Source organism: Gopherus evgoodei, chromosome 1 (genome assembly GCF_007399415.2).
Source record: "Gopherus evgoodei ecotype Sinaloan lineage chromosome 1, rGopEvg1_v1.p, whole genome shotgun sequence".
Classification (NCBI taxonomy): domain Eukaryota; kingdom Metazoa; phylum Chordata; order Testudines; family Testudinidae; genus Gopherus; species Gopherus evgoodei.
In genome coordinates, this window is record NC_044322.1 from 136,018,036 (window position 1) to 136,149,634 (window position 131,599).

Here is a 131,599-nt window from a genome sequence, read left to right on the forward strand (position 1 = left end):
CCTGTTTTAATGTTGTACTGTTAAAGGGACATGGCTCTGTAGTAACCTCCTACAATTTTTAATCATGTTGTAACCAGATTGGCAGTAGTGTTGTTGCTGGAAACACAGGAGAATGGAGTTTGCCCATTCGGGGAATATGAGGATTGGTTTAGGTTAGTTTACTCACTTTATTTTTTTAAACTACTGGCAATTAGGGGAGAAATATGTTGTAACCAAGTTCCCTGATTCCTTTATAGGTAATAACGTAGATAGGGCCTTGGTAGCTTCAGAAGAAGGTCATTGCACTCTGTTTTGTATAAGGAAGGCCTAGAGTAAAACCAAACTCAGATGCCAAGCATGAGTAAAGTCTATGTCCCATTTCACTGGGTTCTTTCACTGTTTAAAGCCTCTCATTTGAACCCTGCCTTTGGGATTAATCTGGCAAATGCTGAGTGGGAACACACATCTCACAGGATAGCTCACTATCTTCCAGGACTGAATCCTTAAAAGGAGACAGCATTGCAAATATTAATGTACTGGCAAAAGTTTAAACATCCTGTATGAAATCTAGTATTTCAATTTATCTTACTAAACATAAGGCAGCCCTTTGGAAAGTCTGGCTCTTACCTATCAACAGATTAGTATAATCTAAAATGATTTTGAAGGGAAGAATTACAGTGCACAACTATGCAATTTTGAAATTCAGAATCAAATTCACCTTCACTCAGTAAAACACTGATTATTATTTTAATGGCATGTCTTGCAAAGGCTGCATTAATTGAGTGTCTATAGAAGTGCACATGCATGATGAAATCTCCATGTTTTTATAATATACATTTTAAGGAAATGTAGTGCTCTTAAACATTACTGAACTATTGAATTCCTCTCTTTGTTGACCACACAGGCAGCCAAATTCAAGGACACTCATATTAGCAGTGCATATTTCCCCAATCTGTCTCACCAAAGTACCTTAAATTAAATTAAGATTAGTCTTTAATTAAAGATTGTCATGTGATGAAATCTCCAAGAATACCTCCAACTAAAATCGGCAATCTATGAGATAATATAGAGTCTGCACAAGGCCACTTTGGGAGGAAGTCTGCAGTCAAAGGAGACAAAGGAAAAATCAGCAGGGGAGCCCATCATGGGATATTTAACATCAAGACTGGATGAGAAATACAGAGAAATGTCAGACTGTTATATGGATTTTGGATAAAATATTATAATTTGGTAAGGGTTTTTTTGTGTGTGTGTGTGTGTGTGTGCGTGCGTGCATGATGGGGAGACTTAATGATCACTCTGGGTAGAGTTCAGATACAGTTGGACAGGCATTTCTGCTTAAAACACTTGTACTTACAAAGAGTAGAAAGGGTTGATCCTGTGGTTAAGGAACAGAAGTTGCTATCAAAGATCTGGCATCAATTCCTGTCCCTGCCACAGATGTCCTGTGGAATCGTGGGCATTTCATTTAACTTCTCTTAGCTGCTGCTTCTATCAAATGAGGATAGTGCTTCTTACCTAGCTCACAAGGGTGTTGCAAGACTTCTTTGTTTATAAAAAGCTAAGATATCATTGAATGGAAGTTGTTACACAAGTGCAAAGTATTTTTACTAGACAAGGTTCCTTAAGGCACAGCTTTGCCTGCTCTCTATTGAGTCAGATTCATTATTGTGATTAGAAATGGGTGAATAATCTGCAAAGAATAAATTACTCCACAAATTTATTGGAGGGTTTTTCAGCTCTGGAAATTTCATAGCAGATTTTGAATTTGTCATATGACTGTATTTCACACATTTTTTTTGAGAATACTTTACCTTTCTGAATTGTTTGTGAACAGCATTGCATATACTTGATATAGTATGGTAAAGTTTGATCTGTTGTGGTTACTCAGATAAGTTGCATTGCATCTAGTCAGATTCTGGCATCAGTTACTCAAGATACATACTGTTGTAACTCTGCATTTGCATAGCTATAAATAGACTGAAATTTTGCCCATTGTTTCTGTTCACTGACCAAACCCAGGCCCAGATATTGCTGGTGAGAAAACTGAATCTGAATCCTTCCCATGCTGCCAGAGCCAAATGCTACATTAGGGCACAAATAAGGCTCTGCCATCCCTGTCTATTCTGGACTGCTCTTTGCCTGTCCTCTGTGTTAAGTCCCTTTGAGATCCAGTGATTAGCCAATGTTTGGGGTCTTGTGTTTGTTTCTATAAGAAAGAGAAAATAGAAGATGGAATTGGATATTTATTTGATGCAAACCTTTTTATTTACAAAGAATGTTGATGGCTTAACACAGACACTGGTGTGAAACAAGGATGCATTCCTCTTCCAAACCTTTTACCATTGACCTCATTATGAGAGAAAGCCTATATCAATGCAAAACAGACATTGCATGGGTCAACAACAGGACACTAGAAGATTAAATTTTGCTGACAACACAGCTTTTCTGAGTGACTGTTCAGCCAACCTGCAAGTCAAGATTGAAAGTATCACAAAAGAAAGAGTTAATAGCTATGAAAAATAAATACATCTGAGAACCCCACCAGCTCTGAACTCAGGCATTGTTAGAAGGCAAAGGAATCCCGGGGTAGTCAATTCTCATATCTTGGCAGCAGCACTGAAGACTAGGGGGATGTCCAGAAGGAAATAATGTCCTGAATTGACAAGGTGGCAGTTGGTTTCATTAGCTTAAACAAGACTCAGTCACTGAAAATCTACAGTTTAAAGACCAAACTCTCACTCTTTAACTTAAATGTTATTTCCACCTTAATATAGGAATGTGAAAGCTGGAAATCTACCAAAGGTATAGACGCATGTCTAACTGTCTTTGGAAGAAAAAATGCCTCAGGAGAATACTAGATACATAACAAATGCCAAGATTCCCTAGAAAGTTCAACAGCTTATCTCCAAAGTTATCCAGAAAAGAGAATGGAAATATGTAGATGCATAGGTGCTAGAACTGGGGGTGCTGCTGTGCCCCCTGTCTGAAGTGGTTTCCATTATATACAGGGTTTACAGTCTCAGCACCCTATTATATAAATTGTCCCAGCACCCCTGGTGGGATGTGTTAAGAATGAACGCGCATGCCCTTCGGGCAGGGACCATCTCCCGCTTTGTCTGTACAGTGTCTAGCACAAGGGAGTCCCGTTCTTGGCTGCTCTTAGGCACTGCCATACTAAATATGTTCAATAACAATAAATGTTTGCCACGGCAGGGAGGTCGGGGGCAGCTGGAGGAGACAATACCCGTAAGTGCAAACATGAAACTCTTGGTTTGTAAATACACTTATGCCTGAAATTCACTTTCCTTCATGTTTGCACCACTAAAATCAATCCCTGTTTGCAGAAAGCCAGCACAAAAGGCCTGGGAATGTTTATGGGAATTTGTACTGGCCATCGCTAACAATCCATGATTAACCACTTCTGTAAGCGGGGGTTTGTCAGGACTTGTCATTGTCACCCTTGTTTTACCCTTGGATTAGGTGCCAGCAGCCTCTACTTCACAGGAGAAGCTGTGTTAAACAAGCCTGCCTTTCTCTTCCTTCCCCTCCTCTCGGGATCGTTATCTGCAAGCAAGATTCTGGGTAATGCTGAATTTCTTTTCTCTCTTTGCGGTGGGTTGGGGCTGGGAGCGTTAATTAATGGGTTGGCTGGGGCCAACCTGGGCCCATCTTTCCCCGCATCCCACGCTCAGCGGTCACTGTATGCCACTTGCTTTGAAGCGGCAGCAGCGTGCAAAGCCCAGCGTGTGTGTTGCTGTAGGCGGACTCCCCGTGGAAGCGAGTGACCCGCCCCCAGCCTACCCGTGTCTTATTTAACTAGATCCCCGACTAGCAGGGTTTGGGGAGGGGGGCGGTGTGGATGTCCCCTCTGGCGGAGCTCCCCGCAATCCTCCTCTGCTCACCCGCCCGCCGCCGGGGTTTGCTGTCCCTGCTTGCTGCTAAACCTCGCTCCGGAGCCCCGAGCCGGCACTGGAGGGGGAGGCAAATCACACCCACAAAGGCAGCAGCACAGAGCTCACTCTCTCTCCCCCCGCTTCTCTGTGCAGCTCAGACATGGGGCCGATCGCCTGCTGCAGCGCTTTGCTAGCCACCTTGCTGCCCTTTGTTACCCGCGGATTTGCTGACACCGCCAGGTTAGTAGAACAGGACCAGCCCAGTGCACTGCTCTCCTCTCCATTGCACGGGGGCCAGGCAGAGGAGGGTGAAATTAGGGGGTGGTCTGTCTGTCTGTCTCTCCCAGCGAAGGAGCGCTCAGACCCCAGGCGAGAGCTGGGCAAGCTCTCTGCTATGACTAGCGCAGAAGTTGTGCGAACCGTCCATGCGCCGAGTGTCCGTCCTTTGTTTCTGCTGGCCAGCGATCAGGGAACGGGCGCGGTACAGATGTGTTGGTTAGTCTCAGCGGGTTGCTGAACGCTTCCTGGGACATATTTCACCCTGTGGGTTGTCCCGTCCGACAGCTGTTTGCTTTGGTTGTCTCTTCGACGGTTCGCTGTCGAGGATGTGTGATTGGGCACCCCAGGATTTCTGCTCTGATGGGTGAGTGAATCTCTTAATTTTAGGAGGAGGGACATCGGAGATACCAAGGTGGCGATAGAAACACTTTCCCTATGAACATTTGCCCAGACACCTGTCCACTTCTCTTGGTGAGAGTTTTGCTTTCTGCAACCATTCATGAGAACAAGAAATGATCTTGTTCTAATGATCACAGAAAACCAATACAAAGGGCTGGTGATTTTTTTATTAAATGAATATTTGCAATTTTTTCTTCAGTATTTTCCCAGTTCTACTCAAATGTATGTTAATTTAAGTTTTCCCCCTGTTCCTCTACATGATGATGCAATTTAACATCATCTATGTTGGGGATGTATTATATAATGTGTGTATTGCTATGTATGTGTTAATGCATGTGCATACGTACATAAATTTGTAATGTACCACTCTCATGATACCTAGGTATAAGTGTAAAACATATATTATGTGAATTGCAGTTAGAGAGAGACCCAAGCTGAACATTTCAGAATCAGATTCCTAAAACTGCAAAGTTTTGGAGCATTTGGATCTAGAGGTTTAGGTTGATCCATTACAAAGTTGGGGGGGGGGGGCGAAATGTGGATTCTAGTTAGGAATTTGCAGCTTCATGGGTAGCCAGACCTGGAGTTTTGTTTCAAGCCTATCACTAACTTTAATGTGTATTATTCAATTCAGGTTTGAACACCTGCTTTTGCTTTTTCCTTCTTTAACTGGTTTCTTATCAGTGGCTGTTGCAGCAACTTATTCTGGAGGGCAATGATCCTCTTGAACTTTGATTGGGTGCAAGCAGCTGTTTGCGGTGTTCAGCTTTTCCTATTTATGCTGTTTCTGCCTGAGTGGAGAGGTTCTTGTATGGTACTTTGACTGACAAAGATTTAATAGACTTTCCATAGGCATCTATATCTTCATGTGTTTTCCCACAGAGCTTTGGATGAATCAAACCTTTTCCAGTAAGTAGGTGCAGATAGATGTGCAGTATGTTAAATTAAGAACTGTTTGTTGGTACAGCTCTGATTTTATAAAGCTGAGTATAACTAGGTTCACCAGATAGCAAGTGTGAAAAATCGGGATGGGGGTAAGGGGGAATAGGCACCTATATAAGAAAAAGCCCCAAATATCAGGACTGTCCCTATAAAATCAGGACATCTGGTCACCCTAAGTATAATACTACTGAAGAGACAAATTGTTAAGACTTTCCCCCCCTATTTTACAGACTATAGACTAAACTTTCCCTGGAGCAACTCCACTGAAGTCAATGGGGTTACAGTGGGGATGGCTCTGGCTCTAACTTAAAAAACTCGAGGAGCTATAGATGAATACAAAGAAGGTAAGCAAAATACAGAAGGCTATAAATTGCCCTTCTCTTAAAATTGCTTGTAGAAATAGACACTCTTAATAACCATATGTTAAAGTTTTTAAACATTTGTATCCCACAAGGAGAACATCGAGGTAAGATCCAACATATAATTTTAAGAGGGAATTAAAGTTATTCAGTATCAGACAAACTTCTCCAGGGCTTCACATTCAGAGTTAAGCAAGAAGCCATAAAGACCACAATAAAATAGTAATTATTAAAAAGGAGCATTCATAGGAATTAGATGACGTTTTCAAGATGTTTAGCCTTAGGGTCATGAACTGGTATGTTTCTTCTCAGCAAGGTGAAGTGTGCTGTTCCAGCATGTTCAGAACTGTCAAGTGCTCAGTTTTTCAGGAACCGCTCAGGGACTCAAGTTTATGAACTCCAGAGCTGCTCATATAGAAAAAACACATTTTGCAGTTCAAGCAGGGCATCCGTAACAAGCATTATGTTCGTGTTAGTTATTTCTTGAGGTTTTATGCATTTGTGTTTCGAGCTTTTTCACAGGCCTGAAATTGCAGAATGAAGGCATTTCAACAGAAAATGTGTCTTTGATTTTTAGTTGAACCAGTGATGTGTTGTATTAAAACCTCAATTATATAACATTAAACCGGGAAATTTGAAGGCTGATGCTTGCTCAATGTCCATGCATAGGTATGACAAGACAGATTGGTGGTGGTTCCCAGTGGGTTTTGGCCAAGATCAGAGTTGCATCTTGGTCTAATTAAAACAGACTTTAAACATCTGTATGGAAGGGTTAAACAGCATGTTAAATAGATTTTGTAGAGAATACTAAATTAAAGGGACTCAAATACCAAGTGTCCTATAGAGTTTTTAGAAATATGGACAGGAAATAGCAAAATTAGAATCAGCTTTGAAAAACTGAAGTTAATACTAATCAGTCACTGAAAAGGCAGTCCTGGAAAGAAGTGATAACAAAAGGAAACATACAGGTCGTAAACTGTTAAGAAACAAGCTTTCAGAAAGTTAAGAAAGACGAAAAGAAAAGATCGATAAGATTTTTGTGGTGTGGTCAGAGGCATCATATTGTGGAGCAGATGAAAATGGTTCTTTTCTTTAAAGTTCAGGTTATTCCACGTATTAGGGATGAAATACTGGTAAAACTTCCATTGATTTAATTGGGGCCAGGATTTCACCCTAGGCCCTAGTCCTGCAGTACTAACTCAGGAAAAAACTCCCATTGATTTAGACAGGAATGTTGTCAGCAAAAGAACAGTAGGATCAATCCATTCGAATACTGTGTTCAGTTCTAGGTCTTTCATTACCAGAAATATATATTTGAATTGGAAACAATTCAGAGAATAGTGACAAAATGGCAACATGCTGAAAAGAATGGCTAGACATTAGGGAGAGACTTAAAAGAACTAGATTTGTATAAAGTGATTAGAGGGAGATGGGCATGAAAACAGTCTACAGTTATTTAAAGGGTAAACAAAACAGGGCTGCAGTTGTGCCTTTGAGGCAGAACCATGCTGTAAAGAGAGGTTTTTTGGAGGAGAGAGGGGCAAGGAGGAGGAGGAGGAAGGGCATGATGGAAACCTTAGGCAAATTCTTGCTGACTCAGCCAGAATTCTTTCTGGGGTTCTGAAGGAACTCTCGCTGAAGCTTCATCATGTTTCATAACCAGAGTTGGCTAGGGCAAAGTTGGGAATTTCATAGATTAGGGTTGAAAGAGACCTCAGGAGGTCATCCAGTTCAACCCCTTGCTCAAAGCAGGACCAACCCCAACTAAATCAAATGATAACAGAAGATAAATGTCAGGGATTTTTGCAGATTTGTTAGTTTTTCAAGAGAGGTCATAACTCAGTGTAAAACAAACACGCTTCAAATGACACAGTGCTTAAGTGTATGTATACAGCACATACCATAAAGCATACCTATTATTTATGGGTGTATCTATCACAAGTTAGCAACATAGTGTGGGGTAAGAAGAGAGAACTTTTTTTTACCCCCCCTCATATCTTTAACACTGATTGGGTCACTTCCTCAGTTACTCCTGGAGGAATTCCGCACCAAAAAATTAAATTTCTGCATACAATATTTTAAAATTGTGCACATTTTATTTGCCAAAATAACAATATAATCACACCAGGTTCAATTATTTTGGTAATTTATTTCAAAATACTTGTCAGCAATTATGTCTGTAACAATATAGACAACAAAAAAGATCCAGGAAATGTTTGGGTTTTTTTTTGTCAAATAGATTCCTTGCTAGTCATATTAATACAGAATTCTGAGTAATACATCTAAACTATAATACAGAAACATATTTCCCGCACCCCTCTGAAGCAGTGCAAAGGCTTGGCTGAGTCGAGGTAATGGAGGAGCTGAGGGAAAGAGAAGGAATTGCCTGGAAGGAGCCTTGGTGTGAACTTGGAGGGTTGTTGGATGTGGGCAGGAGAAGTATGGAACAGGGTTTTTGGTTTGGGGTTTGTTTTTATTTTTGGAAAGGGAGGGATTGTTAGGGATCCTCCACCATGCAGACCCTGGCTGTCCCTTAGCCTCTTTCATTCAGTCAGGCACATTTTCCCCTGTTCCCATGTGTCCCTGCACCCCCCCTTCCTATCCCAAAGTGGCCTACATCCGTACTCAGCCATCCCACCTCTCACCAACCTCATGTGACCCTGCACCCCCACTCCAATTCAGCTCCTGCCCCAGTCTGTGACATACAGCCCCAAGCAGCCCCATGTGTCCAATGCTGTCCACACACGCCCCAATATCTCATTCCTCCTGGGCAGGGCACTGTGAGGAAGGCAGCTTCTCTTCCCTGTGCACAGTTGAGGCTGGCCTGGGAGCAACTGCTCTGTTCTGGCAACGCAGTGGCCCTGATGAGCAAAAGGCATAACTGCAGCAACTTTCCTGCAGAATGTATTTTTTTTGCGGGCGGGGGGAATAATTCTGCCCCAGCACATGAATTCTACAGGTGTGCAGTGGTGCAGAACTCCCCCAGGACTACTCCGTGCACTGTGCTACCTATAGATTCAGTTTTTTTGTTAAAGAAAGGGAAAGGCAAAACTGTTTTGAATGAGAAAAATCAAACAGCCCCAAATTCAGAGGCTAGGAATAATGAACTGATTATTGGAATGACATTAGAAACTTTAACATGCATTTGTAAAGTTAATGGTGTCAGCCAGCCACCGGTGGCACTGTAACACTAACAGACCCCTGTCGTTAGTGGGCGGGATCAAACCTGGGATCTCTGAAGCTTAATGCATGAGCCTCTACGGCATGAGCTAAAAGCTACATGGCCCTTAGAAATTAATGAGTTTGCTTCAGCATTAGCTAAGTGGTCTCAGTGACACTCGAGAGGACAGAACACCACACGCAGGTGGTGTGTGGGTTACAATATCATCTACAGCCATTATGGTAGCAGGCTTCAATGAAACCTGACGTGACCTTCCAAGAACTAAGGATCAGCAAGACATTTCTTTGATCTTGCCTTTTCTAACAAACATATGGAAACAGGTATCTTTATATTTTAAGACACCCCTTGCCAGACAAAAACACTTCACTGCACATGCTTCTTCCTTTGGGGAGAGGAATGAGAGAATAAACACTATGTGAGAGATGAGTCACGTGCGTTAATGCAGGGCTGCCCGGGGGGGGAGGGGCAAGTGGGGCATTTGCCCCAGGCCTCGCAGGGGCCCCCCATGAGAGTTTTTCAGGGGCGCTGGAGCAGGGTCCTTCACTCGCTCTGGGTGCCCCAGAAAACTCTCATGGGGCCTGGGCCACCAGAGCTTCTTCCACTCCGGGTCTTCGGCAGTGGGAATGGAAGGACCCCCCGCCACCAAAGACCCCAGGCACCCTGAATCCTCTGGGCGTCCCTGCATTAATGCACTGCTGAAAGACGCTCAGATACTATAGTGCTGAGCATGTTATAAAAACCTCTATCAAATAGACGTTACAGAGCTCCATCAGACCCCTAAGTCTTTGCCGCAGGGCAAGATACAACACTTTGTTGAGGCTCGCCAATAACTATGAGTTCTTGGATTCCTTCTGATGACCTGTCTCCTGGCTGGCCTGCCTTTGGTGACAGTTCCATTTCAGAAGGCAGTTTTGCAGAGGGAAATATCATTCCCTATCTTTGGAAGTATTCTTTTCCTCTTAATTTATGTGAATGGTTCCTGTGAGGATGACTGCCTTAGAAATCTGTAATGAGTATTGTAACTCCATAGTTGCTCTAATAAAAGTTTTTTATATTACAACTCAATACAAAGTGACAGGCATTAATGACACTATCATCAGGAGATAAAGCTATGACTTTAATATGTATCAGAGGAAGTACAAAAATGCATGAGTCTTATTTTCAGTATAGGACTTGTATGTTCCCACAAATTGCCCTGTATATACCCACACCTTCACCTGGAAATTCCAGCTACTGAACTATCTCTAATGAGGCAACATTTTCTTTGAAGGAGGACAAATATTTGTAGACTTTGTCAAGGAAGTGTATTAAGGAGGGGCTTGGAGAAGGGGATGAATGCATGGGATTTCAGGTCAGGGACTGAGTTATGTGCATAGATGGCTGAATGGCAGAAGACTTTATGGACAAGAGTTGAAGGAGGAAAAACAGATGGGCTGGGGGGAGGTTAATGGGCAGGTGGGGGACCCCAAAAACCATCACTGCATAGTATCCACCTCAGGTTTTATGCAGCACTGATTTTCCATAGGTATTGTAATTTGGTCATTAGCATTGTAGAATTAGTCACCGTGGCCCACTTCTTCATGTGGTGCAAAATGGAATCACCCCATTGACTCCAGTGAAGCTACACTGACTTGTATGAGCTCAGGATCTGGCTCTATTTTCTACTTTGCAATTTTAATAGAAAAGCTGTAAGTTAGTTACAGTTTGAAAACTCCAAACCACCAACTTAGCATCCCTTCAATGAACCCTATTGACTACTTCAGTCACGCAAGTCAGCAACATTAAAAGGTGTGGCGGTGGATAAAATTTGATTGAAAAGTGCAAAGGAGGCAGTGTGATGGTAGATTAAAATGTGTTCCTCTGCTGCAGCTAATGTTATGCTTCGTGCACAGCTCAAGAGGTCACAGGCAGCTGCTGAGTGTGAACCAGCCTGGGGTTTGTCGCTACGGTTCTAAGCTCGAGTGCTGCTATGGCTGGAGAAAGAACAAAGGGCACTGCGAAGGTAACATTAGCAAATAACCATTGACATCTTCATGACTGTGCACTTAGCTTTTAATAATGTGGCTCCTTATGCGCCCACCAGAAGTTATAGGAAGCAGAACAAGTGAGGATTCAATATACTGTAGGAGCATGAAGAAAATAAGTTTTAGAGAGAATCTCTTTAAAAATGCAGAATTGGATAAACTTTTTAAGGCCATAAGGGACCATTAGGATTATCTAGCCTGACCTTCTGCATAACAAAACTGAAAGATAAGAACTGGATAATGCCTGTACCAAGATAGCCATCGAAAATTATAACAAGATCCAAAAAAATCATAAATGCAGACTGTTGTCACTAAAACTATATTTACAGACAGATGCTTTTCATTAAGTGGCAGCCTTTATCTTCAGATTCTCTGGGAAGCAATAGTTTTCACCATCTAAAAAGAGAATAAAATTCAAGCAACAAGTCCATCTGACTAGAACTTATGTTGCCAGCCAGTATTCTGGTCCCTGGGGAGCTGGTTTAATGAAGGATCAATGGCTTTTAAGAGGCTTCCAATCTCTTAAGGGCATACAAATGCAAGGCAGAGGGTAATATGAAATCTCTCCCCAGCTGTATTTAGGCAAAGCACAATGAACTCATAAAATGTTGGAGCAGCTGAGAAATTGACTCCTCCTAAAGTTCATCTGCTGTGCCGATAAACTTAGTGCTGACTATCTGTCGAAGTTTAATAAAGGTTCAGTGTATAATTGGTAAAAACCAGTAGAATGCTGTCTGAAAGGGAGTGATGCCCCAAAGCCTCTTCTCCTTATAACTGTATTAATATGCTTTCCAGATAGCAATGCTAGTGTGTGTGTTTTTTTGTTTTGTTTTTGTTCTGTTTAAGAAAACTTGAGCAAAGGGATTCCTTAATAATTTTGCATTGTTTGTATAACTCTAGTTCTGGTGCTAAAGAATACACAGAGGTAAATAAGGCATTATGCAAAAGTAATTTGGATGAGCAAATGCAGCTAGTCACTTTTTTCACCCAAAAGCATTCACATGACCTCCTATTGGTTCCAGTTTTCACAAGTTCTTGAAATTCTTCACCTGGCAGATTTCTGGTTTGAGTCAACCAGGATGTAAATCTAAACTGTAAATAAAGATGCAGTAGCTCCTCGAGGCAGATGAGGATCCTTTTTTTTAAAAAAAAAATACTGATTTCACAGCGTGCAACTTTTCATTCAGGGTTTGTCAGTTTAGGTACGGTGAAATTCTTCATTATTTGAGATACGAGGTGATTTAAACGCAAAGGATTAATCCATTTTAATAAATGTTTAACAAATTTTTAAAGACCTTAATAAAAGATACCTAAATTCCATTGTGCTAATTCTGGCAAATTCTAAATTGTGGCTTTCCTATGTGCTTTAACTGGTAATACAGGTATACAAGAGAATTGAGACAAGATCCTATAAGCTTTGTGCACTTCTCCAGGGCTCCTAGATGCTATGGTAATGAAAATAACCAACAACAACAACATCCCACTGACTTCAGCAGGAGTTACTTGCATCTATGCATTGCACGATTAGGACTTCAATTTAAAAAAGAAAATGTGTCATACTGGAGAATATCTGCTTTTGTAAAATATTTTAGGGTCTCATGTTCAAGATACAATGCTCTGATTCTCAATTACTAAATACCATTTTATAAGCTCCTCTGGAAAATAAAATAACAGCTCTGTAGCAGGGTAAAAGACTTGTGAAACACCTATTTCCCCAGTGCTTTACAACAGACTTGTGACAAATCAGTTAAGTCCTGAATTACCAAACAAAAAGCCACAACCCCCTGACTACTCATAACCACTGTCCTGAGCAACAGTGCTAATTTAGGCCAATTTTTTCAAACTTGGGTGTCCAAAGTTAGGCATCTAAATCTTATTTAGGCCCTTAAGTAGTCTGGTGCTCAAAACCTCTGGGGAGAAAAAACAAGGTATTTATTTAGGTGTCTAGACAAGAATTTAGGTGCCTAACCTTGAACACACATTTGAAATTCTTGCTCTTACTTTTTATTGCTTTAACAAAAAGGGAGACTGGAGAGATCTAGATCCTGAACAGCAAAAGCTGACATTCTTACAACCCACTTGCTCATGGATACCAAAAATATCAAGATGGCAGTTTTCCAGTTCTGCAATGTTTAGTAGTGCATTGAATGCACTGAAAATTAAGCCACAATGGTTCATGAAATATTAAAGAGTTAAAGTCTGGGTATATTTTAAAGTACTGGTTCAGTAAGTCTTTTGCATGCTGCATAGCACTTACTGATGTTCGTAATCACACTGAATTTCTTGCTCATGTGAGCAGGTTTTGTAAAGAAGTGCCAAGCCCTCAGAACAATTTGGAAGTAGTAGAAAGAAGGGCACCCACCTACTGGCTAATAACATAATGGGTTGTGAATTAAAAAGCTTAAACTCATAAATATGTTCAGGCTTACCAGGTGGAAGAGGTATTGTAATTTATAATCCGCTCTAGTGCGCTTCATGTTTCTTCCAAGCAAAAGATATAAAGCACAACTTAGTAACCACCATGTACAAGCCAGAGGCAAAGTTATAGATGAAGGTGAGGTTAGAATCCAGAGGTGAGCCTAGCAAGTAGGTTGGGGGCATTGAATTAGGTGGGCAATATTTCACCTTGAACAGGACAAAGCAAAGGTTTTTTGGTTTTATTTTTACACCTGCACCCCCACCCAGGGAGAGAGCACTTAGAGCAGGGGTAGGCAACCTCTGGCACATGTGCTGAAGGCGGCACGTGAGCTGATTTTCAGTGGCACTCATACTGCCCGGGTCCTGGCCACGGGTTCGGGGGGCTCGGCATTATAATTTAATTTTAAATGAAGCTTCTTAAACATTTTTAAAAACATTTACTTTACATACAACAATAGTTTAGTTATATATTATAGACTTCTAGAATGAGACCTTCTAAAAAGTTAACATGTATTACTGGCACACGAAACCTTAAATTAGAGTATATAAATGAAGACTCGGCACACCACTTCTGAAAGGTTGCCGACCCCTGACAGAGTATGGACTAGATATGTTCCTGAGTCTCTGATGCCCCCCCCCCACACACACACACACCTGGAAGCTTCTACAAAGTTCCTGGCAGGAGTTAGAGCTATTTGGCCTGACCTTCCTTAGAGTGAGTCAGCCTTGTGTGGAAGACCTTGCTGATGGAAGGAGTAATTATAAATTCCCCCCGCCAGTAAATCTAGCCAAATTGTATGGTATTCTTTTAAAAGAAAAATGTAACTCTCAGCTTGGGATGGAATATACATTACTAAATAGTAATTTAGAATCCAGGCCTAGATTTTTGCTCTTTACATACCAGGATGCACAAGTGTATTTGAAGCTGTCTTGACATCATTAGTTTCTCCAGTATGTTCATACTATATGGGAAGACTTTAAATACTGTGTGCGCTTTACCATTAGATGTTAAACATCTTACTACTATTTACAGAAATATTGTGCTACATGGGCATTGTGCCAGACAGTCACTGCAATTCTCGGGTGGCATGTCGGACCCTGTAATTAGAAAGTGTTCAGACACATCAGGAAAATTACGTAGAGATTGAACTGGCACATAATCTGATTTATTTCCAAGGGAACTGCATGGGGTCTCAATCAATTGGCAGAGAGTCTGACTCTGCTTATTTATAGTAACCTGAAGCTGCTCTAGAATGGCTTAGAAAAGAAGACAATTCAGCAGTATTCTAGAGAGAGAAAGCCTCTCTGGAGAGATTCATAAGCGGAACTTCAGAGTGGGTAGAAAAAGGAAGGAAGAGGCATGGACAAAGGACAATGAGGGGGAATTCAGAGGAAAAGGGAGAAAAGCTCAGACCTTACATTACAACTGAATCTTGGGTTTTAAAATGCTAAATATCTCTAATACAGCACTTATGAACACTAATGATAATGAACGAATATAGATGAGTTTGAGACTTTGAGAGATGCACATTTTAGTTCCAAATTTCTAAGCTTCTATCAGGCTTATATATTTCCATTCACCTGTTCCCCCACAGCAAGTAAACTCTATGACTGGATGAGCAGAAATATGTACTCAGGGGTGAAAGTAACTTAAAGGACTTGTCAGTAGTCCAGAGTCCTGCAGAGGGGGAGGGGCCTCAATTGGAAGAGGCATGGCCTCTATCAGAGAGGGTGGGGCCTTTAAATCCCAGGGATTTTAAATCAGGATTTAAAGGGCTCAGGGATTCATCTGAAGCTAGGGGCTGAGCCCTTTAAATCACCCCCAGAGCTACCAGCTGCAGAGGCAGCTGGGAGCTCTGGGGTTTGGGCAGGGGTGAAAGTAATTTACCTTTCTTACCCATATGGTCCAATCACAAGCAACCCACCTCTCCTACATACTTCATGGATCCTTCCCATTGCATGACATACAGAGAAAATAAAGCTACTATTACTACTACCAGTACTAGCTGTAATAAAACTTTACTATTGGAATTAGCCTGAAAAAGGGAAAACTCACTGTCACATTTTTCTCCATGTCTTCCCTCCTCCTCCAGCCAGGATGCTGACACTAGGCTCCGTGCTTTCTCCCTGCCTGGCACTGAACAGCAGCTGCAGGGGCTTCCCTCTAGCTTGCAGCAGGGAGCAGGGGACTGGCTGAGGGAGGGAGAAGCCTGCCTCCTGCATAAGAACAGTTTAAACTCAGCTGTTCCCTGTGCGGTTCAGTAACATTTCAAAGAGGATCTGCAAGCAGTTTGGACATCACAACCATGATCCTCTGCTGGGGAGGGAATGGGATAGATTTGAACTTGGAAATGGTTCCTGATTTTGATTGTGTTTTTTGTGTATAGGAGATCCCCTCATCCCGGGCAGAAAAGAACTGCTCCTGCCATGGTCACACCCACCTCCCCCTAAACAACAACTGTGAGTGAAATTAACAAGGATGCCAGAAACAGCTTCTGATTCTAGGGGCTGAACTGTGCAGGGAACAGCTGAGTTTAGACTGTTCTTATGCAGGCGGCAGCAGCAGGCATCTCAGCCAGTGTCCCTACTGCAAGTTAGAGCCTAGAGGAGAATCCCTGCTGTAGGGGAGAGTGGGGGAAGGAATGCAGAGTCTTGTCTGCAGCCTGGCTGGAGGAGGGGAAGGGAGGAGATGAGAAACCAATGTGACAGTGAGTTTTCCCCTTCCACCTGCTTTTATTAGCTCTGGATTTAAGCTGTGCAGCCAAATGCTTGTATTTGTTGTGTATATTAGTATTGGAGAGATCCCTTGATCCCCGGGGGCAGACAAGGACTGCCCCTGCCATGGTCAAACACATCCTCCCCACTCCCCCCAGCTACTGTAAGTGAAATTAATAAGGATGCCAGAATCCACTCCTAACCCCCAGGGCTGAACCATTCAGGGAACAGCTGAGTTTAAACTATTCTTATGCAGGGAGCAGGCTTCTCCCCCCCTCAACCAGTCTCCTTTTCTTACCAGTCCTCTGTACCGGCCCATACCAGGTTACTTTTCACCTCTGCATGTACTGTGATCTAGCAGAACCCTGGCAGCTGCCTTAGATTGCAGCTGTATTCTTCCAGTGGCTCCACGCTCTCCTACGGTCAAACTCCATTGTGCAGAGGGACAGGGAAGGTGCTAAAGAGGAAACTGATGCAGCCTCTTACTGATGCAGCCTCATTTTTGGCAGGGGGAAAGAAAGTGAGGGGATTGTTCTGGAGGGGATGAAGGAAGAAAGCTATGAAATTCCTTTCAGTGCATCCAGCACTTTGTAGGCCAATAGCAGCACCATCTCCCCTTCCTTTCCCTTCAGCCCCAAAACCCTGCCAGCACCAAACCTATTCTGTCCGCAGCGCTACTCTCTTCTGCTCTACATCAGTGCCAAGTTCCTTCTTTTCCCTCGCATACTCATGTTTAGCAAGCATCTTCCTCCTGCTCCCCACTCAACAAATATTTATTAGTGCAGACAGAGCAAGCTATCTGTGTTGCCTTCAGTTTTGTCCTGGTCAATTAAAATGTCCTCTGGTATTGTGGAGTGATTCAGATGAAATACTTTGACAATTTTAGTTCACACTATGTTCTCTTGTAATGCAGAAATGTCTCTACCTTCCAGCAACACCACCTTTAATTTCTCTCTGTTTTGCCCTCCAGCCACCTGTGAACATGGGTGCAAATATGGCGAGTGCATGGGGCCAAACAAATGCAAATGTTTCCCTGGATTTACAGGGAAAACCTGCAGTCAAGGTTTGTACACATTATAGTTCTTCTCCAAAAAAAAGAGACTTTGATCATTGACAGTCTGTCTCCTTGTCTTCATCTCCCTATGGAAAAGTTGGGGGGGGTGGGAATCTCAGTAATTTGTTTGCAGCTACAAATTTAACTGATTTTGGAATTCTGAATTGTCATGGGTGATTAAAGGATAAATATGGAAACTAAAACAAGTAGGTAGTCTTCAATGAAAACATTCCACTTACCTGTTCCCTCAACAAGTATCTTTCTTCTAGATACTGTACTTGTCTATCTATAGTACTTACATGGTCCTCATTGCTATAGTATGAGAGTCCAGCACAATCTTTCATGTATTTTTACTGACGGTACTCCTGTAAGACAGGCCAGTGCCATTAGCTCCATTGTACAGAGGGGGAACTGAGGCATAGAGCAGCTAAATGACTTACCCAAGGTATGTCAAGACAGCTGTGGCAGAGCAAGGAACTGAACCTAGGTGTTTCCCAGGTCCTAGGCTAGTGCCCAATCCATTGAATCATACTTCTTCAGTATCTTTACAGCATATAAAATCCACTTAAAGTGCAAGTGTTCAGTATTCTGACCCACTTCTGTACATTTCCTTTCTTCTGCTCAGGCAGCCAGGATTTGGGGTGTATGTTGTTGGCTGTCCTATATTTTTGCTCACTCAGAATACCCCACCCACACAGCCCAAACCCTTGCCCCAATCCCTGCCCCAGCCTGGCACCCTCTCTCGCACCCCAAACCCTCATCCCAAGCCCCACCCCAGAGTCTGCACCCCCAGCCGGAGACCGGTGAAAGTGAATGAGGGTGGGGGAGAGCGAGCGACAGAGGAAGGGGGGAATGGAATGAGCAGGGACAGGGTCTCGGAGAAGGGGCAGGGCAGAGGTGTTCAGTTTTGTGCCATTAAATAGGGTTACCAACTGTCTATAGTACAGCAGTGCCAAAAGGTCTTGATCCCATCGTGCTAGGCACAGTGCTTAAGCATAGTAAAAAAAATCTGAGTGCTTATAGCCAGAATAGACACGAAAGAAAGGAGGCATTATAAATTTGCATCCCTGCTAGTCCAAAAGAGCCCAGGCACACTTCAAAAGACATGTTTGAGAGGATTTGGGGACAGGGCTGAGAGCATGTTTCCCATTACAATTAAGAGGTGGAAATGAGTTCTCTAGATGGTAGGCTTGCTGAGTTCCTGTTCAGAATTATTTTCATGCTGTTGAAATTTTATTGTGGTATAGGTTAGGGCACCTAGCTTCTTGTATAGGCATCTTTCTATTTAAATAAATTATCTTCCCCATTTTATGGATGGAGAAATGAAATGCAGAGTGATTAGAGACTTCCCCAAAGACACGCAAGAACCTGTCATAAAAAAAAACCAGGAATTGAAGCCAGAAATCCCACTCCAGTTCCTTGACCACAAGTTTTTCTTCCAAACTGAATTGATGGACAGGTCACAATTTACATGGGCAAATACCCTTTGTTTGTACATGCTGATTTGAGAACTTTGAAATTAGGACATCCAAACTTGTACGTTCATAGTTTTGGCTTCATAAGTTTACAGGTAGCCTACTGTTACTTTTTCACAGTATTTTTAGGCTCTGCTTTAAAATGTTAAGCAAGCAGATTAAAGGACACCATCCACTATGAATATAAACCGTTTGCAAAATTTAAACAGTCCAATTTCTGAGATAACTTCAGAACATTATTTGAAGAGTGCTATTAGAAAAACCCTTCAGAAAAGCCCTTGAATTTTTCTTCTTCCATGTTGACATTATTTATAAGGAATTTTCAGCAAGGGAAAAATTAACTGACTGACTCTAGAGAAGAAATGGTGAAACTGACTATATGCAATAAGTAAAAATTTCAAAATCACCTAAGTCTCATTTTTCATAAGAGGCTAAGAATCATTGGAAGGCAATAGGACTTAGGCTTCTAAGTCACTTTAGTAACTTTGAAAAAAGTGTTTCCATAGTCTAGTTGAACAAACAAATTTCTGCTCATCTTTGTTACAGTAATCTTGGCTGTTACATGGATCTGTAGTAGCTACAAAACTTTCAGTTATAATTTCCAAATTGGTGTCTCTCTAAAATATATGAAAAACAATGTTTTGAGTAATATCATGTTTCCTCTTTTTGTTGGAATGGACTCTGACAAATACTTTTGTAGACATATCACTACCCAGACGGTTTGCTCTTTGTGGCCTGGAGATTTTCCTCTGGCCTGCAGGCCACACTAAGGGCTGGTCTACACTACGGGGGAAAAATCGATCTTAGATACGCAACTTCAGCTACGTGAATAACGTAGCTGAAGCCGAAGTATCTAAGATTGAATTACTCACCATCCTCAGGGCGCGGGATCAATGTCCGCGGCTCCCCCTGTCGATTCCGCAACTCCATTCGGGTTGGTGGAGTTACGGAATCGATATAAGCACGTTCATGGATCGATATCTCACGTCTAGATGAGACGCGATATATCGATCCCCGAGCAATCGATTGCTACCCGCCGATACGGTGGGTAGTGAAGACGTACCCTAACACATGAACAGATGCTGAGACAATTAGAACTGGAATTGAGTCCACTCAGCTCTGAGTTTTTTTTAAATTGAAATCACATTAGTGTATCATTAAACACGTAGTGCACGGACTATGTGCAGTGATGTATTTTGTTAATGAACTCTTCAGTATTTGATAAAAAGGTTTCAAAATAGTGAAAGGCAGCAGTTGCCAAACAGTTTATGAAAGTCACAAATGTTGATACTGTTCACATATAACAGGAGTATAAGCCTCCACTGTCAGCACTGTATTTCACTCCAGGCAAATTAAATTCAGCTGGGTGATTTCCTTCTCCACAAAAGCTGGTTCTTTGGCAAATTAAAAACTAATATTGTTTCTTGCCCTTTTCAGGAGTAGTTTAAAAAAGAAAGTGGGTAAACTAACCTAAACTCCACATTCCCCAAATGAGAAGTGGGTTTACGCTCAGCTACACTGATACTTTGATTTTATTGACAGGTTGGGTTTTGAGAATGGTTTTTAGAAGATTGGTAAAGAACTCAGCTGCATGAGTTTCCTTTAAAAAAAAAATAACAAAACAAAATACTTAACATATGATCACCTCTGTCTCCCTTAACGATTCACTCTTGCCATGACATCACAGCTGATGCTTGGCCCGTGAAATCTTTTAGTCATCTTTTCCCCATGCTGTGTGACTGACTTGTTTTCACTTTTTTTTGTATGAATGTCAGATGGTGGACTAAAGTCTCTAGCTAGAATAATAAAAACCCTGCTGTTAGCAAATATTGTAATTTCAGTTCTCTCCCCCCATGCAGTCTGCCAGAGGTTGCACTGCAGTCTGTCAGGTACAGCCAGCCCTCCTTGCTAGTTTTTATAGCACTCACTTAGGCAGATGGTCTGCTGAATTCCTTTCTTGCAAGGGGTTGGCTCATTTTCTATCCCAGGACTTTTACTTTGGGGAATTTTAGGCATAAAGCAACATTATAACCATATATTTAAAACAACAAAAATCCCTGCACTCATTTCATTCAAATTATTTCTGCAGATACAAATGAATGTGGATTGAAACCACGTCCTTGTGAGCATAGATGTATGAACACCCCTGGCAGCTACAAGTGCTATTGTCTCAATGGCTACATGCTCATGCCAGATGGCACGTGTGCAAGTAAGTAATGCATATCACAGGACAGGCAGTAATTTAGATACACAGATTATCCAATCAATATCTTATCACAAATGACCTCTGTGTAATGATGGCTGGCAGCTAGTTTATCTGTGACAAGGTATCTCTGTCAGGTTCCTAGTGCTGTCAACACTAAAGGATGTGCTCTCCTGTGGCAGTATTTTTAAAGAGAGAGATTAAACTATCTAGGGTACAGTTATGTTTTTAGGGGAATGTTAGTCCTTAAAAATAAAAGCATTAGACAGTTCTACAGGGTTAGTTCAAATGTAGGGTAGCTTGCATAGCTTCTGTCCACAACTCTGCTAGTGCACCATATTGGAAAGACAAAGTGGGTGAGGTAATATTTTTTATTGGACCAGCTTCTGTTGGCGAGACAGACAAGCTTTTGATTTTACACAGAGCTCTTCTTCAGACCTATGTAAATGCCAAAGCTTGTCTCTTTCACAAACAGAAGTTGGTCCAATAAAAGATATTACCTCACTCACCTTGTCTCTCTGATATCCTGGGACCAATATTGACTAGGGATGAATGAGCCCAGTACAATAAACTGTAGACACAAATCTTTGCCCAGAATTCAAACTTGAGTTTTTAGTGAGGTTCCCAGTGTTCAGTAAGCTTCTTAAAACATGAGGAAACAGTGTTCTTCCACTTTGGAATGGCCTTTTTCCACCCCAAAGTGAAAGTGCCAATTTAATATCCTAGAAATTACTTTCTAGTGCTCTCTCTAGTTCTGTCTGACACGACCCAAGCTCTGGTATTCACAATACTTCTTTGGAATATATCCCACCATTAAGAAACTTTTCCTAATATTTGGCCTCCATTTTCCCATGCATAATTTTATCCTATTACTCCTTGTTATAGTCCTTTGTAGCACCCTGCATCATCTCTCTTTTCCTGCTGTGTTGTCTGTCTGCCAGCCTGTGTCGACAGACATGCACTAACTCAGCTAGAGCTGGCACACTAAAAATAGCCATGTAGTCAGGAGTAGTGCAGGGGATGGCTTAGGCTAGCTGCCAGAGCACAAACCCAGCCAGAATTCCTGGCACGTTCCCTAGTGGCTCACCTGAGCCACTGCTGACCCCTGCTACACTGCTATTTTTCATGTGCTAGCTCTGCTTGACCTTGCACATGTCTGTCAATCCAAGATAGGAAACATGCTTCCAGCTGCATTGTCGACATACCATAATGCACTGGCCACCACCCAAGCACTCCCTTGTGGCCAGCAGCCCTCTGCAGTCCCCTGCCTGTTTTCCTCTTCTTCAGGGCTCCATGAACAAACCCCACATAGTCACAGCCCTTCTTGGTGTATGGTTTATTGACAACAATAAAAAAATCCCAAATCAATTTTCCACCCAGCTTTAAGCTAGGCACAGACTTCCTCCTCCCTGAAGCACTAAGCCATTAATAACTTAGTACCTAAACTTAGTGGTCAGAGTTCCATAGAAATTGTTATACTAGATTGGTCCATCTAATTCAACGTCCTGTCTGAAACAAATCAATACTAGCTGCTTCATAGAGAGGTAAAAGAAATTCCATAATGGACAATTAGGAAGTAATGGTCTCATTTGGGAAATTTCTTCCTAATCCTGTGTCATTTAGAAGTTAGTTTTATGTACTGAAGTAAAATGACTTGTGGCCTATCCAATTTTTTTTAATCATATCTATCTATCTACTGCACCTGTGAATATTCTCATCCACATAAACGTGGAATACTTCTAGGAATCCACCAAGCACTTGATGTCAATGATATGTATTGCTTATCTTCATGGACAAAATTCACTTTCCTGAGTGTGGTTCTTTAAACATGTACAAAGGCATCTAGAAGTAATATGTACAATACTGTAGGTACACATATACCCGTATACTGCACAGTTGGCTTGTTAAACAATGTTGTTGTTGTAAAGAGTTCTGAGAGTGACAGTAAGCATGCCTTTTTAATTCATACTCTTAACCCAAGCAGTTAGCCAACCTTCAGGGTCTTCCAGGTTGTTTAGATGTTTGATAGAATCAGATATTTCTTTGGTGCAATCCTATTTATTTATAAAGAACATACCTAAAGTCTTGTTTTACTGATCACAGTAGGAATCAACCAGGAAGAGGTGGTATCTTTACTCACAGTTGGAGGAGCTGTAACTTGATCAACTCCACAACCCTGGGGCTGGCACATTCCTCACCTCACTCAAGGGTGCAGACAGGCTAGACTCAGATCCCCTGTATCTAGTTAAGCTTCCAACCCGCCCCTTGAGTAGCCCATCTGTTCTTCTGTCCTTCTCAGCCTAGTTTCTAGGGAGAATGATGGGGCTTTCCCAACTCTTCTTGGGTGGGTAGGGGTGGAACTAAACCAGCTCTTACCCAGCTGGGCTTTGTTACTAATTAGGGCTGGCCCTCCCAAATAGCCAGGTGCAAGCAGGTGGGTTAATTGGTCTCAGGCCCACATGATTACCTTTGTCTGGGAGGAAGTTGATGTAGACTCCTGATTTTGCAGCTGTGTTCGTAGCTGCCTATGTGGCTTCTTCTACTCTGTAGGTGAGGGCTGTGCCTTAGGTGCTGTCCGGAAAGAGTTGGGTAAAGCTGAAGAGTTGGGTAAAGCTGCTGAGAGGCAGAGGAGGTGGAGAGAGCACTATGCTTCTCTGGGGGTCCCTGCCATAGTTTGGAGCCGGAAGGTGCAGTGGGGACCCTGGAGTGCTTGGTCGTTTAGAGGAGTCCTGTGGGCTCCCTCAAGGGATGCAGTTGTGAGCGAGGTATTTGGATAGCAGAGGACAGCAGGATACTAGCACAGTGGCTGCTGGAATTGGAGAATGGCAGGTAAAGCCTGTAGCCAGGGAGCATCAAGAGAGTGTCTCTAGGGCAGGACCAGTGAGGGAGGATGAGCAGCTGAAGAGAGCTCCAGTAATGGCTGTTAGGGGAGTAGAAGTGAGAGTAGCTCCTGCAGGAGTCCTGGTCCAGCCAAAGCTCTGTAGGCAACCATGGAGGACTATGCACTGGTGACTACAAGTATCCCAGACATTAGAGTGCCATGTGAGAATCCTGCTGGCAGAGTATGCACTGGTAGCTGTGGGGACTGCTGCCAGGGACGGAGCAGCAAGGAAGGTGAGTCACCTGTTGGTGGCTGATGCCTAGAGTGGGCAGCAACAGCTGCAAGTTGGACACACCCCAGAAAGAGGAGTGATGGTCCCATAATGGTGTGGCAGACACACTGGTGGCAGTGCCAGAGACTGCCAAACAGAGGGCAGTGATATCAAGTCAGGTGGTTGGGGTAACAGAGTCATTGTCCCAAGCACAAGGTGAGGAGGAGTTAGCAAGGGGGCAGAAGCCAGCTGTTCCCAATATGGGGCAGGCAGAACAAGCACTGTTAGAGGGAAATCGTAGCATAGTCTCCCTACTGGGTTTCCCAGTATGTGTTACTGAGGCTGGCATTAGGTGTGGAAATTTAGTAATGGGCAAAGGAGAAGATGGTGCAGTTTCACCCTGGAGCATTGGTGGATCTGAGGAGCAAGGGTGGGGCTCTAGTGGCATCTTCTTTGCATGGAGCTGGAGATACCAGCAGAGAGATGGGAGGAGGTGAGGGCGACCATAGGGGACTGGGGAGTGAGGGGAACTGCATCTCAAGACAGTGCTACTTTGTCTCTTCCCCTTTCTCCCTCAAGGGGAGAGAGATAAGGAGCTATGGTGGAGCATGTGGCAGTTACTTTGAGATGACCAAGAGGCAAATCGGATAAGTAAGGACAGGAAAGGGGACTTGGATGGACCAGTTGAACTCTGCTGTCTTGAACTGTAGATCAGGAATCATCGGAGAACTGGGCCAAAGAGCCGTGGCCATTGATGGGGAGTGTGGTGGGCCCAGTTTGCACAGCACAGTCAACGCCCAAATCAGAACCTTGGGAGCAGCAGGAAGAACAGACCCTGTCAGTCATGCAGCTGCCCAGGAAGAAAAAGTCAGTAGCTTCCAGCTTACAGACTGGACTAGTGGTGTTACCCACATACTTGAGGGCACCCACCTTTACCCTTCCTGGGCTAAAGGTGTAACCCTTAATTTAGGCACCAGACCCTTTCCCATCCTGGGCTTAGGGTATAAGGTATCCACCCTTACCCAGTTCCTAGGGCTCAGGGAATACTGTGGATTTGCAGTACCTTTTACCAGTGAAAGAGGCTTACACTATAATATCCTTAACCTCTATTTTTTAACAATCACCAAGACAGAATGCACACGCTAAGCATACAAATGGTCACCACTCCCAATAAGGCAGATGAACTTTTCCTGGTGGTCAGGATCAGGTCATCTGGGGACTCCAGCTTCTGCACAATATAGTTGGCAGGGTGTTGAGGTCTGACAGCTCTGACCTTAGGCCGTGTCCTGGAGTTAGTTCCAAAGAACTTCTTTCAGGACTCTAGTTTATATAGTGAAACTTGAGTCCTGCTTAGCTAGACCTTAACCAAGCATTTTAAACTAAAGTATTACGAACAGTATTACAATCCTAGCCCATTACATAGCAATTTTTTACCCCATCATATCCCATCACCTTAGTTGATTTAAATCTTGCAAAATTAGTTCTGCAAAGAACCAAACAGAAACCATATAGATAAACAATGGAAAAGTAGGGACCAAAAAGGCAAAACAATAAAGAAGTAGAGATTTCACAATCCCCCTCAAGGATAAGCGATTCCTTGCCTGAGCCAATGCTATCAAAGTTTTCTTTAAACATCTTAAGATCTGTTTCATTGTCTGGTGAGTGGGTGGGTGGTGTTAGGACAGGAGCACCTCCTGAACAGCCTGATATTACATTGTTTTAATGTAATTTAGGTGGAGCATGAGGATATGACTTTCTGCTTCTTGGTTCATGGCTGCTGCTCTCCTAATACGGCTGCAGAAAAAGGACTCAGATCTTACAGTAGTGGCTTGCAAACAGCCCTTTGAATCCTGTGCTGCTGCTGTGGGTGGCAATGTGAGGCAAGGATGTAGCCTAGAAAGTGTGGGGCTTGGGATTGATCTGGAGGGGGGAAGTCATGGTAAGCTGTTTGGAGTGAACAAGTGGGGGCTACAGGGTGGAGATAGCAGAGAAATACAGAGTGCAGTTATGGTTCACAGTGGTGGGTCTGGGTCACCCCATGCTGCAGAGGGATGTGTTGGTGAACACACTGATTTGAGGGGTATGCATTCTCTTCAGTGAATCTGGTAGCAGTGATCAATCTACCTGCATACAAGGAAATCTATTTGTGCTTATGGTCAAATGAGATAATGGAAAGGTTTTGGAGGATGTACACAAGGGTACAGGGTAAGAGGGTCTGGTAGCAGGTGGTGGTGGTTCCCTGATGAGACCAGGTATGAAGGTCACCATAATGTTCTGTAATCATCTAGTGCCTTATGAGTTGAACGTGGACTGGCTAAGTAGACAGATAACTCTTGGGCCCAGAAGAGAGAGTCCTGGGTTGACAAGGACTTTGGACAGAGGAATACAGATTCATGGTATGCTTGTCCAGGTCTTTTGTACAACCACTCACCCAGCTGTATCATAGAAGCAGACGAATGGGGGTACACTAGTTACATGGGCAGCCCTGAATCTGTCACAAGCTGGGCTACTTAGCAGTTTGTAGGTGTGAGGTAGGGGGAAACAGACAGAGAGCCATATTATGTTTAGGGATATTATCCCCCTACTGCAACACTATTGAAGTGATGACAGTTGGTTGGTTTATTTTGCTGTACTTGATATTTTGCATTTTGATCTTTGGAGTTGGTACTTATTTGTGTCTTTATAATTGGGTAAACTAGGGTGACCAGATGTCCCAATTTTATAGGGACAATCCTGATATTTGAAGCTTTGTCTTATATAGGCACCTATTACCCCTCCACCTCCATCTCAGTTTTTCACACTTGCTATCTGGTCACTCTAAGGTAAATCCATGGGCTGGGTTGGCCTGCTGTTAGTAAGTGCCTGCATGCAGGTGTGTGGCTCAGGTTTTCTTTTTGATGGAAAGTGTATGAAGAGTTTTAACAAAAGAAATAAGGCCTAACCCTTTCATGGTGTGTGTCATGGGCTGGGAGGGAGACACACGACAGCTTCTCTTGCTGTCTCTGGCATTTCCTTGTGTGCTTGTGTGATGTTTCTGCTACTTCTCTCTTACATACGCAGAGCTCCATCAAACAATACCCTGTCCCCATGTATTTATATTCTGCTCTTGTCAAACCTCTCTGCCCCTACTGTTCAGATTCCTGACCAGCCTTGCATGTGGCCTGTGTTTTAGGCAGTGACTCGTATTGTTCCAGCTATTGTATTCCACAAAGCAGTTCAATTGCTTCTTTTGTTATATCCTGAATGAAGAACAGCTGTTGCTTTAATGAGGTTTCACTCAACCCCTCATATAACAATACTTTTAAAGTATTTATAGTAGTGACTGTTAAAAATTAGACTTTTTTCCATTATTTTTGGGAGCTTTTTCTCCTCGGGGTAGAATTGTTGTTCATTTCTGTAGAGCATGACACTATGCAGACAATTTTCCTGCCCCAAGCAGCTTACAATTTAAAAGATAAGTGAGAAATTGCAGAATGTGGGGCTGGGGCAGGAAAGGAGGAATACAAGAAAACAAGAGGGAAGGAAAAACATGGTTATATTCTTATGGAAGACATCAAGGTAACTCTTTTACCTACTGGGTACATTTACAGAGGGGAAAAAAAGGCCTCAGAGCTCAGATCAAGTGACTTGGGCTTGTGGGGCTAAAATGAACAGTGTAGACATTTAGGGTTGGGCTTGAACCCAGGCTTTGAAACCTTTTGAGCTGGAACATCTACAGTGCAATTTTTAGCCCTGCAAACCTGAGTCACTTGACCCAGGCTTTGAGACTCGCCACAGTGGGTTTTTTTCCTGTGCAGACATACCCATTGAGTATTATTTTTTAGTGACTAAACAATGCGATTAGCAGATACTGAGAACAATGAATGAGATTATTCTGTTCAGCTGAATGCAGAGCTAGTTTAGGAAAAGGGCTGGTCTTGTTCCAGTCTAGATTCCAACAAGGGTGTGTTTTGTCTTCAGATTCCAGGACATGTGCTATGGTGAACTGCCAGTATGGATGTGAAGAAATCAAAGAGGAGGTACGGTGTTTGTGTCCATCAACTGGACTTCAGTTGGGACCAAATGGAAGGACATGTATAGGTATGTGTGGTATGATTTTTTTTTTCCCCTACTCCAATTTTTTCTGCATAACCCATTCAGAATGAAGTCCTGAATCTTAAAAAACTCTGTATGGCAGCTGGTATTGGACGACTGACCCCTCCCTGCAGGCTCAAGGTTAGGACCTCTTGTTTTCAGTGTGTGACTGTTGGGATTTGGTGGTTCCCAGTGAGTCTGATGCTGGGTAGAAATCATGAGACTTCGATCCAATGCGATTCAATTCAATAAAGCTTTATTCAACATGTGCACAAAGAGACTCCTGGTACAAAGAATCAGGCAGAGTCCCTCCAGCAAGGAGCCCCTCCCCTCGCTACTTTATAGCACATGGTGCTTATATAACAAGTTATATAACAACTTACATAACATGAACCTTAACCAATCAGAGTTAAACAAACCCATATATGGGTTTGTTTATCACATGCTCATAGTGCTCCAGTCCACATGCCAAGCTCACACCCCTCCCTGTGGCCTTCTCCAGAATGTTGCTAGGCTGGTGAGCCACAGCATGCTTCCCTATGCATAAGCACCCTGTAAACCACATTTTATTTAAAATAAACACAACCATACCCTTCAGTGACAAAGAAATTATCTCTCCTATTTTCAGAACATAGGAAAGAATAGTAGTGTGCTTAAGATCCAAAGGTCAGTCTCATCACTGACAAATGACCAACAGTGCAGAGGTAAAATAGGAATCTCCTTCCCAACAATCCACAGCCCCTTGCTTGGGGCTCATGGCAAAGCCACAATTGACCCCACAGTTGAGACCTGGTGGCCCACTGCTAGTTGTATAGCATATATAGAGCTGACTGCAAGGCTTCCACTTTGTTTCTATCTGAAGATCACCACTGGTTTCAGTTAGGTTATCTGTACATTCAAAGGTCATTTTATTTCATTTAAGGTAACCCCAAGGATACTTATTTCATTTTAAGAGGGAACATAGTCAACAGCATGCACTAGATACACAGCAGAAATCTTAAACTTCATACTTATGTCCTCTTAAAGAGAGGGCAAAAGAACTCCTCCTTCAGGTGTGTCTGTGCCACTGGCTTGAGACTATCAGATAGACTTATTTTCAGAACACTGTACGTATTCATTTCACACAACAAAAATCATTAGGCACACAAGTTCATTTGCAAACTTCCACAAAAGATTTCGGTGCACCAGGCATCTGCAAACTTTGCAATTTCGGCATTTCAGGACTAGTTCTGTATCTCTCAAAAATGCGCGGAGAGTTTATGTAATCTCCATTCCAGTCAGGCAACTTCAGACAATTGAAACTCATAACTAGAGCTGGGCAATAATTGATTTCCAACCCCCCCCCCCAGTTTGGTAGTAGTTCCAAAACACTGAAAAAAAATGTAATTCAGGTCAAACTGAATCTGAATTATTTTTGAATTTGAGGTGAATTGAACGAGTCTATCTTGGTTTTGTTGCAGGGCAGGGATTCAAACGTGGGGTCCCAACATCCCAGCTGAGTGCCCTAGCCACTGGGCTAAAGATTATGAAGGGTGGGGAAGAGACATGAGCAACAACACCATCTCCTCTTTCTTCTCCTTCTCTGGCCATTTTCTGAATGGCTGAAATTATTTGTGTGACATTTTCCATATAGTTTCAGGTTGACCACAACTGCACATTTTGTCGAATAAACTTTTCATTAAAAAAAAAAAACTTCACATAGCTCTACTCATAACTAAGAAAGCTGTATTTTCTGTGGTTCACCCAAAGGTACAGTAGAAATACCTCCTCTTGCACTTACAGTATTACTTGTGAAAATGTCTCTGACGTAGAGATGATGATGATGATTTCATGCACATACACAGTGCCTATCACAATGGTATCACACTACAAATGGTTTGGGTTGGGATTCACATAATAAAGAACAGCTGTACAGGCAACATCTGATAGGAGCAGAGGAATACAGTAGTTATTCAATTTCAGATGTTGCTGAGAAATGCATTTTATAGGAATGCACTCTACAGAATCTTGGAGAGGTTTGACATGTCAAACACACAGGAAATGAATTGTAACTATGCAAAAAAACATGCATAGTCTTTCAAGCAACAGATCAATTAAGCACATCAACCTAGACACGCTTTTTCTAAGGAGAGACAGTTACCATAGGAGTTGTCCTTTTGACATATAGCTGCAACAGCACGCCATACACAAATTTCATATGACCTGAGTGTTTTATCGCTCTATGAGCTATAGAGTGAACCCATATGGACATTTGGCTCAGCTTCCAAACCATAAACATGCCATAATGGGAACAGTGTTTCTTTCCTTGAAAATGAAATGAATGTGATTGGAAATCTCCTGTTTTGAGGTGAATCAGCAGGATTCCCTAACCAGCTTCCCATTGTAGTTTTATTATTAACATTTGTTTGAATTATTTAAGAGCTATTTGAAGGCAGACAGTCAGGAAGCATGTGTTTAAATACAACAGACAAGTCTAGAGCTTCTCCTAAATCTTTCTTTTAGCTATTCATACATCCATTATGATTGTTTCATGTTTGTTTAGCTTATGAAGTACCTCGGTACATTCAGCAGACACCTTAAAATGCTAAACAAGAGTTTAGATAAATGCTAATACTCCAATAGAAATGGCATAAACATGAGGAAAAGGAAGGATGGTCCAGTGGTTAGAGTATTAGCCTGGGACTTGAGAGATCTGTATTCAATTCCTTTCTCTGTCACAGACCTCCTGTGTGACCTTGGGCAAGTCGTTTGGTTGCTCTCTGACTCAGTTTCCCATCTGTGAAATGGGGATATAAGTACTTCCAACCTCACAGGAGTATTGTGAGGCTAAATACATTAAATATTGTATAGGACTCCAATATCAATGTAGTAGGGATCATGTAAGTACTTACAATAGACAAGCAGCCCAACAGGAAATGTTTAGTTTAATGTAAGGTTCGCCGTTCCAGGCCAATGGGGGCCATAGGAAGCGGCGCAGGCCAAGGGAACAGGAAACAGCGGTCAGTGGGAGCTGCAATCGGCTGAACCTGTGGATGCTGCAGGTAAACAAACCGTCCCGGCCCATCAGCGTATTTCCCTGATGGACACGTGCTAAAGGTTGACGATCCCTGGCCTACACCATCAGGTTTGGACATTGGACTGTGGTGTCAGATACATTAAATATACCACTTCATAATGCTCCATAAGTAATAATAATACAGTAATGCCTCACTTAACGTTGTCCTGACTAGCCTTGTTTCGTTGTTACATTGCTGATCACTTAGAGAACATGCTTGTTTAAAGTTGCACAATGCTCCCTGATAATGTTGTTTGGCAGCCTCCTGCTTTGTCCACTGCTTGCAGAAAGAGCAACCTGTTGGAGCTAGCTAGTGCGGGCTTGGAACCAGGGTGGGCTAGCAACCCCCCCCCCCACATCAGCTCCCTAAGTTCCCTGTGTGGCAGCCACCCAGCAGGCTATCAATTGCCGGCAGTTCAGGTGTCCCTCCCTCCACTGCCATGTGCTGCTCCTTCCCTCTGCCTTGGAGCTGCTCCCCAGAGCCTCTGCTTGCTGTGCGGGGGGAGGAGTGGGGGGGTAATGTCGGGGTGTCCCCCTCCCCCTGCTCCTGTATCCCATCTCCATAGAGCAGGGGAGGGGAAACAACAGAGTTCAGGATAGAGGGAGCTTGCTGGCAGAAGCTGCTATCTCAACTTGCTGACCTACTTTAAAAGGTAATGTACTTAGAGTGGGGTCAGCATACTTATAGGGGTAATGTGTCTCTCTGTGTCTCTCTCTTTACCGTGCTGTGTCTCCTCTCTCCATTCGTGCTGCTTTGTAGAGTGTGAGCCTACATTAACAATAATGTGTTAACACTTGAGGGATCGGCCAAGTGCTAGTTCAGCATTTAGCAGTAAGGCATTTCCTGGAAAATATCCCACCCTCTGACTCCACCACCTCAACCTAGCTTCACAATCATCATTGCTGTGTACAGTATTAAATTGTTTGTTTAAAACTTATAGTGTGCGTGTGTAAAAAATGTCTTTTGTCTGGTGAAAAATTTTTCCTGGAATCTAACCTCCCCATTTACATTAATTCTTATAGGGAAATTGGATTCACTTAATATTGTTTCACTTAAAGTTGCATTTTTCAGGAACATAACTACAATGTTAAGTGAGGAGTTACTGTAGCTAAAGATAGTGGTTTGTCATGGCAAATTCTATCTAATGTCACAGTTTGGTCATGTGGGGTTGCTGGAGGGGGAGAGAAGGCAAATACCATCAATTTTTAAATGCCATATGTCACCAGTTGCATTATTTTATTGAAAATGTTACTTCATTTTGCAATGAGAAAAATTAAAACCAATTTAATGTATAGCCACTCCAGATCATTGAAGAACCTTTCAAATAGTGGTTCTCAGGCATTTTCCATACCAGGACCCCTTTCCCATTTATTAGGAAGGGCAGGGTGGTCTCATGCCCCTGACAGCTGTCTGCTGCCCCCTGGGACTCACGACTTCCAGCCTGAGTTCTACCCATAATTTCATGCTTTTCTGCCAGAGCCAAAGGATTTACCCCTGCAAGCAGCAGTGCAGGAAATCAGGAAAGAAAACTGCTGTTTTTGTTTACTGATGCTTTCCCACCTCTGCAAAAAGCTTTATCTTAAGAGTCCTCTGCTGTTTCCTCCCAACTGCCCCCCGCAAGAGAAATCACAATCTGTGAAGTACTCCCCTCCCCCACGCATATTCCATGACCATATGACAAACCATTACTTTTAATGGTTCCTGCTTTCTCCCAGCCTTTCACACAACCTAATTTTTAAGTTGGCAGCACTCAAGGTTTTGAGTGAACTTGGCTTTACTGTTACCATCATATCACCAAATCATATGCAAAACAGTCCGCAAATATAAAAGTCACAGGACATGTTTTATAACATGGACATTTTGAAATGTGTGGTTCCAGTGACAGCCATGACCAAAGCACACCTTGCAAGTGACAACTAGCACTGCATTTGCTTCTGCTTAATCTTACCAATTTCCATTTTCCTTGCCCTAGATATTGACGAGTGCTCCACTGGCAAAGCTATTTGCTCTTATAACCGCAGATGTGTCAACACATTTGGAAGCTACTATTGCAAGTGTCAGAGTGGTTATGAACTGAAATATGTTAGAGGCCATTATGACTGTGTAGGTAAGATTTAGGCACTAAGTTGGTTTGTCTCTTCCCTTTCCTCAATGTATCTTTCATGTTATTGCATGGTGATCAGTGGATTTTGCTTTAAGCATGAATATTGGCTTCTGCTTGAGAGTGCAGCTCAGAACCAGATGTAAAATATCAGTTAGAACCCTCTTTGGGACACTGACTAATCTCTGCAGCCTGGTTACTGAAAAACTATATATAATGATATCAATGAAAATTTACAAAGGCAACTGCAATTTATATTGCCTTCTCTTGCCAAGACCACTCTAGGAAATTTCACACAAGATATACATTTATTTGTAATCAAGTCTGCAACAAGGGAACACTCAGTTTTGATTTAAGGGTGCTAATTGAAAGGTCACTTATTTGGATTAAAACCAAAAGGGGTAAATTAAGTGTTTTGGCCCTGATCAGCATAGTGAGGTGTTCCTATTCTTTCATTAAGTTGTAACACAATGGAAAGAGATGTTTGTTTGTCCCGCTCAAATAAGAAAAAATAACTGGCTGGAAAAAGCAGGTTTTAATTACTTTGAAGAACTGTGTTACATCTCTGATCTTTCAGATGCAGAGACAAATACAGATGAAAATACTCTTAAGTCGTCTTAACATACACAGATGCAAAAACAAATGTCAAACCTCCCTAGTCCCCTGTTGCAGTCCATTAACTAGAGGCCTCACATATTGCGTAAGAAGACCAATTTTGTAGTTGATGTGGCAGGCATTGAAAAATGTTGCTCTAATGATACAGTCGTAAGGGCCTGGGAGAATTGGAATTACACTGCACGCATACAAAAGAGAACTAATGTCCTCTTGTTTTTTTGAGAGTTTTCTTTAAGGCAGATTTTGGAGTGAAGTCTTGGTTTCTTGTTGTACTAAAATCCCAGAAGCCTTAAAACTGAAAATGATATCCTTCCCCCCATCTCCTTATGTATGTATGTATGTGCATAGACAAAATGGTGAGACTTGGCCTAAAGCTTGCAGGTCTGAATCTTATTGACAAATACATCAGCAGTTTGATGCAGAGTTCTCTGTTACATGTTTGTCCACGCTGAGCCATGCTTTGCATCTGTACCTTTGACCTGCCAGGTATGACTCATGGGTGGGTAACACATGAATGGGTGCAAAATTTTAACTTTGTAAGAACTTAGCTCCCTCATGTGGGAGAAACCAGAAAAGCTCTTGTGCCATTCAGTAGCAAAATCAAATGGAACAAAACAATTAGATCAGTTACTGCCACTGTTTAAAATGTTCTGATGTCAATTTAACATAATGGTTTATTGAATATATCAATTATTTTTCCAACAGCATCCTGTACGTGCCTGGCACTTCTCAGACAAATACAAGAACTCCCTGCCCTAGGGATCTTACAATCTACAGGCACAGTTCTGCCACCCTCACTTGCAATGGATTGTTCTTGGAGTGAGGTGCTATTCCATGCAAGGAGGGCAGAACTAGGGCCAAAATGATTGCATTTCATCACAGTCATGGTTATTTTCATGGGCCCTTTGTATTTTGTTAGGAGAGCAACATTTACAGTCTCAGGGCCCAATCCTGCTCTCATTGAAGTTATAAGCAAAACTTCCATTGACTTCACTAGGACCAAGGCTAGGCCCTAAAATTATTAAAATTCATGCTCAGAAATTGAGGCCAAAAGTTGTGGTCTTGAGAAAGAAGCAAGAGTCCCTACCCAGAGCAGATTCTTCTGTTAGTGGTGGGTTCAGGACATTCTTGTTCTGATGCTGGTGCTTAAATTGTCTGAAAACAGATGACTGAATGATATTTTCACTGAAGTATCCTTTTTCTAGATATAAATGAATGTGCTGCAAGTACACACAAGTGTAACATCCATGCAGGGTGCCTCAATACTCAGGGATCCTTCAAGTGCAAATGTAAACAGGGCTACAGAGGTAGTGGATTTGAATGTTCTGGTAAGTAACTGCTGATCCCTGGAGGTGCATTGCTTTTACTCTTCTCAGGTAACTACGGGATGATTATTAGAACCCAGTCCTTTATTCCTTAGCCAGACAAAATTTCCACTGAAGTCACACACCTATTATAAGAGTAATCTCTTATTGCATATATAATAGAAGTGTTCTTCTGACCAAATTATGTTCTGTTAAACCAGTGGAATCTCACTGGTGTAATAGTGAGCAGAATGTGGTCTTATCTATCTTCTCTCTCTAAAGAAATCTGCTTCAGTTTTTCCTTAAAGGCTTGGCCTCTTGAATTATTCAGACCTTTCTAGAAGAGTTGCAAATAAGCTCAGGTAAAATGGGTGTGGAGGGAACAGGGCTTGCTTTTCATGCTAAAATGTTTTTGTTTATAGTTTTGTCTTATGTCTTCTCTGTCCACAGAGATGTGTATGCCAACTCCTAAATGAAAATGACCCTCCAAAAAAGAAAAAATTAAACATAAAGACAAGAGCAACCTATTTAAGTGCACTATTTTATTTTCTGGGGAAGATTTCTCCTACAACTTAATTCAATAAATCTTCCTCAGGGGAAATCTGAAAATGTTGCCATTCATCAGAGGAAGAATATTGTGAAAATATTCTGATAATCTCTTATCTACTTTGTATGTCACAGTAGCCCTTTCCATGGGTCCTGCTCCATTAATCCTTTTAAACTTTAGGTAACTGGGTATGGGCCTCTCTCAGCTGGACCTCTCAAAGTCCCTTCTAGCCCTACATTTCCATGATTCTATGTAATTCTATTATTTATTTATATTACACGAGCACCGCCAAAATGTGCTGTGACGTTATATTCTATACAGGTTCTTATTCCGGTTACTGTGGTATCTCAAACCTTGCAATGATGCCTTAAAAGGCTGACTAGCACTCATCATGTTCTAGATGCTGTACAATTTATGCAGAATCATTTTTTTGCATCAATACTGAATCTGTAAGGCTCAATTCAGACCCAACATGACTGAAGTCAATCAGCACACTACTATTTCAGGGCTGAATTTGGCCCATTGTCTTTAATGCTGGTGCAAAGGTATATGGCCATGGAGAACAGTTTTCAAGTTCAGTGAACACTATATACTAACTACACCTTCAAAGTTGCCAATGACAAGAATGTAGTCAACACTGAAAGAGTGTTAAGATTACAGCGTTAATATTATCCCTGCTTTGTCACCACTGTTTGACATACCTTTCCATCAGGTAAATCTGACTTGCATGGCAGCTAAAGATTCAGAAATTTGGAGCACAACAAACTGATTTATCCAGGATCAAGCAAAAATATCTAATTTTGGTCAGATTTTGTACATCGTTCAGTTTAAGAGCATGACTCTGACATGCCAAAAGAGTGAGTGTGTGTGAGAGAGAAAAAAAGTATACTGCCAGAACTTGTAGCAAAATATACTGAATTCTACTTTGAGTTGACAGTTTTACAAGTTTGTCCTTTGGGATTATGATGATGCAACATCAAAATGCAGTGCAAATACATTGACAACCAGCTTGCTCAAAACTGGGACAATCCTGTGAAACGCAAGATGTGGCAACCCTAGAGGGGAGTTTTCCATACACTTTTAATGGTCCCTAGTACCCATCATGGTAGCACTGGGCACCTTTATAGTACTTTAAATACAAGACAAAAGTGAAATTGATACTTTAGCATAAATATGGCTAGTTGAAAATTTTCCATTGAAATTATATTTTCATGGAAAATTGGATTTTTGACTGAATTAAATTTTTCGTGAGAAGTATCTATGTTCTGTGGAAAATATTGACTTTTCATTTTTTTAAAAAAAAAAGCCCAAATATTCTTTGACCAAAATCTGAAAATTTAGATTTGGAAGTTCAGCCTCTCATGGGAGGAGTTGTTCAGGTGCCTCATGCCCATATTCTCCCCTACAGGCTGGGCTCCTCAGCCAGACTGCATCACTCTTGATGCACCCCAGTGGTTCAGCAAGAGGGGACATTGTGGAGCATCACGGGAGACTTAGTTGGTGTTACAATACAGTCTAATGTCAACCAAACTGAAACAAAATGTTTCTATTTGGGTCCACAAACAAAACAGAACAAAAATACATGCAGAAATGTCAAAATGTTTCATTTTGATTGATACAATAATTTTCAAAGGTTTTCAATTTTTCTAGGAAAAGCTTAAATCTTTCATCAGGGGAACCCTATTTTCTGACCAAATCTATGCATGCGTTATTTTTACTTACACAAAAATATTACAAAGATGAATATGCATCACCCTGTTACATTTTACAAGTTACTTGAATGAGAACAAAGGAAGAATTTTTGAGCATATACGGTGGTTATTGCACATTCTATAAGGGCTAGTCCTATAGAATCATCAGTGTTAGAGACTGAAAAATCCTGTTAGACCATCTACTCCGTCTCTCTGCTAATCTAGGACTGTTCACTACAACACCGTTTCTAGTATTCTGTCCTAACCTACTGAAGTTTAGTTATCCAGAAGAGGAAAAAAAGTAGCACATTATTAAAATTTGCAAATGATGGTGAATTAGGAGGTATGAACTCCAGAGAGAACAGAGAAATAATACAGATAAATAGAGAAATTAGAGATATGGACAGAAAGGAATAAAATGAGAGTTTAATTGGGAAAATGTAAGCAAGTCTAGGTAGAGAAAATAATCTAAAATGTACTCAGCGGGAGGGCAAACCTGGTCAGCACTGGTGCTAAAAGAGACGTGTGTAGCAGTTGACAGCAAAATAGACATACAGACTTATACTGAGCAGCTAAGTGCTCCCAATTCAGAAGGCAATGGGACTGAAATCTTGGACTTATTGAAGTCAATGGGAGTTTTGCCATTGGCTTCATCAGAGTCAGGATTTCACCCTGGTAGCTTAGGGAACTTGGTATCTTGCATTAGTCCTAAAACTATACCATATTTGGGAGAGTTATCACTAGGTCTGGATAAGTTTTCTACAGGATACTATGAATGATTTTCCATTGCAATGGCATTAGATTTTACTAATGCGTGATAAATCAAAGTGTTATGTGAGAGGTTAGCCAGGTAGCTCTCATTGCTTGTAATGAGAATCGTGTGGCTAAATCTCTTAACATCACTGAATAATTACAGAGGTTAATAAATGTAAAATCCAGATATGGGTTGGTGTTTTTAATCTATATAGAATGGAAAATGGCTGCTCCCAAGAACGTCATACAGAATACTGCATGTATACCTGACAAATACTGCATGACAAAGCCCTGATTGGGATAATTTAGATGGGGTTGGCCCTGCTTTGAGCTGGGGGTTGGACTAGATGACCTTATGAGGTCTCCTCCAACCCTGATAGTCTATGATTCCATGATACTATCTGTGGTATTTCAGGCTTACTTTTGCCTCTGTTTGTAGATTTGAATAGCATGTTGAAGTGAGTTTCTGAACTGCCTCTGAGAACCTACAAAAATTGTAACCCTTTTACCTTTACCTAAAGGGGTGTTAACCATTCTCACATCTGGCCTTCATCTATTCCTGTCCACAGCCTTTGTCGGGCCTCTGTTTCTCCTGACTTCTGATTGTGTATTGACTAAGTACATTTCTTCCATCACACACTTATGTGTGTGTTTCAGCCTTTTGTTTGATAATAGAATCCCAAAAATTTTTACATAGTCAATATGGATTCCTGGGAAAACAGGAACTGCTTCTTTTAATTCACTCTTTGTATGAAGTTATTAAAGAAGCAAGGAAAAGGCACTGCTAACTTTGAAACTAGAAGTTTCATCCAGCAGTCTGTCATGCAATGGTACTTTATTTATATTACCCAGCTGGAGACTTCTGCATTCTTGTCTTGTTGTTCTTTGTTAGGTTGCTAAATAGCAGAACGTGAACACAACTGTCCTTTTCTCCCCTCTGTCTAGCATATCACATTGTTCAAGGTGATTTTGTTCATCTCAAAACATGAAAAACCTAAGTCTGGCACGATTTTCCTACTAACCCACCAATCCTCAACAAAGCATAGGTTGACCTCACAGGATTTCCAGAAACTTAAAAAGCTGTTCTAACCCTGTCACTGTGAGACTCTTATAATTCTGTTTAAAATATAGCCCAGTACTGCTACCATCCTTTATTCTATAATTGTGATCCATTTGCTGTCTCAGGTATTGCCTGCTGAAAGTCTTGCTGCTTGCTTTAGGCAAACGTAATCTAGTATTGTGGATATTCCGCAGTTTCTCTAAGGATAGGTCTACACTACCCACTGGATCAGAGGGTAGCAATCGCTCTATCGGGGATCAATTTATTGTGCGTAGTGTAGACGCGATATATCGATCCCTGATCGCTCTCCTGTCGACTGCTGAACTCAAGCTTGGTGAGAGGCAGAAGCAAAATCAACGGGGGAGCGGCGGCCATCGATCCTGTGCCACAAGGACTCGAAGTAAGTGATTCTAAGTCGATCTAAGATACATTGACTTCAGCTACGCTATTCTCGTAGCTGAGGTTGGATATTTTAGATCGATTCTCCCCCCTGTCCCCCAGTGTAGACCAGGCCTAAGTCTCACTTTTTCCCTACCCAAGGGGGTGAGATTTTTAATGGGAATTTATTTATTTTGAAACTTTTTATTAAGGCAAAGTTACAATTAACATACTATATTATTTATTCAGGATCAGGTTAATATTCAAAGAACTTGGCTAAAGATTCCGACGTGCTGGCTGGGTGCCCTCTTCTGAATACACAAGAGAGGGTGACCAAATTCCTAAGTACCTATCTGCATTTTGGCACTTCTCTTGTGTGTGAAAGTTCTTCCATTACCAGGACAATCCATATTTTATTATATCACAATTCCATAGGAGGAAGGGTCACCTTTTTCCATTAATGTCCAAAACAGTCTAGCTGTTAACAATATAAAAAAATTAATTTGCAGTTCTGTTTAAAATGAAGGTTCTTTACTGGAGCATTAAGTAGGCAGGTAAAGGGATCTTTAGGATGCTGGCATTTTGTCATAAAATGAAACTCTCTAGCAACTTCTTTCCCAAACTGCCTAGTTCCTGGACACAACCACATATGCAATATGTACCCTTTACCTACAACCACCTTCTAGAAAGCACCTCCCTGGTAGCAAAAATATTGTGTATCTTCGCCTCTGACTCCAGTTATCAGTACAGTAATTTGTACATTTTTTTTCTGTGTGCTACTGTCATAACCTATTCTCAGATTTGGACCTTAGCGTCCAAAATATGGGGGTTAGCATGAAAACCTCCAAGCTTAGTTACCAGCTTGGACCTGGTAAAGCTGTCACCACCCAAAAAATTAGAGTGTTTTGGGGCACTCTGGTCCCCCCAAAAACCTTCCCTGGGGACCCCAAGACCTAAATCCCTTGAGTCTCACAGCGAAGGGAAATAAACCATTTCCCTTCCCCCCTCCAGGTGTTTCCTCCCTGGGTTCCTGGAGAGATACACAGAAGCAAGCTCCGTGAATCTAAACAGAGGGACTCCACCCTCTCCTATTTCCAGTCCTGGAAACACAAGCACTTACCTCTTCACCCAGAGGGTATGCAAAGTCAGGCTAGTAAATCTAACACACACAGATTTTCCCCTGACTTCTTCCTCCCACCAATTCCCTGGTGAGCACAGACTCAATTCCCTGGAGTTCCCCACTAAAGAAAAAACTCCAACAGGTCTTACAAGAAAGCTTTATGTAAAAAGAAAGAAAAATACATAAAAATGGTCTCTCTGTATTAAGGTGACAAATACAGGGTCAATTACTTAAAAGAAATATTGAATAAACAGCCTTATTCAAAAAGAATACAATTCAAAGCACCCCAGCAACTACACACATGTAAATACAAAAAAAAACATATAAATCACTATCTGATCTTTTGTACTTACAACTGGGAAACAGAAGATTAGAAAGCAATAGACAGAAATCCTCCCATAGCCAAGAGAGAGACAGGCAGAAGACCAAGAACAAAGGACTCACACACAAACTTCCCTCCACCCAGATTTGAAAAAGTCTTGTTTCCTGATTGGTCCTCTGGTCAGGTGTTTCAGGTTACTTCTTTCCAGGTGTAAGAGACATTAACCCTTAGCTATCTGTTTATGACAGCTACACACACACACTGAAAAGACCCATTCATACAGATCAGTTTATTTGGCCAAATCCCTCTACTATCTTTTCATCAACGTTGTCAACATCTTTTTTTCACTTAAAATTGCATACATCTTAAAAATTAAATGAACTTGCTCCTGGATCAACTCTTGAAATGTCTTAATGAGAGTTTTGGAAATGATATCAAGTTTTTGTGCATTATCAGACTATTTTGCAGTAATTCCTAAAGAAGAGTGGTAGTCTTTCTGTAGGATTTGTAAACCAACCTATGTAATTTTTGAAATTTATAGGATAGTTTCAAAATTCTGTAGAAACAAAAGCATTTTCTACTACATGCAATAGATTTCCAGAGTTGTTGTTCTGGAATCCTACTGGTTGCCTCCCTACTAAGTTCTATAGAAATTTTCCATAAGGTTAGAAAATTGATATATAGGTATATACACACACGTGCACACTCTTTCACTTTTATATACAGAAGTTGTAAACTTTTTTTATAAACTAACCTCTTAGAAAACCTGGCAAGTGATCATCCTAATGTGAGGCTAGGTGTCAAAGAGGAAGCAATGTACAGCATATAGGAGTTGATAGCACTCACTCTTCTCTGTTGGGAACAGTTGGTTCTTATGTACCAATTCCCAGCCATGGTTACAGAGGCATGTGTGAGAGAAAGGAACGTACAGATCCATCTTTTTGTTTTTGCTCTTAGGAACAATATCACTCTTTTTATAGCACAGCACACAAAAAGCTGGAGTCTAGCAATTGTTCTGTGTTCTTTCCAACTCCACCTGCTTAACTTGGGCATTAGTCACCAATTCCTTGGTTTCCTAATCTTGCACAGAATGTGTTTACAGAAAAAACTCACTTTTAGCCCTTAACCTCCACTGGCATTGTTGCTTGCACAGCTCTTTTGTTTTAATTCTCTGTGAATTAAAGTACCTTTGAAAGCTGATGCATTTTCATATGAGCATTTATAAACAAAATGTAAAAGAATGACTGACAGGTACTAATCTACATACTGCCAGATATGAGGTTTATAAAGAATGGCACAGGAGAAATGGATCAAAGTTGTTGATAAATGCATGAAAGTTTGTGTTCAATAAATATAGGATTATATATTGAGGGTTTTTCTCAAAAATTCCAGCCTCTCAGTCTTAGTCTTAAGCAGTTTGGCCTTTGGCTTTCTCCACTGCATTCCATGTTCTCAGAGACTCAGGCTGTTCCTTCCTGTGATGTGCATATGTGGAAGTTAGCAAACTCTGATGACAGTAGATTCTACAGAACATGTTGTGGGACTATAGGATTTTCCAGATGAATATGGGTTAGGACCCCTCCAGCTGTTGCTGACATCCAGACTTCAGAAGACTTAAATTTAACACCTTAGGTTACTTTACGACAGGAATCAGATTGGAAAAAGAATTAGTGATATCTCCAAAAAGCTGCCCCCAGCCCAATCTCCATTCACCTGTGATTCAAAAATGAGAATATGCAGCTTTTCATAATATTATTACAAACCAAAAAGGTGTGTGGACCATGCACCTTTGTCCTCATATTTTTATCACATCTGTAGGTTGGTTTCCTTGCCCTTATTTTCTTCTGTAAATAGGAGAGTTGGTTTTCTGGTACCATAAAGGTTATTAGGTTGAGCTATAAGAATTTTTCATTTCAACAGGAAGACTTCAAAGCAGAAACTGAAAGCAGATGTTCAGGTTTGCCGGGCAGTCAGACTTGACTTGAAAACCTCCATAGGCTCTTTATTAAAAGGCTGGAGTTTTGTGTTACTGATTGTTGAGAGGAAATTTGTTGGGAATGGGGTTTTCCTGTTAATTTTTCTTGCTGCGTTCTGAGTAAAGACTCAGCGAACCATATCAGCTAAATTATACAGTACGTTCTTTATAGCACCATCCTCCAGGGGGAAGGCTTGCTAAGCAGCACATTAAGAAAGTCATGACATGCAGATGTATGGGAAATGAGCTTGGAACTATTATCCAAAGGAAAGAAAAATAACATCTGAGATTTTGATTTATTTATACTGGCACTGGTTTGCTTTATATCTGCAGCTGCAGCCTCATAAAACCTGAATACATCACTAAGTACCTCCCAGAGAAACTGCTTTTGTCTATGTGGGACAGTTCATTGAAAAAGAAATGGAGCCACTTTTGGGCTTTTGAAAAAGGGACAAATTCAGACTAATAGCAATGTGTTAAAGGGGAGCTGATGTGATCTCTCTACCTTTTCCTCTACTCTCCATGTTACACATTTAATTATTTTATGTGTAATTGCTGATTTTTTTTCTGTCGCTACTATTTAAAGAAACACACAGAAAAGAGAACCTGTCCCAGATTCTAGATATCCTTGCCATCAATTAAAAATGCAATTCAAAAATCATAAATTCAAAACAGCATACCCCTCCCCAGATATACAACCACTAGGCAGCAGACACAAAGGGGAATATATCCACTTCTTCCTACTCCTCAAATTCCTAAAAGAAACTTCACCCTTCATCCCCCATGACCCGCAATGTCTTCAAAGACTATAATACAGTTCTTCTAAGCTACTGAGAGTGTTCTCTGAGCAAGAAAGTCTTCTCCTCTAGAACGCTCAGGTCTCATTAACCTCTAGGGGCAGACCATGAAAGCAGATCCCTCACCCCAACAGGAGAGAGGGGCTCTGAACTCAAACCAGAAGAAGCATGTCAATGTATGTTCCTAACTCAAACAGATTCAGAGTGTGGTCAGCAGTGTGGGTGGAGCATACAATGACATGGGATAATCCTAGGATTGTCATGGCAGCCATGAAGTCCTGAGCTGATTTGGAAGACTTGTTATCTGTGTGGATTTGAAAACTCTTTAGGCACTGTCTCCCTCAGTGCTTCTGATGCCATAAATAGGAACTTCCTCAGCTTGTACAGGAACTTCTGCTGTATCAGTGAGTGATCTATATCACCAGATTTGTTCCCATGTCTTTCTTGGGACTTGCAGATCACATGGAGAAGCACTATCGGGTGTAATTTTGGGGCAGTGGCTTTCCTGCGCTTTTGGTCAGATATAAACAGTTGAGCCATGGCATCCTCCCTAATTATTCCCTTGAGTTCATGCTCTACCACATATCCATCTGGTATCAGTTAGCCAAAGTTGGTCCTGTGTTGTCAGCCCACCACATCTCTGCCATATGTGTGAAGTCAGGATTTCATCCTTTGTCACATCATGGAGGGCCAGTGTTTTATTATCAACTAGGAAGGGTGGCCTGGTGGTTAGAGCTCTAGCCTAAGATTTAGCAGTCCTCAGTTCAATTCCATGTCCCACTAGCCTTCCTCTGTAATGTTAGAAAAGACATTGTCTTTCTGTGACTCAGTTCCCCAGCTGTAAAATGGGGATAATACCACTGCCTCACCTCACAGAGGTGTTGTGAGGTTAAATACATTAAAGCTTGCAAGACTTTCAGATGCTACAGTAATAGGGGGCATATAAGTATTTTAGGTAGAACTAATCTTTCATTTAACAATAACAGAGGATGAGGCCCACCCGCTAGATGTTATATCTCAGAATAGGTATAAAAGTTTTCCTTAGTAAGGAGAGAGGTGAAAGCTCCTCTGCCCAGTGAACACCTACATCGAAGGGATGTCAGCTAATCCAGGGCCGGCTTTAGCAAGTGCGGGGCCCGATTTGTGGGGGTTGTACTCAGCAGGCGGTGCTCAGAGTCTTCAGTGGCACTTCAGATTGCCGCACTCTGGCTGGAGGAGCGGGGCCGCGTGCTTAGAGCTGTTTGCCCGCTCTCCAGCCGGGGGAAGGGGGTGGTGAGGCTTGCCGTGCTCCAGACGGGGGAGCGGAGCTGTGGGACTTGCAGCACTCAGGCCAGCGCTCTGGCCGGGGGAGTGGGGCCACGGGGCTTGCCGCACTCTGCTGGGGAAGCGGGTAGCAGGGTTGCTGGGCTCTGGCTGGGGTAGCAGGGCCACGGGATTGCTGGGGTCTGGCTGGGGTAGCAGGGCCATGGGGCTTGCCGCACTTCACCCAGTGCTCTGGTCAGGATAGCGGGGCCCTCTTAGGTGCGGGGCCCAATTCGGGGGAATCGGCCTAAAGCCAGCCCTGAGCTAGTCCATCCAAGCCAGATCCCCCATCACCAAGGTTGGCATAAAGGGTATGAATTAGTATAAGGTGCAGAGAAAAGTAATCCCCAATATCTGCATAGGGGGAGAAAAGCAGCCAAACAAAAGCACTTGGAACAAAATCTGAGCTTTACATAATCAACCCACTCCCCACCCCGCCCCACCCCGGGCCCAAACACACAAAACTTGCCCCAATCTCCCCCTCTACCATAACCCTGCTCCTCACCTGTGTCATCACTCACAAAAGGATAATATTTGCTCTTCTCTTCCAACCCACCATTGATGTGATAGCAATCCTGGCTGCTCTTTCCCCTGGAAATGCAGCAGAGGGCTTTTGAGGACGCTCCCCTCCCCGCCCCCCCACTTGTGCAATTCCAACATAGTTTGCAGTTCATGGAGACAGGAGAGAGGAATGTAAAAACAAAAATTAAGAAATAAATGTAAGTTAGGAGGTCAAAACATTGCCAAGGAAAACGTTGCATGAAAAATGGGGCTGCTGCTTAAATTTTAAAGCATCCCTTAGGAATTTTACCAGTGATGTTCTTTGTACTTTTCTGTCTAGGTATAAATGATATTTGGCTTAATTATACTCTACTATGTAGCAGGGATGGGCAAAACCACCCCGAATTCAATCCCATTCCCTCTTTGTTTGGTTTGAAAAAGCTTGGTTAATATTTTCTCTTTCTCTCTCTCTCATGGTTTTTCATTTCCAGCAGCTTCTGTAGTTTTTGGATTCTGGACAATGGCAGAAGTTTCAAAATACCACAAAACTGGATGTTCTTATGGTATTGTGTGGCCAGCTGGCAGCAGAAATACTGGAAATCTCTGGAGACAGAATATTTGTGTAAAACTTCTAGGTGACTCCTGCAAAAGCAGGAAGTTATGATAATCTAGATAAATAAGCTCCTTGAACGTCTGGGTGTCCATTTGAATTGAACTTTTTGACATTCACCCATCACTACTGAGTATTGCTTTTTAAATTGCAGCAGATAAGACTGGAACATTTTCACTAAAATGTAATCAAACAGTGGGGAAAGGTTGTATGTACTATGGGCCAAGTTCACTGTTTAGCATACACAGGTTCAGCTCTATGTACCACCTGCATATAACAACAGTGAATGTGGCCATATAGTTTCTTTGAAAATTGCAGTGGATCATATATTATCGGTTCAAAAGCACTAAGGTTCTGGGGTGGTCCAGTTACTTCAAGTGTATATTTGACATTTCATTATTGGTTCTAGTTATCCCTGAAAATTTGGTGAAGGAAGTCACAAGAATCTCTGGAGCCATCAAGGACACAATCAAGAAACTTCTTGCACACAAGAGCAGTGTGAAAAAACATGAAGAGATCAAGAATGTGATCCCAGAACCAGCCATGACACCAGCTTCTAAAGTTCACTTGCCACCCTTCGACTATGAAGTTGGTGTTTACATTGGAGGGACCTATGATGAAGAGGAGAAAGATCCTGAAGATGCTGTAGAGGAGGAAGAGGAGGAAGAACAAGAGGATCTTGAGAACCAGATTGGCCATGAACAAAGCCTTAGAGGAGATGTCTTTAGTAAGTATTACCATCATTTCTTATTTACGTGACTGAATCTGCACTGATTTTTATGTAAAAGTACATATAAGTATTAACAAGATTACAGTCAAATATTATATATCATACACTTTTACATGTGTTTACTGGCAAAGGAGGAAAAGTAAACAGGTACATAATCTAAAGATTAAAAATTTTGAATCTCCTTTATAGGGTATCAGACAATTAGGTGTTTAAAAACAGATCCATTAGTGGAGACATAAACAAGTGGCATTAATAATATGCTTTAGTGACACCAGTTGTACATTGGCATCTACTTTCTTCAGTGATGGGTGTTCTGAAAATGCCTAAGGGAAATAGATAAACTTAAATACAGGGTGACTGTACAGTGAGAGAGACAAAAGCTAGGAGCGGTGGAGAGAGAGAAAATGAGAGAGTGAGTTGGAGAAATGTTGTTTTCTTGATACATTTCTTGAGGAGGGCTGTTTCACAAAGCTATCTAGTGGAATTCCTTTTTGAGATAACTAATAAGTCCAGAACCTCCAGCTGTAACAGAAGACCTAGCCCAGCCAAAGCAGAGTAATAAGGAATGCAGCTTAATAGCTTTTTCCCATCCTCTCTATAAAAGCCCCGGCAAATTGTGCTGCTTTTTCAGAATAAACTCTAAATTAAGTTAGTTTTCTGATTCCATGTTTGTCATCCTAGATGGTGAGTAGGCATCACACAGAAAAGAAAAACAGAGTTTTATGTCTTTGTGTTTCATACAGCAAGGCTTACTCAACATGAATCATTGTTATTCATGTCATATAAAAGTCACTAGCTATACATCACAAAGTTTCTCAGGTGAAATTTATCAGAAGGATACAGCTGAAAACATTGGTCGAGCTTGGATGGGAACGTCTAACGCTAGTCTGACATCAGGAAGATGTACATATATTTCCTCAGCAAGCCCTCAAAGCATTTCAGTTCAGTTATTTCAGTTCATGGTATTATTTATGAAGACATATTCAGTTTAGTCAGCACTGGAATTGTTGATACAAAGAATCAAAGAAACCCTTTTTGTGTCAAAGAAACCCTTTTTGTGTCAAAGAAACCCTTTCAAATAATATCAGTGCTTTTTTTTTTTTTAAGGAAAAGGTTATGTTTGCTGCTGTCAGAACAAAAAGTCTTCTATTGCAGTAGCAATAAACCCAAGTACAAATACATTTATTAACATGGAATACATTTGAGAATACTATTTTGCTTGCCAAAGGCACTACTCTCCTAAAATTACCCTTTCAAGATTCAGTGATAATTGGAGGATATTTCAGCTCAGTCAGAGGATAAAATCCAAATATTACACAAGATTGTGCAGCAGAGCCAACAGGAAGTCTGAAATCTGGCCTTTGTTCAATGCCCTTCTATTCCACCACATATTAATAATACTGAGCTCTTACAGCATATGTTAATTTAGGATCTAGGGCCAGCTCCAGGGGTTTTGCCACCCTAAGCAGCCCCCCTCCCCCCAAAAAAAAGCCATGATCACAATCTGTGGCAATTCAGTGGGAGGTCCCTCACTCCAAGCGGGAGCGAGGGACCCTCCGCTGAATTGCCGCCGAATACCTAGACGTGCCTCCCCTCTCTGGAGTGGCCGCCCCAAGCACCTGCTTCCTAAGCTGGTGCCTGGAGTCAGCCCTGTTAGGATCTCAAAATACTTTACAAAGGTGAAGAAACTGAGGCACATAGTGATTTGTCCCTACTCACTCTGGATAAGCAATAGAACCCAGGTCTCCTGAGTGGTAGTCTCATGCTCTAATCACTTGAATAGGCTACCTTATGCATGCTTCCACTAGAAAATTACACCATCAGAACATGACTTTCAGGAGTTGTGTTGACTGTAACTTTGCAGTCAGTGTAGAGGGGATGAGTTGTATTCAACATCCTGTCATAGGGTTCTAGGGAACCCCCGATAGACTCTGACTTTTCTTAAGATTGTGTTCTAATTCGATGCAGCTTTCTAATGAACACAGTCCCTGGGTGGGACTAGCATAGTCTCACATTACATGCTCCCTTTGCACCTATGAGGAAGTTGACCCACATTCATGGACCTATTCAATTGAGCAGGGATAGATTGGGAAGGATTTTGGAAGGCTGATCGACCATAATATGCCAGTGGGGTCTTTTATCACAAAGGAGTGATTTGCCGAGGATCTGCTTTCTGCAGGAGCAAGACCCATTCCTTTCAGTCACACATGAATGAAGAAGAAATATGAGTATTCAAGTATTTTTGGGAGGGCAGTAATTGCTGGGTGATATCACTGGTTGTCACTGTAGAGCTGAATAGATTTTATATATATATATATACATTTTAGGCTATGGTGATCTGGGGTTTTTTGACTCACAAAGCCCTGGGGAAAGGTGCAGTGGAGTAGAAGAAACTCATTCAGATCAAATCTCCAAGCCCTTTTGACTCTGAAGTGCACTTCTTGAATGAATGAATGAAAAACTGTTCCAAGATTTGGACAAGCTTCAGAAATACCTCAACCACATATGCAGGCCTGTTCCAGGGCCTACATGGAAGGCCATGGAAGAGCTAGGGGGAGAATATAGCTCCAACTAGTGTGGTTGAAATTAGGGCAACATAGTAATTCAATTTTATCAAGATATCACAAATTAGGAATGCTTGTCAGCAAAGCTGTTTAGGAAACAGAATGATGGATCAGAACGAAATTCAGTCCCTGAATAGATAGAGCTAACATTTAGTACTGTGAGACATACAGTACATACATAAACACATCCAGATGCTTGGCTTTGAAGTTCAAATAACAGGTTGTTAAATAAGATAATATAGTATACATTCCAGCTGAGGGGCAATATCCCTTAGTAATTTTTGGCCTTTTCCTACCAGCTACATATTTTTAGAAAGAAGTTTATTGAGTATGAATTTCTTCAGGAAAAATATCTGCGTAAGATGCTGTTGAGAACAGGCTAACTACAGTAATAATCATGGGTGTCTAAAATAAGATCTCTTTCAGAGAAGGTAAGAATAACATATTATTTCATCCACCTGATTAATTTAGGTATCTAATATAATTTCTTGAAGTATGTTATTCCTTCTGTTTTTAAAAAGTTGCTGAATTTTTATAACAAATGGTTGAATAATGAGTTATGCAATTATAACCGAATCCTAGAAATTAGTAATGGAAATGAACTATTAGGTCATCTTGTTTCCTAGTGAATAGAGCACTGAACTGGGGCTCAGCAGACCTGGGTTCTGTTCCAGACTATGCCACTTGGACCCCAGTTTTTTGAAGGTATTTAGGCATTGCTACACTCAGGGTTGCAATGCCTAAGATTTAGGAGCCTAAATATCATTTTCAAAAGGGATTTTGGCTCCTAAGTTCCATCATCTATTTGTGCCTCAGTTTCTTTATCTGCAAAATGAGGCTAATAATACCGACCTCATTTGTAAAGCTCTTTGTGACCTACTGATGAAAAGCACTATATAAGTGCTATATATAAATTAATTCTTTATTATTATTTGTTATCCTTCTCCCATCACTGCCAGACTTTTCATATCATGCCAGCAGATGAATATTTGGTACTTTTTTTTAAGTGCCAGTTAATTTTATTTTACACACCATGCTCAAGATTCAGAATAGTAACTGGATGAATTTGTTGTGCTCACTTTTCACATTTCTGTATTGCTTTTGAGTGCACAGCATTCACTTCATTGAACCTGGCAGGCGATGTGGCCAGGTGGATCCCAGCACAGAGTTCCATTTACTTTAATGCGCAGCTTCTTTAGACTCTGCACAGGTGCTGGGCTCTGTCCACATACACCTAACTGCACAATCAGAGCTTGTGTTTGTACTGTGTGCCATTCCAGTTCTATCCTAATTGGCTGAACTTTCCATTAATAATTTAATGTATTTAAATACTGAATACTGCAGAGGAATTTTTGTTGTGCCGAAGGGTACTGGTAACCAAATTGGCATCTTGCTGTATATGGGAAGAGTACTATGCAATAAATCTCAGTCCAGAGCCTGACTGTGTGTGTGTGTGTGTGGTCTTTTTATGGCTTTCTGATTTGATCCCTACTATAAACAGGACTTCAGGGATTCTACCTTTTGTGGCATTCAAACAACCTTTCTTTCAGTTCAGGATATACATATTAATTGTATTTCCATTCCTGCATAATGTACAAATACTATATTTCACCTACTTTTTTATAATAAACTCCAGTCTTGATGTAGGGCCTTATTTGCTTGAACCTTGGACTACGAAATCACTTTAGTTTTTATGATATTGCTGGATGCTTAGGAGCACATAGCTCGCTTAGAGATGCATACTGTATAAATACATATTTTTATTTTTCTCATTATATGTGCTGTTGATAAGTCAACATAGGAAAAATTTTGGGAAAGGCATGATCCTATATTACCAAAACAAATTACTTTTTATAGGAGAGGGATTCAGTATAGTGACAATCTTTGAGAAGCTCCTAGTGGCTGTACTATATACTTCCGTACATACATACACTAGGTTTTTCTCCCCTGCCTTAATAGGGATCAAAATTTAGTTTTTGTATATTTCCACAAAAAAAAGGGAAAAGTCTTCTGTTGTATCAGAAATTTATTTCACAACCTTCCCTGTTTCTTAATGGCTCATCTTCTGACTGCTTGTCCTTCTGTTCCTCCTGCTCAGTTTTGTGACTAGCACCTAAATCCCCTTGTAAATCTAGCCTGAAAAATCGAAATGTTTCTTGTTTCAACATTTCCGATGTGTGTGTTTGGTGGGAAGGCTCATTTCAGCAAAAATAATTTGCTAATATCAACACAAATCTGCATTTTTTCAGAGGAAAAAAAAGTTTCAGCTGGAAATTTTCATCCAGCTCTACATGGGCATATGTAAGCACTGCTCTTCATTTGAGGTGGAGTTTAATTAGCTCCAGGACCTTGGCACTACAGAACATGTTCTTAACTTCCTCCTGTTTCTCTACATATATTTAAGGAGCAGGATACATTTCTGCTTTTAAAATATGGAATTTCCTTTCTTCTATTGTTTTCTCTGAAAGCCTTAATGTTCTTTTCAGGCAATATCATGATCTCTTGAAGTTGCATGTTACCTCATGGTTTGTATCAGATTATTATCTGCCTGGCTTTTTGGACCGACACGTCACCTAGTATCATTTAATTTGATAAAATGTGCTGCCAAGGACTAGTTCATAAGAAAAACATTTAATTGTCATGTGTTTTCTTAGCAAATTCTAATGCAAACACAAGGAAACATTTACTTTTTCTCATATGTCTGGTCATAATTTGCTCATATGTTTGTTCTTAGTTTAACTCCCAGTGTGTATTTAACGTGTTTCCTCTATCTACCGTACAAAATACACAGTCAAAGCCACAGTCTATTTGATCTCAGTGTGAAAATACTAACAGACTAGGCTGAAGTCAAAACTGAAAATGGTATTCTGCTTAAATAAAAGCTCAAATTGAAAAATTCTGCATATATATTTTTAAAATAATATATTATACATCAAATATAGGATTATTGAGCCTGATTCACTATTACATTACTCCAGCTTTTCACCAGTGTCATTCCACTGCCAAAGCCATTGTGATGGAATGTCATTTCCTGAGATTACTTGGTGTTCCTGTGCCATTAACTGGTACATAGATTATTCAGGTTTTTTTCTGCATCCCTTTAAGACAGAATTCCATTTAATTTGGGAACGCCAGTGAGTAATTTCCTCAAATAAACAATCAAAAATCTTACAGAATAAGGTTAAATTTTCAATAGGGCCTAAGAGACTTGGGAACATAAGTCTCAGTGAAAGTTAATGGGACTTAGGAGCCTACGGGTTAGATTCACACAAGAATTTAGGCACCTAACTGCCTCTTCAGGTGTCTAAAGCTCAGAATCAGAATTCACAAAAGTTCTACTCCACTGCCCCCAAACAATGTAGGCAGATCTGTCCCTTGTATATAGCGAATCAGGGCAGCCCATGCTTTGTGGGGAAGGGAGGTGAGGCGGGCAGGCAAGTAGAGTGAGGAGGTGAATGGGGAGGCAATCGGCAGGCAGATGGATGGCAATGAGGAGAGTGGCGGGCAGGGGGTGGTGAGGAGGCGAGCGACAGCCACCAGAAGCACCTCTACCAGAACCTCCCCCCAGTGCCTTCTGCCCACCGGCGGGCCCCACCGATCAGTGCCTCCCCCTTCCTCTCAGCACTTACCGCCTGCCGCAAATCAGATGTTTCGTGGGGTCAGGAGGCACTCGGGAGAAAGGGGAGAGGAGTGCTCTTATCACAATGGATCATTGGCCCTGTTTGAATCAATGCCTTACTGTTTTTAGTATTTAGTGAGAGTTGCATGTTGATTTTTTTTAAAATCGGTATGTGTACTTGGGTGGTGAAGGGGAGGGGCATAAACTACTACAGGCACAAAGAAGGGGGTGCATCAAATAAGTTTGAGAATTACTGGTTTACATGAAGGTACAGTAGATCACTTATGCATAATGGATCAGTTGTGTAAGGAGTAGCAGAGAAATAAAACAGAAATACCATATGGAGATTGAAATGATTAAGAATGGCCCAGGCCAGTTACAACAAACATAGGGCCTATCAACCTTGATAGCCACCCTTTAAAATGGTCTTTTAATATTGTTGTAGGTGTATAATTTAAAATTTGCAATGTCAAGCACACAAAAGTGAAATGCCACAATATGCACAAAATAGACCTGCTCTGGGGATGAATCCATAGAGAGACTGTTGTCTGAAGGGTCCCTGCTTCATTTGTTGAAGATGTTGGAAGGTATGTAGCAGCTGAGGCAGGGGACTGCAGGAAAAGAAAGGATGGACTGATAGATAAGGGGGCTGAATGCTGCCCAGGAGAATTGAGTTCTATCCCTGCCTCTGCTTCAGAGTTCCTATGTGATGCTAGGCAAATCACTTAAGATAAACTTGTCACTGATGGATTGTCCCTCATTTTCTGAGACCTGAAATCCTTCAGAGCAGGATTTGGATACTGTGCTGTAGATATAGCTTGGGCCATGCAATAAGGGGAAAACAGAATTTTGAACAGCAGTCCATTAAAGGAGCACTGTCCATCTTCTATGCTGAATAAGGTATAGAGAGCGGTGCCATTAATGTGTGCTGAATCTCATGATCTACATTAACTGCATCAGTTTATGGAAATATAGTGTTTAAAACACAACCACAAAATGGCCTAGCATACTGTGAAAATGACAGGACCTCTTGACTCACTTGCACCAAAAGTTAAGAAGGTTTTGGTTTCCTTTTTCTTTTTTCACAATATTGAAAACAATAGTTTTCTCTCACAGATTCTACATTATTATGTTCTGAATCACAATTGAAGCATCTCAGCTAAGCAGGTTGTTTTTCACTAGTTTTATTCTTCTTTGATTGTTGACCCACTACAAGTGCACTCCACAACTAGATAAATGCAATAATGTCAGCCATCTGGCAAATGAAGCCATCTGGGAGATGGACAGTGATGGTGCCAACAGACATGGAAGTAGGGTTGCCAACCATCCTGGATTGGCTGGAAGTCTCCCAGAATCGGAATCAATCTCCCAGTGGTTACTGAAACGAATCCGGGAGATTTTAATAGGCCGCTAAAAGTCCGGTTGGCGCAGCAGGGCTAAGGCAGGCTCCCTACCTGCCCTGGCTCCATGCAGCTCCCATAGCGACGGGCACATCCCTCTGACTCCTAGGCACAGGGGCGGCCAGTTGATCTCTACACGCTGCCTCTGCCCCAAGTGCTGGTGTCGCAGCTCCCATTGGCCAGAAACCTCAGTCAATTGGAGCTGCGGGGACAGTGCGTGTGGGCAGGGGCAATGCGCTGAGCTGCCTGGCTCCTCCACTTAGGAGCTGGACATGCTGGTCAGTTCCAGGAGCTGCCCAAGGTAAGCACCACCTGGATGGAGCCTGTATCGCAACCCCCTGCTCCAGCCCTGAGCCCCCTCCTGCATCCAAACTCCCTCCCAGAGCCTACACCCCTCACCCCCTCTTGTACCCTAACCCCCTGCCCCAGGCTCAGCCCAGAGCCCCCTCCCACACTTCAAACCCCTTGGTCCCAGCCCAGAGCCCCCGACCCCTCCTGCACCCTGCCCCAGTCTGGTGAAAGTGAGTGAGGTCAGGGGGAGGGATGGAGTGAGTGGAGGCAGGGCCTCGGAGAAGGGGCCTGGGCAGGGGCATGGCCTTGAAGAGGCAGGGAAGGGGGTGGGCAAGGGGTGTTTGGGTTTGTGTGCGATTAGACAGTTGGTAACTCTAGATGGAGTATATTTCTTTTACATAGTGATACAATATGTATGTAATTCTTCAAGGTTTTCTAGAGTTTCTAAAACATTTTCTGGCAACTTTGTAGATTTAGGCAGCGGAACTTAATTTTATTATTTTATTTTTGCAAGGCTTTTTACTGTTTAAAATGCTTCATGGAGAAAATTGCAAGAAAAATAGTGCCAATGACTGTGTTTTCTAAGGCTGTTATATGACCCAAACATAAGAGAGTAGGTGAAGGTACTATTTTGTAAGAGGTCCCTGTATTATAGTGTCAGACTATTTAGAAATGTGTGTAATTACAACTAATATACATATTTATTTGCTTCACAAGATGAAAGTTTTGTATGCTCATTTTATAATTACATTAACTCCAACACTGAGACATGATCAACTACTGATTTGCTTACCTGTTCAGAATGCATTCACCATTCCCTAAAAAGGCACAAACAGCTGTAACACCAAGGAAAAACCCTTGAGGCAGAGACCATCTTTTTGTTCTGTGTTTGTACAGAGCCTTATACAATGGGGTCCTGGTCCATTACTGGGGCTCCTATGTTTTATGATATTACTATTAATAATAATAAAATAAACTACAGTTCCCTTAAATAAATGGCAATGCTTCTGTTCTGCTGTGCAGTTGTTCTTCCAGGCTGGCTGCCTCATTAAGAGGTCATTGTGATACCATAGATGAGATATAAGAAATATAATCATATTTAAGTGTGTGTGCAGAGGTGGGTAGAGACTAAAACTTTAAGGATAACATATGCATTACTGGAGGAAAAATAGAGAAATCCCGTCACATTATAAACCAAACCCTATTTTTAAAACAAAATGACACTTCTGTCAGTACAAAATGTACTACAAATAAGTATATGTACAGTAGTTGCTTATGAAAAGAAGTGAAACCAAGTGCAGGTAAAGGAAAACTTATCTTTGTTTTGGATGAGTGCCTTTTGCTCTGTAATGACTCGCTTGTCTGTACTGTTGTACTGTTTCTGTACAGCATTCTATAAAATACTGTTCCACCGATTCCATATCACATTCTAGTGAACTCTCTCATTTTACTATGTATTTTTTTATTTTTACTTCTGGCTTTTTCATGCTGTAGTTTGGTCCAACCTATGCTTTTCCACATAGAGTCCTGAAAATTCCCCACTGCTTTTGTCATCTTTAGATCATTGACCCTTCAGTGTCTAGCTAAGCTCCTCTAAGGTTCGTGCCAAGGCCCTGCTGGAATAGGAATGAAGGATGTGCTCAAAGTGAGCTAGCGTGATCACCATCTCTCTAGAGGGCCACCCTGTCACCTCCACTGACACAGCTACTCAGAAATCCACTGCCTCAAGCAATGGCTTACGAGATGGCTCTCAAACCTACATCTTTTGCACTATAATATGCAACACTGCCACTAAGCACTGAACCCCGGCATTTTCTTCAGATGGACTTTTGATATTTGCTTGACCACATACAGTATTCCTAAATTCCCTTGGTGGCACTTTGTACAAGTCTTTTTATAATGGCAGAATGTTTGATCTCCCTTTTTTGGCTGCACTGTTTCCTCACTATCTGAAACAGTTGCTAAAAATGTGTTTCCGTGAATGCAGTTTTCAGGGTTGTTCCAGTGTTGCATTATGTCATTCCTACTATTTTTGATCAAATACAATTCTCTAGCTAGCCTAAGTCTTGGTGGTGCTGATTGATTGTTTCATTGTGCAGAAATCACAATTCTCCTTAACTCCGAGTTCTTCATGTACTAATACTGTCATCTGTGAAATGCCATGGTGCCCTGTTAGAACAGGGGCCTTACTCAAGATTGGTGCTGCATTTAAAAAAAATGTCATGGACGATAACAACATTGAACACCTAACCAGAGGTCTGCAAAGACTCTGAAAAGCAATGGCCATGCTGGGCACTTCAGAAAGAATGTGCCTTTATTTGGGCATATGAAGAACATGACAATTTCTCTTCTGGTTCCAGAGATAGCTACCTACCACGACAGGCTAGAGGATACATTCTCCTGACATAACCATAGCCGTATAAGTCAGCAGAACTTTTGTATTTGTATAAAAGTTTTGCAAGCAGCTTTTTGTCCTTCTCCTTTTCACATGCTCTACTATGTGTGAAGATCACAAACTTTTTTGTAATTCCCTGAAGGCACCTGATAGTTGCAGAATGAGAGCCTGAGTGTAACACTTGACATTGAAAACAAAAAATACTCAGAGACAAAGTTTGCCTTCTTGTTATCCTGTATTTACACACTTCTTCACTTGGAGCATTTGCCGCACACTTTGCATACACTTGCATGTATGTCTCCCAAGTGAAGGCGTATGATAATTCAATAAACAAATCATTCTGGTAGCTCCTGTCTTTAGTAAAATCATTTTGCTCTTCCAGACTGGTCATACTGAAGTTGCTTTTTCAGTTTGACAGCGTCATAGAGTCTCAGCTCCTTTTGTTAATGGTGGACCCAGATATGTGGAATGACAGTAAAATGTTTTTGCAGGCCTTAAACCCAGTCTCTATGTACTTGTTCCTAAGTAAAGAAACTTAAATAAATAAATAAATATATCAAATCAATCCATCAAAGTTCACATAGCATTTCAAACGTCTCTATTCTCTGCTCAGTTCGGCACCTCTATAACTGCCTTTAGGGCGTATTTGTATGTGTGTGTGTTTTCTGATGGGGGCACAGGATTGTGGGATTGGTTCTTTTAGTAACAGCTGTCACAAACCTCAAGCAGACTTAGGCTTTGGCTACACTTGAGAGTTACAGCACTGGTGGTGGCTTTACAGCGCTGTAACTTACTCCCCGTCCACACTGGCAAGGCACATACAGCGCTGTATCTCCCTGGCTACAGCACTGCATGTACTCCACCTCGACGAGAGGAATAAAGAGAACAGCGCTGGTGCTGCAGCGCTGGGGTGCCAGTGTAAACAGTGATTAATCTTACTACACTGTAACTGACCTCCGGAACCTTCCTACAATGCTTTTAAGGACTGATAACTCTTTGTTTTGTTGTGATGCCTCTGTTTGTTTTGTTGTGAACTCCTGGAGCTGCTTATCTAAAAAACAAACACAGCTACTGTTTGCTGTGAATGAGGCAGGCAGGGGGATCCCTTTGGAATGTCCACAGCTAGTGTTTGCTTGAGGAGAGAAGCAGCACGGCCGGCGAGAGGAGGGGAGGGTCCATTTCGGAGCAGCTGCTTATCTGGTCGGTGAGGAAAAAAACGAAGAAGGCTATTTGCATTTAGTGAATGAGAGATGGGTGGGGGAAGGGGTCGGAACTTGCAAGGCAGGGATCTGACACAGTGTCAGCTCCAAAAATCCACACTCTGTCTCCCCCATGCTCCCTGTCACACTCCACCCCACCCCCCTCTTTTGAAAAGCAAGTAACAGCCACTTGAACGCTGGGATAGCTGCCCATAATGCACCACTCCCAACACCGCTGCAAATGCTGCAAATGTGGCCACAACAGTGCGCTGGTAGCTGTCAGTGTGGCCACACTGCAGCGCTTTCCCTACACAGCTGTACGAAGACAGCTTTAACTCCCAGCGCTGCACAGCTGCAAGTGTAGCCATACCCTTAGGTACAGGAAAATCTTTTTGTCACTTTGGCAGTAAGAGAGAGATTCAGAAGATAGTTAAGGCATTAGGGGCTCCATTCATTTAAGCAGGTGGACTCAAGTACATGCTTAGTGTTTGGTGAAACAGGCTCTAGATTAGTGGTACATACTAGGATCAAACTTAGATCTAAACTATATGTCATGTTTATGCATGGGAAAGAAATAGTTTTTAAAACATTACAATGTAGGTGAACAATATAATCCTGCAAAAAGAACAGGAGTACTTGTGGCACCAGAGACTAACAGATTTATTTTAGCATAAGCTTTCGTGGGCTGAAATAAATGTGTTAGTCTCTAAGGTGCCACAAGTACTTCTGGTCTTTTTGCGGATACAGACTAACACGGCTGCTAGTTTGAAACCTGTCAATATAATCCTGAAGCATGGATAAGCGATTTTATAGTTTCTGTACCTCCTGTTATCTGGCAGCGTAAAGGAAACCTGAAATTCTCTTCACTACGTTGCATGTGTTCTGTGGATAACTAATGGACTCCTGCCTAGAGAACTGTCCAGCCAACACTGTTAAGAAGCAATAATTCAAGGTTTTTTCACCCTTAAAGTGGTACATTCAAGCTCTTAATATTATCATATATGCATTATTATATCCTCCATCACTGGAAGCTGAATTCTTTATCATGTCATTTGTGAGTAGTTGTACTGTTTCTATGTAGAGCCACCTGTCTTCTACAATAGCACTGCTCCTCTTCTCGTAATCACTTAAAATAGTGCAAAACAACTACAGACTGTATCCCAAATTGTCAAAAATACTTACGGTACATCAGGCTGACAATCAGTTGAAAACAATCTCAGTTTTCCAGTTCCTCAGAGAGGTGTAGATCATGCAAGTTGAAGGGAGTTTGGCTCCATCTCTTGGTCTGATGCTGAGGAAAGCACCGTGACTTGTCTGAGCACCCCATGTTGGACAGTGCATGGAACAACATTGATATGGATAACAGAGAACACATCGCCTATCTCCAATGCTGCAGTAAACGTGCTAATTGATTCCAGACATCACAAAGAAGGCAGGGCTATGGCCAGCAGAGCCGGTCAGACATGGAGGGGTGCAGGCACTGTACCTTCTAACAGGTGGTGCCTCTGTAGATACAATGCCTCCTAGAGCTCCTACGCTGGCAGGGCACTTGCCACTGACCTAACACAGGGCTGTACATTCAAAGCACAACTGAGCCTATAATGTTTTATGGCTTTGGTGAAATTTTTAACATCTTGAGTTTTCTATGGCTACTGTTTTTAATTTGCTGTCAAATCACGATGTCATTGACTTTGCTGTATTCCACAGCTTATGTGCTTTAATCACAGGGCTAAGCGTTGCAGCAAGAGGGGTTTGATCATGACGTCGAAAAAATAGCATGTTCATGGATACTTGACTCCGTTGCTCTTTCGGCTCCAGGGTAAAATATAAGGTGGTGGAAGTTAGCAGTTTAGGCACATTCTATTTGATAGCTTGGTCAATATTAAAAGCTTGTTGTTTTTTTAAAGTTGGTACCTAACTGGTGGCTAGGTGTCTGGGTTTGTACTGTTGCTGGTAAACATATTACATCATGAAACCTATATGATGGCAATTAATATGCTGAAACAGTTTAATTCTCTGCTCCCTGTAAATTATTTGGCACTGACAAGGTTTTTTTTGTTAATTAGTTCCTAAGGTTAAAGAGGCAGCTGCCTTTGGTCCTGTCCTGGCACAGAGAAAAGTTCCAGCATCAAAACCAGAGCAGGAAGGTAAATTATTATTATTTGCTACAGTATTGATTTTCTTCGCAGTGTTTGTTTTCTTGGCACCCTTTTCCCCCCTACCTCTCCTGTTTCAAACCAAGCTTGTGGCTGCAGAGAACACCAGTAGTGGCTGGGAATTATAACACATGGCACTGCAACTTTGCAGTAGGCAGAACATAAAAAAGGATGGGAGGGACCTAGGGTCAACAGGACCCACTCTGTATGTGTCATAAACTGATCATGGTTGATTTGACCACCTGATTTTCACCTGTTCAGCGCTCTTGAGGAAGGTGAAACCAACTATCCAGAGCTGGCTCCAGGCACCAGCACAGCAAGCAGGAGCTTGGGCTGGCCATGTACAGCTCTTTGGCAGCAGGGTCCCTCAGTCCCTCTTGGAGGGAAGGACCTGCAGCTGAATTGCTCGCGAAGAATGAAACGGCGGCAGTAGAGCTGCCGCCGGTTGCAGCTTTTTTTTCTTTTTTTTTTTTTGGCCGCTTGAGGAGGCAAAAACACTGGAGCCAACCCTGCAACTATCAGTTACAAACATGATGTGGGCATACTGGGGACACCAGGAAGTTGAAGATATTTAAGGGCCTGATGCTGAGAGGTGTGGAGAAAGCTCAAACCCATGTGGTGGGCTAGAGGGGTTGCAGGAAGGCAACTACATACTAAGTGCTGCACAGGTCTTGCTGCGTAGCTGGAGGAAAGGTCTCCTGTGGAGCTATTGAGCACTCAACGCAGTTACTTAGGCTGGGCAGCGGGATGAGAATTTGGGGCTAGCTGAAGTTTGAGTGTCTTTCAAGGGTAGGATTTGAGTAAAAAATAACCCAGTGACATTTTACCAAATCTTAAAAATGAACAAAAACCCACCATACTTTTTGTCTGAGAACAAGCATGAGACATTTCAGCCCAAATGATAATATTTTTTCCAGAAAGCTGTAATCATGTGAAAATGGGCATTTACAGTAATGATAAGCACCAGAGATAATGCCTTCTGAATCCTCTCTCTCAGCCCCATAATAAAGTACATTAAAAGAACTGGAATGGTTTAATTTAAAGCCACAAAAGTTAGGAAACTCAGAGGAATGGCTGATACACTATTCTGAATCTGGCCCACTGTGCTTGTATACTGCATTGTACAGTGCAGTAATTATTTCATTTCTTTTAAGTTGTACAAATTACAAATACAGAATTAGAAAGTCTATGTTGTGTGACAAACAATATGGTCTTTTTGGTATGCCCTAAAAGTCAATAGATTAATGCTATTTCAAACCAAGTGTTGCGTGGGGAGAGAGTTACAAACTCAAGGGCCCCTCACAGAGGATGTCATGGCTATCTTTTAAATGGAAAGAGCTGATCAAAACTGCAGCAGTATCCTATAACGAGAGAGGTAGTTTCTCAAAATGGCAGGTCCCAGGTCATGCAAGGCTTTTTAGCTCAAAACTAACACTTTAAACTGCACCAGGAAACCAGCAGTGAACAAAAAACAGAATGAAATCATGTGCAGGTGGGAGACTCTTTTAGTTACTAACCACTGCAGATAATATTAAGAGTTAAGGTACGAATTGCTACATTAATTCTAAATGTTATACCTTTATGGGGTTTAATCTAGGTCAATACTATTTGAATGCAGATATGGGATAATTTTATTACCTATTCAAACATAACTTCATAACAGAGTCACATCATAATAAAGGGTATTCCCTTTTTTCTCTTTTTCCTCAAATGATGTTTTTCAAATTTTTCAGTTGATTGCAGCTTCAGTGAAGGGATTTGTAACTGGAAACAGGATACTGACGATGACTTTGACTGGAATCCTGCTGATCGAGATAATGGTATTGAAAATACATACTGTTGCTAAGATTTAATTTTATAGTTTCTACATATGCACCAACTTTCACCTTTCCCCAGGTGTGCTCCATCCCTGCTTTGCCCCAAGTCCCTACCCCCATTCTGTCTTTTCCCACAAGGCCCCACCTTTGTTCTGCCTCTTCCTGCCCCCACTGCACCCCTCCCCGCTCCTTCCCCTCAGCACCCCCTGCTCCTGTGCCTCCCACCCACTGCCTAAGAGCTGACTGGCGGCAGACAGGAGGCATGGTGGGGGGAAAGGAGAGGAGCTGCTCAGTGAGGCCCACCAAACAGCTGTTCAGGAGGTAGCTGGTAGGTGCTGAGCACCCACTATTTTTTTCCCATTGGTGCTCCAGGCCCGGAGCACCCATGGAGTTGACGCCTATGAGTTTCTAGTCCAAAAATAAGAAACTGGATGTAATCAGGTGTTGGAATTCCAATCAGTGTTTTAGGTTTGGTGGGGAAAAATGCAAAACATTTTAAAAAAAAATAGAAAGAGGAGGGTTTTTTGGATGAGTGGGAAGTTGTTTTAATCTATTTTGGGGCAATGGATACTTCACAACCTATTTCAGCACAACTGAATTTAAAGAAAAGTAGTAAGAGAGACAAGGTCTAAAAGACAATCTGTACAGTATTGGAGATGTCAGTTGAGACTTTCCACAGACAGCTAGGGAATTTAACCACACATCTCCCCTTAATTTCAAGTTTATAGTCACGTTTATTGAAGACAAGTGACTGTGGTAACAGTTCAGAATTGCCAAACACTACAAGTTAAGATAGCAAAGAGTAAGAGTATTCCACTCCTGACAGAGAGATGATGGTAGGGTACTATTCAAAACCATATAGACATATAACGAATATTATTCCAGACCCTGGTAAAACATGACAAAACATTCTGTGAGTGCTACATGTGATTATTGTTCTTGTATTCAGATAACAAACAAGCATGGCTGAAAACGTTACCTAAAGTGATTAGATATATTCTTGTTGATACAAAAATATATTGCAGAAGGTATCGCAACAGGGACCAGCTCACACTGTTGATGTCCTATTGCTCCATGTTATAGGGTCCAGCCACAGAGCAAGGCCCACGTATACAGAAAGGTCGTGCTTGCCAGTGCATGTGGCTAGATTATGGTGCTGCTGGGCTTGGTGGAAGTTCTGGAAGAGCCTTCCAAGGGGAGCAGTGGGGGCAAAAGACATATCTGGCTTCAAGACTAAGCTTGATAAGTTTATGGGGGGATGGTATGATGGGAGAGCCTAATTTTGGCAATTAATTGATCTTTGACTATTAGTGATAAATATGCCCAGTTGCCTGTGATGGGATGTTGGATGGGATGGGATCTGAGTTACTACAGAGAATTCTTTCCTGGGTGTCTGGCTAGTGAGTCTTGCCCACATGCTCAGGGTTTAGCTGATTGCCATATTTGGGGTGGGAAGGAATTTTCCTCCAGGGCAGACTGGCAGAGGCCCTGGGGGGGGTTTACCTTCCTCTTCAGCATGGGGCACGGGTCATTTGCTGGAGGATTCTCTGCAACTTGAAGTCTTTAAACCACGATTTGAGGACTTCAATAGCTCAGACATAGGTTAGGGGTTTGAAAGAGGAGTGGGTGGGTGAGATTCTGGGTCTGCTATGCAGGAGTTCAGACTAGATTGTCATAATGGTCCCTTCTGACCTTAAAGTCTATGATTCTCTCTTGCAATGGCCTTTCTCTGTCTGGGGCTTCTGACCTCCGGCCAGGTCAGTCCCCTTCTAGGGTATCCAAGTTCAGCTGTAACTGGCTTCTCTCAGCTGGCTTCTTCAAAGTCCCTTTGCCTGGCTCCCCTGGTCTGGCAACAAAGTCCTTCCAAATCAAACAGAACTTCATTCTCCTTTTGCAGAGCAGTAGGTCCCAGAGCTTGTCCCACAGCCCCTCAGTAGAACTCCAAAACTACAAACAAGATTAAACATTACCCAACATCTTTCACTGCTCTCTAGGCTTGAGCCTCTCATCCCTTTTGGACTCTTCTTCAGCTCTCTGTTCCTTATGAACACTGGCCCCAGGACTGCCTCCCTGGATCCTGTCCCCTTGTTCTGGAGCCCACCACAGGAATTAGTTCTTGTCCTGTGGCTTAGCTCTTCAGCCACAACCAAGCTCAACTGTTCACTGCCACAGCCAGTCCCTGCCTGCTCAGCTTCCTCCCTTTTAAAGCCCTACACCCAGCTCAGGTGAGGCAGGATAAGGCTAATTATGCATGGCTGGCTAGCCCCAGGGCCTCTTGGCTCTTAAACGGGCAGGACAGGCCACTCCGTATGTTTACCCTGAAATAAAAGACCCATGCCACAGCCACAACTGACTTGGGTCAGATGATTTGGGCACTCAGGCTGGGGACTGTAAAACTGGTACGTAGCTGTTTGGGCTCAGGCTGGAACCCAGGCTCGACACTCTCCCTTCACAGGTCTCTGAGCTTGGGCCCCAAGCAGAGCCCAAATGTATACATGGCAGTTTTACAGCCTTTCAGCCCAAGCCTTGTGAGCCCGAGTCAGCTGACCCAAGCCATCTGTGGGGGGTTTAATTCCCTGTCACACACCACAGTTTTCACTCTGGACATTCTCTTCCTTGTATTGATTGGCCATTTGGTACAGCTATCTCCCATGCTCCCCCTCACAGTCTCCTTACCTCAGCCTTTCTCCACTTGGCCTTCATATCCTCGTCCTTCCTTCCCTTCCTCTTTCCCCCTCACCCTTTTCCCTTCCATGTCCCTTCTCCCTTCCTGTGCCTTTCCATCTAGCTAATTCCCTCCCAGGAATACCTCATCCCAAAACAATGGAACTAATATGATGTTTGCTCCCAATCAATCACTCTGTTTGCTTTGCTCTTGTGTTCAGTCCCTCTTCCCTATTTTTTGTCTGTCTCATCTATTTAGATTGTAAGCATTTTGGGACAGGGACTGTTAATTACTCTGTTTGTACAGTGACTAGCACAATCAAATTCCAATGTTGTTTGATCCTAGGTATTACCATAGTAAATATCATCAATAATGTTAAGAAGGAGAATATTCAGAGTCACTCAAAACAAATTTTGGATGTTTCAGACTGTTTACAATACAGAGAGCGATTAACTGCTGTGCTGAGTCTTTATTTCCCTTGAAACATATAAGAAAACAAAATGCAAGTTTGTTCAAAGAATTGGTGTAAGTATAGACAAAAGATTAGGCTATCTAATCCATCCTTCTAACAGTACAGGATTGTTCCCTACTTAGTATATTTGATGCTGTTTTTTGTAGGCTAGATTTTAGTTATTTAAGTGATGAAACTTGTATTTATTATTGTCTTGGCAAACTGTTATTCAATTTGCTAAGAAAAATATTTCACAAAACGCAACAAAACATATAAAGATGTCTGTTTCTTCCCCTCACAAGGTGACGGATATTATATGGCAGTTCCAGCCTTTGTGGGGCACAAAAATAATGTTGGCCGTTTGAAACTTCTTCTGACTGACCTCAAGCCGAAGAGGAACTACTGTTTGATTTTCAGTTATCGCCTTGCTGGAGACAGGGTGGGGAAACTCAGAGTATTCCTGGGCAGCCACAGAAGTGCTCCTGCCTGGGAGCAGAGCAGAGGAAAAGATGAAAGGTGGAAAACTGGAAAAATAGAAATGCTTCAGGGAGCAGAGACTACTAAGAATGTAAGTAAAGACAGAAACCAGTTACAATAACACAATAGCTTGCATTTCATCCTCACTGATTTTTAAGCATCCTATAGACTGTTTGGTAGGTATACCAATTACCAACTATAAAAGCCACCTCCAAGTTAGAAAATGGGAGGCATTCTATGCTAGCAACACAACCAAATAATTTCTAGGAGACAAAAGAAAGAATAATATTTTCTTGAAACTTCATCTTCATGGGCAATTTAACTAGAGAGAATTTAATTACCTGAGTTGCTCAGGATGTTAAGAATAAGAACTCTATCATTTTGTGAAAGTTCCATCAGATCTTTAATTATCACAACTAGTTGTGGCCTCTGATTTATGTCTCAGTGCAAAAAAAAAAAAAAAAAAAAAAAAAAAAGGTATAAATATGTGCACTGAGAGATTGATTTGTTACTTCCATCACAACTGCTTTTAAAGATTGAACTATGGCATAGGTGGCGAAGGATTAGAGTTTTCAGTCTGGCTTGTAACATTTCCTGATAATTTGATGGGGTGTGCAGAATGACCCTCATCATCAGATACCCTGGGTTTTGGATGTTTGCATGAATGCCCTTTAATCAGGGAGGGAGGGGGGGAAGCTATCTAATGCAGATGCAGTCCTCAGTGCTAGTCCAGAGCCTGTATCCAGTGTGTGTTGACATGCTTACTAGTTTTGTCTTCTTTAGTTAAGTTCACGATACATGTGGTGGTGCCTCCACTCCTGATATTGCATACACACAGACTTGCTTCCTCCATATGACACAAATACACTAGGGGCCAGATTCTCTGACCATATAAGCAGTGTTCTGTGCCAGACTGGAAGGGATGTGACTTTAAAGGTGAGTTTATCCCTCCTTTGCAGCTCCTAGTTCCTGCGGCTGGTGAGGAAATGGGATGGTCCTGGGAATTAGATAGATCAGCCCAAACCCCATATCTCCAAGGGGCTATTCTGGCAGCTGTGGATCATTGGAATACCCACCAGTCCCAATATGGACAGGAGATGGGTGGTGTAAAGTTATTTTCCCAGCTCTCACTACCTTGGGATTCTCTTATTTAAAAAAAAAAAAGAATCCGGAGGTAGCCAATTAAGCCAGCTTTCCAGCTGCTTTGCCAAGCACAGGCCAGAACCTACTCCAAGAATTGCAACAGGTATAATTGCGGTTTCCTCTTGACACTTTATGGTCAGAGTCTCATTTAGGTCAAGGTCCGTTTACACAGCTTTGGAAGTGTAAAGGGCTTTAATGAGGACATTTCATCCCTGGCCACTTTAAAGCCCTTTTGCACTATCAGGCCCTAAAATACTAAGACCCAGATCCTGAAAGGTATTTAGGCTTTTAATTTCAATTGATTTCAGTGGAACTATTTTAGTAGAAGTTAGGAGCCTAAATACCTTTGAGAATCTGGGCTTAAATACCCTGTAGATAAGCACAAAGAAATATCTAAAATAAATATTTCACTCAATAACCAAACTCACAATTGTAATGTCTGCAAAGAAAGGAATACACACAAACATCACATATCAGTAACTTATATATTTGTTACTTTATTATGATGTATTCTTAGTTTTTTGAGAGAGACAGCATTTTGTTTGTACTATGACAATAGTAAATTCCATTATGAGAATCAATTTGGGATTGTAGATTAACACAAAGGACAATCAATCTTGCTCTAGTTCAGATATTATCAGAGTTATAAAAAGATCAAAGATGTAAGTGGGTAAATCTTCCTAGATAGTGACAAGAATACAACTTTTAGTGGATACATCATCTCAAACTAGTTAAATAACTTTGTTTCCTCTTTAATAGTGGATAAATGTTCACATTTGCTACCTTCTCATAATTAATGCTTTTCCTTTCTTATATCAGATCATTTTTGAATCAGAACGTGGGAAGGGCAAAACTGGAGAAATTGGAGTGGATGCTGTAACTTTGGTTTCAGGCTTGTGCCCTAAGGATCTCTTGACAATGGATAATTGAGCTTGTTATTTCTATTCCTATTTTAATATTTGCCTTACTAGTACTGTATTTTGTTACATTGTGACAGGTGAAAATAAATCTGGAAAATATCTTGAACTTTAATGCAATAATGCAAACTGACATGCACGAAGTGTGCAAAATACTTTTAAGCACACATTTTTCTATCAGATATGCTAGTACTTGCTTTGAGCCTAGCACTACTGTATTCTATAATTCAAGGTAAGGGCTGATAACGTATGGAGCTATTTGTCTTGCTTTTCTACAGTATGTATGCTTTGTTTACATAAAATTCCTTTTTAATGATGTCTTTATGGCTTATATTCCACTTTGTCCACTTCAAAGGAGCACAAAGCAGTATTTAAGAGAACTTTATCATCGCTAATAATATTTACATGGCCCGAGAACAACTTTTTTCCCCTAAGTGCCTCAACTGTGATTATTAACAATATAACATTTTATCTCAAACTGTAATATTTATGTTTTTAAGTGTTTTTAGGAGATTCAATAGTCTTCACTGTGTTACCTCTTGTGTAGTCATTTATACCTCTGTAAAAAGGGTGTCAAACTCTATACAGTGGCATGGCACTCCTTCTGGTTGGGTGTGTCCACAGTTTGTTTTTTTTTAAATAGTCCCAGCCCTGGTATTGGGCCATACCCCCAGGACTTCCCCCTGCAGGCAATGGTTTCACCCTCTTGATCGACTCTGGCTCCAACTCTCCTGTTGGGCCTCTTAGCTTTTCAGATCTCCTTCTGGGGGTTTATCGCTGTCCAGTTGTAAGCCACTTCACCTAGTTGCCTAAGGGGGGGATCCAGGCTCACCCACTACTCTAGTTCCCAGCCACACACCGCCCTGTCCTTTTAACCGCTTTCAGTTCCCTGGGTCACTTCGTCACAGCCCCAGGCTTCACTGATGCCTCACCCTTAGCTCAGGGGTCTTCTAAGTTCAGGCCCAGCAGTCAGCCAGGAGTTTTTCCTTGCTCACCTGGTCCCTACCAGCAGTGAGCTGTCCATGATACTGCAGTTCCCTTTAGCCACCTGGGAGCACCATTTGAACTCCACTAGCTGCAGCAAGGAACTGCCTTTCTCTGGCACTGAAGCTCCTTTTTATATGGCCCTCCTGGGCCCTGACTAGCTGCTCCCTGTAGCCTCTCTGATTGGCTGCTTTCCCCTATAGCCTCTCTAGCCCACTTGGAGGACCCCTTCCACTGCTCCTTTCCTGGGAGGGGTGTGACAGGACCCTGAGGCCTCCAGCAGGGGGCCTCTGGGCCTCGTCCACCCAATCACAGCATACTATTCTGATTTTTACAACCACATTGTACTCACTTTGCACTGGTATGAGTGATTATACAAAGGTGCAAGGCAGTGAAGAAATCAGGCACAATGTATTTTTCAAGTGAAGTAATAGTTTTGGTGGCTTTCCAGCATAAAAATGTGAAGTCTGTAATTTACATATCTAGAATATATGAAATCCATTTTCATCTCCATTCGCATACTTATTTGCCACTAAATGGTTGGCAATTAACATGAGCATGGAGGAGAGAATATCTGATTTTGTTAGCCTGTACAGATTTCTTACATTTTAATATGTAGCTCTAAAATCTGCTCTATAGTAAGGATAGAGGGAAGCAGTGTTTTCCTTAAATGGATGGAAACAAGTTTCCAAGTGGAATCATGTATTTTATGTGTGTAGTCATTGCTAATAAAATATGTGAAAAGTACACTTGTGTTGAGTAAGGTTTCTGAGCCACAGATATTGCTGCTGGAAATAATCCTCATGTATTTCCTCTAATTTATAAATATCTATGTTCATCTTTAAAAGTTTATACTTACATGAAAAAAGGAATGTCAAATGTTACACACAAAACCCCCCCAAAAACCAAAATGACCAAAAGATGATCTGTCACTGATGTCTAATCTGACAGAACACTAGTATCTTATTATATATTGTCTCCAGGGTCCACAGGAAGACTAAACCCTTTCACAGTCCATTGTCTTTGCTAATGGGCCATTAGCCCTGTCTGGCTTTTCCACAGTTGTACCTGAAGGGCTGGTTGGAGTTGACACCCAAAGTAACATTTGTAATACAGATACACAGTTAATATTCTTAACTTCAGGTACAGAAATTATACAGGCATACAAATTGGATAATCACATTCAGTAAATCATAACCTTTTCAATGATATATTACATGGGCCATCTTGCATAAAGTTAGGTCATTTATATCATAAGGATATTTTCACAAAGAATATGGAGAGAAACGTTACAATGGTATTGCACTCTTACTTCTGCGCTGTTGCCTGCAGAGCTGGGGCCTCAGTCAGCAGCTACCACACTCTGGCCGCCCAGCTCTGAAGGTAGCAGAGCAGAAGTAAGGGTGGCATACTATGTTATTGCCACCCTTACTTCTGTACTGCTACTGACGGGACTCTGCCTTCAGACCTGGTGTCATAGTATAATTCCCAACTCTGGACCTTAGCGTCCAGGATATGGGTACTAGCCTAAAGTCCTCTAAGCTTAATTACCAGCTTAGATTCTGTAGCGCTGCCACCAATCAGGAATTCCAGGGCTTGACACCCTCTGGTCCCCCAAAACCCTTCCCTGGGGACCCCCAAGACCCAGATTTCTTGAGTCTCACAACAAGGGGAATAAACCATTTCCCTCCTCCCTCCTTTCTTCCTCCCAGCTCTTTCCCACCCTGGGTACACTAGGAGACCACCGTGATTCAACTCCTTGAACCACCACCCCGAGAGGAATGTTACCTTCCCCCTCCCTTCTTCCCTGGAGAGAGATACAGAGATAAACTCAGAGAGCAGGTTTTTCTTCCCTCCTCCCTTTCCTTTCTCCCACCAATTCCCTGGTGAGTGCGGACGCCCTTCCCTGGAGTCTTACAAAAGATAACCAAAAAAATCAATTAGATTAAAAAAAAAAAAAGGAAAACTTTAATAAAGAAGGAAAAACATAAAAATTGTCTCTAATCAAGATGGTAAATATACAGGGTTTTTATAGCTTATAGACAATAGAAAGAAGCTTTCTCCAGCAGAAACACAATTTAAGCTACTTCCAGCAAGTACACATCTGCAAATAAAGAAAAACAAGTTAGAAAACTATAACCGCCTTTTTACTTACTCACTATTCTGAATAGATAAGAGACTGTAGCAGGGAGATTGGCAGAAACCTGGTTGCACCTCTAGTCCCGTCCAGGACCCAGAGAGAACAACGCACAAACCCAAAACCCACAAACAAAGGCTTCCCTCCACCTACATTTGAAAGTATCTTGTTTTCTGATTGGTCCTCTGGTCAGGTGTTTGGGTCCCTGTTTGTTAACCCTTTACCGGTAAAAGAGACATTAACCCTTAACTATCTGTTTATGACACCTGGGCACCCAGCTAACAGTTGCCACTCTCTCTAGCTGCCCAGCTCTGAAGACAGCGCAGCAGTAAGGGGGGCAATACTGAAACCCCCCTAAAATAAACAGGCAGCCTCCCCTACAACTCCCTTTTGGGTCAGGACCCCCAGTTTGAGAAATGCTGGTCTCCTCCATGAAATCTGTATTGTACAGGGTAAAAGTACACAAAAGACTAGATTTTCATGGCCATGAATTTGGTAGGTCCCTACTTATAATCCTTAAAATTATATTCATTTTAATCCTATTCCAGGCCCTTGTTCAACCTTCTAGTAACTATAGACTGGAGATACTTCTCTCTCAAAGTATGCCAAATATGCCAATCAAGAAAACTATTTTTAAAAATAACCAGTCTGAACAAGACTAAAAGCGTAATTACTTTCATATGGAGAAACACATCAAATCTGAGCCTTACTCATATCTGCCACAGGGGAAAGTAGTAAATAAATTCACACCTGGGTCAGACAGTTTAGAAGAGGTTCCTTTGTTCTCCTACAGCAAGGGATAATTTGAACTGGATTTCTAAAGCTAAACTTGAGTCTGGCTACAGCACTACCTCAAGCAGATGATACATATGGCAGTAAATAGTCTAAAGGTGTAAGAATGTCATATTGCACATTAAATGTTTATTTGATTACACATCTAGCTGTAATTCACAGTAAGACTAGGGAAAGTTAGAGCTTTATCCAACTCCCAAAGTAGTTGTATCGAATTCAGTGAATGCTGGATCAGGACCTAAAGCATAAAACTTATTCTTGAAGGGAACGGCTGTTCAGTAACCATTTGTCTAAATTAACATGCCTTAAAGCTGCTGACATCAATGGAGGTGCTTTTGCCAGTCAAAATCCTTATGAGTATGAAGGGGTGGCCTAATCCTTGGATTTTCACAGTCTATGAAAATGAGATTTGTGTCTGATGCTGTTACACATATCATTAAGGGAGAATGATTGAGCAGAGAGAAGTCTCTGATACAATTTGGTCCTCATTTAATGTCATTATAAATCACTGGTGCTAGGAATATGTCACTTTCTCCTAACTTGCTAGCGGTAATGTAGTGAGTCTTCTAATGAACATCTGGATCATGGACAGATTTTGTTTCTGCAGGGAACCGTACAAGCAATATGAAATTAAAACCATTTTGACAGAACAGAAACCCCAGATTGTAAGTACAATACCAGACACCTCTTCAGAAAGAATTGAATAAGACATTGGGCTAAGAAGCAAATGTCACCATATGGATGCCTTTTCCTCTGGCCATTTTTCATTTCTTTTCATAGCTTGATAGTTCCTCTCTTAAGAGTCTTTAGTCATCTAGTTTAAAATAAATCTACTGCTCATTAATCTGACTTCTGCTGTGCAGTTAACAAACATGAAAAACAGGAGTAGCCCTTTGTACTGTTCTATTCCTTTGAAACCAAGGTTTGAGATCAACTAATTAGAAAAAACCCTGTGGGAAAATATATATGAAGTGGAGAGGCTGACAAGTAACAATACTAGCAAGCAGCACTGTGATAACGAGGAAGCTGTGAAACCTGTTCCGACTGCTCCTGCAGTATCACTCTTTACCTTGCAGGACTGAGCAATCTGTTAGAAATGAGGTTTCACAATGAAAAATGATAAACAAAACCTAATCTACCGGCAGGTGGAAAATGCTTTCTCAAACTGCATAAAGCATGCCATTAACAGTATAGGCAGAATAGTCTACAAATATTCTGTATTCCTGGACTATTTATATGGCTACACTGGCGCTTTACAGAGCTGCAACTTTCGCACTCGGGGGTGTGAAAAAACCACCCTCCTGAGCGCTGCAAGATACAGCACTGTAAAGCGTCAGTGTAATCAGTGCCGCAGCGCTGGGAGCGCGGCTCCCAGCGCTGCAAGCTACACCCATAAGGGATGTGGTTTACGTGCAGCGCTGGGAGAGCTCTCTCCCAGCGCTGGCGCTCCGACCACACTCACACTTCAAAGCGCTGCCGCGGCAGCGCTTTGAAATGTCAAGTGTAGCCATACCCTGAGAGGTAGTGTGGGATTTCATAAAGGGGGTTGATAGTTGCACAATGGAAGAAAGGGTGCTCAGAATGTTATGTTCCTGAGTTGATTCCGAGATGCACAATCCTAATCCCCGGGCCCTGATTTTTACACTTTCATTTTCTCTTATTGTGTCTTCCTCCCAGCTATGCAAAATATAAAAAACACAAAAACAACAACAACAAACTATGCTAGTAGATGTGATCCACTGAAAGCTTGTGTAAAAATTAATTACTTTAAATGCTAAGGGGTTCCTGGTCCCCTTTGTAGGCTAGGGGCCTCTGAAAGAAGCATGTGATCAAAGTAAATTTACAAGGAGGCATCTTAAACAAGCAAAGTGGGTTGTGTTATGCCTCCCTGCCTTAGGAAGCAGCCTTCTTTTTCTCTCTCTCGTTTTGTTTCATCTGTGTTAAGGCTCTGCATTTTATGTAATAAACTAGTGTTACATTGCAACCTTCCATAAAGAGTATTCCATATTTTTATCTAATTTCACTGTGTGCCATGACCATAACAGTAGATTTATAACAAAGACAAAATTGCATATCTGGAGTTCTACAGACCCAAATCATAATTTTAAAGATTCAGTATCATGAAACTTGCAGTTTATTGAAAACAAATAACTATCAGTAATACGAAATCAAACAGCATCATATCACACACACCATGACGCTCCTACTACTCCCCCACCTCAAAAAGCCTGCCTGAAAAGATGGGCCTTGCAGCATGTCCTGACGGTCAGCAAATCTGGGCTTTTTGGAATTAAGGTAAGAAATGAATGACAAAATTGAGGAAAGAATACTGAGGTAACTCCTGCTTGAGTATCTCCACAACTGAGAACAGAGGGAGTGGTGATCTCTCAGATAGACAGGTCCTAGGCCATTAAGGTCTCTATAGGTCAAAAACCCAACCTTTTAAACTCCACCCACTTATCAATAGCAGCCAATGCAAATCCTAGAACACTGGTGTTATGTATTCTCAGGGAGGTACACTGTTTACCAGACAAGCTGCAACCTGCTGCACAAAGTATCCCCTGGTTTTAGATGAGGCTCCAGGCAGAGTGCATTGCAATGGTCTAAACTGGAGGTGACAAAAACATGGATTTTGGTAGGGAAGAAAAAAGTATTCATAATGTCAGGGCAGATATAGATGGGGGGAAAAGCTTTCCTTGCCACTGACGCTATGTGCTCACTCAAAAGCAGCTGGGGATCCAGCGATACCCCTAGATTACAAATTTTAATTATAAATGGTGAACAAGCACCATCAACTAAAGGATTAGATAAAATGTAAATGCTGGCAGAGTCATCCTTCAGCCTGCAATGGTGGATTAATTGATTTCTGTGTTGAGGGTTATTTTAAACAAGACCTCTAAAACTTTGGCCTGTTCCCTGTACATGGACATTAAAACCCTCATGATATAGAATATTTTGTAAGAGTAGAAGGCCAAAATTCCTTTGTCTCTGTTGCAAAGAATCCTGTGGCACCTTACAGACTAACAGACGTTTTGGAGCATGAGCTTTCGTGGGTGAATACCCACTTCCTCAGATGCCTGTAATGGAAATATCCAGGGGCGGGTGTATATATGTGTGCTAGCAAGCAAGCTAGAGATAACGAGGTCAGTTCAATCAGGGAGGATGAGGCCCTGTTCTAGCAGTTGAGGTGTGAAAACCAAGAGAGGAGAAACTGGTTCTGTAATTGGCAAGCCATTCACAGTCTTTGTTCAATCCTGAGCTGATGGTGTCAAAATTGCAGATGAACTGAAGCTCAGCAGTTTCTCTTTGAAGTCTGGTCCTGAAGTTTTTTTGCTGCAGGATGGCCACCTTAAGGTCTGCTATAGTGTGGTCAGGGAGGTTGAAGTGCTCTCCTACAGGTTTTTGTATATTGCCATTCCTAATGTCTGATTTGTGTCCATTTATCCTTTTCCGTAGAGACTGTCCAGTTTGGCCGATGTACATAGCAGAGGGGCATTGCTGGCATATGATGGCGTATATTACATTGGTGGATGTGCAGGTGAACGAACCAGTGATGGTGTGGCTGATCTGGTTAGGTCCTGTGATGGTGTCGCTGGTGTAGATATGTGGGCAGAGTTGGCATCGAGGTTTGTTGCATGGATTGGTTCCTGAGTTAGAGTTATTATGGTGTGGTGTGCAGTTACTGGTGAGAATATGTTTCAGGTTGGCAGGTTGTCTGTGGGCAAGGATTGGCCTGCCACCCAAGGCCTGTGAAAGTGTGGGATCATTGTCCAGGATGGGTTGTAGATCCTTGATGATGCGTTGGAGGGGTTTTAGCTGGGGGCTGTATGTGATGGCCAGTGGAGTCCTGTTGGTTTCTCTCTTGGGTTTGTCTTGCAGTAGGAGGCTTCTGGGTACACGTCTGGCTCTGTTGATCTGTTTCCTTATTTCCTCATGCGGGTATTGTAGTTTTGAGAATGCTTGGTGGAGATTTTGTAGGTGTTGGTCTCTGTCTGAGGGGTTAGAGCAGATGCGGTTGTACCTCAGTGCTTGGCTGTAGACAATGGATCGTGTCATGTGCCCGGGATGGAAGCTGGAGGCATGAAGGTAGGCATAGCGGTCGGTGGTGTCAAGAAAGTGGACCTCCCGTGTAGGTGCAAATAAGTGATGGTCACATTAACACCACCCTATATCGAAAACCCACCGACCGCTATGCCTACCTTCATGCCTCCAGCTTCCATCCCGGACACATGACACGATCCATTGTCTACAGCCAAGCACTGAGGTACAACCGCATCTGCTCTAACCCCTCAGACAGAGACCAACACCTACAAAATCTCCACCAAGCATTCTCAAAACTACAATACCCGCATGAGGAAATAAGGAAACAGATCAACAGAGCCAGACGTGTACCCAGAAGCCTCCTACTGCAAGACAAACCCAAGAGAGAAACCAACAGGACTCCACTGGCCATCACATACAGCCCCCAGCTAAAACCCCTCCAACGCATCATCAAGGATCTACAACCCATCCTGGACAATGATCCCACACTTTCACAGGCCTTGGGTGGCAGGCCAATCCTTGCCCACAGACAACCTGCCAACCTGAAACATATTCTCACCAGTAACTGCACACCACACCATAATAACTCTAGCTCAGGAACCAATCCATGCAACAAACCTCGATGCCAGCTCTGCCCACATATCTACACCAGCGACACCATCACAGGACCTAACCAGATCAGCCACACCATCACTGGTTCGTTCACCTGCACATCCACCAATGTAATATACGCCATCATATGCCAGCAATGCCCCTCTGCTATGTACATCGGCCAAACTGGACAGTCTCTACGGAAAAGGATAAATGGACACAAATCAGACATTAGGAATGGCAATATACAAAAACCTGTAGGAGAGCACTTCAACCTCCCTGGCCACACTATAGCAGACCTTAAGGTGGCCATCCTGCAGCAAAAAAACTTCAGGACCAGACTTCAAAGAGAAACTGCTGAGCTTCAGTTCATCTGCAAATTTGACACCATCAGCTCAGGATTGAACAAAGACTGTGAATGGCTTGCCAATTACAGAACCAGTTTCTCCTCTCTTGGTTTTCACACCTCAACTGCTAGAACAGGGCCTCATCCTCCCTGATTGAACTGACCTCGTTATCTCTAGCTTGCTTGCTAGCACACATATATATACCCGCCCCTGGATATTTCCATTACATGCATCTGAGGAAGTGGGTATTCACCCACGAAAGCTCATGCTCCAAAACGTCTGTTAGTCTATAAGGTGCCACAGGATTCTTTGCTGCTTTTACAGATCCAGACTAACACAGCTACCCTCTGATATTTGTCTCTGTTGGGCACTACCTACTATTGTCCATCTCAGAGGTGGCTGTAGTTCAGTGCTGTGATCTCTGTATGTATATAGTTTAGAACAGAGGCACAATTTCAGCTCTGTGCAGATTGATTTAACTACTTCTGATTATATTGTCTATGCCTATGAAGTATTGAAGGGTTCTATCTTCATTGCAAACCTACTCTCAGTGTAAACAACTGAATTGTTGGCTGAGTGAGAAATACCCTGATGCCTTTCATGCCTGATTTTGCACCGCCTCTTTCAGTTTCTACCTATAATGGCCCCTCAACAAACAGACTTCCCTGCTAGGGAAAACATGAAAGCAACTTAAACAAATGTAGGAGGAAAATAAGTCAACTTCCCGAGGACTCGGCTAGTAAACAAACTGGCCCAGGCCGCTAGGGGGCTTAGCGACGGGCTTGTGTTACAGTCACTCTCGCCCCTGGCACAGACACGAGCCCCCGCGCCGACCCCGCCTCCCCTGGCGCTGCAGGCGGGGCCCGCCCCGCACGTCACCGGCAAGATGGCGGCGCCCGGCTGGCCTAGCCTGGCGGAGCCGGGGAGCCCCCTGCCCCAACTCGGAGGTAACGGTCGCTGCCCCGCCCCAGGGATACCGGGGAGAGGCCCCCTGCCCTTCCCCCAAAGCATAGTGGGGGTGGGGACTGGGAGTCAGATGTCCCGTCTTCCCCCCCGCCGCCCCCCAGTGATCACGGGAGCTACATTTAGGGTCACTGCAGCAACGGACGGGAGACACCGGCTGTGCTAACCCCGTGTCTACGCTCTAGATTTGGGGCTCCCCGCGCCGGGAGTTTCCTGTGGGAGGGGAGGGAAGAGCAAAATTTCAATTTATTTGGGTTTTACGCGGTTTGCTTTGTGTTAATCTGAACCGCGGAGGTGAAACTCAGCCAAACCTCTCCCCTTGTAACAAGGAGGGAGGGGTTACAGTGTCTCCCACCCCCAGAAGTGGGATAAGCCGTTTGGGCCCCACTTCATTCCAAAGTTTTGCAAACCTAGAGCCAGGCAGGTTTCACCTCCCTTTGGGTTTTGTTGCTAACGATCAACATACTTTAGTTTTCAGAGTGGTAGCTGTGTTTTTTTGTATCAGCAAAAACAGTGAGGAGTCCTTGTGGCACCTTAGAGACTAACAAATTTATTTGGGCATAAGCTTTTGTGGGCTAGAACCCACTTCATCAGATGTATGCATGGATATCTCCTACTGTGTTTTCCACTCCATGCATCTGATGAAGTGGGTTATAGCCCACAAAACCTTATTCCCAAATAAATTTATCTCTAAGATGCCACCAAGGACTTCTCATTGTTTTTACACTCTAGTCTTGGTGCTGTAATAAGCCACATGGGATGAAGTGTTGAGGATCTCTTGACTAATGTAGTCAGCTGTTTACCCTATTAATGCCTTCTCATTCTAAGGTAATAGCCACTGACATACATAGTACACATTTTTATTTATCATAGACCCAGTTCACAGATAATTTGCAGTCCTTTTGCACCAGCTATGCTTGAACAATGGCATGCAGATCATCATCATTTATATTATCATGTCACCTAGGCACCAGAGTCATGGAGAAGAACCCTGTTGTGCTTGTCTCTGGTACAAACACAGAACAGAAAGATAGTCCCTGCTCCAAAGAGCTTACAATCTAAGGGCACGTCTTCACTGGCAATGTTAAAGCGCTGCCATGGCAGCACCTGAATGTGTCTTGTGTAGTTGTGGCACAGTGCTGGGAGAGAACTCCAAAAAAACCCAACTCCACAAGGGGCACAACTCCCAGCACTAGTGCACTGTCTATACTGGCATGTTACAGTGCTGAAAGGTGCAGTGCTCAGAGTGTTTTTTTTCACGCCTGAGAGCGAGAAAGTTGCAACACTGTATGTCAGTGTGGACAAGCCCTAAGCAACAGTATGGTTCTACAAGCAAAAGGGGCCTTATAGGGTGCTCCTGCTTCGCATCTATTTCCTGGCATCTACAGGGGCCTGGGGAAACCATGTGCAAGCTAGTAGGCTGAGCAATCCTCCTTCCAAGAGCCCAAGAACTGAGAAAGCATAAGTTGCCCCAACCTTTCTCCCTGGGCCAGGTTGTGCAAGAGCACAGATTAATTTAGCTTATGGTGCCAATAAGAAGATAGGTGCTTTACAAGTCAAGGTCCCTGTTTCCAGGAGTTTAGAATATAAACATGAGTAGAAAAAAGATAAAAATGGCATTCAGCAAAAACAAGTGACTGAGCAAGTAACTATATTCAGCATTTGTCTTGTAGCACTATGTTAAACTTTGTCTTCTCTTTCCATCATGTTAAAGGGATGATGAGTTTGGGAAGAGGGAATAAGATATACTCAGATAATGCAGTGATGAGAAGCAGTATATAACCCTCAGAAAGAAGGATAAGAGTCTTGTGGGAGAAATGAGTTTTAAGGAAAGATTTGAAAGGCACATTTTGGACCATAGCGAAAACATGCCACTTTCTACAGTAACAATCTACTATGGGTTTGATTGCCTGAGTTATGTTCATGGTGAGTTTTCTATCAAGGTTCTTGTCTTGGTATCTGACACCTCATCTGCACTGGAGTTTGCCTTTGTTACAGCCATTGATGGCCAGTCATTAGTGTAGCTACACTAGTGCAAAAGTTATGTCTACACTACAGAAGACGTTTTGCTGCCAGAGTATGTCAGGGCCAGGGAATAGTTAGCCTGGCCTAGCATCAGGCACAGCCCAGGAGCCAGTTACCAGGAATTAGGTTGGGCTGGAAAAAAACAGAGATCAGAATCAAGAGAAACCAGAGGGCAGAAACCAGGAGATATTTACCAACAGTCAGGCCAAATCAGGATACCAGGTCAGGATCAGAAGGCTGGAACAGGTGAACACTAAACCAGCAGTCCTGGATAGGGTAAAGCTCATTTGGTCAAACAACTTCCTGTTTCCTCCTCTGACTTACATAAGGACTGTGGCCCAGTCAGGAGCTTTGAAGGTCTCCAAATCAGTGTAGGTGCAGGGCTTGTGCTCCACTTGGGCTTCATGGACCCTGGTCCCAGATGCTCTCTCTAAGCTGCTAGATGGAGGTTTGGAGTAGGATGAATCCCGAGATACTGAGAGACCCAGGTCTGAGATCCATGGGACCTGACATTGTAGGAACACCACGTCCCTGAACTACATTACCTGTGTTGACAGAAGCACCCTTCTGTTGACATAGCTCCATCTCCACTGGGGATTTTGTCAGCATAGCAATGTTGTTCAGGGGTGTTTTTTCATATCCCTGACCAGTGGAGCTAAGCCAATAGTACCTTTAAGTGTAGACGAAGCCCTGGTGTAGATAAACAAAGGTGGTATAAAACAACTGTTTACCCCAGCCTCAAGGAGAGGTAAGCTGCACTTGTACAAATAGGTATCAGTGCAGCTGGTAGTTTTGCTAGTCTACAGCAGCGTTTTTCAAATGCGGCCACTGTGGCCACATGCAACCTCCAACGGCTTTTTGTGCGGCCTCAGCTTCCTGGCGGGGAGGAGGAGGCAAAGCAGTGGCCCCTCCTCCAGGGCTGCCAGCAGGGGTTGGGCCCTATCTCTCTCTGGAACCAAAAGTGAAGGCACGTGGTGGGGCTTGGGCTTCAGACCTGGGGTGGCAGGAGGCAGACTCCAGCTGTGCAGCAGTGGGCTCCATCCCCCAGAGCTTTGAGCCCTGAACCCGTCCCTGGCCCCAGGGTAACCCCCCCCCGACCCCATCTGCTGCATCATCTGGCCCCAGGCTCTGGCAGTGCGGGAGTGGGCTCTGATTTCCAGCCGCAGGGTTTCAGACTCTAGCCATCATACCATGCGATCCAGCCCTGCCCCACAGCTGTGCAGCAGTGACTGCCAGCCCCAAGCTCACTTCCCCGCCCCATATCGCCCTGGCCCCCACTGCATCCTCCGGCCCCAGTCCCCGGCTGCACAGCTGCAGGGCTCCAGTCCCTGGACTCATCCCTCCCATCACCCCTGGCCCACAGCTGCCTCCTTACTCACCTCCCCATCCAAGACTTAATTTGTCCACCAGATTGACAGCACTGAGTAAGTCTGTTGTGAAAAGTGATATTCATAGGTTTGTTAGGTTTCACTGCCTCCCTGCTAGCTAGCAAGTCTGCTCCTCTGAAATGTGATAGTATCAAATACAAATGTTACTTTTCACAGAAACAGACTTACTAAGTAGCAAGTCTTAAAAAAATAAGCAACCAAAAAAGCAAAAGAAACAACAACAAAAAGGGACAAGAATATGCAGAACACTGTATTTGTTATATTGAACTTGCTTTCATCTGCTGGAGCGTGCACCCTCCCCCCCCCCCGGAGCATTGCTTTACTGCCTTATATCTGAATTCATGTTATATCGGGTCGCGTTATAATGGGGTAGAGGTGTAGGTATCTGATTAAATTTGAAGTACTATAGTCCCTCTATGTCTATTGGAAAGGTGGAACATTTTCTCTATCTGTCTCAGACTCTGGACTGCCTTGAGAATGTTTCTTTAGGTCCTCTTCCCTGAAGCTTCTGACTATTGCACACACATTCATCTGATCTCCACTACTCTCCTCCTCACTCATCTTTCTAGATATTGTGAAGGGTTAGTTTTGCTGTTCTTCCTCACACCCAGCCTCTGTTTTTATTGGTGGTCTTACCCAGTAAATAGTTTCAGTGCTTTCCCTGACAAAGTTCATAGTTTTCCCCAATAGTAGAGTGAAGGTGTCCTTATTTTTATCAGTTTTGTGCTTTCCAGAAAATTCTGAATAGTAACAGTGAAGACTGACATGACACTGACTACTGCACACATTGCTACAGCAGAGGCATTGGAGCTGTTTGCCTGCAGACCTAAGAAGGCATATCAGTTTACACTCTGTTTAGGATTGGAAGGTAACCTTCATAATCATAAATGCTAGAAGCTACCCTCTCACCACTTAAGGTGTGGCTCATTCAGATTAGAGTACTCCTCCAGGCCCAAATGTTCTCAGTCCATTAGATCATGCTGCCTCTTGTCTAACAAAAGTTGACATTAAAATGCTGTGCATACAGCCTGACTTTCTTTTCTCCAAATTTACTATTGTTTCCCCGACCTGAAAATAGAATTATAAATACTTGAAAAAATTGATTGAAATGTTGTCTAGTTTCACTGTAGCTTCTGTAATTATTACTACATTTTTTCCCTGAAAGACTGTTTGTTTGTTGGTGTTTTTAACTATACTTAACATTTCAAAACAGACAATCAACAGCAAACAGTGGATTCTGCTACTTTTCTTCTTTTATATACAGCAGAATAATTTCAGTATTACAAAATTATGCTGAATTAAGCCATGCATCCTCTGCACACTTTAGGGACTATGATTTTGCTTGACTCATCTGTTTCTTGGGCTTTTAAAAAACTGACCATTTAAGGTAGAGACCCACAAAAGAAAAAAACAACAGTAATCTTGTGTGCTGGTACAGTTATAATAATCCAGAGTGAGTTCACTCTATGTCATGGAATGCACCCATAGTAAATACAGTGTACACTTAAAGGGAAAAAAAAATAAAGATGTCTTGGGTTAGTTGTACTACAGCCCCCTCTGGTGGTAAAAAAATTAAATCCTGCATTTTAAAATTGCCGAGCACATTCTGTAAAGAAGTGGTTCTCAACCAGAGGTACACATACCACAGGGGACATGCCAAAGTCTTTCAGGAGGTACATCAACTCATCTAGATATTTGCTCAGTTCAGGGGTAGGCAACCTGTGGCACGCATGCCAAAGGCGGCATGCGAGCTGATTTTCAGTGGCACTCACGGTGCCCAGGTCCTGGCCATCTATCTGGGGGGCTGTGCATTTTAATATAATTTTAAAAGAAGCTTCTTAAACGTTTTAAAAGCCTTATTTACTTTACATACAACAATAGTTTAGTTATATATTATAGACTTATAGAAAGAGACTCTCTAAAAAACATTAAAATGTATTACTGGCACACGAAACCTTAAATTAGAGTGAATAAATGAAGACTCGGCACAGCACTTCTGAAAAGTTGCCAACTCCTGGCCTAGTTTTACAACAGGCTATGTAAAAAGCACTAGCAAAGTCAATACAAACTAAAATTTCATACAGACAATGACTTGTTTATATTGCTCTTTTATACTATACACTGAAATGTAAGTACAATATTTATATTCCAATTGATTTATTTTACAATTATATGGTAAAAATGAGAAAGTAAGCAGTTTTTTAGTAATAGTCTGCTGTGACACTTGTTTTTTTATGTCTGATTTTATAAGCAAGTAGTTTGTAAGTGAGGTGAAACGTGGGGTACTCAAGACAAATCAGACTCCCGGTTGACAGCGCAGCATGGCTGGATCCCTGCCTACCTTGGCCCCATCCCACTCCTGGAAAGCGCCAACGTGCCCCTGCAATCCCTGGGCAGGGAGTGGGCGATGTATGGCTCCACATGCTGCCCCTCTCTGCAAGCACCGCCCCCGCAGCTCCCATTGGCCACAGCTTCCCATTCCCGGTCAATGGGAGCTGTGGGGGTGGTGCTTACAGGCAGGAGCAGCGTGTGACGAAAGACCCTGCCAACAGGGCCGTGCTGGCTGCTTCTAGGAGTGGCGTAGGGCCAGGACAGGCAGGGAGCCTGTCTTAGCGTTAGCCCCACTGTGCAGCCAGAGATCGCAATTGATTGAGAGATCCTCCAGGATCGGCCAGTCGATCACGTTCGACTGGTTGGTGACCACTGCCTTAGACTCTGGGTATCCCAAGATTGGAAGGTTCAGGGGCAGAATCCACTGCCTGTTCTTTTGAAGAACAGCTCTACCTCCCACCCCTCCAAATACACAAAAATAACCTTTTTGGACAAAACCTCCAGTAGTAACTTATAGAGTTTTATAGCTACCATGAGTGTGGCTTACATTGGTTAGCACACAGCTCTGTTTGCTATTGTGTGAGCTGGAACAAAGGATTTGACATTATAACTCTCTTCTATCCACTCCAGAGTCCTGGCTTGGTTTATAGAGCAGTAATTGTGCTAATGTCACTCATATTGCCTTTTATTTTAATAAAACACTGACTCAAAAATTAGAGTAAGATTTTCGTATTTTATATGTGTATATTACTTTTAATCCTGAAGGATCTTAAATCCCTACACAAACTAAATACATACATACCGCACTGCTAAAATGCTTCCAACTCTGGGACAGAGAGCAGCAGACATGCACATCTCCACATGCTAATGGCTGGGTAGTGAATTTTGTCAAAATACTACAGTAAACCCCAACTGTTTAGCGCTATGGACCCCTAATGACTTTGAATGACAACAACCCATTTTTAAGTTTTTATATAAAAAAAATACACAAATCTTCTGGAACAGCTCAAGGTTTCATGGTCTCCATCACCCTTGATCTTTTGTTTGTGCTGGGATGGAAAATAGGGCATTTAGAAATGTACCTACATCATAGACTACTCATTACCACCTATGATCCAAGGTGGGGGTGCATTTCTTTTGAGTGGGGGATTGGTTTAGACATTCACTCCTGGAGGCCAGCATAATCACTGTTTCCAGAGGACTGTGAAGGAGTATATTGCTGCTTCATCAGCTAACTCTGTTGATGTGAGGATAGGACTTTATCCTGTCTTCTGTCCTCATTATTGATAAAATAGTCCCTAGGCTTTCTCTTCCCCATCTTGGTTCTCACAGGTCACTGTGGTTTACAGATGACCTGTATCAACCAAAGTGAAAGTGAACTTTGGAATTCATTCCACCTTTTTGGTCTGAAACACCCACTTTTGTTGACCTTCAGGATGTGCTGTAGGACCCCTCTCTTTTTTGAGCTGAAGGGACACAATAAGGCTGGTATTGTGCATGTTGGAGCATTTTGGGGTTATTGTTTTGATATCTCCCACTGATTTTCTGATTTTGGGGGAGCTTTTGTTCTTTTAAAAATATTTTGTCATAAATGCCTGTAGTGGTAGGATATTTCTGTTTACTTGCAGATGTAATTTAAAACGTTTAATTCTGAGTGATGAACGTTTTAAAATTTACCAAAATTCAGTGTACAGCATGTTAAACCAAAAACATTTGGCTTTTAAGAACATTAGTTAATTGGCAAACCCAACATATTGGTATAAGAAATTAACAATCAAAGTGACTAAAGGTGTCTTTCCTCTGTTTGTGTGTGTGAGAGAGTGTCCTTTGTCATTTACACAAAGTGGCTGTTTTCATTTTAGGGATTTTTTGCTTGAGTGTATCTAGGGCCCTGCCAAATTCACAGCCATGAAAAACGCATTGTGGACCATGAAATCTGGTCTTTTGTGTGCTTTTACCCTATACAATACAGATTTCATGGGGGAGGCCAGCATTTCTCAAGCTGGTGGTCCTGACCCAAAAGGGGGTTGCGGGTGGGGGTGGGTGGCAAGATTATTTTAGGAAGGTTACAGTATTGCCATCCTTACCTCTGCGCTGCCTTCAGAGTTGGGTGGCCAGAGAGTAGCGACTGTTGGCCAGATGCACAGCTCTGAAGATGGTGCCCTGCCAGCAGCAGGACAGAAGTAAGTGTGGCAATACCATACCATGCCAACCTTTCTTCTGTGCTGCTGTTGGTGGCAGCTCTACCTTTAGAGCTGGGCTCCTGGCCAGCAGCCATCGCTTTCTGGCTGCCCAGTTCTGAAGTCAGCACCAGCAGCAGAAATAAGGGTAGCGGTACCACAACCCCCCTACAATAACCTTGCGCCCACCTCTCCACACCTCCTCTTTGGTTTAGGAACCCTACAATTACAGCACCATGACATTTCAGATTTAAATAGCTGAAATCGTGAAATTAACAATTTTTTAATTTCTATGACCGTGAAATTGGCAAAAAAGGACCATGAATTTGGTAGGGCCCTAAATATATCTTAATTAGGGTGACCAGATATCCCAATTTTATAGGGACAGTCCTGATTTTGGAGTCTTTTTCTTATATAGGCTCCTATTTACCCCCACCCCTACCCCGTGTCCTGATTTTTCACATTTACTGTCTGGTCACCCTAATCTTAATAACTTGATTAAGAGCCCTGATAAATTGTTTGCTGATGATGACAGAGCAACTTTATACATTAATTCTTCTGGGGCCATGATAGGGTCTATTAACATCTTTGTGCACATATTTTGATAACTTTAACTGTTGTGGCTTTTCTTATCTAGCTTTGGTGCATTGATCCTCTGTGAACTGCTCAGTTTGGAGTCTTTGCTATTCATTGAATGCATACATCAACCTCTGAGGAAAGACTTCCTGTAAACACATCTATTTTGCTTTAAGTGTAAGTAGCCTATCTCTTGAGCTGTAAATTTTCTAAGATTATAATAAATGCTCATGTAGTTGTTCAATACACTTATTTTACTTGTAGTCCATATTATATTTAATCTTTTGCTATAGCATATTCATTCATACTTGGGTTGTATCTGTTGTTTAAATTGTGTGTGGTTTTAGTCATTTAGAGCCAAGTCCTGAAAAAGTTAATGCATGCCTGGGAGATTCAGAAAACTCATAAGTAACTTAACCACTGCATGTGTGCATGTGTGTGTAAAAGGTATGGATATAGAATTTATATGTGGCATGGAATAGTGCAAACACATTTGTAACCATTGTAAAAGGGCTGGAAAAGATCTAGTTTAGAGGTGAGGGTGTTAACCAAACCAATGCCTTATCCCAAAGTGCAGTATAACGCATACTGGATGAGCACATGACACTGTAGCTAATTTCACCCTGTGTCTCTTGATCAACCATAACAGCCAGCAGATTTTCTTCCTCTTTCAACACCAACTACTTGATCTTTGGAAGACAGGAAACTAATCAAGTGCAGTGCTGGGTTTATACATCTGCTCTCTCATTGTGTAACTTTTAGTTACATAATCCAGTACTTGGTGGACTGGATCTGTATTTGTCTTTATTAAGGATGCAGGATACTTTTGGAAATTAATACTGTTATTTTTTCCATCGCTTTAGTTTTTTAGAATTAAACAAACCTTCTCATTGTACTAGACCAGGAGTCTCAAACTCAGTTTACATTTGGGCCAGTGCCAGTCCTTAGATCCTCCCAATGGGCCAATAATGTCACTGAAGATGGTGTTCACACCACTTCCCAGCCCGTTTCCCACCCTTTTCCCTCGCTCTCTTGGCCTCATGCCACCCTGGCTGACTCTGCCCAGCGACTAGTTATGGCACCTCTGTCCCTCTCCCCCAGTGCCTGCAGCAGACAGATGGCTGCATGGGTCTCTCCTCTGTGGTTCCGCCGACAACAGCAGGGATAGGGAACCGCTTGCAGGGAGCTGAGCTGCCTGAGGTGAATGACGCATTGCCGAGTGCAACTCCTGGGAGGGTCCCAGGAGCAGCAGGATGGAGCAGCGTTGGGGGGAGAGGCACGTGAATCTCTCCTGCCCGCTCTCCTCCCCCTCCACCACTCCCTCAGCCGGAAGCCATGAGGGACGGATGAAAGAACTTTTTAACAAGTTTCCACGGGCTGCAGTGGGGAGGTTCTTGGGCCACAGATGGCCTGCCGGCCAGGGCTTTGAGACCCCTGTACTAGATTGTGTATATTTCTAAACTAAACAGTGAGAATGAGGATGTTTTTATGCATACAGTTCAACAGATGTAACTGAAAAATTTGTCCTGTCAATCTCTCTTCTTTCTTAATATACTTAAGTAGCATTTTTCATTTTTAATACCAATCCAAGATTCACAAAGCTCTTTAAACCCATTCATGCTTGACATTTTGGAGGCAGGTTAGGATGCCAGTAGAGACTGTAAATCAGCTTGGAAGAAGGTCAGGCTGGGTTGTGGTTCACACTTAGGGAAACATGGCAGACTCTGTAATAAATAATTGATATTTATTTCGCTGTAGGCATTGATGTTGTTTGCAAATTAAAAAAGATAACATTGCATTGCTTTCCATTCAGTTCACATTTGGAAGATTTATATTAAGGTTCACATGCTGAAAGTGTATCTTTGCATCCATAATGTATTGAAACATTTAGTTTAGTGAAATCTTAAATTCTGCAAAAATAGATAGCTTAGATAGCCCCCTTTCTGTCTTACATCAAGTTCCCTGTGGGATGATTGTCTGGACTTTTAAAACTGTTTATTCAAGACAGTAAACATCCCCCTTGTGCTGTATCCTCTCTGACTTCTGTCTGTAACCACTCTTTTGTGGATGTATATTCTGGATGTGTACCAACAGTTTTCCCAGACTTTGAAAATTTGTCACGAGTTAAGATCACAAGAGCCTTCAAAGTGGATTCAGCCTGTCATGCTGAGCAGATTTTCAAAGTGAAAACATGGGACTGGCAGTCTGGGAATGTTTATGGATTGTTTTTGGAGGCAGTCAGGGAGGTGTGAAGCAAAGGTTTTGGCAGCTGGGGGATAAAGGACAAAAAGGGCTGCCCATTCCACCTCTTCCTCATATTTTCTATGCTCTTGTTTTCTATTTTTCTCTTTCCTCATTTTTCCGGTGGTCATTTCGCTTCTCTTTCAGCATCCTTCAGTTTTCTCCTCTTTTGACCTTCCCCTCACTCTACCATAATTCTTCATTTTAGTATTATTATTTGAAACACTGTAGCACCTAGGAGCCTTAGTCATGGACTTGGACCACATTGTGTTAGGCGCTGTGCAAAGACACAACAAAAAATGGTACCTGCCCCAAAGAGCTTGCAGTCTAAGTGCAAGACAAGAGACAACAAATAGATACAAACAGGACAAGGAAGCAATGAGATAGTATTGGTCAGCATGTAGGCAGGTGTCTCAGCGCACCAGCAGCCCTATCTCCCTTTTATTCTTAGTCTTTTATTCTACCGCAGCTCCAGAGGCCCTACCTTAATCCTCTGCTCACCTTTGGTGCAAGGAAGCTGGTCAGATGCATGAATCATACTAGGCAAGCTTAGTAATTACCTGCATATGGCTGCGCAGATCATGTGATCGGCTTGTCAGCTCATCAGTCACTGCACTGCCCAGACTTCTGCTCGGAACCTTCATGACTAAGGAAAAGCAGGGTGACACATGTGACAGGCCTGGTGGTGATGTATTCCTTAATATGTGAGCACTTAGCCAAGCTGTCATCAGTCTCACCTTCTCAGCTGGCCGATGACTTCTTTAGCTGGTCAAAACACTGTTTCTGGTTTAAAAAAAAATTTGACTGGGACAAGCCCTGAAAACAGTGACACAATCACACTGGTTTACAAGGCCAAGTATTCACTTCAGTGAACACTTCATCCAGTCTTAATTTATGCTTATCAAAGTGGAATAATGGAGAAAAGTATTAGGACTGCTGGTCTTTTGTACAAATTTGTATATTGCTTCTGTCACGAGGGCTTTGATTTTTGTCATGGGCATAATGAGAAAGGCATAAGGAAAATCTAAAAACAGTCAAACCACAAGAATCTACATCCCAAATGCCCTTTACTTTTTCATTAGGCCATATAACTGTGCATATGCTGTGAAAACATAATTTGTATAGCACAGTCAGTGTGCCAGATACTTTATGAAAAATACACAAAAAGGACTTTACCCTGAAGAGCTTGCAAAAAGAACAAATAACAGTTTATAATATAAGAGTTGCTATTCTGAAACCTACTTTACCTTTGTAAAATAAATAAAATATTTACTTGCTGTGGGATGTAGAATGTTGGAACTAGTAGGGGAAAGGGCAGAGGAGGTAACCTCAGTGGGAGTTTACTGCTCTGGTCCCATTTCTCTTTATTAGCTTCACAGGATTTAACTTAGCAGCTCCCAATTAAATTTGTTCATCTGTTTACTATTAACAGCTACCCAAAAAACCTCAAATGTCAAAAATAATGGAGATATATATATTGTTTTTAAATGAAAATTGTTGGATCCACAACAGCTGCCTGAAAAATCCATTCTGAATCATATACTATATTAATTCATTTTCCCAGGGCAAATGTGATTTGGTCACACGGTGCACACGTTAGCTATGTGATTTTATCGTTCTGCATAGTCAAGGCCTAAGAGAAACTTAATATGAAGAAGCAATCAATGCATATTTCAGTTTTCTGCTGCAAAACACCTTTAATATAAGCACTGCAAGCTACTTTCATATGGGGAGAATGTGAATGCACAGGTTTCCTAAAGCCTTTTACATTTTATGGTTTCTCCTGGATGTGCATATGTAATCCCCATTTATGTCAATAACATTTAGACATCCCATGACAGAAAAATGGGCCCCTGGGGTTTTTGTTTTGTTCGGGGGTGGGAGTAGGGGAGAGTGAAATGCAGAACCTGATTTGTTATAATGTAATGGCAAACAGAAATGGGGAAATCATGGCTTTGTCATGGTAAACAAATGCAGTAAATAAAAAGGCAACATTCTGGCACTATTTAAGTGATTTGTTATGATAAATTATATGAAAGATGATTTATTTTACAATAAAAATTGTTAAAGCTAGTTAAAAGATTTTATATTAGATATTAAGACACTCAAACATTTGGGAATTTATTAAGCCAAATTTGTAAACATTCATGGAAGACTCATGTTAAGAAAAGGGCTGGCTGGGGTGATAAAGATTGATTTTAAAAAATAAAAATAATAAGCCACAAATCAAAATCTTCTAAGATGGTCATTGACTTTTGGGTGCCCACCTTCCACTTGTTTGTCTAGATACGCTGATGATCTTCAGCTTCCATTGAGTTCAGTTGGAACTGAGTGCTCAGTAGTTATGAAAAACAGGTCCAAGAGGTCTCAAGTGAGGAACCCAAAAGTTGAGACATACAAAATCAGTGACAAAATATATAAACTGGATAATAATACACTAATTCTCTGAAGACTGCATTGACTTCCTATTTGCTTCTTGATGAAATTCAAGTGGTTGACTTTGATATATAAAGCCCTAAACAGTTTGTGTCCTGGCTGCATGAGAAAAAAGAGTTTTCTCATTGTGTCATTGTAACAATTTGCTCAGCCTGAGCCCTCTTTCTAACAGTCTCTAGATTTTAAACACCAGAGGACTCATGGCTGGGCATTCTCAGTAGTGAACGCTGAGCTTTGGACCTTGTTTTTCCCAATTGACTAATAGAACCAGAGTCTATTAACATTTAGGACACAGTGCAAAGCCCCTCTGTTCTCTCAAAACTTTGATTGAGCATGTAACTGGCTATGTATGCAGCTTATTGTAGTGTCTACTTCTATAATGTATATGCAAATAAGTACATCTGTGGTACAAGTGAGGTTTTTTGCACATTTAAGAATAAATTTAATTGTACAAAAACAAAGCTCATGAAAGTTTGCAGAACATTAATAAAAATATATGATATAATCATTGTGACCATAGAGAAAGCTGCTATTATTACTTTTCTTTCAGGTTTAAAAATGTCTGATAAGAAAATAATTATGAACAGAGCCCATGATATTGAGAAGCTACTCTCTGAAAATAATTTTCAAGATATTGGAAATCACCTCACAGAATTTGAAGCTGTTGATATGACTATAGAATATCTTCAGGAGACTGATGTTGCCAAAGCTGTGTACAGAGTCCTCCAGAACTGTCCTGCAATAACATTGAAAAAGAAAGCAAAGCATTTATTATCAAAGTGGAAGACACTTTACAAGAATAACTATCTTTCATCGATACAAAGTAAAAAGTCAGTTTCTGAGACTGTGAAAGAGCACAATGAATATTTCAGTGTGGTTCCAAAAGAACAAACTGAGTTTTCTGAAGAATTGAATCAGCATGAAATGTTAGATGCTGCTGGTGCTAACAGTTTGCTAACATCACAAAATGTTCCAAAAGATGAAATGTATAATAAGCCAAAAAGCTGTGTGAATCAACTGGGTCTTTTAGAAGAACAGCGCACTGATAACGAAGACGCTAAACCTGCTGGCAGTGAAACAAGCCCACAGCAAGAACATCTGAAGGCCATGAGGTTGAAATGCACAAAACTTATTTATAAAGCCTTGACTGATTCTGCCACAAGCAAAGAGGAAGCCAATAAGTGGCAAGAATTATCCAGAGAAATTGAAGAGTGTATTTTTGCTCTTCATGCTAGAAATGACAAAAAGTACAAAAATTGTATCAGAAGCAAAGTCTCTAACTTGAAGAATCCTAAAAATTTCCACTTAAAACATAACCTATTTTCAGGGACTATGAGTCCAAAGACTTTTGCTGAGATGACAGTGATGGAAATGGCCAATGATGAACTGAAACAACTCAGGGCTTTGTACACAGAATCATCTGTTCAGGAACATCAGCTTCCCCAAGTTATTGATGGCACACAGACAGACAAAATAAAATGTAGGCGCTGTGAAAAATTTGATTGCACTGTCACTATGATTGCCAGGGGAACTCTCTTCCTTCCTAGTTGGGTGCGAAATGCAAATCCAGATGAACAAATGATGACTTATGTTATTTGTAACGAATGTGGAGCGCAGTGGTACCACAGCAGATGGGTTTGTCTGTGATTATTAATCCTTTAATGAATATCACTTAAAAGTGAAAAACGTAAAATAGATATCAGAAGAAAAGTGTGTTGGGATTATTTTTATACTTGTTTTAGATGTTTATAAATCAGTGCTATTGTGCAGACACTGCAAATAATAAGTTGTAGAATAATAGCTAAAAGATGATCATAAAATAATTTTGGAGGTTGTTTTGAAATCATTATTTGGCTTTTAAATTTTTAAATTTTATTTTCTGTAAGTATGTAAAATATGCATTGTGTGGTAACATAATTTAATGGGAAACATATTTGCATGCTTGTTACAAAGATTTCTTGGTATTTCAAAACAGTTAAGGACTTATTTTCAAAGGTATTGAACACTGTAGTTCTTAAAAACAACAACGAGGAATCCTTGTGGCATGTTAGAGACTAACAAATTTATTTGTGCGTAAGCTTTCATGGGCTAGAACCCACTTCATCAGATGCATGGAGTGGAAAATACAGGATAAATACATGAAAAGATGGGAGTTGCCTTACCAAGTGTGAGGTCAGTCTAATGAGACAATTCAATTAACAGTAGAATACCAAGGGAGGAAAAATAACTTTTGTAGTGGTAATGAGAGTGGCCCATTTCAAACAGTTGACTAGAAGGTGTGAGTAACAGTAGGGGGAAATTAGTATGGAAGAAATTAGGTTTAGGTTTTGTAATGACCCAACCACTCCCTGTCTTTATTCAGGCCTAATGTGATTGTCTTAGTGAGATTTGAGGATGCTAAACATTTATGAAAATCAGGCCATTAGTACAGTTTAAGCAAATTAATTGCAATACTTGTAACACATTTTTCCAGGATGATCACTGAAGAATATCCAACACAGACCTGCTCTATAATTAAATGAGAAATCACTTGCAAAAAGTGTTGGATTACTTCTCTAAGCAATTTAATCACATCTAAGTAGAATGTAAGCTGCCAAATATAAAAGATACAGGAGAGAATGGTAGCAAATTAAAGCAAAAATGGACTTGGATGTAAACTGTTTTATAGCTAAGCAAAAAAAGAGATCCCAGATCAGACATAAGTATGACATGGAGCAATGGTTCTCAAAGCTGGTCTGCCGCTTGTTCAGGCAAAGCCCCTGGTGGGCCGGGCCTTTTTGTTTACCTGCCGCGTCCACAGGTTCGGCTGATCGCAGCTCCCACTGGTCGTGGTTCACTGTTCCAGGCCAATGGCTGCAGGAAAGGCGGCCCACGCCGCTTCCCGCAGCCCCTATTGGCCTGGAGTGGCAAACTGCAGCCAGTGGGAGCCGTAATCGGCCGAACCTGAGGACACGGCAGGTAAACAAACCGGCCCGGCCCGCCAGGGGCTTTCCCTGAACAAGCGGCAGACTGGCTTTGAGAATCACTGCCATAGAGTGGTATGCACTATACCTGGTAGTAAGTGTTTGCAGAATTAGACCCCCGAGGGCCTGATTCAGGAAATCACTTATGCACATTATTAAATCATCCTTATTCAAGAAATTAAGGGATGAAGTTAATGATACAAGCATATGTTTACGTGCTTTCCTGAACAGGCATGTTTTCCTGAACTGGGGCCTTAGTTACTAATTACAATATGTTACATTTGTGAAGCAGCTGCCCTATTTCTAAGTTCATATTTCAGGTGTATATCCTGTGTGGTACTAGCACAAGCTAGGATTAATTCCCATATCCTGCTATCATCCATTTATTTTTCTTCTCTGTCTTCATTTACTTTTATTTATATTTTCTCTTTATGCATTTATATGACATCATATCAGTTCTCTTCCAATCACTATGGGCTATGGTTCAAAAAGCACCAATGTTCCCATTTTTGTTTAACATATAAAATGATTCCACTAGCCCTGGTTAGCTGTGTAGGTAGGTGTTATCTGGAAATGAAATTAGCTTGGGTTTACTATTCTTTGGTAGTCAACATTTCTAATAACTTGAATGATGCACATAGCAGATGAAGAAGGCATTCTTTTTCTGGATTATATGAGTGGGAGGAGCATCCAAATCAACATGGTAGGAACTTGCTCTCCAAATGAATAATTTCATGCCTTACATTCCTGTATACATTTTGTTATTTATAACTTCTTATCAGCACTTAAATCCTAGAGGAAATTGCCCTTTTATTCAGTCCCAGTTTTCTCAGCCTAGGATTCTTTCAACTCTGTGTGATGCAGAAAGAATACAGTGAAAAATAATGCTGTCTTGATTGAGCGATGTGGGGCTATGTAACATCAAAACTGGATTATTGCTGGAAAACATCAAATTCATAATGGTGCAGTTTTTGTTAATGCAATAGTTGTTTTTTCCAAGCATGCTTTACACACCAGGGGAATTGTTTGTTTCCTATTGTGTAAACACAGTAAAACACCTACACATTTGGCATAACTGCCAGGCTGTACTTGGGACTTATAACAAGTGTTTTACAGATCAAGGCAAAGAAACTTGCAGAGAACCTGCCTGTCTCAGGCCTTGTCTGCGCTACAGGGGAAATTCTATCTAAGCTACGCAATTAGAGTTATGTGAATAGCGTAACTCAAATTGAGATAGTTTATATCTACTCACCAGGGGCACCATGCTACGTGATGTTGATGGGAGACATCCCACCTCCCCCTACTCTTCTCGATCCAGTGGAGTACAGGAGTCAGGAAAGCGATCTGCAGTTGATTCAGTTTTAGCAGGTCTTCATTAGACCCGCTAAATCGACAGCCGATGCATCGATTGCCACTCGTGGATCCCCTGATAAGTATAGACAAGCCCTTAGCCAGCTCCAAAGGAGCTTAGAATGGTTGCTCCACTTACATGCCTGGCACAAATGAGGCATGGTGCCTTTCTCTGCTAATTCACTATCCTGAGACCACTCCAGACAAATAGAAGCTTTCACAGAGAGCCATTATGGAGATGAGACAAGGAACTGGTCAGTGGTGAATTACAAGCTATCTAAAGGGAAACTGTCCACTAAAAAAATCACATATCTGTCTGGAAATTGTGTATCTGCTGTTGTTACAAGTAATGTTTTATATTGTGGTAACTGAAAATAATGTGAAGAATTCTTTCTTTTTTCTGTTTACTTTTTGCAATTGATAGTACTTTGTATTCACTCAGTGTCCACTGCTGCTTCTGTATAATTAACCAGTTAATCTCTGATCCTGCAAACACTTAAACATATACCTAATTTTGTGTTTGAGTAATCCCTGAACTATTCATGGTAGGGGTGGAAGAGTTAGTAATCTTTTAGATTACAGGAAAAAAGTAAAAATATTTTAATGGTGCCCATTATACATAAAATTCTGCATGCCATAATTTTGGAAGTCATCCTGCTATTGAAGACAGCAGTACACAAATACAACATGTTAAAACATTGTGTGGCAGGCGGTGTTTATTTTGAGCTATGAACAATTTACACTTACAAATAATTTATTCTGCCTGCATAAAAATTTTGAAGCAGCTCCAGTGATGCCGTGCTCAGCCAAGTTCTAAGGGGAAAGGGAAACAAACAAACAAAAAAATTGAACACTTCAATAGTAGAATTTGTAGCCGTACGGCTGAGCAGGTTGTGAAATGTTATTGAGACAGAATAAGATGGCGTAATTTCCTAAGATTGTTACCAAATGCCTGCTTATTGACAACTATAGTGGTGGATTGTAATAACCACCATTAATTACATGGTAAAAAAAATAGATTAAGTGATTGCACATGTTCATTCCACTGACGGTGTGTGTGTGCATCTCATGCACAGTTGTTGGAGATTGTTCCCTCAGCAGTGCCCACTGGAGCACCAGGAGTGCCCTCTGCTGTCTCGTACCACTGTATGCAGGTATAAAGGGCAGAGCTGTCCCTGACTCCGCTTAGTTCCTTCCTACTGCCATTCACTGTTGAAGCTGCTATCCTTGCATTTACAAGTTCTGCCCTCTTTAGTGTAAATGGTACTTGGTCTGTTAGTTTTAAGCTAGTTTAGCCTTTTTTACATTGTTTTGGATATAAGATTATGTTTAGGTTAGTACTTAGTAGCTTGTATTTGCCAGTTCCTGTTTTGGTACCGGTACTGGACTTATGCCTTGTTCCCTAGGCTTCATGTCCTGTCACTCATATAACAAGTCCATGCCAGTGAGTGACCCAAACTCAGCAGCCTTAAATGTCTAGGGGAGGCACCATGTGAGTGACAAATGTCACACTTGTGGAGGGATCAAACTCCTGTCAAAGACAGAGAAGGCAGCCATACTAAAGTATTTACTGATGGAGTCTGCACTCCCCTCACCATCGGATGCTTCCTATATGGAGCAGATAACAAGAACATCCACATCTGTTAGGAGTGCTTCTCCTGATCTGAGTTGAGAGGCAGTTCTTAGAAGACTTATGTTGCTGGTACTGAAGAGACAACATAAGTCTTCTAAGAACTCAGTTGTGGAGTCTTCAAAATCTTCTGTGCAGGCACCAAGTGGAGGCAAGGACACAGAAGTGCACTCATAGAAACAGCATTCAGGGACAGTCCTCAAGCCAAGGGGGTTCGTTGACTGTGGAGCCTAGGATGGGCCTATTGTGACCAAATCCTGAAGTACCAAGTTAAACAATTCACAAGCTGCGTCATATGCGTCAGCTGTAGATTAAAGAAAAAAGAGCTCTTGGCTATGTGGTACTGAGAGCTGCACTAAGGGCAGCATGGCCGGTAGTTAGAATGGCAAAGCAGCAGGTCAGTATGATTTCAGTCTGTGGGATATCATCTTAAAATTTAATGACAGGCTTCCATACAAGGTAAAGCAGGAGTTCACAGCGGTGGTGCAGAAGGGCAAGTTAGTTGCCAGAACAACCTTGCAGACAAAAATAGATGCAAGGGACTCTTTGGCTCAAGCTATGGCTCCACCATCACTATGCTGTGCTTCTTCATGGCTGTGGTCATCAGGTCTTCCCCTGAAGGTTCAACAAACCATCCAGGACTTCCCATTCAAAGTCCCCTTGCTCTTTTCCAAAAAGACTGACGAGGCTACAGGTCTTAAGGATTCCCTTAAGTCTCTGGGAATTTATTCAGCAGCAACAAAAATAAAGCCGTTCCAGCTGCAGCAGTCTCAACAGTTTCCACCTGTCATGCCTCGTACTCAGGACCAGTCCAGAAAGAGGAGGAGAAGGAGTTACAAGAGGCGTACTCCGCCTCCCTTCTCTTCTGCAGCTGTTGGTTCATCTCGGCAAGCTGGCCCCTCTAAACAAACCATTTTGACCATGTAATCGTGGTAACAGTGATATAAATGGTCATCTTTCTTATACACACCATCACACCTGCTAGTTCCATTATAGTCCACCTAGTAACTATCTCAGTTTCCACCCTTCCATGAATAACTGCTTGCGTTTTTTTCAATTCTATGGCTATCAGGTTTCTGAAGGGTATGGGCAGGTTATATTTACAGGCACACAGCCCAGTCCCTGGTGGAACTTAAATTTAGTTCTAGCGAAGTTCCTGCTTTGAACTATTGGTGACCTGTTCTTTGTTGCACCTTTCTGTGAAGGTGGCTCTTTTGGTTGCTATTACCTCAACTAGGAGAGTGGGGGAATTGCAAGCCTCAGTATCAGAACCTCCCAATATAATTTTATTTAGAGGCAAGGTATACCTTTGACTTCACCTGAAGTTCCTGACTTAAGTGGCTTCCAATTTTCACATTAACCAAGCAATTTATTTACTGACTTTCTGTCCAAAGCCTCATTCGTATAAAAGAGCTTTGACTTTTTACCTGGATTGGATTAGGCCATTTAGGTCTTTGTCACAATTGTTCCTTGTGTTTACAGACAGAGAGAAGGGCCATCCAGTGTCATTCTGGAGGATTTCTGCTTGGATTTTCAGCTATATTCATTTATGCTACCAACTGGCTGATCTTGCACTCCAGAGTAGAGTGCTGGCCTATTCATCCAGGTCGCAGGCAGCTTCTGCAGCCTATGTGACTTGTGTGCCCATCTTGGACATTTGTAAGTTGGCAACCTGGTCATCAGTCCATCCGTTTGTGTCTCACTACACCAGCTCTCATCAATCCAGAGATGATGCCAGATTTGGATGGGCAGTCCTGCAATCCTTATTCAAGTAGATTCCAAACCCATTTCCACGTCACACTGCTTATTAGTCACTTATGGTGGAATGGACATGTGCCATCACTGGAAGAGGAAGAAACAGTTACTAACCTTTTTCTGTAACTCTTGTTCAACAGCCCTTCCTCCTTCCCCTCTCTGTTTGAGTCTATCCAGTAGGAAAGAGGGGTTGAATTTCATTTTGTCCTGCCCATATCATCTACAAATGTTTACTCTGCCTTTGAGATGACTAGTTAAATTGTTATTTAAAACTAGCAATTATTGCATTACCTATTGGCCACCTCCCTACAACTCTGTTCACAATCCTTCAGACATCTTCTGTTCCATATATTCATATCCAGTCCTGTTTGAATTAAGAAATAAGATTTTGTGAGAAACTAACAAACACTTTACTCACTTGTGAACATCGAGGTGCTGCTTCTTATGGTTCATTTAACTTTTTCTTTGGTTTTTAATTTGACGGGAGCTTTAGCAAAAAAAGGAAAGTGATACAGGTGTGTGCATATCCCAAATGTGTGTGGTACAGAAAAGGCGTGGTCTTAGTTTCGCTATGCGGTATTTTTCTCTGAGTGCAGTCTCAATAAGGGGCAAGGCCAGAGCACATGCTGTATTAGTCATGCATAAGTGATGTAACAGAGCCAGTTATAATCTTAGACTGGATAAGACTGTATGCTTTGTTCTAAAATGAGCACCTGGATGGTGTACCTGGATATGAGCAGCTGTCAATCTGCAGCTATGGGTTGGGTGCAGTTTTGTTCCTTTCACTAGCTTATGGTACAGAAAGCCTATGTACCTTTCACATGGTGAATAAAAATACAGGAGCAAATTTCTTAAGGTCCAGATTCTACTTTCAGTTGTATGTGCAGAACACGGAATGATTTCAGTGCATACATTTGAGGACACAAGCCATAAATCTTCATCTGCTCTAAGGTATGACCTAATTATATATCCTCTTGTTTATAACACCATAGTTCTACTGCAACTATCTGTGTTGTTATAAACATGAATAACTATGGGTGTGGAATTGCTGAGCAAATGAGCTCTATGGCCCTGATCCTTATTCATATGCTTTACTTTAAGTATATATGTGGTTCCAGTCACATAACTATTTGCAAGATTATGGCTATTAGAGGCCATGATCATGATTTATGTATTTGTTAGTTTGTTTGTTTATTGCCAATATCCTTTGCTATATAGGTCAAGAGAACAAATACAGAAGATATATACTATAAGACACAGTTTATATTAGGAATTTTATTTTTAAATAGAATGTTTAATATTTCCTAGCAGGTTTCAAAATCTCTTTCAGGCACAGTAATTATTATTTAAAGTAATGTCTCATAAAGAAAAAAGTGACAGTTTCCAAATATACAAATGTTGTTGTTATGTTATATAATTTACAATGTAAGTTTCATTTTGAAAGATCCTAAACAAATCACAGGAATCATTTCCTTCATCACTGAAATGCAGCCTTTGCAAACAGTGGTCAAGACCTAGGTCTTACATTTTATCCAATATGGCACTTCCGCAGCACAACACCTCTTCATATTGTGCTGTAATATTGGGTAAGCACTGACTCGAAGGGAAGAGTACCAATTCAAAATCATTAAGACCTTATTTTTCCACAAATTTTAAAATCCAGTTCAGTAAGTGGTTGTGAAAATCTTCGGGTTTTAAATGACAACTACAGTACTATTAAATTCCAAATTCAACGAATTATTACTGTTATTTATTACTGTAGGGCCTAGGAGCCCTGGTCATGGACCATGATCTCATTTGTGCTAATTTTTGTGATTATGTGCTTAAGTCCATCCTTGTTTAGCAAAGCACTTAAGCATGTGCTTAACTTTCAGTGAATTCAGTGGGGCTTATGTATCTGCTCAAAGTTAATCATGTGATAAATAGAGATGGGCCTAGTCCAGGGGTCTCAAACATGCTCTTGTGTGTGGCCCGCCAAGTTCCCCGTGCTCCCTACCCGCGGGATTGCCCCCTGTGGGTGCTGCGAGCCCTGCGCCACTCTCTGAAGCAGCTTGCAGAACATCCCTTTGAGGGGAGGGAGAAGGAGGCACAGGCACTCCTGCATTGCCTCTTTCGAGGCACCGCCCCCCGCGGCTCCCATTGGCTGGGAGTGGAACCAGGGCCAATGGGAGCTTTGTGGGAGGACCTGGAGGGGCGGCAAGAGCAGCAGATGCACAGAACCCTGAGCCCCTCCCCCTCGCGCTGCAGGGACATGGTTTCAGCTACTTCCTGGAGCGGAGCGGCTCGGGGCCAGAGGCCAGGACATGGCAGGCAGGCAGGCAGGGAGCCTGCCCTGGCCCCGGTGCACGCCGCTGCCACCCTGAAGCCACTCCAGATAAGTGGCGCCAGGCTGGAGCTTGCACCCTGAATCCCTCCTGCACCCAAACTCCCTGCCCTGAGGTCCCTGCTGCACCCTGCAAAGCTCCTGCACCTCAGCTCCCTGCCCTGAGCCCCCACTGCACCCTGCACCCTTTCTGCACCCCCTGGGGTAGCGTTGGCGTGAGGACTTCGGGGAAGGGGTTGGAATGGGGCTGGGCCTAATGGAAGGGGTGGAGTGGGGGCGGGGCCAGAGGCAGCAAGGGGGTGGTGTCAGTGATGCGGCCCTCAGCTCAATGCACTAGTCCTCATGTGACCCTCATGGTCATTTGAGTTTGTGTCCTGTGGCCTAGGCTCATCATATTCACCTGTACTTTCTATCTGGCCTATGTTAATGATCTTGCAGCATTTGCTTCTGCCACTAGCAGACGTCTATTCCTTTAGATAATGGAATGGTTCTTTTGTTAGGCCTTGACATTAATTGGATCCAAAATATTTTTGGAGATGGCTGTAAAAGTGGTAAATCCAATCACTAAAGTAAATGGAGTTTGTTTTATATAGCACGTGTTTCAAACACACTTTCTTTCAACCTATAATCATGGATGTCAGTTGATGACATTGGGGACCTCTGTAAATATGTTCAAAAATTTTCAGGTTTCTGTTCCTGATTTAATTATTCACGTTAGACCTGATTCTGTATTCCCATGAAAGGCCCACTGAGGCATTGCAGGAACAAGTCCATTATGAAAAGATTATTCTATAACTAATATGCTCAGATTTTTTTTCTGGCTATATAGTTTATTACTTAAAGAGACACTGTCAACTTTGTTTAAAATGACTACAATAAAAAAAATCCAGTTTATGAAAGAGCACTCTATAAATAGCATGTTTTGAAATTTGTTTTTGCCCTTCATTGGCATTTTCTGTAAATCCAAAATGCCCTGCAGCCATGCACCTGCTTATACAGGCCTAAGATGGAGAGAAAAGTACAACTAATAATTAAAAAAAAAAACAAAACCTCTAAAAGTGCCCCCAAATAGCTCTTCTGTATATTAAAATTTTATGATTTCAAAGTTTGATAGCTGAGGGCAATCCAGGGCTAGACGCAAACACTGTGTATCCTTTGGGAAAGGGGAGATTTTTGTCTTTCCAGTGCTATAAAACATCCCTTTACAGCTTGGAAAGGGTGACATAAATCAAGGATTCTTCCAACAAGTTGTCTGATGCATTGCCTGTTTGATAACCGTACCCCACTTCATTTTTCCCTAGCCCCTGGGGACACTCACTGTGATCTACTTATCCTAAAAGTGGGACTCCTATGCTGAATATGTTTCATGAAGAAGAGCCATCACCACTTGCTGCCTTTACAGGGACTGCTCTCAAGAAATGTCATAAAATATGTAGTTAATAAAATTAATCAAAAACCCTCACACTGTTTCTTCATCTCTTGAAATACTGTTTTGTTGTACTTGATGTATCTGTCCTATCCTGGCCTCCCACATTCCTAATCAATTCTTTCCTGAGTATGATTAGAGAGAATAGCATATATATACACCAATAATTCTGCCAGCACCTCCTGCCATCATCTTTGAGGTTCCTTATAGATGAATATTTAATTGTTTTAAAGTGAAAACAGACACACACACCCCTTCCCTGCTAAAGGCATTTCTATAAGTATTTCCCTGATAGTGTTAGCATTTTCAGCTCTCTAACACAGTGACGGCAAATGTTTTAAAATCCCATCTATAGCTGGGCAACCCAACAATAATTCCAGAGCGCTAGATAAGTTGTGATGATAGAGACACAGATGTCACTCAGTCATTCTACTCTTCCTGCCAATTCAGTTCTTATAAACATGCAAGGATACTAAAATTTACAAGATGCCTACTTTGTGAGCTCATATTCCTGTCTGTTTGAATATACTGCTTGCTTTCAGGACTGTTGCTGGCAGGAAGAGCAGAAAGAGAGATATGTGCACACAGATCTTTGATTACTACTACCTACTGAATCAAACAGCGTCCCTTTTTCTGCCTTCTGATGTGTTAGTTGAGATTCCCCCACTTCCTACACCTCCTTTGTAGTTCCCTCCACCATTCTGCCCAATTCCCAATGGTGTAGCCACCTCTTTCTGACCAAGAAGGGCGAATGTGTCTCCTTTTTGTGTCCACAATTGCAGCTCCAGCCAGTGGCCTCAGGATTTCTCAACATAGACAAAAGGTTCTCTCACCCACATAGGCTGAACAGATTGCCTCTGGATTGCTTTCTAATTCTGTCAACCTCACAAACTAGGGCCCAAGCTTTTGATCCAAACTGTGATGACTGCAGTAGTTCAGTGTACTACAACCGGATTAGTAAATGAGTTAGTCCATGATCTTTAGTTTTTATGCTCTGCAGGCGTTGATTGGTAACTTCTGGGCAGGTTTGTCAGAGTATCTTCTTTTGAAAAAGTTAGTAAGGAAATGTTAAGCAGGGATATGGTTTTTGAGATACAAGTGTTTAAAACAAGAATATGGTATTCAGCCATTGTGGCAACTAAGAATGTTTAGCAACCCGATTTATTGCAACCCAAACAAATTCTGAATTGCCTTTATAAAATTCCTGACCAGACCCCTAACAATGGCCCTGTTCACCTTTGAGTACAAAATCATGCTGGCTACAACTGTTTGCATGGGAGTTGTGCATGACAGCTATATTGCATGATAAACCCTGTTGTTATATCTTGCCTAAAATTAGACTAGAGGCTCTTTGGGACAGTGATTTCCCCCCTCCCCACCCCTTTTTTTAAAGCACAATGCAGCCCTAATTGTCTAATGTTTTTGAAGGTAGGGGTGTAACATATTCAAAGCCTGACTGATTTTCTCATTAGCATCACTGGGGGGTAATGCTATGGAGAGTGCTGCTGTTAGAGGCCAAACAGGTCAATGTCTTTTGTGTGATACAAATAACAGTCCCTGTCCTAAAGTGATTACAGTCTAAAACATAAGACGCTGAGTGGGAGACAAACAAGCAGAGCACAGTGGAGTGTGAGGAAGACCTGTGGCCTGAAACCCTGATGATACCACTCTGGCATGCCCACAGAGCCAGACTTCAAGACTAGAGTGAAGATGAGCCCATTTCATCCTGAATTACAATTGAGCACAAGAGAAATAAGAATTTTAATCTGAGTGCCAGGCTGCCACGTCTGGGTTGCTGATGACTCAATGTGTTTTTCCTCAACAAAGATAAAAGTCTGCAAACCTTTTTTATTTTAGAAAAAAACATTCATTGAAGTGATTCAAGTATAGGATATGGTCTGACAACAGAGACAGAGCAAAAGACATAGCATAAAAGTGCTGTGTCACCCTCACAAAAAGATCAGGGCAATTGGGAGAACAGGAGTCTGCACAAAGGCAGTTGTAAAAGTAAAGCAATCGGGACAGCATGACTGGGATGCCTCCCCGTTACTCGTGACTCGTGTGGTCTGGTAGTCAGGATAGGATCTTCCCCTCCTTCAGTGGCCTGCATGACTGCTTCTCATGGGCTGATCTGGAGGCTCCACGCAGCTGCTGTGCTCTGATATGGCCTTAGCCTTAGTGCTGCTGCAGCCTCCAAAAGCAGGGAGCAAGACCTTGGAAAATGGAGCAGTTCTGGCACCCTCCAATGACAGCCTGAATTGCAGTGCGAGGGCAGGGGCTGCTGTGTGAGTGGGGGGAGGGTAGAAGGAGCGTGTGCATGGGGTGAAGGGACACACAGGGGTGAAAGTAACTTACAGGACTTACTGGTACTGCCGGAGTCCTGAGGGGGGCGTGGCCTCTCAAGATTTAAAGGCCCTAGCACTGAGGGGAGCCCCGAGCCCTTTAAATCCTGGCCCCAGCCCTGCTGCCAGAGCCATGGCCGGGATTCAAAGGGGTCTGGGCTGCCCTGGGGAGCTCTGAGCCCTTTAAATCCCAGCCAGGGCTGGGATTCAAAGGACTCTGGGCTGCCCACAGCCCCGGGGAATTCTGAGCCCTTTAAATCCCGATCCCAGCCCGGCCGCTGGAGCTGCTGCGGGATTCAAAGGGCTCTGGGCTACCCGCAACAATGGGGAGCGCTGAGCTCTTTAAATCTCAGCCGCAGCTGGGATTCAAAGGGCTCTGGTCTGCCCGCAGTGGTGGGGAGCTCTGGGCCCTTTAAATCACAGCCGCCGCCGAGATTCAAAGGGCTCTGGGCTGCCCACAGTGGCGGGGAGCTCTGAGCCCTTTAAATCTCAGCCGCAGCCGGGATTCAAAGGGCTCTGCGCTGCCCGCAGCGGCAGGGAACTCTGAGCCCTTTAAATCTCATTCATGGCCGGGATTCAAAGGGCTCTGGGCTGCCTGCAGCCGTGGGGAGCTCTGAGCCCTTTAAATCCCCGCTGTGGAAGCCGGTGCGGTCCAGCACGGCATACTGGCTCTTGCTGGTATGCCGTACCGGACCAGCTTACTTTCACTTTGGGGACACAGTGCCCATTAGGGGAGGGCATGTGTATGTGGAGAGAGCTGGGGGGCAGCTTGAGCTGCTGTGGGGTGTGGGAGGGGAAGAGGATCTAGGGCCTATTTCCGTTCCTCCGTCTGCTCACGCAACCGGGCAGAGTTCCTCTGGGCAGCGTCCACTGGCTCCCTTGACGTCTTCGAGGAGCAGTGGGCGTTGTCCGGGGTTCTCTGCTCGGTGTCCCCATCGGGTTCCCTTCGTTTAGCCCTATGACCTCACTCCCAGTCCTGTTTTTTCATTAGTTGTCCCCCGTAATTATTTGGTGTCCCAGACCTGTGGGTCCTCCCCTTATGCTTCGCCCGCCCACCCCCGCTGGATGCCAATAGGACCCTGATATTCTATGAGTCCGGGAGCCAGTCCTGGATGTGGGGAGTGGGGCGGGGCACCGTCAGGAGGGCACCAATTATCGCCGTTTGGGGGCGGAGCCTCGTGCCAGAGTGGCGCGCGGGTCCCTCCCACAGCAGCGCCCCAGCCCCCGCGGGCGGGGAGTGAGCGAGGGGGCGGGGTTTGCGGCCGGCCCAGGTCACATGACCTAGAGGCACCCCCCCCCTCCCCGCCGCCATGTTGTTTCTATCTCCCCTACCAGCTGGTGGCTGTAGCGGCGGGACGAGAGCTGCGCAGCCCCGGCTCCGACGGCAGCGGCGCCTCCCCCGGCAGGTAACGGAGCCTCGTCTAGAGCCGGGGCGGGGGGTGACGGCGCGGGGCGGCCCGGCAGGTGCAGGCAGCCGCTCACCCCCCGCCCCCCCCGCGGGGTTTGCTCCTGGCCCCGGGCGCTGCGGGCCGGGGCTGCCTGCGCCAGCCGCTGCCTCCCTGCGCTGCGGGGCTGTGGGGCGGTGTCTGCGCTCGCGGCCTGCCGGGGCTGGGAGGGGAGGAGGGAGCCCCCCCACCCTTATCTCACTCGCTCTCCCTGGGTTTCCGGGTCTGGCCTGTGGTCGTGGCCCCGCGCGCGGTTTTGCCGAGCCCGGGGTGAAGGGCGCTGCGGGGGCCGGGGGGCGCTGGCTGAGCGCGCAGGCCCGAGAAACAAGATGGGGACCGAGAGTCAAGCTGCTGATCAAACTACTTGTGAGCTGTAATGAAATGTGGCGTGATTAGAGATCGCGTGACTGTGGGACCGGTTGAAATCATCAGCCTGTCACAGGCTCGCTCAGTTTCTGCGGGGTTTGTTCCCTGACTCTTAGCACCTCTCGAAGGGATATATTCCTGTCATCCCACTGAACAGGAAGACAGACTTTGGTCCCTGAACAGTGGTTTGAAAAGCCACTTTCCCCCACGTAAATGTAAGGGCAAGTCTAACAAGGCTGATCTTAAGTAGGTAATTACCGAGATGGGGAAATTCCAATAGCTTACATGCTATGGGCAAGCGTGACGCTCCCTAGCTAGACTGGGACATGCAGCTTCAATTTTTGGTGAATTGTAAGTTTTCATTTAAAAAATCCCTTTCCAAATGTAAGAATGTAGTGTCATCTTTCTGACTCTGCATACACTTAAAACCCCAGTAACAATTTCACTGCTGTTCAAAATCCAGTGTCAAGTACTGAATCTGCCAGCATACACTTTGGTTTCATATTTAAATGATGTCACTTTCATACTGGTGCTGCTTCAGAAACCTCTGAGCAGCTGTAGAGACAAGTACTGGAGAGGGAGTTGCTCACAAGATTCATATAACACCCATCGCTGTAGCATCTAACAGTATAATAGGTAAACTAGATTTACATTTAATTAACCATGTTGGCTTCACAGAAAATTTAGTCTTCACCCTTCCCAGTTCCTATGGAGTTCTGTTTGCTTTTGAAAATACACTGATTTTATAAAAGGAAAGCTTTAGCTAACAGGCAAGTCTTGCGATAAGTACTAAAAGTGGTTAGGATATGTGTATGGTTGAGCACATAACTTTCAGTTTGACCTGTGAGCCCTTGTCTTCACAATTGATGTGCACAATGTAGTCATGAGCAGTGCAAACTCTGCATTTATTCTAATTCAGATCCATTAGGTGATCCCATAAATGCTGCTTGTTGCCAATAGAGAGACAGGATGTTTAGTATCCCAAAAGTTGCTGTATGCATCAGTTTCTACAGAAGTTCAGTTTGCTGTAGAGTTTCATTAACTAAACACTGTAGTAAGCTACCATTGGCTTGTTATCGGGTAAACCATTCACTCAGCTATGATGAGGATTGGGCTACAGGTCATAGTGGGAGGAGCAAGGATGCAGAGCAGCTATCTAGTGCAGTGGTTCTCAAATTGTAGATCCGACTCCAAAGCGGGTCGTGAGTTCATCTTAATCGGGTTGCCAGGGCCAGTGTTCGATGCACTGTGACCCGGGGCTGAAGCAGAAGCCTGAGCAACTTAGCATCGTGAGGCCCTGGGCAACTGCCCTGCTTGCCACCTCCTAACACCAGCCCTGATTCTAGAGCAGGCCTGCACAACTCGTAAAGCAGCAAGGGCCATATTACTCCAAAGAAAACAGCTGAGGGAAGAACACCCCCTTTCTGCCTCCCCAAAACACAACACACACACACCCCAGTGCCGCCCGCCCCACAGAAACAAACCCTCCATCCCCAGCGCTGCCCCCCTTCCTTTACTAATTGTATTGTTCTCAGTGCTCACTTCCTTGAAAAATTGCTGTTTTCCCTAAGGTTTTCCATTAAATTGGCTGCTTTCATTATTTTTTCATTTGGGCTCAATTTGGGATGTTTAGTTTCAAAGTGCCACCAAAGGTTGTATTCCTTCAGAATGGCTAACGTTTCGCAACATACGAGGTACAGTATTTTGTCTTTGGAAACAGTACATAAGTATTTATTCATCCATTCAGTGTTGAAAACTCTGTGCTCTGATTCTATTTTTCTCTTTTTCTTTTCACTCATGGTATCCATTATGAAGCTCAAGATTTTGTTAAATAAATTCACACACAAAGAGAAGAGAGATCTCGCCATGTATGGCACGCTAGGAAGGCACTGACTTACTTTGGAAGCTTAGAGGGGGAAAGAAACGGCACGCATAGGGTGACCAGATCACAGCAATAAAAAAGGACCCACCCCCTCCCCCTTGGCCCCACCATCACACCCCTTTTCACCCCCTAATACCCCCGTTGGCTTGCTGTATCCTTCCTAGTCAGTTCCCCACCCATCACTCGCCTCCTTTCGCCTCCTCTCTCCCTGCCAGAAACCCCCATGCCTGCCCCTAGAACTCATGCTGGCTCACTGCTTGCCTCTTTGCCCACCTGCAGCTTGCCCACTCGCTCGCCTCCAACTTGTGACTTGCCCTGTCATTCTCCCCCCCCCCCATATAAAGCCTCATTCAAAGACCCAGGGGTCACTATATTACTGCACACAGCAGTCAATCAGTGCAATTGTAGATATACAAAAATGCATAATGCAGAGATCTAACTTTTATATGACTTTGAATTGAACCTCGCTAATATGTTATAGCGGACCCCTGAGGTAGTATAATTAAGATGAAAGAAAAATATCTTTTTACTAGAAGTAGAATAAGATCTTCCCCCCACTTTGTAATAGATTGCCCTGTTGAATGAATGAGGTGTGAATGGGGAAGGCAAGCACCTCCAGACAGCTGCAACCCTTGGAGAGGGGATGGGAGCCAGACCAGATCGGGCCCAATGCTGCTATAGAGATGCTCACCCGGATGTAATGGGCCAGTGGTAGCCACTCAATAGTTCAGACTGATCCTAACTTACGAGTAAGATCCATTTTTAACTTCTGTGTAACTTCTCCCAAAAAATTACCAGATCTCCTGAGCTCTGCTCAGCCAGGTAGGATTTGTCTCAGAGGTTTGGTATCCTTCAGAAAAGGGGTTTTGCAATTAAGGTATTTCACAAATATCCATCGTTCCCTTTCTGAACATTATCGTTGTTTCCTACCCCCAAAATGGCTTGGCCCCAAATACCAGGTGTCTGCTGAGTCAGACGGGGGCCTCTGGGTGTTAGTGGGGGAAAGCTGGGGGATCACAAAGACCTGTGTCATGTTTATAATGTTGACTCTGTAAATTATTTAAACTGCCCTTCTGCTGAGTCCTGGCTCTGTGGCAAGGGCTGCTCTGCAGAGGAAGAGGTGGGGGCCTGGATCCGGTGGGATGTGGCTAGGATTCTTGGGGGGCAGGGCAGGTGGGATGGTGAGGAACAGGTAAAATGATACGGCTGTGGGGTTGGATCCCTGAACTGTTCATTTCTAGACTGTCCTGTCTTTGGGTTTTTAGGGAAGCTGTCAAGTATTTGTAAGTGAGATTTGTTGATAGGCTTTTAACTGGGCTCCTGTAAAATTTACAGCTTAACTCTTCAGCTAACAAAGTGGTTCGTATTTATGTGCAGTATGTCGTAGTTCTCTCTTCTCTAACCCGGGTATGGACATTTGATTTGATCCTGTCCTCACTTTACCTTTGCACTGCTGGGGACAGACTTGACGACACAGGTTCCCAAAGTGCGGTGGGATTGAGTCCAGAGAGCTGGGTGTGTGCACATGGAGCCAGCTTCTTCTGACTGCAAGATAGAAAGAAGCTAAATATACGTTTAAACATCCTCCTAACGTGGCTTTTCCATAGAAGCAGTTGCTGCAGTGACGACAGGCACATGAATCCATGAGGCAGTCCTGCATTCACCAGTTTTCCACACTATGAAAAAGTTGAAGAACACCTGATCCAAACACAGCAGCCTGTCTGGTCCTGGGATTAGCAGTGATTCCCCGCAGAGGCTGTCAAGCCTTAATGACCCAGTTTTCTTTACCAACCTGGGGCAGTTACTTGAACATTTGGGACCATCTGGGGCATTCTGCCATTTCCCTCTCCCAATTGCCCCCCCCCACCACTGTCTGTCTGCTTGGCTTCTCGCCTCACCGCCCACCCCCGGCTCATCGACTCACCCTCTGCCTCTGCCCACCTGCTTGCCTTTCAGCCCCGCCTGCTCGCCTCCTCAGCTTCCCTGCTGGCTCATCTGCCCTCTCGCCACTGCCCGCCCGTTCGCCGCCTCAGCCCCCCACTCCTCCACCACTGGCTCATTTGCCCCTCTGGCTCGCCTCCTCAGCCCCATCTCCTGCCACCAGCTCACTTGCCTGGCCTCTTACCTTCTGCTGCTGCTCTTGTCTTCTGTCACTGGCTCATCCTCACTCTTCAGCCTGGCATTGGCCCCGTCACCACCCAGCCTGCCAGCCAGCAGTTGGCTTGCCTACTCCCCCTCCTCCCCCCCCGGGCCACACAGTGAGCCCACCTACTCACTCCCCCCCTCCCCCCACGGGCCGCACAGTGAGCCCATGTGGGCTACATGCGGCCCGCAGGCCATATGTTGTGCAGGCCTGTTCTAGAGCAACACAGTGCATGAGGGTGCGTAGTAATTTTGTTGTCAGAAGGGGGTCACAGTGCAATTAAATTTGAGAAACGCTGATCTAGCTGATGGAGAGCACTTTGTTAGAGCTACTAGGAAAAGGAAATGACATCCCAGGGCAATAAATTATTAGGCACAGAGAGAATCAGATGATGTGTGGATGACAGCAGCAGCAGGGTGGAGGCAGCTGCTGAGAAGTGGACTGCAAAGGGACTACCAGGTAGCAGGTCTCATTGATGGTTGTAGATAGAGCTTGGGAGATATGGGGTCAGGTGGAGCTGTCCTAGAAGAAACTGTTGTATGCTAGGGCTGAGGAAGGTAAAACATCCCAGTCGGGAGGTAGCTGTGCATCCACAGGAAATGGGAGATGGCCAGGTGAGCCCTGAAATGTAATTGTAACCAACAGAGCTAGTAGGAACGAGTGGGCTGGGTAGCTGGGTCATAATCAGCTGAGAGCAGGGAACAATACAGAGAAGAAACCACAATAGAGTTGCCATAGGAGAGGCTCAGGTAGCCTGTCACAAGTGATAAGCTGTCCAGCAGAGGATGTGAACTATCAGTACAGCAAAGTGACAGGGAAACAATGCAGAAGGGCAACCTGACCAGTGAATTTTACCCAGGGATGAAGCTAGATTAAATCTGAGACCAAGGGTCCATAGTTTGCAGACAATGCTATCTTGCACTGGTTTAATTAAATCAAGATAGTTAAAAATCTGTATGGATGCTGTTGTTTGTTACCTTAAACCTGTTCCTAACTGATATAAGAAACTGAAATAAGCTGGATTTAAACTGAAATAAGGGCTACACCTGGAGCTATTTGGGAATAGTTATTCCTGAACAATTCTGTGTGGATGCTCTTAATCTGGAATGTGTGCCCAAGCAAGGAGTCATTCTAGACTAGATAATTAAAATTGAAGTAGGGCATGGATTTAAATAGCTTTTAAGTGTAGACAAAGCCCTAAGTGTCCACAAAGTCTTCTGTACAAGTTTAACTAAATTGGTTTAAAGTAATACCTTTATTTAAACTTGTGCAACTTTGTAGACTAGCCCTAAAACTGTATCTTCTTTAAAGAGAGAAGTGGACATACAGGGGACTGGGAGCCCTGAAGGATAAGCTTTGTATCAACTTTTTGCTGTATTCATAAAGGCAGCATTTGGAAATGTTCTTTTGTAACTAACCTCTCAGGGTGTGTCTACACACTGGGGACTGTACAAGCATAACTACGGCACTGCAGCTATGCCGGCATAACCTCATAGCATAGATGCAGCTCACACCAAATGAAGGAATTTTGTGTAGGAACACCATCTCCCTGATTGACAGTAAACTAGACTGATGGAAGCATTCTTTTGTCAAATAGCTGCATCTACACTGAGGCCATGTCTACATCTAAAATTTTGCAGCGCTGGTTGTTACAGCTGTATTAGTACAGCTGTATAGGGCCAGCGCTGCAGAGTGGCCACACTTACAGCAACCAGCGCTGCAAGTGGTGTTAGATGTGGCCACACTGCAGCGCTGTTGGGCGGCTTCAAGGGGGGTTCCGGGAACGCGAGAGCAAACCGGGAAAGGAGACCCGCTTCGCCGCGGTTTGCTCTCGCGTTCCCGGAGCCACCCAGCAAACCGCAGGGAAGGAGACCTGCTTGCTCGGGGCTCCGGGAACTAGAGAGCAAACCGGGAAAGGAGACCCGCTTCGCCGCGGTTTGCTCTCGCGTTCCCGGAGCCACCCTGCAAACCGCAGGGAAGGAGACCTGCTTGCTCGGGGCTCCGGGAACTAGAGAGCAAACCGGGAAAGGAGACCCGCTTCGCCGCGGTTTGCTCTCGCGTTCCCGGAGCCACCCTGCAAACCGCAGGGAAGGAGACCTGCTTACTCGGGGCTCTGGGAACTAGAGAGCAAACCGGGAAAGGAGACCCGCTTCGCCGCGGTTTGCTCTCGCGTTCCCGGAGCCACCCTGCAAACCGCAGGGAAGGAGACCTGCTTGCTCGGGGCTCCGGGAACTAGAGAGCAAACCGGGAAAGGAGACCCGCTTCGCCGCGGTTTGCTCTCGCGTTCCCGGAGCCACCCTGCAAACCGCAGGGAAGGAGACCTGCTTGCTCGGGACTCCGGGAACTAGAGAGCAAACCGGGAAAGGAGACCCGCTTCGCCGCGGTTTGCTCTCGCGTTCCCGGAGCCACCCTGCAAACCGCAGGGAAGGAGACCTGCTTGCTCGGGGTTCCGCGAACGAGAGAGCAAACCGGGAAAGGAGACCCGCTTCGCCGCGGTTTGCTCTCGCGTTCCCGGAGCCACCCAGCAAACCGCAGGGAAGGAGACCTGCTTGCTCGGGGTTCTGGGAACGAGAGAGCAAATCGGGGAAGGAGACCCGCTTCGCCACGGTTTGCTCTCGCGTTCCCGGAGCCACCCAGCAAACCGCAGGGAAGGAGACCAGCTTGATTACCAGAGGCTTCCTCCTTCCACGGAGGTCAAGAAAAGCGCTGGTAAGTGTTTACATTGGATTACCAGCGCTGGATCACCAGCGCTGGATCCTCTACACCCGAGACAAAACGGGAGTACGGCCAGCGCTGCAAACAGGGAGTTGCAGCGCTGGTGATGCCCTGCAGATGTGTACACCTTGAAAGTTGCAGCGCTGTAACTCCCTCACCAGCGCTGCAACTTTCTGATGTAGACAAGCCCATCAGCTATGTTGGTCAGGGTTTTGATTTTCCACACTTCTGACCAACGTAGCTAGGTTGGCCTACATTTTAAGTGTAGACCAGCCTAAAGCTTGAGCCTAGTATATTTGCAGAACTTACTTGCTACCTGTCTGTCAGGACTCCTCCTTTAGTTACTGGAATTGTGTGTGTTTATTTGGAAGCTACCGGTATCTAGAGTCCATAGAACCTAGAGGTTGAAGAGCCTTCAGGCTTGTGGTATGCAGAGGACTGCTAAATTCCAAAGGGATTTGATGTACTACAACTTTCAGAGATAAAAGCAGAAGAATCTATTATATTATGCCATGCTACAGTTCTTCAGTGAGAATCATTTATTGAGGGAAAGGACACTGCACCAAGACTACTATAGACCTTACAGAGGCATGGGTGTGCTGCGGTAAGATCTCCCATGTAGCCGCTCTATGCCAGCGAGAGAGAGCTTTCCTGCCAGCGTAAATAAACCACCTCCAAGAAGTGGCAGTAGCTATGTCGGCAGGAGAGTCTCTCCTGCTGACATAATACTGTCCGCACCAGCACTTTTGTTGGTGAAACTTATGTCAGTTGTGGGAGGGAGGTTCACACCCCTGACCAACAAAAGTTTTATGAATAAAAGTGCTATTGTAGACATAGCCTAAGAGTGAAGATAGCTAGTTTCTATTAGCATTTGTGACGTGGACTTCCTATGGAACCTCAAAGAAGTTGCTGAACCTTTCTGTCCTTCAGTTTCCTTTAAACATACTTGAAAATTGTGAGGGGAAATGGCTCTTAGCTGAGCCACTTTAAATGCATGTAATGTGTTAACTATTTAACATTTCAACTTTCCCTTGCAGATTTTTCTTGGTATGCCTCTTTACCTCTGAGCTTCTTGCAATATTTGGCTTTGAAATGCAAACTGACTTTTAGAGCAGCCATTTAAACAATGCAGTACTTACTTTGCTTAAAATTATAAGCACGTAATTGCCTGAAGTGTAAAACAGTTACTTCTAAAAGCATAAAACTTGGATTGAGCTCAGTAAGGTAATGGGTTAAATCATTCCTTCTCCTCTCCTCCATCTGATGGGAACATATATGTCCTTAATGTGGCAGATCTGTAAGTGCAGTAATACTTCAAGAGCTATGCAAATAAACTAAATGCTAAGTGTTCAGTGCTAAAGGATCATTAATTTAATAGAGAAAAACATGGTGGGTAATGATATCTTTTGTTGGACCAACTTCTGTTAGTGAGAGAAACAAGCTTTTTAGCTTACTCAAAAACCTGAAAGGAGTTCCAGATACCTACTGATCCTGGGGAGTGGAGGGGTGTCTTAGGCAATTTTTGTGGTTTCAGAGTTACTTTTGTATTTTTTTTTAAGTGTCTTCTCTTGCTGTCTGAATGTAACCCTCTGTCCCAAACACAGGAAATATTCTTTGATTTAACATGGAATGGACTAGACAAAGTGTTGTCAAAGGCATTTCCCATCCTCATATTTTTTATGTGGTAAAACAATAATAGATAATTTTTATCAGACAAAATTATTTTAAGTTGTCAGTGTCTCTTTAAACTATTGATTATCCTACCATGTATGAAGCTTTACACAATAGATCATGAATAACATATTTCAAACTAATATTGTACGGATATATTAAAAATTTAATTAAGAATTCATGAATTCTGAAGTTCCATTTAAATGAGATTTGCAGAAAAACATGAACGCTTCAGGAAGAATGCTCTTTGAGTGTTGGCCATTTGAAAAGGTTTTATAATTTTGAAAATAAACTAAATTTTTTCTTAAATGTTTAATGGGGCTTGGTAAAGACAATTGTCTGATGCAGTTTTGAATATGATGGCTCTAAATAACTGTTTGACTCAACCTGGATACAAAACCGTTACCTGTAATTAGCACGTCTTTGCTGTCCAACTTCTTATAAATGAAAAGCAAAAACAAACACTTCTCTTAAAAGCTGTTTTAGCCACCCAAATCTTTTAACTCTTCAATGCCTGCATAACATCTTTATTTTTCCGTAGTATAACTTCTGTGCATATCTTAAGGGGAACTTGTGGCTTTAATTTTTCCTGTTCATGTTTTCATATAGCTGACTTGCTAAAAGAGGCAGACAAAGGCTTTATTTAATCAGAAATGTAAATACGTTCTAGTTCTGTATATAGATTCTTTTGAAAATACTGTTTTTCATTGCCTATTTCTACAGGAAGATCATAACAGCTTAAAAAAAATCTTACTGTAGTACAGCTTCATTTGTAAAGTCTTTTAAAAAGCATTCTAGTTTGTGCCATAATTGCTTGGGAAATATAGAGGGACTCATGGACTGAAAACATTTGAAATTGTATTGATGCTCTTCACTGACATTATTAAAACCTGTCTTACTGGGATTTTGAATTGCTTCAGGTCTACTATATTAGTTTTATGGAGTTACTCACAGACATTAAATCATTGTTTTTCTGTTCATTTGAAAATTCTATTCTTCATATATCATGATATGAAAGATGGAGTTTGGAGAAATTGTGTCTGTTTTCCAACTTCATTCATCACTAATATGCAGGAGGATATTTTAAAGTCTTGGTTGAGAGGCATGAAGCTGAAAGTACTCTTAGTGTACCAATAGCAAATAATCTGTTTCTGGGATAGCTTATTGCTGTTGGGCTGTGGCTATAAGCATCATGGCTTATGGTTATAAGTATCATTATTTAAAAAAAAAATCAAAATGAAGGGGGCTTGGGAGGCTATTAAAGTATTTCCAATTAGAAAAATAGTTCACAGTAGAAGGGTTAGAGAGCATAGTAGGGGAAAGGGTTATAATAATTAGAGCTGGCCAAAATTTGGAATTCCAGGTTCCTGGGAAATGTCAACATTTTGAAATTTCTTGTGATGTGGAGATTCTGAAAAAAATCATTTAGAAGATTAAAACTGTTGCCATGTGGGCTGCCCCAGGACCTAGGAGGCCTGAGATCCCAGAGCTTCTAAACTCCGGGGCTAGCTGGCTCCTAGTGCTGTCTGACTCCTGCAGCCTGGGGAGCCTGCTGGCATGGGAGTCCAGCTCAGTGGCAGGGAGCCTGGAAGCCCTGAGAGCTGCAGCATGGGTTGGGGCTCTTGGGGCTTCTGGATCCATGCTGCAGTGCTGGGAGCCTAGACCCTGAGAGCTTGATCCAGTCTTCCAGTTCTGGCAGGAGGGAGCCTAGAAGCCCCAGGAGCCACAGGTGAGCTGTTGCTTAGGAATTCCAGGCTCCCAGCTGCATGATGGGGAGTCTGGAAAGCCTGAAACACCTGCTCAAGTTGCCATTTTCAGGGCTTTCAGGCACCCTTGTGCAGAGCTGAGAGCCAAACTCCAGTTCAAGCCAGGGCTTCTAGGCTCTGCTGCAGGGACTCTAGAAGCCTCACCATGGAGCAGATTGCATTGTCGAGCTGCTCTGGATTGCAGACTCCTGATACCCACATGAGCCAGGTGGGAATCAGGTATGGTTCCATCAAAACCCTGCATGCAATTCAAAGAAAACTGACTGAACCTGAAATGTTTTTCCATGAAACATGTCAGTTTCCGTGAATCAGCATTTTGCAGTGAAACTTTCACCTGAAAATTTCAGACCTGCTCTAGTTATAGACACATTTTCTAGTTTATTATTGTATTTTGAATATGTTTAAAAACATAATTAAAGGGTCATACTTGGGGCCCCATCTCCCTCCTTTCAGTAATAGTGGGTTCCAATTATAACTCTCACCTTAGTTCAGGGCCTTGGACTAGTCTGTTGCAAATAAATACATAAATTGAGGGCCACAAGCTGCTACATTTTTTCCCTACAGCCTGACCTCCTGCTACCCCTTTTTCCCAGAAAGCCCAAGTTTAAATTGGTCCAGACATCTGTGAAGCTTGGTGGTTTCCTTGGCTCTACTCACATTATAACTTTTAACTGAAATTGTAATCAGTTAATGGCATTGTGGACTATAAACAAAGTTGCCTTTACATACCACATTATTGTTAGTATTATAGTTAGTGTTTTGCTCCAGACAAAGGCTCAGCAAGGCACACAGTTGTCTTCCTGCAGGATAAAAATTGATGATTTAAACAAATTATAAAATAAAAAAAGTATTTAAATACATTTTTAAAAATAAACCTATTTAAAATGATTAAAAAAGCTGTGTAAGGCCTAAATTTACAATAATCTATTAAAATACATATGAAGTCACGGATATGTACTGCTCAGTTTTAAAGATCTCAGACCGCTGAACTTGTGGAAGTCACTAAACCAGCTTTAGAAGTAGTATTCTCCTCTGTGGCTGCAGAGAGAATTTTTTTCTCCATTTCAGTTTATTCAACTAGTTCATTTAATTTGTTAATTCATTCAGAATTAAGAAATTGAGTGAGAATTGAATAAGCAGGGAAGTGTTTTTCTTTCAAAATCTATAAATAAAAACTAGATATGAGGATAAGAACTACTGATTTAATAGCTGAAGGACATGATGACCAGAAACAATCAGTTCAGTTCACTACCTACAGATAATGCTTCGTTTGTTTAATAAATCAATTAGTTTTAAAGGTAAAGAATGTTTGTTTGTTTTCATAAATTTTTCTTATGTATCCAGCACATTTAAGGTAGTTTAATACAAAAATAACATCTTTTTTTGCACACTTTTAATTGTATTCCAATTTCCATCCAAATAGACCTTGACACAAATCATTAGCAAAATATTAATCTAGTAAATAAGAAATGCATCATTCAGCATTTTCTGATATAAAAATGTAAACATTAAGAATCTAACTGTGCATTAAGACATATAATTACTTAAAAAAAAGAATGAGGAGTACTTGTGGCACGTTAGAGACTAACTAATTTATTTGGGCGTAAGCTTTTGTGAGCTAAAACCCAGTTCATCAGATATCTTCCTACTGTATTTTCCACTTCATGCATCTGATGAACTGGGTTTTAGCTCCCAGCAACTCACCAGCAACCATACAACAAAAACACTAACCCAGGAACCTGCAAATCAACATGTTTTAATGGTTACCAGCCAATGAGAATCAACCTTTCTTTAGGAAAGAAAACCCTAAAAAGTACAATTGGAAACAAGATTAAAATCTATTTAAATTGTTTTCTGCTTGCCTATTTAAATAATGATTAAAATTGGTGATTTAAATTGATCCACCCTGTCTTCCTGCTGCCTTATTTTCTGGCCATTTGATTAGAGGGCCTTTGTAATCAGCTGTGTGGTTGGACATCCCGCAGTGCATTGTTTCATGTGCTGATGGTGCTGTATACACACCCTCCCTGCATTCTGTTCTCTGCAGGGATGGTATGGGATAGCTGCTCTCTTTTCAGTTAGAATGCACTGATATGAACATGATTAGGCAGCATGGTAGATGTGGAAACAAATAATATTTATCTGTATTGTCATATCTGTAGTCCCCAAACAAAATTTGATGAGCTATTATGCTAGATGCTGTACAAAATGCATACTTGTCAGCCATAGTTTGATGAAAAGTGGGCACCAGCTCTCATTATTTGTACCAAGAGTAGAGAGAGGTCATAAACTGGTCACGCAGACACTTTTATTTGTAGTGTGGATTAGGCTTCATATATTCAACTACTAGAACAGGGGTGCCCAACCTATGGCTCCAGAGCCATATGCAGCTCTTTGTATAGGCACTAACTCCGGGGCTGGAGCTACAGATGCCAACTTTCAATGTGCCAGGGAGTGCTCACTGCTCAACCCCTGGCTCTGCCACAGGCCCGTACTCCACCCCGGAGCCTGCTGTGCCCTGTCCCCCAGAGCCTCCTTCATGCCTCAAAACAGCTGATCCGGAAGCACGGGGAGGGAGGGGGAGGTGCTGATTTAGGGTGACCAGACAGCAAGTGTGAAAAATCGGGACGGGGTGGGGGGTAATAGGAACCTATATAAGAAAAAGACCCAAAAAACAGGACTATCCCTATAAAATCGGGACATCTGGTCACCCTATACTGATTGGCGGGGCTGCTGGTGGGTGGGAGGCATTGGGGGCGGAGGTGAGCTGATGCGGGGCTGTTGACATATTACTGTGGCTCTTTGGCAATGTACATTGGTAAATTCTGACTCGTTCTCAGGCTCAGGTTGGCCACCCCTGTACGAGAATTTCTCAAGCAGTGAATTTTATTAGATATCTTTCATCCTGGCTTTAGTATCTATAAAGGAGATGGACTGCTTCTCAAGTTCATTTGCACTTAAAAGGGAAAGCTAATTGGTGGTTTTCCTGGCTCCTTATTTATGGGGTTTTTTTTCTTCTAATAAACATTAGAAAAGTCCAGCTACCTTCAGTGGTGCAATAGCCAGACTAGAGAAGGGCCTGGGAACTACAGGATTTGGCATATGCTGTGTGTTTTCTATAGTGCCTTTGCTATGATATTGCATTCTCCAGTTTGCCAGCAAATGAAAATGTTTGATTAATTTGTAAATAAATCAAACTAAATGTAAAACCCTTAATTCAGTATCAAGACTGAATTTAAATGTTCAAGCCAAGAAACTTTAAATGAAAAGCTCCTGATGTACTGTACATATTGTATATATTAAAGCATCCAGTTAACAGCAAATTTATCACAATCTAAAGATATGGTTGTTGCACAGGTTCCCCCCAAGATTTAAAGTATCAGAGGGGTAGCTGTGTTAGTCTGGATCTGTAAAAAGCAACAGAGTCCTTTGGCACCCTCTAGACTAACAGATGTATTGGAGCACAGGCTTTCTTGGGTAAATACCCACCTCGTCAGATGCATCACCCATGAAAGCTTATGCTCCAATATGTCTGTTGGTCTGTAAGGTGCCACAGGACTCTGTCGCTTTTCCCAAGATTTTACTGATGGTTGAGGACAAACCTAGAAAAACTGTTTCTGAAAATCACAAAACTGTGTGTTTGGAGTGCGGGACATTTTAAATTACTTGTTTTTGGTTTTGTAGCCAAAATTTAAATATGGTATAAGTTCAGTATTTGATATGATCTTTTTCTGGGGACTATTCTGTGGGGGTTTGGAATTCAGTGATCTAATCTTTTTCCACATCATTCCTGTTATTTACTTTAGATTAATTTTAAAGGTGGAGAGGAGGCTTGAGAGAAGAGTCTTGAGATAAAGCATAGTAGTGGGGTTGTTGTTTCTTGTGTGTATGGCTTTTCATGGTAGGTTTTCTTGTTTTGGGGCTGCCTTTTTGAGAGGGGAATGACAATGAATCTTGTATTACATATTTACAAAACTGTTACAGAAAAACTGATTTGTATATCTTTCTGTATCTATCCATCCTTAAACCAATTGGTATGCTGTGTGTTGGTGATGGTATATGAACTATCAGAGTAAATGTGCACTTTTACTTACAGTATATCTCTTGATATATTACGAGTTACTATTATATGCTTAGCTAATCTTAAAGTGAAATTGGATAAAACAAATTGGTTACACGTTGCAAATTAATGTCTCCTCATTTGCAGATGCTGAATGATGATTTAAACTGAACAATCAAGGTAAATACTTTTTGAGGTAATATTGCAGTGGTGTTATTGCTGTATTGGTCCCGGGGTATTAGAAACACAAGATGGGTTAAAGAGACAAGCTTTCAAGCTACACAGACCTGAAGAGCTACACCACCTCACTCGCTAGTCTCTCTTGACATAATATGTTGTTTAACTGCAAACGCAAAGAAAACATACATAGATGTTAACTGTGTTTGAAAACAAAATATAAATTCTGTAGAGTTCAAAACAGGTAAAGAGAATACCAGTTGGCGAATCTAATATTAAAACATTAAACAGAGTGGGAGTAATTTAGACCCATTATTTTAATCACTTGGGTTTTTAAAATTGAAATTAGAAAACTTGTGCAATTGTGACTTTAGATGCTTGGTTTTTAAAAATGCCTCTACTTAGAAGGATCTTATTTGAATTTTATTAAACTTGTGTTGAAAAACAAAACACAATATTGAAAATTATAATCCTGATTCTGCAAAACCACTTAAGTAACTATGTAACTTTAATCACATAATAATCAATGGGAGAAGCATCTGGAGTATCAGGTTCTAAAATTATATCTTTATGAAACTTTTCTTAGTAGCATAAAATCTTAGTCACTTCAAAACAAACTTGTTAGTGTTAACAATAAAAGTTAATTTAGACTTTCAATACATTTAACAGAGTTATTGTGAGTGTGTTTATACGTCCAGGCTAAAAATTTCAAAAATAGGAGCCTCTTAAACTGAGGTTTCTAGAACTATATTTAGGAATTGTCTATACATGAGATTTTTCTGGAATAACTCTATGTATGGACACTCTCTTATTATGGAATTGAGTACTTTCTGGTTTATCTTAATTCAAAAGTGGATTAAGCAAAACCTGAACAAGGCACTTGGGAATAGCTATTGCTCTTCAAATTCACATCCTACCTTGAAAATTAATTCAGATTAAGTGTAGACAAACCCTCAAACACCTGAATGATTTAGGAATAAAAATTCCATTTACTGCAGGCTGCAAACCCTGATGGAGTACTGCCTGGTTAAAGCTGTAATGCTTCAATTGACTTGTGGAATTTGAGTTTATCAGAGGGTGGTGTTAGTTATAAATATGGCTATGGCTTATTTGCTTATCAGTTTGTTCTCACAGTAAGGATGTTAGAGGTTTTAAGTAATGAAACCATAGTAGAGAAATCTCTGTGAAATCTGGAAAACTAAAGAGAAAATACAAAGCATCCTCTTCAGCAATTCAGGGCTATACAATGGGAAGACATGACTTTAAAAAAATCATGATTTGTATGTAGCTGCTGTGCTTAAAAACAATTCTTAGAGTCTTATTCCCTCTTTTATACACAGATACAATAAATATGGGCATTAGCAAAGTGTTGTGAAGTGATCTGAAAATGAGATTTTTTTCACTTATGCATATGAGTCCAATGTGCTGTTACTGTAAAGCCTAGTTAATTGATAAAGTGACTTGTAATTAACAAAGGGGGAAGAGAGATATGGAACCATGGTACAAGCTGTAGCAAAGTTGGTTTATAAGTAGAAAACATAGTCATGATCCTACAAAGACCTTTCATGAAGTCACGTGCAGGGCCAGATTAACACTCCAGTGGGCTTGGGGCTATTAGATTTTGTGGGAGCCCCGCATACAAGTCTCTTTCCTAATTTAAAACAAAATGATCACAATTATGGCATCAAGGCTATTAATGCTATACTAAACTTGCCTTTTAATTAACATAAAGCTGCTCTGTGGTTACATTTCATTCTTAAAACATGTAGAATATAGTTAATTCAAAAGAGCCTACTTCTTATTTTAGAACAGTTATATTAGTTTCTTTGTGGGAGGGAGTTTGGGTGCAGGAGGGGGTGCGAGGTGCAGGCTCTGGCCAGGAGACGCTTGCCACAGGCCAGTGTGGATTTGGTTGAAATCATTAGTCAGGAAGACTTGATTTAATCATGGATTTCTATATAAAAGTGCATTCTTGTTGGTTGTTATAACCTTAATACATATTCTTCATAACTCAGATGTTTCATTTTTAGAAGGTACACACTATACATTTTTAAAGTGATTTATTTTGAAAACTTTTCAGATTAGTTTTACAGCTGTATCAGAAAATGAATGATTGTTTGGTTATTTCATTTACAAAAGGTAACTGAAGCAGATATTTATGAAGTCATTGGCTGGGGAACTATTTCCAGTTCAACAGGTTAATTATTAATATTTGGAGGATTTTCATGCCATGCTGTATTAGGAGACAGACATTTCAATTCTTTTATTTAACTAAAACAACAATGTTAGGTATTCTGGATTTTTTTCTTCAACACAAACATACACTATTTTAACAAAACAAGCATATGAATTTTTGAATTTAGTTAAACATTCAAGTTTTTTTTTAAATCAGGTCTGTTTTTGTTAAAATTGTGTTTAAGTAAAATAGTTAAATGAAATATTTAACAAAAAAAATTTAATCAACTGTGTCAGCCAGGTCAACACAAGAAACTTAAAATATTGGCTTCTGCAGCTAACTCAGTTCTCTCTTCACCTTCATTTTCCTCTATGTTCATAATCTGGAAAAGAGAAACAAGCTTTCCTGCTTTTTTAGGTCCCAAACAATTTCTCAATTTGTAATAAATTATTCCAAAGGAAGAAAATATTCTTTCTACACCGGCAGAAGAAGCTACTGTTGTTAAAAGTGAGATCATCACTTCAGCAGTCTCTGAATCCAAGTGCTTAAGTGACTTCCACCAGTACACTGGTGTGACTTTCTTTAAAACCTCATCAACAAACACATATTTCTTGAATGGTTCTTATTCCCAAACTGGGTTTCTTTTACAGGCTCCTGCCATTATAGGTTTTCCCTTCTAGCGAAAGAATGGGACGGTAGATCTCAAATCAATGAAGGCTACACTCAGAAAGACCTACAGACTTCTGGAATATGCTGCTCAAAAAGTTTCACTTTTGTTTCTGCTGCCTGTCCCTCCCTTCTCACATTATCTCAAGACTTGTAGATCTCCTTGTCCAGATCAATTCTGCCCCCAACAATCTTCTATTCATTGAACTTTTTGAAACTTTGCACTTTTAGAGAGAGGTAAGGGATTGACTCTGTGTACACAAATTTGCAGAGGGCCAATAAAGTTGAGGTCTGTTATTTCTCACTTCTAAGTATTTTATTTATTTATTTATTTACTTACTTAACATGCTTGTTAACAGCAAAAATGTTTTTATCTCTGGAGACACAAATCCACAGTTTGAGAACTGCAAAACTAAGCATCTCTGATGGTATCTTCTAGACTGAGCACTGAATCTCATTGAGTAGATAGAAAGATTAACCTAAATAATCTATACAGATGCCCCTAGAACTCCATAAGATTGTGTCCCTAATCCATGAGCTATTAGAATTCATTTACAAAACTTTTCTTAAACATTACATGAATATATTGTCTCATACTATAGAATTAGAATTTATAATCCCTATTCCATGGTGAGATATCTTTGAGCTATAATGTATCTTAATTAAAACTATCTATCTTTAGATAGGTTTTTCCCTCAAAAAGCATTTTATCAAAAAAATCCATTTTTTTTTTTTTTAAATCATGGATTTTTATCCACCTCCCACAGGTGGCTCCTGGCCAGCAGTGTAGCAGGGCTCAGGCAGGCTGCCTGCCTTCCATAGCCCCACGTCATTCCCAGAAGCAACCTGCTGCTGGCATGTCTCTGTGTGTCTCTGGGGGGAGGGGGACAGCATGTCCCGTGCACTGCCTGCAAGCACTGCCTCTGCCCGGAAGCACCACTGCTGCAGCTCCCCTTGGCCAGTTTTCAGCCATTGGGAGCTCTGGGGACAGGAGCAGCGCATGTAGTTGCCCCCCTCCCCTCCCCAGGGGCCACAGAGATGTGCCAGCAGCTGGCTGCTTCCGGGAGCAGCGTGGGGCCACGGTATGAAGGCAGCCTGCCTGAGCTCTGCTGCACTGCTGGACTTTTAGCAGCCCGGAGATTGCAATCCGTTGGCAGAGTCTTTAGGATCGACCAGTCTATCACGATTGATGGGTTGGTGACCACTGAATTGTATATAATTATGGATTTATTTTTGTGAGCCCTCCCCCCTTACCCGATTCCCTGGGCTGCAGCCCCTAAAGCCCCTGCATTAATCCAGCCCTGGTCACATGTGAGTAGTTTCATAAACTTCAATAGACTTCCTATGTAGTTATGCATTGCTCAACATCATTGCAAGATCATGGCTATGGTTGCATATTTACTAGGATGTAAAACTTTGTGAAAGAAAATTGGCCACTCTACTACTATTTTCTTGTTTAATGACATTTTAAAAATATTAATGTACTCTAACCTTGTACATATTTCCAGGAAGGTACCTGGATTACCTTCAAATAGTGTAGTCCAATAAATTTATTCATCTTGCTGTGGACAAAGTGGCTACCTTTTCTCGTTTGAAATCCTTTCTGCATTAAGGCTCCTGGTTTTTACTGAACTTGGGGCATTTTAAAAAAAAATTTCTTACTGTAGATAGGACCCGAGACTGAGCATTACAAAAAAATGGGAACTTTAGATAGAAGGAACAAGAGCACACCTGAAATTCCAGGGGTCTGGGTCAGGCCTTGATTCTACATCAGCACATTGTCATGTGATATGTATGCTAGCTTATAGCAGCTCTCAATTCTGTCAAAGCAGCTGTGTTTTCACGTGATATGTATGCTAATGAATAGTAGTAATTAAAACAAGTGGGACACTGTTCTTCATTAGAGAGATGAGGTGGGTGAGGTAATATCGTTTATTGGATCAACTTCTGTTGGTGAGAGAGAAGCTTTCGAGCCAACAGAGCTCTTCCTCAGATCTATTAATTCACCCACCTTGTGTGTCTAATATCCTGAGACCGACATGGCTACAACTACACTGCATACTGAATGTCCTTAGTAATTTTTAGGGAGGGAGAAAGAAAGGCCAAGTGGGCCACATAAAGGGAAAAACCTCCAATGACTGAGTGGAGAATATCCTAATGCCTTTCCAACTCTGACCTTGTAGACAGGTGCTTATTTTGCTGACCTAGTTTGACCTTTCCTAATTGTCATACATTTATGGGGAAAGTGGGTAGACTGGTATAGGAACCTTAGGCCATGTCTACACTATGTGGACTAAAATGGCATAGCTATGGTGGGATAACCCCATAGCGCAGATACAGTCTACAGCAATGGAAGTGGCTTTTCTGTTGCCGTAGGATCACAACCTTCCCAAGCACTACATCTTTGCTGGTATCTAGGTTGATGGAAGTATTTTTCCATTAATTTACTGAATCTATGCTGGGTTAAGTCCGCATGGCTATTGTGCTCAGAGGTGGGAATTTTTCACACTTGAGTTCTGTAGCTATGTCGAATTAAAACTTAAGTGTGGAGTGGGCTTTCGGGTTAGGTAGCTTAGGTAGCTAATAGAAACATTTCTTTGACTTCTTTTGTGTTTAAATTGATAATTATAACACTTCTGGAAACTTTTTTACAAGTCTGGATGACACTGAGGAAAATATCCTGGCAGTCAGTCTATACCAGCACTCCGATTCTTGCTAGTATCAGTGCTGAGCCAACAGCGTAGGATCTTGCTAAAATTCTGAGATGTGGCCTCAGTACTTTGAATCCAGTTAAATATGCTGAGTACAAGAAGTGTAAGACAAACATTGTAAATGGTTCCAGCAAGGTTTTGTAGTGGGCAGAATAAGGTCTGGTAAAGCTCATATCTTTGCAACTGTTGTGGCTAAAGATGTTTCTGCAGCAGAGTGAATTGGCTCACATAGAGAATGCTGTCTGCAATAGAAAAAGGTAGACCCATAACTGTTTTTAATGAACTTCTACTTCTGAGGGCATTCTGCGCCAAAAGTTAAAAATTCTCTGCACAATATTTTAATATTCCACAAAATCTGCAAATTTTATTTCTCAAATAAATGTGGAGGCTCCAGCGTGGCATTGGGGAGCACAGGCCACTGGCTGCACAGAGGTGGGAGATCACTTTGCAGCTCCCCCCAAGGACACGGACTCAGTGGTGAGGCTGCACCCAACCTTGACACAGCGCAAGAACCAGGCCTGCCCCAGAATCACCCCAGGGCCCTGTCCCTCCCTGTGGGTAGGCAGGCTCAACAAGGCAGGATCCAGATGTGCAGAGGCTTAGTGTGGGGGGATTCAGGTGTGGTTTGAGAGGGTTCTGTGCGGGGCAATGTGGGCATGAGCAGCTCAGTGACGGATCTAGGTGTGGAGGGAATTGTCGAGGGGAAAGATTCTGAGTGCAATCGTATTGGGACTCTACAGGAGGTCCAGGGGAAGATGGTTGGGGCTCAGTGGGAGGGGTTCAGATGCTGGTGGAGTGAGGCTAAGTGGGGTGGAGATCTGGATGCAGCTGGTTGGGGCTTGGTGGGATGAGGCGGGTGGCTTGGTGGGGTGGTGCAGGGGGAGTGGTGCTTATCAGAGGGTTCTGAGTGCTGGGGGGGTTGGCTCGGCAGGAGGGTCTGGGTATGAGTGCGTCTGGATGCATGGGGGTTGGGCAGATGGGGGAGCAGCTCCCTGTAAAGGGATCCCTCCCCCTGCAGCTAAGGAGTGATGGGTACAGGAAGTGGGGGTTGTGTGGGGGAGGGGAGTTCGCAGAACTTCCTGCAGCTGGGGGAGAAATCTAGGGGTAGGTCTAACCAAGCCCCAGATGCCATGCAGGGGAAGAGGAAGTCCTGTCTTGCCAAGCCAGGACTAGCAGCTGAGTTCAGCACATGGTAGGAGCTACCAGCCAGGTCTTCTCCAGTCCTGCCTCCTGCCCCACAGTGATTGACCTCTCTGCCAGCTGCCCTGGACACCCGAAACATACTGCTGGGGAAGGTGGCATGACCACTCACCTTTGCTTCCCTGTCAGAAAATCACTTTTCTGCACATAAATTCACAGTCATAAATTCTGCACATGCGCAATGGTGCAGATTTCCCTGAGGAGTAAACTTCATTCTCTATTCTCAGTGTTTACATTGTGTGTAAAGAAGTGAATGAGAATGATCTAAGAAAACTGTTCTTCTGGTAGTTCACATTTTGCTGCAGTTTAATAAAATAGATATGTTTGGTATTTATATTTCTTGCTTCTACAAGGAAGCTTCCAGTGATCTTGGCAAATTAATGTAAGATAAATGAATTTTGGTGCTAACTGGAATGAGGGACTAAAAGTGGCTAGATAATTAAGGCAGGAACTCTCCAAATGCCTGGCTTTACCCCTATCTTCCCCCTCAGGGTTTTAATGAATGTAAATTGACTTATTGCATATTATGGTCTTTATCTAGACCAACTTGACACCTGTCTTGCAGACTAACTGTGATGGTTTTGTAAAGTGGACAGGCTTTCACTATTTCCTGGGAAAAGATGTTCAAAAATATCCAGTAAATGAAACAAGGAGTTCAAACCCAGTCTCTGGAAGTGACTAATCAGTGTGCTAATTCATACAACTACACAGACCATAGTCTGAAGAAAAAACACTTTATAACCTTGTCAAAGTTCTGAGCAATGGCACCTATATTCTCTATGGTCCAGTGAGGACACCCACTCTTAGACTTCTGGCTCCCTAGCCATCATCTCTCGAGTGTAGACATGCATCTCTCTCCCTCCTTACCACAGGGTATTTTTAGGCTGCACAGCTCCCTATCTAAACTGTGAATTCCTCAGCAAAGGCAGAATGTGTAAGTAGGCCTGCCTTTATTTCTCCTCAGAGATGGTAAACCGTGCAGTTGTCACAGTTAAGTTACCTGTGGCAAGCCCATGCCTATTTATTCTGAAAGTAAAAGCATTACAGAGCAAACATATCAAAATAATAAAAAACCTAAATGTGCTAATAAGCTTACTGGAGATCACCCCAACTCCAACAAGGGCTCAGGGAGGTGAACAGTCATTCAAGTCCCACATGTGTTGAAGTTCATAACTCCTTTTGCTGAGAACAAGAACACCATGAATCTAAGTTACTTCTTTATGCTGTTTTGCCCTTTTGATCCTGGGAATAGGTAATTTGCAGACAAAGTTCCCCTCCCTAGGGCAAGCCTCCTATAAAGATCAAGTCCAAAAGTGGGTGGGCATTTGCATTTCCCTCCTCCCAAATATTTCCTAGGGAAGCTGTTCAACAGTTTTTTCTTAGCTCATTGTTACAAGAGTCCGTTGAAATTCATAACACTTCCCAAGGTTTACATTAGTCATGTCTCCTATACAAATTACATACAGTCCCACAATAACACATATTTGCATATCTAATATAATGAGCTCCTAAAATATTTTAACTTAATTCAGTAAGGTTTAACTTTATTGAATTTTTGTCCAGGAATTTGCCCCATCTGTGTCAAACCCATTTGAGATTTAAAAAAAAAAAAAACCAACTAGATAAGTTCATGGAGGATAGATCCATCAATAGCTATTAGCTAGTATGCTCAGGGATGGTATCCCTAACTTGTGTTTGCCAGAAGCTGTGAATGGGTGATGGGATGGATCATTTGATGATTATCTGTTCCGTTCATTCCCTCTGGGGCACCTGGCATTGCTGTCAGAAGACAGGATTCTGGGCTAGATGGACCTTTGGTCTGACCCAGTATGGACGTTCTTATCCAGTGGGAAGTGCGCTACTTTTAGACACTTTTTAAAAATTACAAACATTTTTAATCAGTTCCTTTTCTTTTTGCATGTAAGGTTTAGTGAGCAGTGACTTGGGCGTAACACTTTATGGGTAGTGCATGAGTATGTAAACAATTCAATATTTAACAAAATAATAAGTTGCCTTTATCACAAGGGGAAAATGTTCCTTCTTAACAGGGTCTCTCTTATGTTACAGGACTCAGAAATCAGGAAGATCCATTTCCATAACAATGGCAACAAAATCATCTCTACTTAAAGTGATACTCTTGGGTGATGGTGGAGTCGGGAAGAGTTCACTTATGAACAGATATGTCACTAACAAGTTTGATACACAATTGTTCCACACAATAGGCGTGGAGTTCTTAAATAAAGATTTGGAAGTGGATGGACACTTTGTTACAATGCAGATATGGGACACAGCAGGTCAAGAACGGTTCAGGAGCTTACGGACTCCTTTCTATAGAGGTTCTGACTGTTGCCTTCTAACTTTCAGTGTAGATGACTCTCAAAGCTTCCAAAACTTGGGTAACTGGAAAAAAGAATTCATTTACTATGCAGATGTGAAAGAGCCTGAAAGTTTTCCTTTTGTGATATTGGGTAACAAAGTTGACATAAATGAAAAGCAAGTGTCAACAGAAGAAGCCCAGGCCTGGTGCAGGAACAATGGCAACCATCCCTATTTTGAGACTAGTGCAAAAGATGCCACTAATGTTGCAGCAGCCTTTGAGGAAGCTGTTCGAAGAGTTCTTGCTACTGAAGATAGAGCAGATCACTTGATTCAGACAGATACAATAAATCTTCACCGGAAGCCCAAACCCAGTTCATCTTGCTGTTGACTGTTAGTTTTTTTTTTTTGCCAATAAAGTTCTGACAAACTTACTCTAAAAATAAGAAAAGGAGTAATAGCTCAAATATAAGTGGGTTCCACTCTAATATTATTAAAATGTAACATTCTGCTGCTTTACTGGGGGGAGGGGAAGGCTTCCATTCAGTGAGTGACTGGTTTCTGAATTAGTGGCATCTTCTGTTTAGAAAGATGTCAGCTAAAAATGTTCATTTAATATAAATGTGTAATTTTCAAAGCTAACAAATCAAATGATAAATACTTTAAATGTAATTCAGAGAAACTTGAAAGTTCTAGAAGCACTACTTTTGGGGTTTTTTCTGTAATTCAATGCAAGGAACAAATTTTGTGTGCGTGTATATTTTTATGAAATTAGCATTCCATTTTTGGTTCACTAAAACCCATTTCATAACATCATAATGCTAAATATTAAAGAACTTCAGTCTCATTACATTCCTTTTGATCTGAGTGGTACTTCATCTGATTTTTTAAAAAAATTCTATATAAACCGTTAGATTTTCTGCTATTAAGTACCTAATGTCACTAGAACTACTGTAGATTTTAAGGTAGGAAATAAACCTCCTGCATACTTAATGTCTGTGTGTTTTCCCTTCATCTGCTCTTCTAAAGCCTTGCTGAATTTTGCCAACAGGTTACTTAAAGCTGCATTTGCGCCATAGAGCTAATGAGACACATGTCATGCTAGGAACTTGATGTATGGCTGAAAACTGACTTGTATGCAACTGAAGCAGCCCCTCAGTTTACAGAGCTGCTCCTTGTGCAGAAGCAGGGCTTCATCTGCTTAAATAAGCAACAAATAAGTTTACACTCGTTATCCTTGTAGAGCTAATGAATCCTGCTCTATTCTCTTTTAGATTGACATGGGCAATAACAGAACTTCTTACTTAAATTTCAGTCAGTTATATCCCCAAACACAGGGACATCTGTTCCCGAGAGCATAGCTTGCAGTGTGGAACCTTTTATTACTGGTGACACTGCTTGACAGCCAAATCCCAGGATAAGCTTCCAGTGCTGGCAG

The 131,599-nt window shown here is 42.4% G+C and overlaps 3 protein-coding genes and 1 long non-coding RNA gene across 11 annotated transcripts; 3 read left to right on the forward strand and 1 right to left on the reverse strand.

Moving 5' to 3' along the window:
• The first annotated feature begins 4,035 nt into the window (after positions 1-4,035).
• On the forward strand, positions 4,036-69,699 carry EGFL6 (EGF like domain multiple 6). The gene is made up of 12 exons (XM_030551994.1): positions 4,036-4,115; positions 10,928-11,037; positions 17,163-17,255; positions 20,811-20,930; positions 27,977-28,096; positions 33,119-33,253; positions 35,068-35,190; positions 46,632-46,949; positions 60,487-60,567; positions 62,310-62,396; positions 65,812-66,077; positions 67,949-69,699. The coding sequence occupies exons 1-12, from the start codon at positions 4,036-4,038 to the stop codon at positions 68,057-68,059; spliced, it is 1,644 nt and encodes a 547-aa protein (XP_030407854.1). The 3' UTR covers positions 68,060-69,699.
• Positions 69,700-77,796: 8,097 nt separating this feature from the next.
• Positions 77,797-102,561, forward strand: TCEANC (transcription elongation factor A N-terminal and central domain containing). 4 transcript variants are annotated; one of them, XR_004001651.1, is made up of 3 exons: positions 77,797-77,885; positions 86,463-86,578; positions 102,401-102,561. XR_004001651.1 is itself a non-coding variant. In XM_030573057.1 (3 exons), exons 2-3 carry the CDS (start codon positions 82,080-82,082, stop codon positions 92,723-92,725), a joined length of 1,200 nt encoding a protein of 399 aa, XP_030428917.1. In that variant the 5' UTR covers positions 77,806-77,885; positions 82,049-82,079; the 3' UTR covers positions 92,726-92,913. The 4 variants fall into 4 exon arrangements, 2 of the variants coding, with proteins under 2 accessions (XP_030428917.1, XP_030428926.1); XR_004001653.1 differs by lacking the exon at positions 102,401-102,561 and adding an exon at positions 95,297-95,385; XM_030573057.1 differs by lacking the exons at positions 86,463-86,578; positions 102,401-102,561 and adding exons at positions 82,049-82,182; positions 91,629-92,913 and having other exon boundaries at positions 77,806-77,885.
• RAB9A (RAB9A, member RAS oncogene family) lies at positions 86,498-131,154 on the forward strand. 5 transcript variants are annotated; one of them, XM_030573107.1, is made up of 3 exons: positions 86,498-86,578; positions 121,063-121,095; positions 129,913-131,154. In XM_030573107.1, the coding sequence occupies exon 3, from the start codon at positions 129,947-129,949 to the stop codon at positions 130,550-130,552; it is 606 nt and encodes a 201-aa protein (XP_030428967.1). In that variant the 5' UTR covers positions 86,498-86,578; positions 121,063-121,095; positions 129,913-129,946; the 3' UTR covers positions 130,553-131,154. The 5 variants fall into 5 exon arrangements, with proteins under 5 accessions (XP_030428967.1, XP_030428984.1, XP_030428976.1 ...); XM_030573116.1 differs by lacking the exon at positions 86,498-86,578 and adding an exon at positions 106,183-106,273 and having other exon boundaries at positions 121,063-121,111; XM_030573097.1 differs by lacking the exon at positions 86,498-86,578 and adding an exon at positions 106,183-106,273.
• Positions 87,514-95,375, reverse strand: LOC115656430. The gene is made up of 4 exons (XR_004001660.1): positions 95,294-95,375; positions 91,724-91,814; positions 89,203-89,288; positions 87,514-88,125 (listed from the first exon to the last, which is right to left on the reverse strand). It is a non-coding gene; the product is annotated as an uncharacterized LOC115656430 (long non-coding RNA).
• Positions 131,155-131,599: the final 445 nt, after the last annotated feature.

Coding starts and splice junctions, on each gene's coding strand:
- EGFL6 (XM_030551994.1), top strand. CDS start 4,036: ATGGGGCCGATCGCCTGCTGCAGCGCTTTGCTAGCCACCTTGCTGCCC. Junction 33,254..35,067: donor AGGCCATTATGACTGTGTAG/GTAAGATTTAGG, acceptor TCCTTTTTCTAG/ATATAAATGAATGTGCTGCA. Junction 62,397..65,811: donor TCCTGCTGATCGAGATAATG/GTATTGAAAATA, acceptor TCCCCTCACAAG/GTGACGGATATTATATGGCA.
- TCEANC (XM_030573057.1), top strand. CDS start 82,080: ATGACACTGACTACTGCACACATTGCTACAGCAGAGGCATTGGAGCTG. Junction 82,183..91,628: donor ACTCTGTTTAGGATTGGAAG/GTAACCTTCATA, acceptor CTTTTCTTTCAG/GTTTAAAAATGTCTGATAAG.
- RAB9A (XM_030573107.1), top strand. CDS start 129,947: ATGGCAACAAAATCATCTCTACTTAAAGTGATACTCTTGGGTGATGGT.